Source organism: Rhinoderma darwinii, chromosome 11 (genome assembly GCF_050947455.1).
Source record: "Rhinoderma darwinii isolate aRhiDar2 chromosome 11, aRhiDar2.hap1, whole genome shotgun sequence".
In the NCBI taxonomy this organism is placed as follows: Eukaryota; Metazoa; Chordata; class Amphibia; order Anura; family Rhinodermatidae; genus Rhinoderma; species Rhinoderma darwinii.
The window spans coordinates 97,297,113-97,425,546 of NC_134697.1; the positions used below are offsets into that span (position 1 = coordinate 97,297,113).

The 128,434-nt window shown below is 40.4% G+C and overlaps 2 protein-coding genes across 2 annotated transcripts; both read left to right on the plus strand.

Annotated features, from left to right (window-relative positions):
- Positions 1–28,800: 28,800 nt before the first annotated feature.
- Positions 28,801–43,201, plus strand: TMEM176A (transmembrane protein 176A). The gene is made up of 8 exons (XM_075842148.1): positions 28,801–28,908; positions 30,549–30,773; positions 35,753–35,965; positions 37,430–37,543; positions 38,114–38,170; positions 39,123–39,350; positions 40,255–40,371; positions 41,719–43,201. Exons 3-8 carry the CDS (start codon positions 35,762–35,764, stop codon positions 41,785–41,787), a joined length of 789 nt encoding a protein of 262 aa, XP_075698263.1. The 5' UTR covers positions 28,801–28,908; positions 30,549–30,773; positions 35,753–35,761; the 3' UTR covers positions 41,788–43,201.
- An 18,675-nt stretch (positions 43,202–61,876) lies between these two features.
- Positions 61,877–102,549, plus strand: LOC142664024 (proteoglycan 3-like). Its single transcript, XM_075842907.1, has 6 exons — positions 61,877–61,990; positions 98,514–98,680; positions 99,595–99,845; positions 100,358–100,492; positions 101,631–101,736; positions 102,294–102,549. Exons 2-6 carry the CDS (start codon positions 98,626–98,628, stop codon positions 102,350–102,352), a joined length of 606 nt encoding a protein of 201 aa, XP_075699022.1. The 5' UTR covers positions 61,877–61,990; positions 98,514–98,625; the 3' UTR covers positions 102,353–102,549.
- The last annotated feature ends 25,885 nt before the right edge of the window (positions 102,550–128,434 follow it).

The following is a 128,434-nucleotide window of genomic DNA, read 5'->3' on the forward strand; positions in this document are numbered from 1 at the left end:
TATACTTCGTGACATCCTGATTCTGACTGGCTCGTTGACCACTCTGGTTTCCTCACGGTGTTCCGTGGGCTACTGCCCCTTCCCTTGCTTGTTCCCTGTTTGTATTCCCTTGCACTTAGTCAGCGTAGGGACCGCCGCCCAGTTGTACCCCGTCGCCTAGGGCGGGTCGTTGCAAGTAGGCAGGGACAGGGCGGTGGGTAGATTAGGGCTCACTTATCCCCTTCCCCTCCTTCCTGCCATAACACTGCATTTAACGATTAATTGCCGAAATCAGCGGCGATGGTCCGCTGACCGGCAAGACTAGAGTGTCAGCCGTTGGGACAGTGTGCGCCGGGAACCGCTCCTCAACTGTACATCCTGGTGCGTGAAGCAACCCCTCCAAGACGTACACTTGCGGCACAGCGTGGGAATAGGTTAACGAAGATGGATTCATGACAGCACTTACTAGCATAATACTACGATAATAGTCAAGTGCAACTGTTTTTTTGGGGGGAGGGGACAGGGAATACGGACTGTATGCACTTTGACTCTATATCCATTTTATGGAGCCTGTTACAGCATTCCACCACTACTAATCATGCTCAAAGGTCATAAAACGGATGGAAAAAAAATCTTATTTTAGAACAAGGTTTAGATTTCATAACCGGTTTTAGAGGCCATAGTGCATATTATACGATTTATTTTTCATTTTTCTGGGTGTCGATGACTTTATTTCGTTCCCTCGGCACATTGAATATATGGCTTCTCAGGCAAATTCTGTAAGAGTCCATTTCCATGACACCGTAAACATCAACATACTGCCTCCTTTACGGCAAAACTTCGATCCCAGGACTGATGAACCTCTATCTGAACCCTACGTCAACTTTTCACTTGGTTGCCCAAACCAAAATGCATCTCCTGCGCCTGAGAACATTCACACAACGGCTTTTCACCAAATCTTTTTGAGGTCAAAACCAAGATTTCGTGGGGTAAGTGCAAATCTAATGATAAAGTATCGATATCTAAAAATTCCAACATTATATACAACACAATCTATAAAATTCTGTGCGTTAACGATTTTGTGGTTGAAAACAAACAACCGCCAAGGCAAATAAGATAAGGGGCCATTTGAAAGGGGCACCGGATGAGACCACATATGGAATATTGCGTACGGTTTTCATCACCAGTCTACAAACAATACATAGTAGAGATTTAGCGGGTTCGAAGGCGGGCAACCAAAGTAATAAATGGAATGGGTGGACTACAGTAGCCAGACAGATTTTCAAAATTAGGGTCAAAAAGACGGCTGAGGGGGTGACCTAATAACTCGGTATAAATATATCGAAGGTCAATACAGAGATTTCCTAAGGGTCCAATAGTTTAGTACAATAGTTGCTGCTTTCTAATGATTTCGTGTCCCACTTCCGGTTGACCAGTGGGTTTTTTACTACGTATTTGAGTGTCCAGTAGTTTTGGAATCATGTGCCGTTGGTTTACTGGTTTTTGGCCCAATGGTCACCTAACTTTTTGTTTGCTCCTCAGCTGCCAGGTGCTTCATGAGATCAGAATATTACAAGCCTATCTCCCTCTCATTCTATACCTCACTCTTCAAACCAGGGATTATATATTGACATTTACATTCCAATATAGAATATCAAAAATAAATTCTAAAATTATTTCCTTCATTAATTATGCAAACAACAAACAGTCACAGGCTCAAAAATGAAACTCCCTTTATCCATTTCATTGACTTTTTTTATTGTAGATTTAGAATTGATGTCCAAAGTAAATATAGTTGGTGCACAATTCAGGTGTCATGGGGACATAAGTAATTTTAGCTTTAACCCCTTCCCGCCACAGCAATTTTTCATTTTCCTTTTTTCCTCCCCACCTTTCAAAAGCCATGATTTTTTCATTTGAGGGCTGAGTTTTTTCCAAGACGAGTTGTAGTTTTTCCCGGCACCATATAATATGCTGGGTAACTTGAAATAAATTCTTTGTGGGGTGGAATGGGCAAAAAACAGCGATCCTTCCATTGTTTTTTGGGTATCGTTTTTACAACATTTTTCGTGCAATAAAAACGACATGTTAACTTTATTCTAAGGGTCAATACGATTACGGTGATACCAAATTTATATAGTTTTTTTTAAGTTTTACTACTTTTACAAGGAAAAAATATATATATTTTTTTTCAAATGAGCTTTAGCTTATATTGATACCTTTTTGGGGTACATAAGATCTTTTGATCACTTTATATTCCTTTTTTGTGGGAGACGAGGTGACCAAAACAACATCAATTCTGGCGTTTATGTAAAAAATGTACGGATTCAATTTTTTTAAAATTGTAATAGTCCAGACTTTTATGGATGTGGCGATCGAAATTATTTACATTGCTTTAGGGGGAAAATTTGTTATTAATTAGTCCTCATAGAGGACTTGAGAGGATGAGAGGATCATGTATTGCAGTATATCGTCATTCGCTCCTATTAAGCCCTGCCTCATTTTTTCTGTAAAACCACTTAGGTCCTGCGGATTGAGGGGTTAAATGACCAGGTCGTGGGGTAAAAAAGAGAGCGTCCCCCATATGTATTCTCTCTGATTGATAAGGTGGGTGATAACCTGACTAAAAGTCCATATTACCCCTCTCTTGCTGTGATCTGAAGCCATACAGGGACAGGAGAAGGATCACGGCTTCTCCTCCTCTCCCTGCACTCTGCCAGCACGTCCCCCTGGCTCCCCCTCTCCTAGCCGACATTACAGAATGATCAACAATAATTAACAAAAAAGTAGAGTGGGGGCTTGCTCTCAATAGCTTACAATCTACGAGGAAAAAGGGGTGACACAAAAGGTAAAAGTATTTGTGTTCCCCATGAAATAACAGTTCTGGAACATATTTTCTTAGAACTATACCTATACTGTCTTGCACTGATTGGACAGTCTGTCTAGGGACACACCCCCCCCCAACTGGTAACACCCAGTTGTCAATTTGTTTATAAATTTCTAGGAGTAATAACAGAGGAACGGCACAACACAGAGTTCTAAAAAAAAGAAAGGATTGGTATTTCATGTGGAATAGAATTGTCTATTGAAACAGACATGTCAGGAGAAGTGGCCAATGGAGTGACGAATATTTGGTAAGAAGTCATGATACTGTTACGGATAGGGGCGGTGCCAAGAGATAACTGTACAGCGGGTGAATAACAATGAATGAAATATAAGATGACTTGTTTTACAGATGACACAGATTGGTTTGGCCCACTTTCACCTTGCACTTGGAATTGTCCTAAACTTTGTTGGTGGAAAGATTTATACATGGTACAGTTACATCATCTTTTGGGGACCACCATTTGTACGTATCAATTTGCATATCTATCTATCTATCTATCTATCTATCTATCTATCTATCTATCTATCTATCTATCTATCTATCTATCTATCTATCTATCTATCTATCTATCGTACAGTTTCAAAGGTGATGTCTTTTCTGATAGAAGTCGTTCACTTTCTCATTTCCCTCCATCCGGCACAGACGCCATTATGACTTTTCCCGGCCACTACTCGTCTCTGAAGAGTTTGCTGCCGGTTACCCTTGACTCTTCGCTTTTCCAGCACATCCACGACCTCTACACAAAGTACCCATACTTTTGCCCCCTTTAATGTTGCCGTCCTGCTGCAAAAATAGTGCCAGACAGATAGTGCCCCCAAAAATAATAGTGGCAAACAGATAGTACCCCAGATGGCAATAGTGCCCCCTTTAGCACTCCCCTAAGTACCCTTATGGCTCTACACAATAATAGTGCCTTCCACATCGTAATAGTGCCTCCCTTTGTGCCGCACACAGTAATTGTGCCCTCTTAGTCCCCCCCACTCAGTAATAGTATCTATTCTCTTAGTCCTCTCATACTGTAAAAATGCCCCCACACTATAGTAGGGCTTCCCTCACTGTAATATTGCCCCTCTTTAGCCCCACATAGTAAAGTGCCTCCCTTTGTGCCGCACACAGTAATTGTGCCCTTCAGTCCCCCCACTATAATAGTGCTCCCCATACTGTAATAGTGCCCCTCTTTAGCCCCACACAGTAAAAGTGCCCTATCACAGTAGCAGTGTCCCCCTTTGTGTCCTACATTGCAATACTGCTCCCATTTGAGTGCACACACAGTAATACTGCTTCCTTAGTGCCCCTCACACAGTAATGGCACTACCTTAGCACTCCCTCACAGTATTGGTGCCTTCTTAGTTCCCACACAGTATTGGTGCTCCCTTAGCACTCCCTCACAGTATTGATGCCCACTCATAGTAGTGGTGCCCCCTTAGTGCCCCCACAGTATTGGTGTGCCATTAGTGCCCCTTACAGAGTAATGGTGTTTACTTAGTAACCCTCTCACAGTATTGGTGCCCCCTCACAGTATTGGTGCTACCTTGGTGCTCCCCATACAGATATGATGTCCCCCACAGAGTAATGGTATCCCCTTAGTACCCCCATAGTAATATTGCCCCCATAAGTCCTCCACAGTATCAGTGCCCCTTAAAATAAGAAAACTTACACTCAACTTGCCCCGCTCTTAAGATGAGCAGAGAGAGCAGTCTATAGGCCTCTTCCAGTCTGTGCAGTTGGCGGCTCGATGCATCAGTCGTAATGACATCACTTCATTGCACCATCCTGTGTTGGTGTCCTGTCCCGGCATCTTGTTGGGCACGGGATAATTTAGTCCTGCTCATGGTTGGATTAATTTACAATGCTCGTTAGGGAGACCTCCACCTAGAACAGTATCTGTGTTCACTTTATACCTTCTAGTGAGCTCTTCAAGGATGATGCCGGCAGTAATCTCCTCCAGTATCTCCCCCAGTATCTCCTCCAGTAGCCTAGATCTTCCCTCGCTATATAGTTTAATATTCGACTGGAGACTGCCATGATGGGATTTGAACCTATCTTGCTTGAGATTGCTAGGGGCCTTAAATTGTGAATATAATTGTATCATTCCTACCTTATGTTCATTGTTGAAACCAATTTAAGGGACCAGTGTCCATTTTGGCTTAACTGGGCATTGAGAATGACTGGTATCACGCATGGTTATTCTATGTACTACCCAAAATATAGTTTGAGAATGATCTGTGATGTAGTCCCCACTGTAGGTTGTATTTAATGTGGATTTATTATGTGATTTGTATAGATGATCTGCTCAGGATTTCTGGCTGTTGCTACTCACAGCATCGTATCTTCTAAATTGGTATGTAAAAACTGGAAAATGTCTATTGCCTTGATACCGAACATACGAAACGATAATGTCACACTGTATATTGATATATACAAAAATATATCGATTCTAAAAAAGTAAAAGTCACATGGTGCTTTGTGTCTACAAGTTATTTCTCATCTTAAAGTATGTGAAATAGATTAAAAAAAAATACTCTCCCGGAATCGGGAGGCTAACGAGTTTTCTTTTTGCCCCTTTTTCAGCCCCAACATTCCTAAGAGTAAGTCAGTAACGTTCCCTTATTATGGAGCCCTTGGCTCTATACATCAGAACAGATTTATTTAGGGGATTTCAATATTGTAGAAAGGAGGAAAAAATTTGTCTCTATGTAGACGATGTTCCTGGACGATTGTAGGGTTTCTCGAAACAGGATCTTCAAGCTCTTTTCAAAGTTCGGGGACCTATCAAGAGTAAGGATAAACTGGGATAAATCCAAAAACTTACCTTTGGGATACCCCAATTCTAAATATCCCTCTTAAAGTCTTGGAAGTGGGTTAAAGCTTTTTAAATATTTAGGAATTCAAATTTCTCTGAATCCTTTTGACTAGTACATGGGATGTGGGGTAAAGTTAAAGTATGGGAACGTCTTCCCATCCCTATTTGCCTTAATTAAAATGGTTGTTTTTTTAACCACAATTTTTGAACCTTTTGTCCAACGGACTTCCATGGATCGGTAAAAGGTTCTTTCGAACGATAAAATTTTTAATGATTTGATCTGTCTCGGGATAAAACAGAAGTTTGTTACATGTCCTTAGAACGAAGAAGCCCGCCACGGGTGTACTGTGCCGGCTAGAATGGGTGTCGTACTGTCTAAAGACAGCCGGGCTCCTGCTCTAATGGACGGGATTAAAGTTTTCTTCAAAGCTGCCCATTTAACCCTTTAGATGCTGTGGCAAGTGGTTTTTGAGAGAGGGCTGCAGACCCTTCAAAACAGCTGATCGGCGAGTGTGCCGGTAGTCGGTCCCTGACCAATCAGATATTGATGGCCTATCCTGAGGATGATGGAGGTACCAGGGCGCGCGCCCTGGATTCCCTCTCTTTAATTCAGCACTGCAATCCACAATATACCCATTCCAACCAAGCCACATTTGCCCCCATTTAAGTCACTAGTGTCTCCTACAGCCCAGTCCAACTTACCTCCAGGACATTGCTGGGTCTCTTGTCTGCTTCTGGCGGAATTGTGGTGCCGGGACTGTTTTATCGGCCAAACCAGTGACAATTGCCTGTAAAAAGCACTGTTTCGGTGTTGTTGGTCCTTGTCAGCAGAGAATAGGGTTCTATTTGGCTGGGTGTAAAGCTCTTTAAGGGCATGACCACACGTGGCGGATTTCCTCCGCAACTGTCCGCATCAATGCCGCACAGAATCTGCGTTGCAGATTCTGCTGCGGATCTGCACAAAATGTGCAGTACATTGATGCGGACTAGCTGCTGCGGACTGCGGGAAAAGTGCTTCCCTTCTCCCTATCAGTGCAGGATAGAGAGAAGGGACAGCACTTTCCCTAGTGAAAGTAAACGATTTTCATACTTACCGGCCGTTGTCTTGGTGACGCGTCCCTCTTTCGGCATCCAGCCCGACCTCCCTGGATGACGCGCCAGTCCATGTGACCGCTGCAGCCTGTGCTTGGCCTGTGATTGGCTGCAGCCGTCACTTAGACTGAAACGTCATCCTGGGAGGCCGGACTGGAGACAGACGCAGGGAGTTCTCGGTAAGTATGAACTTATATATTTTTTTACAGATACATGTATATTGAGATCGGTAGTCACTGTCCCGGGTGCAGAAACAGTTACTGCCGATCGCTTAACTCTTTCAGCACCCTGGACAGTGACTATTTACAGACGTCTCCTAGCAACGCTCCCGTCATTACGGGAGCCCCATTGACTTCCTCAGTCTGGCTGTAGACCTAGAAATACATAGGTCCAGCCAGAATGAAGAAATGTCAAGTTACGCTCCGCAGCACACATAAGATCTGCGGACTTCATTGCGGAATTTTGACTCCATTGAAGTCAATGGAGAAATTCCGCCATGAGTCCGCCACTGCTCCGCAACAGACAGAGCATGCTGCGGACACCAAATTCCGCTCCGCAGCCTATGCTCCGCAGCGGAATTTTACGCCTCGTCTAAACGAACACTGCTAAATTAAAGTGTAAGTCAATGGACAAACGGCTCCGCTGCGGATTAACGCTGCGGAGTGTCCGCAGCGGAATTTAAGTGAAATTCCGCCACGTGTGAACCCAGCCTAAATGGTCTGACATTGAGTTGCATGGTACTTACCTCTAGGTGGCACTAAAAAGACAGTTTTCATACCATTAGAGGAGAGATTTTTCTCATGAAGACTCCCTACTAGCTAGATCTTCACAAGGAATATAATGATCTTTGCACATAAAGGCTTGAAAGGCCGCCAATAAGAACATGCAGTATTTTTATATAACATATAGACTATTCATACCTAGTTTTGTTTGTTTTCCTCAACACAGGTCAGAGCGTGCAACGTCTTTCATACCATTAGTATTCTCATCTCTCTTACGGGGCTAGTCTTATCCTGCATTGATGCCTTTAGGATCTATCCATGTGGCTTAAAATGTGGAAGTGTGAGTATTTCATAGCAGAAGTATTGTTAGTTGATTGTGTAAGGGGGGTGCTAATAGACAGTACCACACAGGGCACAATCTAGTGTAAGGCCACCCCTGAACCAGTGCCATACCTCCCATCCATCCCGGATTCAGCGGGACAGTCCCAGATTCCGGGCAGTGTCTCGCTGTCCTGGGCAACCTGTGGTACGTCCCAGTTTTAACTATCTCAGGACGCAGCTACTATTGAATCCAATGCTGAAGCAGGGAACTGTCACCTCCCTGCTTCAGCATTCACTCTGTGAAGTGGCTGTGAGCCCTGAGCGGCTCGGCACAGAAAGGTGCAATGCAGTGAAGGGTGTATTATACTCTATGGGGCACCTGCTAAGGGGGCATTATACTATATGGGAGCACCTGCTAAGGGGGCATTATACTGTATGGGGGCACCTGCTAATGGAGCATTATACTGTACGGGGGGACCTGCTAAGGGTACATTATACTGTATGGGCCACCTGCTAATACTGTGTGGGCTGAACTTAATGTTTTATAGGTGGGGATTGGGTGGAGTTAGAGGCGTGGCTTAACAGGGGAAAAAATTTCTAAAAAGTTTCGATACTGGAAAGTGGGGAGGTTGCCAGTGCATAGATTATTACAGTGACCATGTAACATTAATCTCGATAACGCTGTCACGTGTAAATACATAATGTTTCATTTCATTTACAGTTGGGAACAATGGCCGTTGCCTCTTTTGTCGTAATGACAAACATGTTGCAGTTAAATATGTCCAGCTATATCGTTTACTACGGGTTCCAGTCTGTGAATTATATTTCGGAATATCCTCCACAGGTACTGTATGGATTTTGGAGCAAATAAAAAAAAAAAATGCAAATCACAATCCATATAATACATTTTTTAACAATATATTGTATGAGAATCAGTGCTACTCCTGTCTATCAATTGTGTTTTATTGTTGTAATACAGAAAAGCTGGGGCGTTGTTATAGGGGGTGCCGAGGTAGCAGTCGCACTTGGGCCCGGTGCCATAAGGGCCGAAATGGCTTCTCTGCCACATAATAAACCAGTATTATAAATGGCACATGGTAGTTGGGGACCCCGATACAGATGTTGCATTGGGACCCAGGAGCTTCAAACTACCACCACCTTCAGGCCAGGATCTCAAATATATGAAGTGCAATGCATTTGACATAAAGGAATTGTCCATGTTTAGAAAAACAGTTCCAAACTGTTCCAAAAACAGTGGCCTACATAGAAGAAAGGGGGTCCAAATCAAAAAGTTTCCCCCATTACTTTTTCCCCCCAGAATGGTAGGACATTGGTTTTATTTCCCCCTCCACGCCCTTTCCCTTAATCCAATTCTTCAACCCCATGTTTTCATACAATGAAATTCAGGATCTTACCACCCAAAGGAGTATGGAAGCAACCAGGCCTGACGCCCCCCCCCTCTTTCCAATGCCACATGGGCGGCCTCTATAGTCCTTATACCCTTAGTCCCTGTATGATAACAGAAGAGAGCTGCAGCCATTGTTGGCCTAACTAGAGTCCTATGGTCCCCAGAGTATTTTTGGTCCGGGTATTCCCTCACACACATTCAGACCCCTGACTAAGATATTCCCTAAATTAAGTCAGACTCGAAATTCAGGGACACCAAATTTAATTCAGACCCAATACTCAGATACGCCAAAGTGAATTCAAATTTATGTAGACTCCGACTGAGATGGACTCCCTGTAATACCTAGTTCTTCATCATCCAGCTCTTCCTTGATGGCCATAAGGCAAGGTTTAGGGAGAGGCAGACAGACAAGGTCACTGTGGAGATGCAGGTGGCCTCAAATGTGGGTGGCCATGTGGGTAGAGTGGGCGGAAGCCTACAGGAGAGCGGGAGGTCTTTATGGCCCATAGGCCAAACTACCATGATTGTTATGCCCATAATGGCTGGATGAGAAGAGCCTATTTTATTTTTTAGAGAGTGACAATATTAAAATGAATAATCCTCCAGGTTATAATGACCATTATATAGAATGTGTTCTTCTAATTGTGGCCTCTCCTGAGCCATTGTCAGCTGAGGGGATATTTAACAGACAATATTGCTGGCAATGGTGAACTATGGCGCAAACAATTGGTTGGAAGATCAATTTGTGACTTTTAGAAATATAACTGTGCTCGATGGTGCTGGTTCTCAAAGCTGGTGTGGAGTCTTACAGGCAATGCTCCATGGGAAAAAGTATACAAATGAGCTCCAGAAGAAGGAAACCATCTCTCTAGTTCCTCCGATTGGCGGTTGCTCCCCTATAAGTCTATGTCCAACCCTTAGAAGAAGCATAAGGCATGACTAGGGATTTTAGCCAAGCCAGTCTTCTCCAAAAGGAAGAGAAAACCATCACACACAATCACATGTCAATGGTGGCAAGAACAGTCAAGCAGTGGGTGCCACGCACATGCTGATTGGCTGCTAAAATGCCACCTTCAGAAGAAAGACCTGCTCCAATGAACACCAGGTGAGGGCATCTGCATTGTATATAGTATGTACACCACCTGTATATGGTACAGTAGCCCCAGACAGAAGAAAGGCTTTTGCATATCGTAACCCAAAACAGCCATTTTTTCCAAGTCAATATTCATTATTTTAATGGATTTATTTTTGAATTTTCTTGTTGTAGATCCGTGCAAATGAAAATTTTGGTTTTGTTCTTCCGGACCCTCCTGCATATTCCGAAGCTACGTTACAAGAACCACCACCATTTCCTCAGCCTCCTCCGTTTCCTCCACCTCCCCCGTATACTCATTCATCACCATCGTCCTCACCTCCTGCATTTAGTGAAGTGGCAGATTTTTCACAACCGCCACCATATTCTGAATAAGAAACTGATGTGAAGCTGTTGCATTTCTGGTGCTGTGAAGGTAGCAGCCGGACCTCCACAACCAAAAAGTGCAAGAAGTCTCTGCTAAGCGGTAAAAGAAATTTGATCCAAAAATGTGCTACAAGGGAGAAACAGCAAAGGACTTTTTATAGTTGTACTGTGAATTTAAAGGGGTTTTCCCATAATCAATATTTATCACCTATCCACAGGAACGGGGATAAATATCTGATGGTTGGGGGTCCGATCGCTGGGACGCGCAGGGACCGCCAGGTAAGCCAATCCTCGGGATCGGTGGGGATCCCAGCAATCAGACCCTCATTGATCAGATATTTATTGATTATGGGAAAACTCCTTTAAGTATCAAGGGCTTTTTCCATCCATACTATGAATAAAGAGAAAAATTGACATATGCTCAGAATGTATGTTACTCGTGTCTTGCATTTCACTTGTTAGAGCAGCAGCTTGTGCTCCAGAGCAGCACTATTTGGGCAAAAGTATTGGGCACCCCTCCTAATTAATGAGTTCAGGTGTTTCCACTAAACCAATTGCAAAAATGGACATAAAATCAAGCACACAGCCATGTATCTCCAACATAGGTAGTAGTATGGGTCATACTGAAGAGCTCAGTGACTTTAAATATGGTACTGTCATAGGGTGCCAAGTTTGCCACTAGTCAGTTTGTGACATTGCTGATCTGCCCGGGTCAACTGTGCAATTATTGTGAAGTGGAAACATCTCAGCCACGAAGCAACGGAAACTCACAATAATAGGAATATTACATTTACAGAATACAAGCTGCTGTAAACTGCACTTTATCATCGGCAGGCATAACCCGGAGAAACACCATGTGGAATTTGTATTTCCCCCTAGGAAAGTTGTGATTGCTTTTGATCGGAAGCAGGGCCATATTTTTAATAGAGAAACCCTCATGGCCTTTATTGCTCGCAGTCAAAGAACAATCAAGCATATGCTGCTTCCCCACACCCGTTTTATTTCCTTGATAGGGTCTCTAATACAAATATGGCCCTGCTTGTCGTGCCATGAGAAATCATAATTTACTTTAATTTAAATGTATTTCTCAGATACATGTTAGACCGCTTTTCTCCTGATTAATAGGTCATGCCAGGGTGCACTGTTACAAAGACAAAAGGATGCATGGCATAACCACCCGACAATAATAATGCACTGTGCCCACTAAGAAAAAATAATTCTCTACACTTTGCCTGTGAACTAAATAATTATATACACTGTGCCCTCTGAAATAAATAATATTATACACTGTGCCCCCTGAAATAACTAATACCATACACTGTGCCCCTGAAATAACTAATACCATACACTGTGCCCCTGAAATAAATAATACTATACACTGTGCCCCCTGAAAATAAATACCATACACTGTGCCCCCTGAAATAACTAATACCATACACTGTGCCCCCTGAAATAAAAAATACCATACACTGTGCCCCTGAAATAAATAATACCATACACTGTGCCCCCTGAAATAAATAATACCATACACTGTGCTCCCTGAAGTAAATACTATACACTGTGCTCCCTGAAATAAATAAAACTATACACTGTGCTCCCTGAAATAAATAATACTATAGACTGTGCTCCCTGAAATAACTAATACCATACACTGTGCTCCCTGAAATAACTAATACCATACACTGTGCTCCCTGAAATAACTAATACTATACACTGTGCCCCCTGAATAAATAATACTATACACTGTGCCCCCTGAAATAAATAATACCATACACTGTGCCCCCTGAAATAAATACCATACACTGTGCCCCTTGAAATAAAAAAAGTACTATACATTGTGCCCCTGAAATAAATAATACTATACACTGTGCTCCCTGAAATAAATAATACTATACACTGTGCCCCCTGAAATAAATAATACCATACACTGTGCCCCCTGAAATAAATACCATACACTGTGCCCCTTGAAATAACTAATACCATACACTGTGCCCCCTGAAATAAAAAATACCATACACTGTGCCCCTGAAATAAATAATACCATACACTGTGCCCCCTGAAAAAAATAATACCATACACTGTGCTCCCTGAAATAAATACCATACACTGTGCCCCCTGAAATAAATAATACCATACACTGTGCCCCCTGAAATAAATAATACCATACACTGTGCTCCCTGAAATAAATAATACTATAGACTGTGCTCCCTGAAATAAATAATACAATACACTGTGCCCCTGAAATATATAATACTATACACTGTGCCCCCTGAAATAACTAATACCATACACTGTGCCCCCTGAAATAAATAATACTATACACTGTGCCCCCTGAAATAACTAATACCATACACTGTGCCCCCTGAAATAAATAATACTATACACTGTGCCCCTGAAATAAATAATACTATACACTGTGCCCACTGAAATAAATACTATACACTGTGCCCCCTGAAATAAATAATACCATACACTGTGCCCCTGAAATAAATACTACTATACACTGTGCCCCCTGAAATAAATACTACTATACACTGTGCCCCTGAAATAAATACCATACACTGTGCCCCCTGAAATAAATACTACTATACACTCTGCCCCCTGAAATAAATAATACTATACACTGTGCCCCCCTAAATAAATAATACTATACACTGTGCCCCCTGAAATAAATACTACTATACACTGTGCCCCCTGAAATAAATACTACTATACACTGTGCCCCCTGAAATAAATACTACTATACACTGTGCCCCCTGAAATAAATAATACTATACACTGTGACCCATGAAATAAATAATACCATACACTGTGCCCCCTGAAATAAATACTACTATACACTGTGCCCCCTGAAATAAATACTACTATACACTGTGCCCCTGAAATAAATAATACCATACACTGTGCCCCCTGAAATAAATAATACCATACACTGTGCCCCCTGAAATAAATAATAGAAAAACCAAATGAGGGACAACACGACCTTTAAGCATAAAACTCAGATACAACTTTCTTAATCAACAAGATAAAAATACAAAAATATAATAAAATGGAGCGCACCACCTTCCCAGAAAAGAGGGAGAAAGAAAAATGCACGGTAGGTGAGATGAGTACAAAGACTGTGTCAGGGTCCTTCATGGAAGACATACAGTGATATAGTTAGTTAATGCATCCCAGAACAGGTAAATCATAATAGACATAGATGATCCAGACAGTAACCAAATGTCATAGTACACAGGTACAGAGGCATAATATGCTAAACAAATACATATAATTAACCCTAAGTGGGAAATGCATACATTGTACAATGGAAAAATTACCAGCGCCAGAGAAGGACCAGACCCGCATCCACCGCCGCGCACCCGACGTGCGTTTCCCCGAAGCTTCGTCCCTCATGAATGAACTACTGGTGTGTGCGGTGGATTCAAGGTACAGAGCCATCTGCTTCTGGCACCGACCACTGCATAACTCCCATTGCCGGAGGCAGCTGACCGGTACGGGATCTAGAAGTCGGACCCCCACCGATCATATTCTAATGACCTATCCTGTCGAATGGTCATCAGTATAAATAACCGGACAACACCTTTAAGGAAGACTCCTGCCCTAAAAATATTGTGGTATTTCAAATATTAAGGGGGGTCTACAGTAAGCAACATTTTTGCCACTGCAATCTTTTGGGGCAGGGATGAGCTTAATTTTTGAAACTCTTCTGATTCTTGTTGTTTTGTAAAGTGGATGAACTTAACAGGTAGTTAATTCACTTCTCAGTAGATAACTGTAACACCCACTGCATATAAAATATCTCAGTGAAGGAAACTAGGCCTCACCCAACCCATCAAAAAAAAAAAAAAAAAAAGAATACAAAAATCTAGATACAATTTTAAAAGAAAAAAATTAAACCTAATACTGATCCTTCCAGGTTGTATTAATAGAGAAAATATCAGGAGGCAGGAATTCTTCTCAGTGCCAGTGAGAGCTGAATCAGATGTCGATGTTGCTATTCATGGTAATTAAAGGTGGCATGGGTAAGGGCATCGGCTAGTTTTGGTGGTGGCTACAATAGTAGTATGGAAATTGTCATCACATAACCGAGACTCATCCATCTCAATGTGTTTCTACACTAAAGTCTTTCCACACTGACATTACACAATTGTGTCCCCTTCGGGGGGGGGGGGGGGGGGGTGACCAGAGACCTGTCTGAAGTCCCACTTAGAGAAATCACTGGCAGTAGGACTGGCCAGCGTTTGCTTGGCAAACTGGTCAAGTTTATGCTACTTTTCTATCCTATGGACACAGAAGTCCAACAAGTGTTATATCCGTCATCTTCTGTGTCTCTCATGGATTTGACACACTTATCACCACATAACCAGGCAAGCGGACAAGTGCCATTTTGTCAACAGATTTCTGGACAACTTCATCCCCACTGTGTGTTATCCACCACTCTAAATCGAATCTTCTAATCTAAATCCTAATCTTCCGACTCACTGTCCGCATGTTTGCTAGTAATCCCAACCATGGGATCGGGTCCTGCCATCTTGTCCTCCTCCTCATGGATGACAAGTAAGTAATTATCACCTTCGTGCAGAGAGCCCGGTGACCTTGTTCCCTACCGACAAGGTGACATGAAGGTCACCTGGCAATGCTTCTTTCCTTCCCATTCTGCTGCTCCAAGATGTAAACGAGCAACATGATATCGGTGACAAATTGGGTGGCCACCTCAAAAGAGCTGGGCAGAGATGGATAAATCCAGTGGCTGGCCCACATTGCCTTCAACTTGTTTGTACAGAGCGGAAGTATCCTTATTAAATGAAATGTGACCAATAAACGTGGGTGCCACCAGATAACTGGAGATATACCAACGAACAAGGAGGAAAAAAGCAAGATCCACCGGGCACCACCTAAATGAGAAGGGCTAGTCTTCTGATGACATAGTTACATAGTTACATAGTTTGTACGGTTGAAAAAAGACACATGTCCATCAAGTTCAACCAAGGGATGGGAAAGGGGAAGTGGGATGGGAAAGGGGAAGTAAAAAATTTCTACACATAGCAGTTAATATTTTTTTGTTCTAGGAAATTATCTAACCCTTTTTTGCAGCATCTCCTGTCCCTGCTGCGACCAGCTCCTGCGGTAGGCTATTCCATAGATTCACAGTTCTCACAGTAAAGAAGGCTTGTCGCCTCTGCAGGTTGAACCTTTTTTTCTCCAGACGGAGGGAGTGCCCCCTTGTTTTTTGAGGGGGTTTTACATGGAACAGGATTTCACCATATTTTTTGTATGTGCCATTCATATATTTATATAAGTTAATCATGTCCCCCCTTATTCGTCTTTTCTCAAGGCTAAATAGGTTTAGTTCTTTTAATCTTTCCTCATAACTTAGATACTCCATGCCCCTTATTAGCTTCGTTGCTCTTCTTTGTATTTTTTCCAACTCCAGGGCATCCTTTCTATGAACTGGAGCCCAGAACTGGACTGCATATTCTAGATGAGGCCTCACTAATGCTTTGTAAAGTGGTAATATTACATCCCTGTCCCGCGAGTCCATGCCTCTTTTGATACACGACAATATCCTGCTGGCCTTTGAAGCAGCTGATTGACACTGCATGCTGAAATTTAGTTTATGATTTACAAGTACACCCAGATCCTTCTCAACAATTGACTCCCCCAGTGTAGCTCCCCCTAGGACATATGATGCATGCAGGTTGTTCGTACCCAGATGCATAACTTTACATTTATCTACATTAAACTTCATTTGCCAAGTGGACGCCCAAACACTTAGTTTATTTAAATCTGCCTGCAATTCACAAACATCTTCCATAGTCTGAACTATATTACATAGCTTGGTGTCATCTGCAAAAATAGAAATAGTGCTATTAATCCCATCCTCTATATCATTAATAAATAAGTTGAATAATAGTGGTCCCAGCACTGAACCCTGGGGTACACCACTTATAACTGGGGACCATTCAGAGTAGGAATCATTGACCACAACTCTCTGGATACGGTCCTTGAGCCAATTCTCAATCCAATTACAAACTATACTTTCTAAACCTATAGTCCTTAATTTACCCATTAGATGTCTATGAGGGACAGTGTCAAATGCCTTTGCAAAGTCCAAAAACACTAAATCCACAGCGGCCCCTCTGTCTAGGCTTCTGCTCACCTCTTCATATAAACACTATATCCACAGTGGCCCCTCTGTCTAGGCTTCTGCTTACCTCTTCATAAAAACAAATCAGGTTGGTTTGACAGCTTCTGTCCTTTGTAAAACCATGCTGGCTGTCACTTATAATGCTATTTATTGTCACATAATTCTGTATATAGTCCCTCAATAGCCCCTCAAACATTTTCCCCACAATTGATGTTAAGCTTACTGGTCTATAATTACCCGGCGAAGACCTAGAGCCCTTTTTGAAAATAGGCACCACATTTGCCCTGCGCCAGTCCCTTGGCACTATACCATAACTATTTAACTCAGCAGATCCTTAGTCCTTCTCATTTTGTTGGCACCCGGTGTATCCTGAATTTTTCTTCCTTGTTCGTTGGTATATCTTCACTGGTCTCGTTATCGTGGACTGCAGTTATAGCAGCAACCACGCTGATCGGAGGGCCGAGAGTGCACCCACACACGCAGAGTTGTGCCTGTTAGTTTGCACAACTCTTATTTGGTGAGTGCGGCTTGGTCCGCGTAGGGGATTTATTATATCCCATTTCTCTCATACTACACTGTGGAGCTCTTTTTGTTTTATTTGTACCAGATGACTGGAGACATACTTCTGAGGAGGAAGGCTACTGTACTCACAGAAGCCGACAACACTTTTCTCTTGGCACCCTAAGACCCTATGGACCTTTTAAAAAGAGCCGACATTCCTCATGCCATTTGAGATTTTCCTCCACCTGCTTCCTCTTCCTCACCAACTCCCGGTTCCTAGGTCCACTCCTCTCGTACACATCATCTTCCCCTTCCACCACAAAATAAGGTATAATGGAGACGACTGCCATGATCCTTGTCCAACACTTGAACACGTAAAATCATGATGTGACTTACAAAACCCTGACGTGGATAGTGCTTGGAAAGGGTGAAATGCTTGGCTGAGAATGTAGGCGACAACTAGTAGAGTTGGTATTGGAGGAATCCTCTTCCTGGGATCACCTCAAACTGACCATCCACTCCACTATTTTTGGGCCTCTTGTCAGTCATCAAAGACCTGCCGTGACTCATGTATTGTTGTAATCCCCCGTGGTTTTTCCAAGCCCAACTTTTCCCCCTACCGGTCCCTCAGGCGTAGTGGGCTGAAGCTGATGTCTCACATAAGAAGATAAGGTATTTTGTCCACCTGAACTTCCCCTCTGTTTCGACAACATATTATCACATACTATATCCAGTGCCTTGACAGATGTTTTTCCCCACACAGTAATTAATTTAAAAAAAGTAGAGACTCCCCATACACTACTCCACGAATGCACACAGCTGGGACAAACACTGAACGCAAACAGCAGGAGTTTTAGTACACACCACCATAAAAAGGAGTACTACTAATTTTTGGTTACGTCCCGAATGGCCGATATCTCACTTTTCTTGACTTCTCAACTGCAAACTTACTTTGACCAAATTGATCCCCCTGAGGTAATGTCTTAAGTGGTATGGGAGAGACATGTCAGGAACATTTAGGAGGTGCATTTATTTTCATGACTGTCAAGCTCCAAAAGAAAGGGACGAAAAATGTACACAATTAGCCCCTATGGAAGCTCAAAAGCTTTTTGATATCTAATTTCTAAAAGCAACATCAAATTCACCACATTAGGAACTTAACTGGTTGCCGACACAGGACGAGTATGCTCGTCCTGAGCGGCGAGCACTTCGCGCATTAGGACGAGCATACTCGTCCTGTGTGACAGCCGTCCCTGCCGTCTCTGTGTGTGCGATCGAGAGCGGGGCAACGGCTGTAATACACAGCCACAGCCCCGCTCTGACAGCGGAGAGAAGAGAAACATCTTCTCTCCGCTGTTAACCCTTTGAACGCCGCGATGACAGCTGATCGCGGCGTTCAAGGAGAGGGGACTGCACATTGATCGCGTCACAGAAAATAACTGTGACGCGATCAAAGCCCACAACTCATATGGCCAGACAGCCCAGGGTCCAGTGAAGGACCCCAGGGCTGTCTGAACATATTTCCTGTTGTTAGGGCATACTGAGGTATGCCCTAACAACTGCCTGTGTACGATCAGTAACAGGCTAATGTACTGGCATATAGATCTATGCCAGTACATTGCAGTTACAAAATAAAAATCAAAATGATAAATCCCTTAATGGGATTAAAAAAAAAATTTAAATGAATGTAAAAAAAAAATAATGGTAAATAAATAAATAAAAAGTAAATAAAATACACAGAAACACACATTTTTTATAATAAATCAACTTTTTAAAATATAAGTCCCAAAACATGAAATAATATAGACATATTTGGTATCGCCACGACCGTAACAACCTGTACAACAAATGTATAACATTATTTATGATGATCGGTGTATGGTGTAAAAAAAAAAATATTAAAACTGCAGCGCAACTGCTTTTTTTCTGCATTTTAATCTAATTAAAAATGTATAGAAATTAAACGATAATGTATTTGTACCAAAAAATGGTACGTACATAAAGTACAACTCGTTCCGCAAAACACAAAGTCTCATACAACTACGTCGTACAAAAAATAAAAGCGTTATGAGCGTCGGGATGCAAAGAGGGAAATGTAAGAAAAATTGCTCTGTCCTCAAGGCTAAAATTGGCCGTGTCCTTAAGGGGTTAAAGGACTCAATCAGGGGAAAAATTTAGATTTCCCATCACCTTCACCACTACAACCGGCCTCGTTCAACCTTTATGTGGTGCTTGGTACTTCCTCAGCCTTGGCACTTCATCCCAAAGACCATTTCCCAGACAAACAACATTTGTTATCCACAGTAAGTACCTATTACACCAATATTCTTCAACTAGTTTTTGTAAACTCTCCCTATAGAGAGTTGACATGACTTAAAGGGGTTAAACAGGGACCAGTGTTTCCACTGGAGGTCTTCTTTAAGAAGTTATTTATGTCTTCCTCCATAACTAAACATACGTTTTCTTATATAAACTCTTTTATATCCAGCAGGCTTTTAATAAACCAAGATTTCAGCTCTCATGGGAGAAAGGATAGGACTAGGAATGTTTGTTTCAGAAGAGGAATCTACATGGGTTCTTTAGATGCATAACATTTCAGGAAAATTTTGGTACATTTTTTTAAACTTTTATTATGGGTAGAAAAAAAGCAGTCGCGCCATTTTTATTCCAATTTCCAGTTCATAAATAATGACATGTTCACTGTATTGTGTGGGTTTTTACAGTTACAGGGATACCAAATACTTATATGTTTTTCTCTGTTTTGTGATGAGAGTATTAAAAAATTTTTTTATTGTAGTTATTTTTTAGTAACTTTACGAAAATATTTTTTTTATTTTCATCCTTTTTTTCTACCAATAATGTACTGGTGTATATAGATATATCAGTATATTATTGGTAGAAAAAAATAAAAAATATATATTTCTTGTAAAATTACGTACATACTAGTCCTTCTCAATGAATTAGAATATCAACAAAAAGTAAATTTACTTGAGTAATTCAATTCAAAAAGTGAAACTCTATTCTATAGATTCTTTACACACAGAGGGATCTATTTCCGGCATTTTTTTCTTTTAATGTTGATGATTATGGGAACAGTTAATGAAAACCCGAACTTTAGTGTCTCAGAAAATTAGAATATTAAATAAGCCCGATTTCACAAATTATTTTTAATACCGAAATGTTGGCCTCTTATTGGGATGGACCCCGCGATATAAAATAAACTTTTTAAATGTTTTTAACATGTGGTCTTTTATACTGAATTAAGATTGTCCTGTCCTTACTATGAAAAGAACGCCCGCTTTTTTAAGGCGCTCGTCTCTTAATAACTTTTCTGTATTTTGGACTGTCCTAAAGTCAGAAAATGAAATCATAGCATGCGTAGATTTCAATTTTTTGGCTTTAGTATTTATAAAGCTGTCGAAAAGGTGAAGACCTCGCCCACTCTCAGTAAGCCCCACCCACTTTTCTCAACTGGCGAATCCAGGGAACAGCCACACATTTTTGTAACTGGCGCAAAGCTATTGATAAGTTTTCGCATTGAGTCCCACAGACTACCTCTTGTAGCGCCATCGGCCACGGGTTTCCCCCCCCAGCGACCGCCGGCTTGCTTGTCCTCATCGCTGGCGTCTTCCTGGCCTGGGACGCCGGCGCGCTCTGCTCTCCCCTCCTCCCCCGGCTTGTGCCCGTAGGGTGCACACGCTTGTCCCAGCTCTTAAACGGCCAGCGTGTGCACCAGGAATATTGCTCCCAGCCTATCCCAGCACACCATGGACTACTTGAAGAACTCTGCCCACTTTCTCAGTGCCAGAGCAAAGTTGTTACTAACCCAGTGTTAGTCTGCAAAGGTTCCTGAAACCTGTGTCCATAACTAGTCCTGTAGAACGTGTCCTGTGTCCGTATCTAGTCCAATGTCCGTGTCGAGTCCAGTGTCCATGAAAAGTCCAGTATCCCAGTCCAGTGTCCATGAAAAGTCCAGTATTCGTGTCTAGTGTCCGTGACAAGTCCAGTATTTGTGTCCAGCTTCCCTGCACCAGCCTGCTTCCAGTAATCCGGCACCAGCCTGCTTCCAATAATCCGGCACCAGCCTGCTTCCAGTAATCCGGCACCAGCCTGCTTCCAATAATCCGGCACCAGCCTGCTTCCAATAATCCGCCACCAGCCTGCTTCCACTACTGGCAATCTGACCGTGTCCAGCATGCCATCAAGGTACTATCTACCAGTGACTGTCCAATTCCTATCTGGCCAGCAGCTACTCCATTGTGGTGGACTGGCCCAGTGGGTTGACATCCCCAGTGGACGTTACACCTCTGCTGTGAAGTATACACATCAACGAGACTGCAGATAAAAGTGATGACGTCATTAAACCAACCGATGTTAAATTAATTTGTAGGCTGACATGGTGATGTCATATACCACATTGCCAATTTATTTAGATGCGTCATTTTTAGGGTCCTTTATGATCTTATTGCTCATTGTTTGGGTTATTTTGAAGGACAAATACCCTGTTTATTCCCTTTTTCTACTATTTTTATAGACTATCATAAGAATTTAGCTGCATAAAGTCAACAGATTTACTGCCTACAGACTATTTCACTATGCAGTCTTTAAAAAGTAACTAGCAACTGGGCTCGTCAGGTAAACATTGTGAAATAGGACATCTGCCTAATCTTCTCATACACTCCTACATGCAATATAACATGACACAAATATCCAGTGTTTGCATATCTCTTAGGACCTGCACAGTGCTGCTTTATCTTTCTCTTTTTGCTATTGCATTGTAGTGACGTGCCCGTTTATTACTCTGCCCATCTGTCCAAGGCTTTTTTTAAATCATTATAGAACAAAGCTGGTTCCTATCTACCCTGAGTACAAATTGTAGACCTAGACCCGAGGGAGATAAGTCAGTCTCCTATTCTACAGGTATAATGTTTATGTCATGCCAGATGGGCTCAATTTAATATCCATATATTCAATGTTTGCATATACACTATATGGAAAAAAGTATTGGGAATCCTACAGGAACTTTTATGACGTCCCATTCTAATAGACATTAATATGGAGTTGACCCCCCCCCCTCCCTTGCAACTAAAACTGCTTCCATTCTTCTGGGGGAATTCCTACAAGATTTCGAGGTGTCTGTGGGAATTTTTGCCCATTCATCCAGAAGATCATTTATGAGGTTAGACACTGATGTTGGGAGAGGGGGCCGGGCTCGTAATCTCCTTTCTAGTTCATCCCAAAAGGTGTTGGAGGGGGTTGAGGTCAGGGATCTGCCGACCAGTCCAGTTCTTCCACCCCAGACTCCCCCAACCACTGGGGCACAGTCATGCTGGAACAGAAAAGAGCCGAACCCCAAACTGTTCCCTCAAATTTGGAAGTTACAATAGTCCAACATTTCTTGGTATGCTGAAGCATAAAGCTCTTATGCTTCCCTCTCTGTGTGTCAGTGACATGATAAAGAGGCCGGCTGCCTGGCTCAGTTCATTAGATAAGCCGCCCCTTCTCTGTCACAGATAATACACAGTAGCTTTATGTCCTGTTTGCAATTGTTCCTTTTCCTCCTGCTCTCCTTATCTGTTAGTTCCCTACCTCCCCTTGACTGTCCGCACGGAGCGATCTGCTTTCAGTGTGAGCCATACACAACAATAATACTAAAGACGACTAAGTGGGACAACCGTAATGTAAGATGAAATCTCACCAGAGATCTTTGGTCATTGTCTCAGCGATCTGATCCAAAATATGCACGGCCGCTACAAATTTCATGAAGTGCCCCATGATGGTTAGTATGTATTTGAATCCAGAATGTGTGACCTCCTCAGTGACGGAGTCTTTGACAACCAGTTGAAAGGGGACATTTGTCTGGATAGTTTGAACAGGGGCCCATTGTTCTGCCATCTTGGCCAGTGTACAATTAAGACAAGAAGTGTAGACTTTATTCACTACCTTGCATAGTCCCGGGCACAAGCAATAGTGCTATACCCACTGGTAAGTTTTATCGTTCCCTTTGGACCACTTCACGTGCCTGGCCCTCTGGTTGGCATTTGGTCAAACAGGCCACCCACACTTTTCCAAGGTTCCCAAGCGGGCTGTGTATAAAAAGGCTAATGGATTATTTTCTGTATCAATGTCTAATGCCAAAAGGGTTGTCCAATTTGGAGGAGATTTTTCATATTGATGACCTATCCACAGGATAGGTCAGCAGTATATGATCGGTGGGGGTCTGACACCCAAATCTCGCAACGATCAGCTGTTACGGCTGCGTCCGGGCACCGGAAGTTATGCAGTGGTTAGCGCCAGAACCAGATGGCTCCGTACACTGCATAGCGACCATACTACAACACTGCAGCTCTGCTCCTTTTCAAGTGAATAGGAGCAGAGCTGCAGCATGGCCGCTATAGGATACGGAGCCATCTGCTTCCAGCAACAACCACTGCATAACATCCGGTGTCCGGAGGCAGTCGGAAACAACTGATCGGTGTAGGGTCCGGTTGTCGGACCCCCACAAATCATATACTGATGACCTAACCTGTAGATAGGTCATCAGTATGAAAAACAGCCCCCTGCCCGGACAACACCTTTAACTTTCTCCTAATATTTCCAGTTTTAACCTCTTAGGCCTTATTCAGACGGTCTTGTTTGGTCTGTGATATATGGACCGTGTGTCAGGCGTATTTCCTGGACCGACCACAGTTCAGGGAGCCGGGCTCCTAGCATCATAGTTGTCCATGACACTGTGTGTCCCTTCCTCCCCGCGGGAATACTGTGCCATAATGAAAACATGATTACAGTATGGGACAGTAGTCCTGCGGAGAGGCAGGGACTCACAGCGTCATGGATGACTGGTGCTAGGAGTCCGGCTCCCTGAATTGTGGTCCGTCCAGGAAATACGGCCGGTACACGGTCCATATATCACAGACCGAACACGGCCGTCTGAATAAGGCCTTACGGGAACACCACTGTCAGAAAAGGGGCATTTTTAACTCAATATTCATGGAGACCAATTTTTTTATTTTTTATTTCGGCAGTGCTATACAACTAAAACTTAATTACAAAGTATTATCTCTCTCTCGAGCAGTGAGCACAAAGGGTTAACACACCTGAACGGCAGGGCAAACCATTGTCAGTTTACAACCTGCGGAAAGGTAAACATTTAGAAAAGTTAACCGGTTCATTGCCTGGCACCATTTAGCCATATTTACAGCTGTAACGTTTTTTATTTGTCGGGCTGGTAACGTGATTTTTCCATGTTTTTTGGTGATCAATGAGGGTTTTTTTTTTAAATCACTTTTTAAACACAGAATAGCTTCAGCTTTTTATGCCTTTTTAGGCTTATAATTTTTAAAAATTGAAATGAAAAAATAAGGTTTTTAACTTTTTAACAATTTTCTTCTGGTAGTAATATAGTGTTACCAAAAAATAGAATTTTCATTTGTGATTGTCATTGTCTACCGCAAACTTTAAAATATTATATGTCTATTTTAGGGTAATTGTGTCAGGACTAGCATGCCGACCATTGACAGGGGAGCGTTTTTTAGGTATTTTATGTGTCATTTTTATTTCATTTATTTTTGTCTGTTTTTTTTTTCTATTATTCCTTTTTTTTTCCTTGCCTGTCCCTCAAAGGTCAGAAAATACTCTTACGCTGTGTTTATCATCCAAAGTGGCCGGGCTGCGCTCAAAAAGGGGATCGCGTCGCCATGACTACTGCCGTGGTAAGTATAAACTTTTTTGTATTTCTGCAGGATTTCAGCAACGGATATGTCGCCCGAAAAACTGCACGCGAATTTGGTACGTTTTTTCGGACGGAATTCCCTGCAAGTTCCAGGGCGGATACGCTGAGTAGCATTAGGCAGTGACTCCGCCCCGTGTGGGTCCCAGCAGCAGCCGCTTCATACTATGAGCATCTTTGTGATCATGTGATCAGTCACATGACCACTCTGACCAATAGAGTCAGTAGTCTTTATCCTATACACAGCTCCATTGTTTTAACGTCCGTCACATTGACGTAAAAAACGCTCGTGTGAATCAGGCCTTAGGCGGGGGTGGTTCCCATGTAGCGTAGACGTTGCTCTTTTGTTACAGTTTTTCCCTATAAAATTCAGTGGGGAGGTAAGTAATAATAAAAGTTAATCATAAGTCCCATGTACCCCAAAATAGTGCCAATGAAAACGACATCTTCTCCCGTAAAAAACATCGTCGAAAAAATACTAAAGTTACGGCTCTTGTATGCGACGATGCAAAAACATATTATTTTTGTAGAAAAGAAGTAAAACATAAAAAACCTCGACTCGTGGGGTATCGTTGTAATCGTAACAACCCATAAAATAAATGTAACATGTTATTTATATCGTACGGTGAACAGCGTAAATATAAAACGCATCGGACAATGGCAGAGTTGCTGTTTTTTTCTATTTCCCCCCCAAAAATGTTAATAAAATGTAATAAAAAATTATTTGTACCCCAAAATTGTGCAGCGATGTCAACGAAAAAAGAAAAAAGTTATTGCTCTTTGAAAGGAAAAACTAAAAAATTGCTTGGTTATTATGACCTAAAATAGGTGGAACACTAAGGGGTTAATAACACACGATAACAAACAAGTGTTGACACACCCAGAAATTCACAGTGACATCCATATAGAAGCACGCAACGGTCAGCTGGGAACGGAAAAAAAATCTCTGCCATTAACCCTTTCAATGCTGCAAACAAAGCTGATCACAGGATTCCAAGAAAAAGAGTGAGGGGAGGGACCCCCCTTTAATCGTTTCAGAGGGGTTTTAAAAAAAAAAAATGAAATATAAAAAAGTTAAATAAAAACAAAATCAGTAAAAAAAATGACACACATGATGATAAAAAAAAGACAATAAAAAAATTAAATAGGTCCCCAAAAATATATATATACACATATTTGGTAACGTCACGACCGTAATGACCTGCACAATAAATTTGCGTCATTTCTGTGGCTGTATGTATGCTGTAAAAAAAAAAATGTTTAATTTTTTGCCCAAATTAATATAAATGAAACCCTAATGTATATCTACCAAAAATGGCACCTACATAAAGTACAACTTGTCCCACAAAGTCGAACAAAAAATAAAAAAGTTAAGATCCCCGGGATGCAAAAAGAAAAAATCCAAAATATTATTCTAGCTCTGAAGGCCGAAATTGGCTCGGTCCATAAGGGGTTAACTCCTTTGTTTTTGCCATACAAGGAAATAAAAACATTCCCAGGCAACTAACAGGAAACGAGTGGGGGTCACCGAGGCTGCGGCGTATCTCATGTCTGTCCTTCTCTTTTCTTCACTCTCCGTGCCGATGTATGAAGCAATCTAAGAAATGTCTGAAAGAAATCTCGCTTGTTAATAAACTCAAACATAACCAGGGAACGCTGCAGACCTCATGAAAATGTTTGTACTTAGGGTTTTCCAGAAAAAAAGAATCAGATTTTTTCCCGAAACTGCGCCACTCCTGTCCATGGGTCGTGTCTAGTACTGCAGCTCAGCCACATTCACTTTAATGGGGATAAGCTTCGATATCGGACATAAACCATGGACTGGAGTGGCGCTATTTCTGGAAGAAAGCAGCCATTATTTTCTAATCATGGACAGCCCCTTTAAGATACGGCGGTGTACCGGCCATTACTTCCCCACCACGGATACTTTCAAGCAGTTGCCTAACTAAAGATCACAATGAGGTCCAGTAGCCATGTGTCATCGACCCAACTGAACAAAAGTTATCAAAATACTATTAATTATTATCCCTATTGTACAAGCAAAACATGAAATGCAGAGGTGGACGGACCATTGGGCACACTTGCCAACTTCCCAAAATACCCGGGAGACTCCCGGAAAAAGGGAAGATCTCCTGGACTCCAGGAAGTGCCGGTAAATCTCCCGAGTGCTCCACTTAATCATCTCCTCCTGTTTTTGCTCTTTCCTCCACTAATGGGCGCCACTGCAGACAATAGACGCTGCTCGGCGTCAGGATATTTTCAGCGGTGGCGTAAAGGAACAGGGAGAGGTGAGTATCGCAACGTCTGATTTGAAGTCTATAAGGGGGGTAAGTTTGGGATCTGGTCTGGGGTCTGTATACAGGAGGGTTCCTGTCTGGGGTCTGTTAACAAGGGTGTCCGGGTTAAGGTCTGTATACACAGGGTTCTGAGCTGCGGTTTGTATACAGAGGGTCTAGCCCGGGGTCTGTATACAGGGGGGATCTGGCCTGAGTTCTGTATACAGGAGGGTTTGTATATAGGGGGTCTGGTGAGGTCTGTATACAGAGCAGGGGTCTGTATAAAGGGCTGGAGTTTGTATAAAGGGGGGTCTGGCCTTGGGTCTATATCTTTATTTAGGGGGTCTGTATTCATTTTGGGGTCTGCTGAAGAGGGTCATATGTACTATTTGTGGTTCAACTTCCGTGGGTTGAGGGCACACCTATATAAATAGGTGGGGCATAAATAAAAAAAATGGCCACGCACCACAACCAGGAAAAAAGAGAATTATTTACCATCTGTGCATATGGAAATTGGTTCTTCAATGTGACATATTGCGGAAATTGGATGCAGGTTGGAGTGTGACAAATCATGAAGGTTATGTAGAGGTCAGACGACATAAATGTGGAGTACTTTTGGAAGGACCAACCTAAATGGATATGATCACCTAAATCAGCTCAAATATATAGGCACGGTATAGTAGCAGTATACGTCAATACATAAAATAACTATCAATATATAAGTATACGAACACTACAGGTGACACAATATAGTAACAATCCCAGTATAAAACCTTATTGTATTAGGTACACGATAAAGCCCCATGCACACGACCGTATTATTTATCTGTAATTACGGATAATCTGCGGACCCATCCATTTCTATAGGCCACGGACACCTTTCCGTATATTTATGGATGCGTGTAGAAATGATCCGCAAAATATAGAACACGTCCTATTCTTCATGTCCTATTCATGGGCACTTGCAAAATTGCATTCGTAGCTGTCCGTAATTGCCGAAACATTGCTGAGCGACAGCAGGAGATTGCCCAAGGAAATGGCGCCTGAACAATCATGTGACCTTTTAAGGGGTTGGGACATGTTGGTGACATCATATGTAGCCTCCCTTTTTTTGTGGTTCCGTCAATACGATGCACTACGGACCGTATTTGCAGACAGCGTGCCGGATATGTGAATGACATGAGGATGGATACGGATCCATATTTGCGGTCAGTAAAAATCACTACGTCGTGTGGATGGGGCCTAAGGGGCTTATGAAAGGGGAGTTGCAATAGGATATGGGTAAGGGCTGTGCGTTATGGATATGGGCTGAGGGCATTGTGATACGAGTCAAATCCGCAACAAAATCTGCGATAAATCCGCAATGTGTGAACTTAGGCCGCTCGTCTTGTCCAGTTGAGATCCCTTAAAGTGTCAGTCCAGTTATATTCTCCCGCCCAAAGTACAATGCGGTGCAGAGAGACGCTCCTGCTAGCTGGGCGGTACTGGTGCGCGGCAACTGTACGACTCCCAGTGACTATCGTGCATAGGTCCAACCCTAATTAATTGTACCCGTAGGACGGTGAGCAGAGAGAAAGCAGGTGAGCTCGAGTTACTGTAGAGGGGTACCGGCGCTGGGTTCTTTATTGGTGTCGGGGCGCAGACTCTGAAGGCGGCTGGCACTCAGCTGAAGGGGACCGGAACGTTAGTGGAGTGGTCAGTTGCTTCGTTGGTGGTGGGGACCTTGATTGAGGAGCCCACCGGCACTGGGCTATTTAAAGGGAACCTGTCAGCAGTTTAGAGGTCTCAAAACTGCTGACCGGGTGACATAGGCGAGGGCATTTTAAAATTACCTTTTGTCTCAGTCATGCAAGCTGCAATATTGAATTCTCTGGTGCGTCGATCACAAATGCCACCAAACCCTAAGGCTGGGTTCACACGAGCACATTAACGTCCGTAATGGACGGACGTATTTCGGCCGGAAGTCCCGGACCGAACACAGTGCAGGGAGCCGGGCTCCTAGCATCATACTTATGTACGATGCTAGGAGTCCCTGCCTCTCCGTGGAACTACTGTCCCGTACTGAAAACATGATTACAGTACGGGACAGTGGTCCTGCAGCGAGGCAGGGACTCCTAGCATCGTACATAACTATGATGCTAGGAGCCCGGCTCCCTGCACTGTGTTCGGTCCGGGACTTGCGGCCGAAATACGTTCCGTACATTACGGACGTTAATGTGCTCGTGTGAACCCAGCCTAATAAGGGTATGTTCACACGAGGGCGTCCGTTACGGCTGAAATTACGGGGATGTATCCCCCTGAAAACATCCCCGTAATTTCAGCCGTACCGGCATGTGCAGGCGCTTGAACGCCGCGTCCATTACGCCCGTAATTAGCGCTGCTATTCATTGGAGTCAATGAATAACGGCTCCAATTACGGCCAAAGAAGTGACAGGTCACTTCTTTGACGCAGGCGTCTATTTACGCGCCGTCATTTGACAGCGGCGCGTAAATTACGCCTCGTGTGAACAGACAAACGTCTGCCCATTGCTTTCAATGGGCAGATGTTTGTCAGCGCTATTGAGGCGCTATTTGCGGACGTAATTCGGGGCAAAAACGCCCGAATTACGTCCGTAATTAGTGCGTGTGAACATACCCTAACACTGCTGATTTACCCTGTAAATAAAATGAAATAATAAAGTTCCCCAATGGTCTTTTCTGATAATAATAAAAATAAAAGTAAAGAAATAAATATAAAATGACAAATAAAATACTGGACCAAAAAAAGCTCCCCCCGCCAACCCTAAAATAAACATGTAATATATCAAAATTTACGGTAGACGATCACAAATACAAAATAACTATTTTAGAGTAACGCTATTATTACCAGAAAAAAAACAAAACATTTTTTACTATTTTTTTCAAACTATTCACCTAAAACAGCTAAAAAAAGCTACATTTTGTGTGTAAAATATAAGAAATGAAACCTGCATTGATCACGAACAAAACATCGCAAAAATAATGGCACTAGCCCAAGAGATAAAAAAAAGTCACCGCAGTATAACTAAAAATGCCTAAACGGTGCCTGGTCCTGAACTGGTTAAACAGTGTCCTTTAATTTCTATAATTAGATATCATTTATTATATCTGTGACCACTTTTGTGGATTATAATAGGGTTTAGGATTTAGTAGATGATATCTAGTTTATGTAATAAGAGACTGTGTTTTATTATATTATCAGTGTCGGTCATGAATAAGATGGATATTTGATACCCTTGAAGAACATCGAACGGTATAGAACTACATTGTACTTGAGACTTCACTCCCTTTCTTGGCCTTCTACCTTGAAAGCGCCTCCCTCTTATCCGAGTCTGTGGTGTGTACAGTATTTACCAGCAGAACAGATCTGTCTTCCTGGATTCCGAGTCACAGAATTACTGACTGCGTGTGAGCTGAGAGAGGGAGGGTAAGTCCATTGTTTACTGCTGGTAACTACTGCAGAATCATTTTCTGCAGGTTAATAATTATGTGATGATATATAAACTATAACACAACAAAAATCCCCCCAAAAATGTCACTAGGTATATAGACGATGTTCACACATTTTAATACACGTAAATGTTTATCTATATGGCTGATAAGAATGAACTACATAGAAAGACATCAGTATACACAACCAAACAGTTCTCTCGCTGTCCCGGAGATCCAGACCAGATTTTGTTTTTGGGAAAACGGGGAAGGATGTTATCAGGGGTGTAGCTGTATGATGGGTGTCGAGAGAGCAGATGCACCCAGATATAAATGGCAGATGGTCGGTGGAGTGCCATGTTACATTTTATGCATTTGGGCCAAGGAGCTTCAATATGCGCCCAAGTTATGCGGAAAATAAAAACTTCAAAAACAAAGAACCACCATTCATTTTTATGTTTTATGTTTAGATGCAGATTTTATTTTTAGGGGTTTGTATCGTATTTGGCAGGGGCATCATCGAAGGGTACATGGATTTTCCAAGTGTCACGGAAACAAACACGAGGCCCTTCTGTTCTGGGTGGTAAAACAGGACAACATAATGAGGATTCCGTTTTGATCTTTGCTATGTGTGTGTTAGGTCAAGGGATACGCCCTAAATAACGTGTTTCCACCATGAAACACATTCAATTTTTTTCTCCCTAAGGGTAGGAACACACTAGGCAGATACGCTGCGCAAAACCACACAGCATATCTGCTGCAGAAGTGGCAGGAAATTCCACCCGAGAAACCGCGCCAAATTGTGGTGCAGTTTTTCAGGCGGCATGTCCACTGCGGAAATCCTGCAGGAATAAAAAAAAAAAAAAAAGTTTAGACTTACCCCAACCGTAGTAATTATGATGCGTAACCCGGTCTCCAGGGATGATGCTGTAGACCGTGTAACCGCATGGGTTGAAATGTCACTCCAGGAGGCCGGGCTGCGCTTAGAAGAGAGGATTGTGCCGCTAGGACTACGGCTCAGGGTTAAGTATGACATTTTTTATTACCTACCCTAAAAATATTTAATGGGAAGGTTTAAAAATTGTCTCAATTTGGGAAATTAAACTTGTGCGGCCGAAGGTGAACCATCATCCACATTGGATAAAAATCGTCAGTAACCGTCGATTATATTAGGATTGGCCGACGATTTATTGTGTATGGCTGCCTCCCGACTCTCCCTCTGACGGCAGGTGTCATGTTTAAAGTTGCCGCTTCCCGACCCCTCCTATTCCCAGCATAGTCCCTTCTCCCCACTGAAATAAACTTCAGACTTGAGCGAACCAAGTCGAGCGTTTATGTTTGTGGTGGAGTTGGGAGAATTAGCCATCAACAGCTTTCTCATACGTATGGCCAGATTAAGGCCGGGATTCCACGGGTCGGATACGCTGCGTAAAAGAACTTGCAGCAATTTCGTCCGAAAAATGTCCTCTGTGGAAAGCAGCGCTGGAAAAAAAGAAAGAATGTTCATACTTACCTCGGCCATAGTCATGGCAACGTGTCCCTCCGTTGACGTATAGTCCGGTCTCCCGGGATTACACGGCCCATGTAACGTCATCCCAAGAGGCCGACGTGGAAACTCGGCCTTAGACTCCTTCAGATTGGGCTAATTTGATCTTAGAAAAATGGTTCGGATAAGGCTCCTTTTCAGGGGATCGGGACGGGAGAAAGAGCTCCACTAAGAAGTAGTATTTTTGACCCTTGTGCCTGACTCTGGCCCTGAATCCTGATATTCTTGTTTTTTATTGGTTTTGACCCTTCCCTTATTTCCTGACTTTCGCTTCTGCGTTTCTACTTTGTTGTGACACGTCGGCTGTAGACTTATGATCTTGAGTTTTGGCTACGTCCGTGACTTCATCTCTCATCTACATTTCGGTACTGATGACATCGCACTTTTGGCTTCGCATTGACTTTGTCTTTGATGTTCTCATGTCGTGAAGTTTCCACCAATTTAATACTTCTGGATTTAAAGGCTATGTGAATATTTGAAAGTGTTTTTTTGTATAAAAATGTGTAATAGTGTGTTAATAAACTTCGTAAATACATTTTATTAAAAAATATTTTTTACTTTTTAAGATACAGCGGTTCTGTATTCTCTGTATCTAGCGCTATTCACTGAATCCGTCAGTCCCGCGGACCTGACGGGTTCAGTGACAGCGGGTCCTAGCGTGACACGCGGGATCCACCTGTTAACGATGATATCTAAGTTAAACTTAAAAAATAGCTTGGTTATTAGGGCCTAAAATTGGCTGTTCACTAAGGGGTTAAAATGTGCGTAAAAATACTAATAAAGTGTAATGTCGCAAAACAAATTCAGAGCAAAATTATTCCAAATACTGTTTTTGGGATTATAAATGACACTTCCCCAAACTGTTCCAGCCTGTATATTTATTGTAAACCAGTATGTCCTTAACCCCTTAATACCGAAGGTAGTTTAACCTCTTCCCGCGCCACAACGTAATATTGCGTCGTGCTGTGGGAGGTAATGTTTGGAGAGGGCTCACTCTCTGCCCGATCCGTACGCGTTAGCTGTGTTTTACTGCTGACACCCGAGAATAACAGCCAGGAACAGCATTCGCGCTGTTCCTGGCTGTTTAACCCCTTAGATGTTGCGATCAAGCATGATCGCAGCATCTAAGATGTTACAAACTCATCACCGCCCCCCTCAAAGCGATTGGGTCCGCCAATAGTTGTCATGGCAGCCCAAGGGCCTAATGAAGGCCACCAGGGCTGCCTTTCTTCATCTCCTGTTAAGCCGTGGCTTAACAGGACCCTGTAAAAATGACAATACACTGCAATACATTAGTGTAGCGGTTCAAGTCCCCTAGAGGGACTAATGGAATGTGTAAAAAAAAAAAGTTAAATAAAGTTTTTAGTATTGAAAAAAAAAAAACTTTTCCCATTTTTTTATTTGAAGTAATTAAAAAAATAGTATCGCTGCGTCCGTAAAAGTCTGAACGATTACAATATAACGTTATTTAATGGTCACTTTATATCTCACAAAATTTTTTATAAAAAGTGATCAAAAAGTCTCATGTAGTCTCAAATGGTACCAGTAGAAACTACAGCTCGTCCCGCAAAAAAATCAGCCCTCACACCGCTCCATCAACGGAAAATTAAAAAAGTTCTGGCTCTCAGAATATTTGGACAAAACTCAAATTTTATTTTTAACATTTCGTTTCTTCTTTGTAAAAGTAAAACATAAAAAAAATATAGAAGTTTGGTATCGCCGTAATCGTATTGACCGCTAGAATAAAGTTAATGCACCGTTTTTATTGCACGGTGAACACCGTGAAAATGGAACCCCTCAAAAAATAGAGGAATCGCAGTTTTTTTGCCATTCCAACCCACATAGAATTTTTTTCTTTCAACATTATATCTTTTTGTGTCGCCATATTTTAAAAGCCATAACTTTTTTATTTTTCTGCTGACATAGTTGTATGAGGGCTTATTTTTGCAGGACGAGTTTTATAGTCGGGTTCGTTACGGATACGGCGATACCAAATATGTGTAACTTTTTTTTTTTTCCATGATAAAGCATTTTGTAAGTGGATTTTACTTTTTTTTTTTTACTCAGGATTTTTATTTATTATAAACTTTATTAAACTATTTTTTTTAGTCCCACTAGGGATCTTTACTATGCTATCATTTGATCGCTTTTATAATACACTGCAATACATTCTGTATTAGTTCTACATTGACAGGCATTCATTAAACGCAGACCTGTGGGCCTTTGTTAGGCCCCCGACTGCCATAAAAACCATCGCCACGCCCGTGACTGTGCTGATGGGGTGAGAGAGGGAGCCCTCTCCCTCTAAAACCACTGAGATGTGGCAGTCGCTATTGACCGCCGCATCTGAGGGGTTAAACAGGCGGGATGACATGACTGGAGAACACTTCTATTGGTCTCCGATCATTAGCCAGAAGCCCGAGGCTGTTCAGGAGCCGAGAGCCCGATTCGGGGGAAACAACTTCTGAAGTGCTGCCGTTAAAAGGCGGCGCTTCAGAAGAACTACCATGAGCGGCCGCCGCCGTAAATAGACTGTACGGCGGTCGTTAAGGAATTATAATATCTTTTATTGTCACTCATTGGCTTACTAACATGTCCCGATCATGCCTCTGGATTAGACCCGTGCGTCACTTGTAAATTTGGCTTGGGTTGAATCCGGGGGCGGAATCTAAGGGAATTTACAATCTTCACTTCATAATGCCCCTGAAGTGCAGGAAATTCCCATGTTGCGTCCCTGAAAATAACCTCCCACAGCGACTACTGAAGGATTGCAGATGGTGTTTCCAAAGCGAAGTACCGGAATCGAAAAACAAAATCCAAGGTCAAGGCTGGGAGACTTCATACAACATGATCAGACAGATATGAAATAAATGCAAATAAAAAATAGAATAAAAAAAAAAAAGCCATAAATATACCACAACCGGAAAAAGAAAATAGAATAAAAACAGAGAAAGAGCATGCCGCTTTTTTGAATTTTTTTTTCACTGCGCCTGCCATTGAAATCACTGGGAGGCGGTTTTGGCCGTCTACTGGCGCTGATTCCTAGGCGGTCTCAAAATCAGCGTAAAAAAAAAACCTCAGTGTGAACTGGGCCTTATGTGTAGGTAAAAGCCATTGATCCCACTGGATCAATGTTCACCAGATTTTATAGGAAACACAGACGATATGTAGGGTCCCTCGACTCCAGCCCGTTATCGCGTCCTAGACGTACAGACGATTTAGCCAATCTGGATTCCTAAGATATTAGGTTGCAAAAACGTATACATTTTTATCTTATTATTTTATTTCATGCGTCATTATAAGATTACAATGATCTCTAATAATAAAAGACTATGCTAGAATTACTAGAATAAACATATATAAAAAAAAATATTTAATTAAAAAAAAAATTCCGGCACATTGATTTTTTCTTCATTTTGTTTCTCCACCAGCTCGAAAAAATGAATATCAACGCTGCAAAGGCCGAAAAAGGCAACGTCTCCTATGAGACGCCTGAAGGAACCGTGGTACACATTAATATTAACCAGCGCTCTGCCTTGGATTGCTTGCTGGATACCTTCCGGTACTTCAGGGACATGAAGAAAAGCGGGCAAAAGACAAAGCCATCTTCTGCGCCTGGCTCTGCTGCGCACCTCGGCTTTGGGGTAAAGTTTCTTCCACTTACTTAACATTATTATAATATTTATTGTGTCATAAGGATTGGAAATTGAGACATGAAGTGTAATAAATGCCTCGGGCTAACCAATCAACCCCCTACATGTAGGAATGGTCTATGCAAGGTCTATCAGAGAAATAGTGTTTGGAGTTAACAATAAGTAAGAGAATCATAGGGAATACACTATAGGGAAACCATAAAATCCTAGTAGTCCAAAATTTTTTAAAGAAAACAAGTCGCTATGCCAACACTTAAAGCGATCCTCCGAGTTCCGATACATTGATGGTGTACATGGAGCAATATTACCTGGTGCCCTCCAGTTGTGCCCCTCTGATGTGGATCCGCTTTTTTAAGGTCCCCACTGTGCTGTCCTAAAAAGGCTGCAGTGATTCCTAGACTACAAGTCTGAGACACTCCCACTGTTCTCGGATTGGCCAGAGCTGCTCACGTGAGCAGTTCTGTCCAATCCATGAACAGAGGGAGTATCTTACACTCAGTCTGAGAAATGTTGTGGCCATTTTGAGACAACACAGAGGGGACCCTAAAACGGTTGATCCACGGCAGAGGGGCACAACTGGAGGGCACCAGGTAATATTACGCCATATAACTCATGACATTTATAATTTTGTCCCAGGACCGGAGGGTCGCTTTAATTAAGCTTTCAAATAACTACTCCTAGAACAGACTGGTGAGTTGGTATTTCGAGATACCTATTCATTAACCAGGGCAATGTTCCTAGAAGGAAAGTCTGTCTACAGTAATGGTGACCATACACAGTAGATGGATGTCAGCCGAATCTTCCGACTTTAGCAGGAGTGGCAAATCATCTAAAGTGTATGGGGTGCCCCGATTTCCGATGTCGGGGGAAAGACTAATCTGACTGTTGGATTTCAAAATTCCCGATCCTTTTGTTCTCAGGGAGAGAAGCTGCCGCCAGAGGTGTCTGGGAGCCGGCTTATTCCTCTCTCCCTATAGAGAACATACGCTCGCTCGGCTGATCGTGCATGTGTATGGTGGTTCGGAGGAATAGTTGTCGGCTAGACGAGCATTAGGCCGATGGCTGTCTAAAGTATATGGCCACCTTAAGACAGAAAAACTCAATGTAAGCAATGTTATCTGGTATGACGTCATAGTAAATGCCTACATATGACTCGGGAAGTAGTAGGTTGCTGGTTGTATTAATTGTATTTGTTTGCCTTAAAGCTCACTATATATGGCCTATTTAGATTGCCCAATGAGTGAAAGACCCCCCCCCCCCCCCATGCATCTTACATCACCATAGGTGGCGGCCTATGGGGCTGAAATTTCGGTTTAGTAGACAAGTAACACATAAATTCCAATTTGGCACTAGGCCGTATATTGTTTATGCCCACCCAAGTCACCCAAGTTACTATATAGGATGAAGCTGATGAACATAGTACATATATAATCATATCTGATCCCTTTAATCTAGGTTGCCTATATTTCCTTGGGCTTGGTCTCTGTCATGTTGGCTATTCTCATATGCGTTGTAAGGCCAGGCATAGCCATCTACTATGCAGGAATCCACTTCTGGGTAGGATTTCCGGTAAGTAATTCTAATAATGTTACAATATGCTTTAAAAACCTTCCTTCTGATCTGGTATCCAATATCTAGACCTCCAACCACTCCCCTCCCCTCTGCATGACTAATTACAGTTGCTAACAGTGATGTTGAAGATCACATTCCCTACACTGCCCCCGCAGGTGACTCAGAGCATTGCAGTTCATTTATCCTAACCCGGTAGACTCCTTTGTTGCTCTCTTGTCAACTTTGGATGGACAGGACAGACTTAACAATTAGTAGTACCATAAACTGTCTTCACCTACACTATGCCACCACTAACTACTAGAATATGCCCACAGCGGACTATACATAACATGGGCACCAGTATTATAACAATATACTCTGGACACAAGGAAGTAGTCACTGTATACATTGCTGGATTACGACACTATCATCCCTGCCCCATGTAAATGAGACATAATTCACCCAACTATATCTATTTTCAAGCTTTGTGTTTTCCTTTCAAAAAAATGTTTAGATGTTTTTGAAAAATATATTTCTTGTCTGTTTGGAAAACTCATTACAACCCCCCATTTACCTATTTTTTCATAGTTTCTTGTATCTGGAATACTAAACGTTGTGGCTTACAAGTTACCAAATAAATACTGGGTAAGTATTTGCTTTTCTTTACAAACTAGGTTGCTTGGGCTGTAGCTATAGGGGGTACAGAGAGAGCCATGGCACCTAGACCTTGGTGCCCAAGGGTGCCCAAAGACCCCTCTACCACATAAGACTACACCAGTATTAGAAATGGCACATGGAGGGTGGGTGCTGTTACAGATATTGGATTGATGCCAGAGAGCTTCAAGTTACCCCTCTGTAGATTGCAATTTTAATTCTTCGAGGGTGAAACTTTGTACTACAAGTCTGTGACATAGACTACACGTTCCAGCATTCCCCGTTTTGCTCACCGTGCCCTCCTTCCAGCATTCAGTAGCGTAACATCTTAAGGAGGACTTTACAACCAGTATTTGTTGACTTCTAGTTTGGAGATTTAGACCTGACAAGTTTACATGGGGCCACATTCCTACTAGAATCCTATAATATAGGGTTCAGTTGAGGCCTCCATAATGCATTAGTTAAAGGGGTTGTCCAGGCACGGACAACTGATGACCTATCCACAGGATAGGTCATCCGTATATGATTAGTGGGGGTCCGACACCCGGATCCCGCACCAATCAGCTGCTGTGGCTGCCTCTGGGCACCAGATGTCCAATGCGGAAGCAGATGGCTTCGGTCACAGAATAGCAGCTGACCTGCAGTTCAAGTGAATAGGAGCAGAGTTGTTGTTCTGCAGAACGGCCGCGATGCAGTGGTCGGAGCCATCTGCTTCCGGCTCCAAATACTGCAAACCCTGCATAATATCCGGCGCCCGGTGGCAGCCGGAGCAACTCATTGGTACGGGATCCGGCTGTCGGACCCCCACCGATCACATACTAATGACCTATCCTGTGGATAGGTCATCAGTTGTCCATGCCTGGACAACCCCTTTAAGCTTTCAACAACTTATTGTACATTCTATAATGTTCACTAATTCGACTTTTCTCATTTACCCCCGTAGATTGCACTTGCCTTCATTTCTGTTTTAGTCAACTTTAGTGTGTCTATTGCCGGCATGGTCTTGACAGTTAATGATATTCAGCGTTTCTACTGGTTTGACGACACACAAGTCTGTTATAATCTTCGTAATGGACGTGGATATTACAATGGAGGAACAAATGCTCCAAGATACGGCTATGAAAGTGAATATGACCTGAGGAGGTGCTTGGATGGCATGCAAAATTACAAGGTTACCACTTATTTCAGCTTAATGTTTTGGACATTTTTTTTTTGGGGGGGGGGGTTATTCTTTTTTTATTGAGGTAACATCCAAAAGGCACAAAATACATGTAAGCTCGTACCCCATTTTACGCAGTAAGACTGTAAAGAAAACCAGAAAATGCTGTCATCTGCAGAGGAACATGTTTCTGTTGGGAACGAATCTGATTGTCTGGGGTAGCGCATTCGAGAGGACTGGTGCAGCACTAGAGAAGTCTTGCAGATGGGAGTGGGAGGTTTGGATTATGGAGGATATTAGTCTTAGAACATTGCCAGAATGTAGACATAGGGTGGTAGACAGAGATGAGGGAGTAGATGTAAGGCGGTGCAGCACTGGGGAGAGCTTTGTGGGTAAGAAGTCAATGGGCAACCAGTGCAAAAATTAAATAGTTTATTTATTTCCTATTGCTTACATAGGGCCAACATGTTCTGCAGTGCTGTACAAAGGTTGACATTATTCACATCAGTCCCTGTCTCCAGTCTAATTTCCCTGTTTTAGGCACACACACACAATAGGGCTAAATTTATAGGAAGCCAATTAACCTATCAGTCCGGTTTTAGAGGGTTAAACCGGAGAACTCAGTGGAAACCCAGTCAAACATGGGGGAAAACATTTAAACAGTGCTAACCAGTGAGCCGCCGTGAAAAAAACACGAAACAAAAATGAATAAAAATAAAAAACCTCTAAAATAGCAAAAAAAAAATAAAAATTGCTCTTCCGAATCTAAAGGTCAGTTCTCAGATGCTTATGAGAAGCGGCCAAACATTTTGATGGTATGGGGCAAAACTCAGCAAATGTTCACACTCTACTGCTTACCATGTGCTTCCCATGTTTGTAAAGAAAAATTCTATATGTTTTTTTACTTTATTTCCAGAATGTAGTACAGGGCTTGGTAATTATGACCTTGCTGATGATGATCTGGGGTCTCTGCCTCTCAATCCTTAATGTGGGCTCTCGAGTGAAGTCATTCTGCTGCTCCTGCAAACTGGACGTAAGTGATACAGTATTACATGACTATTTAAAGAAAACCTAGGTCATATAAGTTGAACTGGTTACTGACCTGAATGACGCTGTCTCCCTAATTCCAGCACTGTTTTTCTTTTTCTCCTGGACCCTCTCGCTCCAGAGATATGACCCACTGTTGTTTTGGCTTCCTATTTGCTGTAGTTAGCCAACAGGGTGGAGCTAGCTTCCCAGCCTCTGATGCTGACCAATCAGTGTGAGGCAGCTTGAGAGTAGTAAACGCCCTGTTGGCTAACTACAGCAAATTAGAATAGAGGAAGCCAACACAACAGTGGGCAATATCTCTGGTTGTTTTGTGTCGCCGTATTCTGAGAGACAGAACTTTTGGATTTTTCTGTCGATTGAGCGGTGTGAGGGCTTATTTTTTTGTTGCCTGGCGAGCTGTAGTTTTTATTGGTACCATTTTGGGGTACATGCAAGTTGTTGATCGCTATTTGTTCCATTTTTTGTGGGAGATGAGGTGACCAAAAATAGTGACTCTTGCGGTTTCCATTTTTTAAATTACGCCAGTCACCGTGCGGGTTAGATAATGTCATATTCTAATAGTTCAGACTGTTACAGACATGGCGATACCGGTAATATTGCAGTATATCGGGATTTTTACAGGCTCCTATTAAGCCCTGCCTATGGGTTTAATAGGCGCACAAAGATAGCAGACATGGGGACCTTCCTTAGGCCCCAAAAATGGCATGACAACCGTCAGTACCCTGCGATCAAATCGTGGGGGGGGGGGGGGCAGTGGACGGTCAGAGGGGGCCGATCCCCTGTCTCTAACAGCTTAGATGCCGTGGTCACTCTTGACCGTGGCATCTAAGGGGTAAACGGGATCCCACTCGTTGCACTGAAGTGTCGGCGGTTTCATACATCCAACATGCTCATTTTATGGAGCGGGCTCAGCTCATGAGCCTGCTTCATTCTTCCCCCCTCGACCTGTCAGGAAAGGGTTAAATGCCCATCTGACGACTATCATGTTGATAGGGGGCACATGCTGAGAAAACTGCTTTGGGCACAAACAGAGCTTGTCTCGCTTCTGCGGCCGGCACGCGTTTTTTTCGGGAATGAGTATGGACTACATTTGCCCAACGATAATTTGCCTGTTATATTTGTCCATTAGTCACTATACTAAAATTGTAAAAATCCATTGCATTGTATAATGTTGCGGTGATAGGGGGGTCATGCACTGTTCTTGCACTGGAACCCTCTGTTCGCTTTGTCCGCCCCTTCACCCTTCTCATGGGTACAGGCCTAAGTATGAAACTGTCTGTTCTTTGATGTATAAGATATCATTGTTACATCCGTGTGTTCTCTTTTACAGAGCTCCTCCGAGGATAAAGATGATAGTCTGCTAACACCAAATCTTTCTGATCACATCATCATTGCCTAAAGAGAAGTCTATCCTCTGCGCATAACCCACAAATCGTGGTCTCTTTATACTCCTAAAATTCATCATATTTGTTCACTATTTCCAATGAAGCGTAACTAATACCGTCTTGCTATTTCAGCACCACTGCACCATCGTACAACTTGGCAAATTCACAATTTTCAAATTTACTCAACATAGTTTCTAGGTCAAAAATATAAAAAAAAACGTGGTCCAGGAATTATGATAATACGTAATGGGACAAAAAATATTCCCATGCCAGATTATACTAAAGGAGACTTTGAAGGGGTTGTCCGGGAACGGATAGATCATTGGGATAGGTCATCGGGATATGATCGGTGGGTGTCCGACACCTGGACCCCACACCGATCAGCTGCCACGACTGCCTCCGGGCGCCGAATAGGAGCAGAGCTGCAGTACTGCAGCTCGACCGCTATTCTGGACCGGAGCCATCTGCTTCCGGCATGGACATCTGGTGCTCGGAGGCAGTGGGAGCAGCTGATCGGTGCGGGGTCCGGGTGTCAGATCCCCACTGATCTATCATGTGGATCAGTCATCATTTGTCCATGCCCGGACAACCCCTTTAATAATAAAGCACATGTTCTCTTTGGCAAGTGTGCATTTGGATTTGTCGGTAGGCAATTGTGAAGTCAAACTCTGCAGCAGCATTCTGTACTCATCCCATGGATCTCTGGGTCGAATGTGGTTTATGCGTGCTTGATCTGTGCAGTGGCATAGAGCGTATCACACTGAAGTGGCAACACTGGCCCTGATGACCTTAGCACCCAAAGCTTACAAACCTAGTCCCACACTTGGCGCCTGAACTGATAAAACGGCAGCTGCAATTACATTTTCCGGTTTATCGGTAGAACAGTTTTACTGAGGGGCCTTATGTCAATGTCATTTGGCACTGTTTGATTGCATTATTTGGGTACCATATGGTAGACCTTAAGAGCGGGCACTGTACAGGACATCATCCAACCTAAGACCAGTTCTGGGTATAAATAAAACAAACTAATACTAGGCTAGAATTACATGTAAGTGCCGGCATCCCACCAGGCCAAGGTGAAATTGGGAATGTTGGTATAAAGGTAGGTTAACGTCGGCAAATGTGCGTGCCAGTGGCCTAATGAGCATTCATTATATTGAGAATTATACCACAATCATAGGGTTGTACCAGAATGCAGCCCGCAGAATCCGCCCACCGTGCCACCCACGAATCCCACCGCCTGCTCACCAACTGCAAAGGTCAAATACCACCGCCGTAAAGGTGTATGTGTTTAAAATTCCAATAGTTCTCCGTTTCTGATTATGCTAAATTGATGAAACTATAATGTATATCCTTTCAGCTGTCAATACAGATGTAAAGTGCCTACAGATCACGCTTTCAAATTAAAAATCTTCTTGAATGTATAAAGTCTCTAGTTTTATTTATGGTAGAAGTATGATTGTGAATTAAACATTTCAACAAGAAAAAAAGCATTCCTGGACTGCATTGAAGCCTTTCACCCACACACAGTCCCCGCTCTTGTAGATAGTGCCCCCTGTAGATTGTGCCATACACCCCCCTGTAGATTGTGCGATACAGCCCCCCTGTAGATTGTGCGATACAGCCCCCTGTAGATTGTGCGATACACCCCCTGTAGATTGTGCGATACAGCTCCCCTGTAGATTGTGCGATACAGCCCCCTGTAGATTGTGCGATACAGCCCCCTGTAGATTGTGCCATACAACCCCTGTAGATTGTGCGATACAGCTCCCCTGTAGATTGTGTGATACAGCCCCCTGTAGATAGTGCCCCATGTAGATAGTGCCATACAGCCCCCCTGTAGATAGTGCCCCATGTAGATAGTGCCATACAGCCCCCTGTAGATAGTGCCCCATGTAGATAGTGCCATACAGCCCCCCTGTAGATAATGCCATACAGCCCACCATAGATAATGCCATACAGCCCCCCTGTAGATCGTGCCATACAGCCCCCTGTGGATCATTCCATACAGCCCCCTGTGGATCGTGCCATACAGCCCCCCTGTAGATCGTGCCATACAGCCCCCCTGTAGATCGTGCCATACAGCCGCACTGTAGATCATGCTATACAGCCCCCCTGTAGGTAGCGCCATACAGCCCCCCTGTAGATCGTGCCATACAGCCGCCCTGTAGATCATGCTATACAGCCCCCCTGTACGTAGCGCCATACAGCCCCCCTGTAGATAGTGCCATACTGTCCCCCTGTAGATAGTGCCATACAGTCCCCCTGTAGATAGTGCCATACAGCCCCCCTGTAGATCGTGCCATACAGCCGCCCTGTAGATCATGCCATACAGCCGCCCTGTAGATCATGCCATACAGCCCCCCTGTAGATAGCGCCATACAGCCCCCCTGTAGATAGTGCCATACTGTCCCCCTGTAGATAGAGCCATACAGTCCCCCTGTAGATAGTGCCATACAGCCCCCCTGTAGATAGTGCCATACTGTCCCCCTGTAGATAGTGCCATACAGTCCCCCTGTAGATAGTGCCATACAGCCCCCCTGTAGATAGTGCCATATAGTTCCCCTGTAGATAGCACCATACAGCCCCCTCTGTAGATAGCGCCATACAGCCCCCTCTGTAGATAACGCCATACAGCCCCCTGTAGATAACGCCATACAGCCCCCTGAAGATTACACCATACAGCCCCCTGTAGATAGTGCCATACAGTCCCCCTGTAGATAACGCCATACAGCCCCCCTGTAGATAGCGCCATACAGTCACCCTGTAGATAGCGCCATACAGCCCCCTCTGTAGATAACGCCATACAGCCCCCTGTAGATAGCGCCATACAGCCCCCTGTAGATAGTGCCATACAGCCTCCTCTGTAGATAGTGCTATACAGTCCCCCTGTAGATAGTGCCATACAGTCCCCCTGTAGATAGTGCTATACAGCCCCCCTGTAGATAGTGCCATGTAGTTCCACTGTAGATAGTGCCATATAGTCCCCCTGTAGATAGTGTCAAGCCGCCCCTTATAGATAGTGCCATACAGTCCCCCTGTAGAAAGTGCCATACAGCCCCCTGTAGATAGTGCCATAAGCCCCCCTGTAGATAGTGCTATACAGCCCCCTGTAGATAGTGCCATACAGCTCCCTGTAGATTATGCCATACAGCCCCCTGTAGATTATGCCATACAGCCCCCCTAGTGTCACACCCCCCTTGTTGACAGTGCCATACAGCCCCACTGTAGATACTGCCCCCACCTCCCCCTTGTAGATAGTGCCCCTCACTTCCCCCTTGTAGATACGGCTCCCCACCTCCCCCTGGTAGACAGTGCTCCACATTCCTATAAACAGAAACAACACCTATATACATGTGTACATAATGGCCTATTTTGGGCCTTCAGGACCGAGCAATTTTGTTTCGTATTTTCATTGCTGCGTTCCATGAGCCGTAACTTTTTTGTCCATTGTCTTTTTGTAGTTTTGATTGCCACCATTTTGGGCTACAAATTTATTATTGAGCATTTATTCGTTGTTTTTTTGCGAGTTTTTTTTTTTACGGTGTTTACCAAGGGGTATAAATAACGTGCTAACTTTATTCTATGGGTCAATGGAAAAACAGCGATACAAAATTGATATAGCTTTCTTTTTATTTTTGCACAATCAAAGCAAGTTTTTGGGTACCATTTTGGAATATATATCATTTATGAAATAAGTTTTCTAAAAAAAATTGTGGTAAATGGCATAAAAAAGGCAAATTTGATCGGTGGGGGTTCCGATCGCGAGAACGGGGGCCCTGAGTTTCCCATTCCTCTTTACAGCACTATTGCGGTGAGGTGGACATTGAACTGAGTGGCAGCCAACATGCGCGCTGCTGCTTCATTTAAGGTCCATTAGAATGACGGAAACAGCCGAGTACTGCGCTCGGCTGTTTTCGTCAGTCTCATAGACATTTAATACAGGGGTGGGCGCATACTCGACCACCGCTCCATTCCAGCTCCTCCACCATTCAACATTTCCAAACAGAGCTGCCATATTTAGTCTCCTACCCTTCCTCATCTTCCTATTGGTCATTCAGTAGATCACAGTTGCAATAAAAAGTAAGGGATCGCCTGAATATCTGCATTGGTAACACATAAAATGTGGTCCAAATGTTATCGCCAGATATAACATTCGTTAACGTGACCCGTGGCGCGCTAGGGTGCTAACTCATCGCAACCTGTGTGTTTTTAGTATGTCGTATCACAGTACACTAACGTTTGTGTATCTGCAATGTATCTTTTGGCCAACAGATGGCAGTAGAAGAAAACAAAATGAAAGTCTGCTTCGCAGCATCGTCAATATTGGCATAAAGCCAGGAAGAGTCGCAGAGGTTATTCTTGGAGCTGAGAGATTATTGTACCCAGGGGCGTAACTAGGAAAGACTGGGCCCCATGGCAAACTTTAGCTGCCCCCCCCCTTCCATAACCATCGCCCTCTCCCCCATAATTCCCTCCATCCCAACAATGAAAATTTTTCAGTTATGAGTGCAACGTAAAAATACAGCTAGGCCGCCAAGTGTCAAGATTGCGCCAGCCTGCGCAGAGATCCTGTCCCAGTGTCTTATAGGCTGCATGCCTAGCCTGTGGCCTAGTGAATGGCAGGGCAGGGAGTTGATAGCTTCCTGTTCCGCCATAGTATTCAATTATATCTGCGTCCTGAGGACGCAGATACAATTTTAAATGTGGCAGTTGCCAGGGGCACTGGGCCTTAAAAAAAACATTGACGGTGCCCATACCGCCTAGCCCGGCACATAAATGTTCTTTAAAAGAACATTTATGTACCGGGCTGGGTGGCACAGGCACGGGCCTCGTAGCAAGTGCATACATGTGGAGGTACACATGTAGAATCAGGGCCAGCCTTTGGGGTGTGTGACCTGTGCCATCGCACAGGGCGCATCACTCCAACAGGTGGAAGGAGGCGCTGATCTGGCTCCCTTCCCCTGCTTGTGAAGCACCCTGGCCCGGCAGCTGCCTTTCTGCCCAGGCGCTCCTTCTCTACTCAGTGGCTACCACTGTAGCAGACATAGTGGCTGCTAGGGGCACCACCAGGCATGAGTGCACCTGTGCCGCCCGCCGGGACAGGCTCCTCCATGCCCGGTGGTGCTGCTAGCAGCCGCTATGTCTGCTACAGTGGTAGCGACGCTACATTCAACAGGGTACATTCAATCCTATGACAGAGCAGGGAGATGCTACTGGATGACGCCACTGGATCACGCCGGCCTACGCAAGGATCCTGTCGGTGTGGTGTAACAGCTCAGTTTGTCGTGGGAACCGGGCCTAGTTGAGTACAATTTTTTTGTTTTATTTGTTTGGAGGGCACTGTCTGCAAATGGGAGGTGGGGGATGTATGGTGGTGTTTACAAGGGGGAGGTGTGGGCTCTATGACACTATCTACAAAGAGAGATGGGAGCACTATCTACAAGGGGGAGATAGGGGACTGTATGGCATAATCTACAGGGGGGCTGTGTGGCACAATCTACAGGGGGTACTATTTACAAGGGGGCTTTGTGTGACACCTAGGGGAGGGAGGGGGACATTATACTGTGGGGGGGGGCACTAAGGGGACATTATACTGTGTAGGGGTACTACAAGGTGCATTATACTGTGCGGTGGCACTAAAAAGGCCATTATACTGGGGGGGGCATTATACTTTTTTATGGGGCATATTTTTTATGATGGGGGTGGGGCGCCGAAAGAACATTTTGGACGAGACGGCATCTATCCTAAGGCCGGCCCTCTGTAGAATCATTCAAAAAACATAGTAAACTGTGGCCGTTGTTAATAGGCAAAGCCGGCAGAATCCTAAAAATGTATTTTTTATTTCAGTCTGCCATGTTTGGGTACTATCCGATGACTATATATCCGGCAGTGATTTACTGATTGGCTGAAGGAATCACATGGTTTTCAGTGGCGATGAAACATTACTCTGACTTGACTAAAGGAGAGTGGATAGAATGTGTTGAAACATTGTATCAATTCCTGGAATCCCCATTAAATGAGAGTCAAGTTTGATTGGCCACTGAAGACCATGTGATTTCTTCAGCCAATCAGAAAATCTGATGCAGGATATGTATAGTCATTGGACAGTATCCAAACATGGCATACAAAATTAATAGGCAAGCTGGCACCCACCCGGCCTTTTTATGAATGTCCATCAGACATTGCCTCAGTGCAATACCGGGGGCCTCATTATACAATATACCCCTACCCCCACTGCCCTTGGCTTCATGACGTACAGTATAACCAAAAAACCTGCACTATTGCTCTTATAATCCTAAGACCTCTCTGCTGTCCTCTTAGAGAGTGTACCCCCAACCATCCATCGCCCTCGGGTTCAAACTGTAGAACGCAAAGCCCCCACTGCCACCCTTAGAAGTCTGACACCTTACTGCTGGACGCTTACACAGCCTACCCTGTATAAACAGTACCTTATACCCCATCTCCACACTGCCACCACCTAATTGTACAGTATATAGCCCAGACCACCAGCTTATACCCCCACTTACGCAACCCACCCACCTACGACAGTACCCGATCCCGCCATTGACGATTGCCTCTTACTGTACTCCCTAGCCTGAACTGCCACCTGCTTCAGTAGCCCATAAACCCCACTTGCAGGTCGCTAACACAATATACCCATTATAGACTCTTCTCCACACTGCCGTGCGCTCACTGTATATTGCCCACAGTGCCACTGTTTTCAGACCGTGAGTTATAGCCCAAACTGCCAGCTTAACCCCCCCCCCCCCATTGCCGTACCGCCTAGACTGTACTGTGCTGCCCATGCTTGCAGGACCCCCTCCAGCAGTAAAAGTGTTCTGTACTGTATGATATGTGCCAGTAGCTGCCAATGTCCTGAACTGGAGCAGTGTGATGGATTAGGGGCACCTCTGTGCTGTGGAGAGCAGTGGAAGGGAACGGAGTACATTTGGTTGAGCTCGGCGCACCTTTTTCCTTCTTTTCATGGTCTCTGGCAATGTCATCATATTGGAAAAGATACAGTACCCTTTTTCTTTGCCATACTGTACTGTATAATGTCAACACTACTTACACCGACCAATTATCGTGCAAACCCTCGATCCCGATCACTGCCCCATGTAAACAGGGAGACGATCAGCCGATCATCGAGCAAACGCTTCTTCATCGTCGGATCGTATAGTTTATGTAGCCGATAGAAATGTACGGGGACGAGCGATCATAGTAACGATCACTCGTCCCCATACATAGCTCCTTGTGAAAGGAGAAAACGAGCGCCGATCAACAAGTTTGTACAACTGTATGAAACGGCGTCATGTGTCATCTGGTGGTGGAATAAGGATAATACATGTTACAAACCGTAAAAAGCAGACAGCCAGCAGCGCGTTATGATATGTTTCTCAAACTAATTACAGAAAGTTACCGTGTCGTCTGCTACACCTGTAAGTCACAATTATAGAGAAACACAATCTAACTAAAATAATAAAACACAAAAAGTCGTAAGGTTCATGTCTTTCTTTAGCAGAAATCACCTCCACCAAACGTTTCCTGTAGCGGCAAATAAGATTTACACAACATTGAGGAGGAAGTTTAGACCGTTCCCTCCTGAAAACGTGTTTCAGTTCAGCAATATTTCTGGGATGTCTTGTGTGTGGAGTCGTCTTCAGATCCCGCCTCGGCATCTCCATAGGGTTAAGGTCCAGACTCGGACTTGGCCATTCCAAAACACAACACAACTTCTTCAGCCATTCTTTAGTTGATTTTCTTGTTCGCTTTGGGTTATTGTCTTGTTGTATCACCCGACGTCTCTTCAGCTTGAGGTCATGGACTGCCACCCTTACATTCTCCCGTAAAATGTTTTGATACACTGTAAAGTGTAGAGTCTTCAATAAGTCATTTGCTGTGCCCCTTAAATGATCTTAACCCCTTCCCGATATCCCCCGTATATATACGACGGAGGTCGGGTGGGGGAGTATGGAGTGGGCTCACGGCTCGAGCCCGCTCCACAGAACGAGCGTGTCGACTATATGTAACAGCTGATACTTCACTGTAACGAGTGGGATTCCGCTTGTTTAACACCTTACCTTTTAACCGCCCGCAGCATCGAAACCATTAGAAACAGGGGTGCGGCCCCCTGTGATGTTGCATCGCCCCACCCACTGCAATGCGATTATGGGATGCGGATGGTTGGCATAGCAGCCTGGAGGCCTAAGGAAGGCCCCGGGGTATGCCACCTTTTTACTCCTATGAAGCTCTGCCTCAGATGATATACAATATATTAGTATTGCAGTATATCATGCAAGTGATCCAATGATTGCTGGTTCAAGTCCCCGAGGGGGAGTAATAAAAAAAGTTAAATACAGTTAAATAAAAATAAAAAATTCTATATAGAAAAAAATATATTAAAAGTTTAAAAAAAACACTACTATTCCCATTTTCTCCCAAGCCCAATGTAAAAATAATGAACATAACTGGTATCGCCGCGTCCATAAAAGTCTGAACTATTACAATATAACAATATTTAGCCCACGCGTAGAACGCCGTAAAACGAAAAGATTAAAGCGTCGGAATCACAGTTTTTTGGTCACATCATCTTCCAGAAAAAAAATTGTATAAAATCTGATCAAAAAGTCTCATGTCCCTCAAAATGGTACCAATAGAAACTACAGCTCGACCTGCAAAAAATAAGTCCTCATACCGCTCAATCAACGGGAAAAAAAAAGTTATGGCTCTCAGAATATGGCAATTTAATGAGCAAAGCACCTGTGAAACTCACACTTCCGATCCCGTCTCCTAAATTAAAACACCTTTTGCCAATTAGCTTTTGGAGAAGTCATCAACACAGAGGTTCACATACTTTTTCTTCCTGCACTGTGGAAGAATAAAAGATATGTTATTAGCTTAGAGTGTCTATAATTGTGACTTAAATAACAATTGGACCAAATTTTATTAGTAATCAATCTGAAATCTCTGTCTGCCCTCGCTCCACTCTCATCATGTCCACGCTGGTCCCCAGAAGCTCTTTATTAAAAAGCTAAACCGTAAAGGTCTTCTGGTCATCCCAAAGCAGTGGACAAGGAAAACAACCACATGGAAAACAGGGAAATCCGAGCAATAGCGCACATGACCACTGGACGCATGCTAATTTGTACAGAGCCATGAAACTCTACCTATACCAATCCCTCTTCCCAGAGACTAACATTGTAAGCGACACCTCCCATCCCATTTAACAATCTAGTCGCCCGCCTTTGAACCCTCTCCTATAATGTGGAGCCCAAAACTGAATTCCATACTCAAGATGTGGCATTACAAGGGATTTACAGAGGGGTAATATTACATTATAGAGGGGGTGATATTACATTATAGAGGAGGTGATATTACATTATAGAGGAGGTGATATTATATTATAGAGGGGGTGATATTACATTATAGAGGAGGTGATATTACATTATAGAGGAGGAGATATTACATTATAGAGGAGGTGATATTATATTATAGAGGGGGTGATATTACATTATAGAGGAGGTGATATTACATTATAGAGGAGGTGATATTACATTATAGAGGAGGTGATATTACATTATAGAGGGGGTGATATTACATTATAGAGGAGGTGATATTACATTATAGAGGAGGTGATATTACATTATAGAGGGGGTGATATTACATTATAGAGGAGGTGATATTACATTATAGAGGAGGTGATATTACATTATAGAGGGGGTGATATTACAATATAGAGGAGGTGATATTACATTATAGAGGAGGTGATATTACATTATAGAGGAGGTGATATTACATTATAGAGGAGGTGATATTACATTATAGAGGAGGTGATATTACATTATAGAGGAGATGATATTACATTATAGAGGAGGTGATATTACATTATAGAGGAGGAGATATTACATTATAGAGGGGGTGATATTACATTATAGAGGAGGTGATATTACATTATAGAGGGGGTGATATTACATTATAGAGGAGGTGATATTACATTATAGAGGAGGTGATATTACATTATAGAGGAGGTGATATTACATTATAGAGGGGGTGATATTACATTATAGAGGAGGTGATATTACATTATAGAGGAGGTGATATTACATTATAGAGGGGGTGATATTACATTATAGAGGAGGTGATATTACATTATAGAGGAGGTGATATTACATTATAGAGGAGGTGATATTACATTATAGAGGAGGTGATATTACATTATAGAGGAGGTGATATTACATTATAGAGGGGGTGATATTACATTATAGAGGGGGTGATATTACATTATAGAGGAGGTGATATTACATTATAGAGGAGGTGATATTACATTATAGAGGGGGTGATATTACATTATAGAGGTGGTGATATTACATTATAGAGGGGGTGATATTACATTATAGAGGAGGTGATATTACATTATAGAGGAGGTGATATTACATTATAGAGGAGGTGATATTACATTATAGAGGAGGTGATATTACATTATACAGGAGGTGATATTACATTATAGAGGAGGTGATATTACATTATAGAGGAGGTGATATTACATTATAGAGGGGGTGATATTACATTATAGAGGTGGTGATATTACATTATAGAGGAGGTGATATTACATTATAGAGGAGGTGGTATTACATTATAGAGGAGGTGATATTACATTAGAGAGGAGGTGATATTACATTATAGAGGGGGTGATATTACATTATAGAGGAGGTGATATTACATTATAGAGGAGGTGATATTACATTATAGAGGGGGTGATATTACATTATAGAGGAGGTGATATTACATTATAGAGGAGGTGATATTACATTATAGAGAGGGTGATATTACATTATAGAGGGGGTGATATTACATTATAGATGAGGTGATATTACATTATAGTGGGGGTGATATTACATTATAGAGGAGGTAATATTACATTTATAGAGGAGGTGATATTACATTTATAGAGGAGGTGATATTACATTATAGAGGAGGTGATATTACATTATAGTGGGGGTGATATTACATTATAGAGGAGGTAATATTACATTTATAGAGGAGGTGATATTACATTTATAGAGGAGGTGATATTACATTATAGAGGAGGTGATATTACATTATAGAGGAGGTGATATTACATTATAGAGGAGGTGATATTACATTATAGAGGAGGTGATATTACATTATAGAGGAGGTGATATTACATTATAGAGGAGGTGATATTACATTATAGAGGAGGTGATGTTACATTATAGAGGAGGTGATGTTACATTATAGAGGGGGTGACGTTACATTATAGAGGAGGTGACGTTACATTATAGAGGAGGTGACATTACATTATAGAGGGGGTGATATTACATTATAGAGGAGGTGATATTACATTATAGAGGGGGTGATATTACATTATAGAGGAGGTGATATTACATTATAGAGGAGGTGATATTACATTATAGAGGAGGTGATATTACATTATAGAGGAGGTGATATTACATTATAGAAGAGGTGATATTACATTATAGAGGAGGTGATATTACATTATAGAGGGGGTGATATTACATTATAGAGGAGGTGATATTACATTATAGAGGGGGTGATATTACATTATAGAGGGGGTGATATTACATTATAGAGGAGGTGATATTACATTATGGAGGAGGTGATATTACATTATAGAGGAGGTGATATGACATTATAGAGGAGGTGATATTACATTATAGAGGAGGTGATATCACATTATAGAGGAGGTGATATTACATTATAGAGGAGGTGATATTACATTATAGAGGGGGTGATATTACATTATAGAGGAGGTGATATTACATTATAGAGGAGGTGATATTACATTATAGATGAGGTGATATTACATTATAGAGGAGGTGATATTACATTATAGAGGGGGTGATATTACATTATAGAGGAGGTGATATTACATTATAGAGGGGGTGATATTACATTATAGAGGGGGTGATATTACATTATAGAGGAGGTGATATTACATTATAGAGGGGGTGATATTACATTATAGAGGAGGTGATATTACATTATAGAGGGGGTGATATTACATTATAGAGGAGGTGATATTACATTATAGAGGAGGTGATATTACATTATAGAGGGGGTGATATTACATTATAGAGGAGGTGATATGACATTATAGAGGAGGTGATATCACATTATAGAGGAGGTGATATCACATTATAGAGGAGGAGATATTACATTATAGAGGAGGTGATATTACATTATAGAGGGGGTGATATTACATTATAGAGGAGGTGATATTACATTATAGAGGAGGTGATATTACATTATAGAGGAGGTGATATTACATTATAGAGGGGTGATATTACATTATAGAGGAGGTGATATTACATTATAGAGGGGTAATATTACATTTATAGAGGAGGAGGTATTACATTATAGAGGGGGTGATATTACATTATAGAGGAGGTGATATTACATTATAGAGGAGGTGATATTACATTATAGAGGAGGTGATATTACATTATAGAGGAGGTGATATTACATTATAGAGGAGGTGATATTACATTATAGAGGGGGTGATATTACATTATAGAGGAGGTGATATTACATTTGAGAGGGGGTGATATTACATTATAGAGGAGGTGATATTACATTATAGAGGAGGTGATATTACATTATAGAGGAGGTGATATTACATTATAGAGGGGGTGATATTACATTATAGAGGGGGTGATATTACATTATAGAGGAGGTGATATTACATTATAGAGGAGTGGATATTACATTATAGAGGGGGTGATATTACATTATAGAGGAGGTGATATTACATTATAGAGGAGGTGATATTACATTATAGAGGAGGTGATATTACATTATAGAGGAGGTGATATTACATTATAGAGGGGGTGATATTACATTATAGAGGGGGTGATATTACATTATAGAGGGGGTGATATTACATTATAGAGGAGGTGATATTACATTATAGAGGAGGTGATATTACATTATAGAGGAGGTGATATTACATTATAGAGGAGGTGATATTACATTATAGAGGAGGTGATATTACATTATAGAGGAGTGGATATTACATTATAGAGGAGGTGATATTACATTATAGAGGAGGTGATATTACATTATAGAGGAGGTGATATTACATTATAGAGGGGGTGATATTACATTATAGAGGGGGTGATATTACATTATAGAGGGGGTGATATTACATTATAGAGGAGGTGATATTACATTATAGAGGAGGTGATATTACATTATAGAGGGGGTGATATTACATTATAGAGGGGGTGATATTACATTATAGAGGGGGTGATATTACACTATAGAGGAGGTGATATTACATTATAGAGGGGGTGATATTACATTATAGAGGAGGTGATATTACATTATAGAGGCGGTGATATTACATTATAGAGGAGGTGATATTACATTATAGAGGAGGTGATATTACATTATAGAGGGGGTGATATTACATTATGGAGGAGGTGATAATACATTATAGAGGAGGTGATATTACATTATAGAGGGGGTGATATTACATTATAGAGGGGGTGATATTACATTATAGAGGAGGTGATAATACATTATAGAGGAGGTGATATTACATTATAGAGGAGGTGATAATACATTATAGAGGAGGTGATATTACATTATAGAGGGGGTGATATTACATTATAGAGGGGGTGATATTACATTATAGAGGGGGTGATATTACACTATAGAGGAGGTGATATTACATTATAGAGGGGGTGATATTACATTATAGAGGAGGTGATATTACATTATAGAGGCGGTGATATTACATTATAGAGGAGGTGATATTACATTATAGAGGAGGTGATATTACATTATAGAGGAGGTGATATTACATTATAGAGGAGGTGATATTACATTATAGAGGGGGTGATATTACATTATAGAGGAGGTGATATTACATTATAGAGGAGGTGATATTACATTATAGAGGAGGTGATATTACATGTATAGAGGAGGTGATATTACATTATAGAGGAGGTGATATTACATTATAGAGGAGGTGATATTACATTATAGAGGAGGTGATATTACATTATAGAGGAGGTGATATTACATTATAGAGGAGGTGATATTACATTATAGAGGAGGTGATATTACATTATAGAGGGGGTGATATTACATTATAGAGGAGGTGATATTACATTATAGAGGGGGTGATATTACATTATAGAGGGGGTGATATTACATTATAGAGGAGGTGATATTACATTATAGAGGAGGTGATATTACATTATAGAGGGGGTGATATTACATTATAGAGGGGGTGATATTACATTATAGAGGGGGTGATATTACATTATAGAGGAGGTGATATTACATTATAGAGGAGATGATATTACATTATAGAGGGGGTGATATTACATTATAGAGGAGGTGATATTACATTATAGAGGAGGTGATATTACATTATAGAAGAGGTGATATTACATTATAGAGGAGGTGATATTACATTATAGAGGAGGTGATATTACATTATAGAGGGGGTGATATTACATTATAGAGGAGGTGATATTACATTATAGAGGGGGCGATATTACATTATAGAGGAGGCGATATTACATTATAGAGGAGGCGATATTACATTATAGAGGAGGTGATATTACATTATAGAGGAGGTGATATTACATTATAGAGGAGGTGATATTACATTATAGAGGGGTGATATTACATTATAGAGGAGGTGATATTACATTATAGAGGAGGTGATATTACATTATAGAGGGGTGATATTACATTATAGAGGAGGAGATATTACATTATAGAGGAGGTGATATTACATTATAGAGGGGGTGATATTACATTATAGAGGGGGTGATATTACATTATAGAGGTGGTGATATTACATTATAGAGGAGGTGATATTACATTATAGAGGGGGTGATGTTATATTATAGAGGAGGTGATATTACATTATAGAGGGGGTGATATTACATTATAGAGGAGGTGATATTACATTATAGAGGGGGTGATATTACATTATAGAGGAGGTGATATTACATTATAGAGGGGGTGATATTACATTATAGAGGAGGTGATATTACATTATAGAGGAGGTGATATTACATTATAGAGGAGGAGGTATTACATTATAGAGGAGGTGATATTACATTATAGAGGGGGTGATATTACACTATAGAGGAGGTGATATTACATTATAGAGGGGGTGATATTACATTATAGAGGAGGTGATATTACATTATAGAGGAGGTGATATTACATTATAGAGGAGGTGATATTACATTATAGAGGAGGTGATATTACATTATAGAGGCGGTGATATTACATTATAGAGGAGGTGATATTACATTATAGAGGAGGTGATATTACATTATAGAGGGGGTGATATTACACTATAGAGGAGGTGATATTACATTATAGAGGGGGTGATATTACACTATAGAGGGGGTGATATTACATTATAGAGGAGGTGATATTACATTATAGAGATGGTGATATTACATTATAGAGGAGGTAATATTACATTATAGAGGAGGTGATATTACATTATAGAGGGGGTGATATTACATTATAGAGGGGGTGATATTACATTATAGAGGAGGTGATATTACATTATAGAGGGGGTGATATTACATTATAGAGGAGGTGATATTACATTATAGAGGGGGTGATATTACATTATAGAGGAGGTGATATTACATTATAGAGGAGGTGATATTACATTATAGAGGCGGTGATATTACATTATAGAGGAGGTGATATTACATTATAGAGGAGGTGATATTACATTATAGAGGAGGTGACATTACATTATAGAGGAGGTGATATTACATTATAGAGGAGGTGATATTACATTATAGAGGAGGTGATATTACATTATAGAGGGGGTGATATTACATTATAGAGGGGGTGATATTACATTATAGAGGAGGTTATATTACATTATAGAGGAGGTGATATTACATTATAGAGGGGGTGATATTACATTATAGAGGAGGTTATATTACATTATAGAGGAGGTGATATTACATTATAGAGGAGGTGATATTACATTATAGAGGGGGTGATATTACACTATAGAGGAGGTGATATTACATTATAGAGGGGGTGATATTACATTATAGAGGAGGTGATATTACATTATAGAGGCGGTGATATTACATTATAGATGAGGTGATATTACATTATAGAGGAGGTGATATTACATTATAGAGGGGGTGATATTACATTATAGAGGAGGTGATATTACATTATAGAGGGGGTGATATTACATTATAGAGGGGGTGATATTACATTATAGAGGAGGTGATATTACATTATAGAGGGGGTGATATTACATTATAGAGGAGGTGATATTACATTATAGAGGGGGTGATATTACATTATAGAGGAGGTGATATTACATTATAGAGGAGGTGATATTACATTATAGAGGAGGTGATATTACATTATAGAGGGGGTGATATTACATTATAGAGGAGGTGATATGACATTATAGAGGAGGTGATATCACATTATAGAGGAGGTGATATCACATTATAGAGGAGGAGATATTACATTATAGAGGAGGTGATATTACATTATAGAGGGGGTGATATTACATTATAGAGGAGGTGATATTACATTATAGAGGAGGTGATATTACATTATAGAGGAGGTGATATTACATTATAGAGGGGTGATATTACATTATAGAGGAGGTGATATTACATTATAGAGGGGTAATATTACATTTATAGAGGAGGAGGTATTACATTATAGAGGGGGTGATATTACATTATAGAGGAGGTGATATTACATTATAGAGGAGGTGATATTACATTATAGAGGAGGTGATATTACATTATAGAGGAGGTGATATTACATTATAGAGGAGGTGATATTACATTATAGAGGGGGTGATATTACATTATAGAGGAGGTGATATTACATTTGAGAGGGGGTGATATTACATTATAGAGGAGGTGATATTACATTATAGAGGAGGTGATATTACATTATAGAGGAGGTGATATTACATTATAGAGGAGGTGATATTACATTATAGAGGGGGTGATATTACATTATAGAGGGGGTGATATTACATTATAGAGGAGGTGATATTACATTATAGAGGAGTGGATATTACATTATAGAGGGGGTGATATTACATTATAGAGGAGGTGATATTACATTATAGAGGAGGTGATATTACATTATAGAGGAGGTGATATTACATTATAGAGGAGGTGATATTACATTATAGAGGGGGTGATATTACATTATAGAGGGGGTGATATTACATTATAGAGGGGGTGATATTACATTATAGAGGAGGTGATATTACATTATAGAGGAGGTGATATTACATTATAGAGAAGGTGATATTACATTATAGAGGAGGTGATATTACATTATAGAGGAGGTGATATTACATTATAGAGGAGTGGATATTACATTATAGAGGAGGTGATATTACATTATAGAGGAGGTGATATTACATTATAGAGGAGGTGATATTACATTATAGAGGAGGTGATATTACATTATAGAGGGGGTGATATTACATTATAGAGGGGGTGATATTACATTATAGAGGGGGTGATATTACATTATAGAGGAGGTGATATTACATTATAGAGGAGGTGATATTACATTATAGAGGGGGTGATATTACATTATAGAGGGGGTGATATTACATTATAGAGGGGGTGATATTACACTATAGAGGAGGTGATATTACATTATAGAGGGGGTGATATTACATTATAGAGGAGGTGATATTACATTATAGAGGCGGTGATATTACATTATAGAGGAGGTGATATTACATTATAGAGGAGGTGATATTACATTATAGAGGGGGTGATATTACATTATGGAGGAGGTGATAATACATTATAGAGGAGGTGATATTACATTATAGAGGGGGTGATATTACATTATAGAGGGGGTGATATTACATTATAGAGGAGGTGATAATACATTATAGAGGAGGTGATATTACATTATAGAGGAGGTGATAATACATTATAGAGGAGGTGATATTACATTATAGAGGGGGTGATATTACATTATAGAGGGGGTGATATTACATTATAGAGGGGGTGATATTACACTATAGAGGAGGTGATATTACATTATAGAGGGGGTGATATTACATTATAGAGGAGGTGATATTACATTATAGAGGGGGTGATATTACATTATAGAGGGGGTGATATTACATTATAGAGGAGGTGATATTACATTATAGAGGAGTGGATATTACATTATAGAGGGGGTGATATTACATTATAGAGGAGGTGATATTACATTATAGAGGAGGTGATATTACATTATAGAGGAGGTGATATTACATTATAGAGGAGGTGATATTACATTATAGAGGGGGTGATATTACATTATAGAGGGGGTGATATTACATTATAGAGGGGGTGATATTACATTATAGAGGAGGTGATATTACATTATAGAGGAGGTGATATTACATTATAGAGGAGGTGATATTACATTATAGAGGAGGTGATATTACATTATAGAGGAGGTGATATTACATTATAGAGGAGTGGATATTACATTATAGAGGAGGTGATATTACATTATAGAGGAGGTGATATTACATTATAGAGGAGGTGATATTACATTATAGAGGGGGTGATATTACATTATAGAGGAGGTGATATTACATTATAGAGGGGGTGATATTACATTATAGAGGAGGTGATATTACATTATAGAGGGGGTGATATTACATTATAGAGGAGGTGATATTACATTATAGAGGAGGTGATATTACATTATAGAGGCGGTGATATTACATTATAGAGGAGGTGATATTACATTATAGAGGAGGTGATATTACATTATAGAGGAGGTGACATTACATTATAGAGGAGGTGATATTACATTATAGAGGAGGTGATATTACATTATAGAGGAGGTGATATTACATTATAGAGGGGGTGATATTACATTATAGAGGGGGTGATATTACATTATAGAGGAGGTTATATTACATTATAGAGGAGGTGATATTACATTATAGAGGGGGTGATATTACATTATAGAGGAGGTGATATTACATTATAGAGGAGGTGACATTACATTATAGAGGAGGTGATATTACATTATAGAGGAGGTGATATTACATTATAGAGGAGGTGATATTACATTATAGAGGGGGTGATATTACATTATGGAGGAGGTGATGTTACATTATAGAGGAGGTGATATTACATTATAGAGGGGGTGATATTACATTATAGAGGGGGTGATATTACATTATAGAGGGGGTGATATTACATTATAGAGGAGGTTATATTACATTATAGAGGAGGTGATATTACATTATAGAGGGGGTGATATTACATTATAGAGGAGGTTATATTACATTATAGAGGAGGTGATATTACATTATAGAGGAGGTGATATTACATTATAGAGGGGGTGATATTACACTATAGAGGAGGTGATATTACATTATAGAGGGGGTGATATTACATTATAGAGGAGGTGATATTACATTATAGAGGCGGTGATATTACATTATAGAGGAGGTGATATTACATTATAGAGGGGGTGATATTACACTATAGAGGAGGTGATATTACATTATAGAGGGGGTGATATTACACTATAGAGGAGGTGATATTACATTATAGAGGGGGTGATATTACATTATAGAGGAGGTGATATTACATTATAGAGGCGGTGATATTACATTATAGAGGAGGTGATATTACATTATAGAGGAGGTGATATTACATTATAGAGGAGGTGATATTACATTATAGAGGAGGTGATATTACATTATAGAGGGGGTGATATTACATTATGGAGGAGGTGATATTACATTTATTCTTTTGAATAACAGGTTTTTATCTCCCTTTTTATACACCCTAAAATCCCATTTGCTTTTGCAGCTGGTGCCTGACTTTGAGTGCTGCTTAGCTTATTTGTAACCAGAATACTCAGGTCCTTCTCGTGTTCTGTTATCTCCAGTTTTATTCCATTTAATGTATATGTATTAAAACTATTATTGCATCCTAGGTGCATTACTTTACATTTATCAACATTAAAATTCATCTGCCGTGTTTTTGTCCAATATTTTATAGTCAAGCTGAGTTTTAAATATCCTACAAGGTGTGACAGAGCTGCTGAAGGAGGCGCCTAAGTGAACATCAAATGGTAATCTGAACACAACCCAACACCAACCCCCCAATTAGGACTTGGAAGAGGCCTACGAACCTCTTACTTTTCGTATGTATGCCAATAGTTTTCCTTTTCTGTTACACAAATGTGTTTTTTTTTACCCATATTCTGCCTATTATACTCGTTGGTTATTCTTATTCTGTTCCCAATATTAAGCCATCTTGCTATCTATATGATCTTAGTTTCCCCATAACATTGCCATCCCTCTTAAAGAAGTTAAAGAAATGAAATAGGCTTCAGGAAATGGTATAAAATTAAAATTAAAAACATTTCTGACCTATTTAATTATCGGCTGCTCCAGTGCCGATGATCTGGTGCCCCCATGTCTTAGTTTATTTTCCCAGAGTAATGACGTGCTATACATGAATACTACGTGACCGCTGAGGCTGCAGCGATCACGTGGATATACAGCATGCCACGTACATCCATGTGCCATGACACGCTGTAACCAAAGTCCCCGCAGGGACCACAAGAGCACCGGTGCAGTAGTGGCAAGGGATTTAACAGGTGAGTAAGGTTTTTTTAATTTTATAACATTTCACTTTTTATTTTATAACAAGCTTTACAGTATTTCCTCAGTCTCACAAGGGTTAGTGCTGTATAAAACTGTAATAAGTTCTGGACTGTACAGTTTGTTATTGAAAAATTTAGTGGGTGCCCCTTCTGCTACCTTTGTAGAAGAAGCAAAAACATAATAAAAAAATAGAAACAGATAAATTAAATCTTATAGAACTATAGCACTGGTTAAAGATGTCTTCCTACATCAAATAGAAGCATCAAAAGTTATAAAAAGTGAGGGACAACCTCTGGGACCTCTACCAAAAATGAGGGGGTCCAAGTCACTGGCCGGAAAGTTGGCTGCAGGAGCATTTGGAGGATCAGAAACAGCAGAAGACTTTCTCCTACAGTCTTTTTGGTAAAAGTTGAGGTTCCCAGAAGTTGAACCACCACCTCCCATAGTCTTCTGACCTGTCTAATTGACAGGTCATGAAAGCAAAATTTATTTTTTAACCTAGAGCTTTTATACTTTTTATATTTTTTATCTGGTTACCTTCTTGTTTTTTCTTTTTCTATAATAAATTACTCACTTATCCTATTACCGACTTGGCTTCGAGGCATAAATTTGCACATTAGGATCATTAAAGGTGTTTTCCCATCAGGGACATTTATGGCATATCCACAGGATATGTCGTAAATGTCATATAGATGCGGGTCCCATCTCTGGGACCCGCACCTATCTCCAGAACGGGGCCCCTAAACCACGTTCTACTGCTCTGTGTTGTGGCTGAAGCGTGTGATTTCCGACCATGAATTCCGGAAACAGTGTAGCTCTCTGAACGACGTGATTTCCGTAAGTCCCAAAGTAGTGAATGGCAGTTATGGAAACAGCGTAGCATGCGAGCTTCGCTGTTTTCATCTTCATGGTCGGGAATCAGAAGAGTAAGCCGGAGCACAGAGAGGTAGAACAGGGTTTAGGGGGCCCGTTTTAGAGGTGGCACCCGCATCTCTCTGACATTTATGACATATCCTGTGGATATGCCATAAATGTCCCTGATGGGAAAACCAGTTGGATCAAAAGCATTTGACATGGAGCTACGAACAGGTTTGTCATCGGTGCCGTTGGTACTAATTGAACTGTTATATAAATATCTAAATGTACTCGTTGCAGTCAATGGAGAATAGTTGGGGTTTCCCGGCTGAGGGTAAGGCCACACGAAGCAAAACTGACCCGGCTGTGATGCGGCCAACAACCATGAAGGTGTTAATAGCGGCACGTTATAGCGGATAAAACAGCCCTTTACCTGCAAAATCGTGCGGCATTAAAGGGTGTATTCTTCAATGGCCACACGATTTTGCAGGTAAAGGGCCAGTTTACCTGTAACAACCCTCGGCCATTGACAAGCTATTTGGCAGCCACGTCAAACATGGTGCCGGAGTGGTTGTTGGCCTCATCGCGGCCGGGTCGGTGCCACTCCGTTTATCCTTAGCCCTAATAAATCGCTCATTTTACAGCCTTATTCACTGCAAATGTCAAATTTTATAAATCTATTGTACTGTACCCTATCTAGGGTGCAGTACAAAAAGGACAAGCTGAGGAACACAAGTAGGAACTGAGATAAGTCCATCCAACTTCTCTTTGTTTCATGTGTTGCGTGTAGTAAGCTACTACCTTATTGTACAAGAGTCTTATTTGGTAACAGTACGGTCATATGGGCCAAGACACAGAAGGGCACTTGGCAGGTTTTTTTTTTTTACTAATCTCTTATCTGTGGTTTGATAATTTAATGAGATTAGTAAATTATTCTTTTCAGTGGAAGGAGAAGCTTTCATTGTGTAAAAAGTAATGGCATAGACAATATTTTCGAGTAGTGATGTAGAAAATGTGAATACTTCATCCTTTTTTATATTTATTTGCTTTTTTTTTATAGTTTTTGTGGGCATGCTATAGGTAAAATGATTTAGATATGTGATCTATTCAAAAAATGGGTTCAATTTTCTAGACTAAAAAATCCTCTAGCTATCTATAACATAAGATAAGTACAAAAAGAAAATGGAGCGCTCAAAATAATGGATTGACGAGGTGGATAAGTAAGGGCAAAAATGGAGATACTGAGTCGGAGCGGGAGAGTCCAGCTCTGTGGGACTATCCCCCATTTGGAATTTTTCTTTATTGAAAGTTCCACACTAAAACTGTAAAAAAAAAAATTGCTGATCCGCAGGAGCAAATCCGGATTTGCCGAAATTGCAATCCAGGATGGAAGGGCCTGGAGTTTCTTTCTTCCTTCAATCTCTTTCCCTAGAGTACAGGCTACCATCATCCAGTTTCCAAAGCCTCGATAGTAGCCACATGGTCTGCCACTATGGAACCAATAAAAATACAGAATGGCTTCACAGTAGTTTAGTTTGGTTTATTTAGTGGCTTATTTTTATGTCATAGCCTAGGCCCACTTGTACTCTGGTGGGCCAGTCCAACTCTATAGACGATAGGTCAACGCTCACTTACTATAGTTATAGTTTCTTGACTGTCTTATCTCCATCTCACCCCTTCTTTGCTTTACTTAGGCTTCGTTCACATCTGTATCATTTCCCCACTCATGGGTTTCCGTCAGAGCTTTCCGCCAGGGGAACCCATGAACGGAATCCAAACTGAAACAAACGGAAACCATAGGTCTCCTTTTGCATCACCATTGATTTCAGTGAAGACTATTCTGGTGCAAATGGTTTCCGTTTGCCACCGTTGTTTAAGGGTTCCGTCATTTTGACGGAATTAATACTGCAGTCGACTACGACATTGATTCCGTCAAAATGATGGAACCCTTAAACATTTGCACCGGATCCGTCACCATTGAAATCAATGGTGATGCAAATGGAAACTTATGGTTTCCTTTTTTTTCAGTTTGGATTCCATTCAGACGGAACCCATGAACGAAGTCCCGATGCTGATGTGAACGAAGCCTTAATGGTTCCACTTTCTTTACATATTCTTCAAATACTATATGATATTTGATTTCCTATTCTCACTAAATAGTAAAGCTTCGCCCTTCACATTTCTCTCACTGCCCCATAATTGTAACTGTCTCCTGGTTTTGTAAAGTTCATGCAAATTGGACTCTCATCGGTAGACAATCTTAGTTCGGGTGGTATTTCCCCCTTTATCTTTCCCAATGTTTTCTTTCCTTTCCTCAGGACGAGGTTCAAATGCATTTTTTTGCCGTGATTTTATGAAAATAACACTAAAATGGCGCATCGGAACTGTTACATCCCAGCCTAACATTTTGCTGTTGGTCTGAAAAGATGGTATCCAATAGGGGTGTAACTAGGAAAGACTGGGCCCCATAGCAAACTCTTGACCGGGGCCCCCCGGGTGCCAAAAGCAGCCCCCCTTACAAATAGTGCCCCCTGTAGAATGTGCCATACAGCACCACTGTAGAGAGTGCTATACAGCCCCGCCTATAGACAGTGTCACACCCCATTTGTAGATAGAGCCCCCACCTCCCCCTTGTAGATAGTGCCATAAAGCCCCCACTGTATATAGCGCTATACAGCTCCCACTAGTGTCACACAGCCCCCTCCCTTGTATATAGGGCCACACAGCCCCCCCTTAGTAGATAGTGCTACACACAGCCCCCCTTAGTAGATAGTGCCACACACAGCTCCCTTTAGTAGATAGTGCCACACACAGCCCCCTGTAGATCGCACCACACTCAGCCCACTGTAGATAGAGCCACAGCCCTCCCCTTGTGTATAGTGCCACACAGCCCCCCCTTGTGTATAGTGCCACAGAGCCCCCCTTGTGTATAGTGCCACACAGCTCCCCTTTGTGTATAGTGCCACACAGCTCCCCTTTGTGTATAGTGCCACACAGACCCCCCTTGTGTATAGTGCCACAAGACAATGGCGCATCCGAGAAAGTTGTATCAGCCAAGGAGATGTTACTCAAACATGGAAAGGTGGGTTTGGAGGCAGGACTATGTGACTCTCCAGGATAGCGGCACAGCCACATGACCCTCTAATGAGTAATTAGCATATAGTGTGCACCGTTTTAAAAGATTTTTACAGGGAATGTTTGAAAATATTGTCAGGTCATGTATTACCACATGGTGGTGGTTCAAGGGGTTAAAAGTACTTGACAGATTCCCATTAAATATACAATGAATTGAGAACAATTCCATCTGCCCGGCAATTTTGTTATTATAAATATATCCTATATAATTACAGATCCAGAACCAAGCTCTGACATATATACAGCACCAGAACCAAGCTCAGTACATAAATACAGCACTAGAACCAAGCTCAGTACATACATATATATACAGTGGAGGAAATAAGTATTTGATCCCTTGCTGATTTTGTAAGTTTGCCCACTGTCAAAGACATGAACAGTCTAGAATTTTTAGGCTAGGTTAGTTTTACCAGTGAGAGATAGATTATATAAAAAAAATAAAAAAAAATAACATTGTCACAATTATATATATTTATTTGCATTGTGCACAGAGAAATAAGTATTTTATCCCTTTGGCAAACAAGACTTAATACTTGGTGGCAAAACCCTTGTTGGCAAGCACAGCAGTCAGACATTTTTAGTAGTTGATGATGAGGTTTGCACACATGTTAGATGGAATTTTGGCCCACTCCTCTTTGCAGATCATCTGTAAATCATTAAGATTTCGAGGCTGTCGCTTGGCAACTCGGATCTTCAGCTCCCTCCATAAGTTTTCGATGGGATTAAGGTCTGGAGACTGGCTAGGCCACTCCATGACCTTAATGTGCTTCTTTTTGAGCCACTCCTTTGTTGCCTTGGCTGTATGTTTCGGGTAATTGTCGTGCTGGAAGACCCAGCCACGAGCCATTTTTAATGTCCTGGTGGAGGGAAGGAGGTTGTCACTCAGGATTTGACGGTACATGGCTCCATCCATTCTCCCATTGATGCGGTGAAGTAGTCCTGTGCCCTTAGCAGAGAAACACCCCCAAAACATAATGTTTCCACCTCCATGCTTGACAGTGGGGACGGTGTTCTTTGGGTCATAGGCAGCATTTCTCTTCCTCCAAAAACGGCGAGTTGAGTTAATGCCAAAGAGCTCAATTTTAGTATCATCTGACCACAGCACCTTCTCCCAATCACTCTCAGAATCATCCAGATGTTCATTTGCAAACTTCAGACGGGCCTGTACATGTGCCTTCTTGAGCAGGGGGAACTTGCGGGCACTGCAGGATTTTAATCCATTATGGCGTAATATGTTACCAATGGTTTTCTTGGTGACTGTGGTCCCAGCTGCCTTGAGATCATTAACAAGTTCCCCCCGTGTAGTTTTCGGATGAGCTCTCACCTTCCTCAGGATCAAGGATACCCCACGAGGTGAGATTTTGCATGGAGCCCCAGATCGATGTCGATTGACAGTCATTTTGTATGTCTTCCATTTTCTTACTATTGCACCAACAGTTGTCTCCTTCTCACCCAGCGTCTTACTTATGGTTTTGTAGCCCATTCCAGCCTTGTGCAGGTCTATGATCTTGTCCCTGACATCCTTAGAAAGCTCTTTGGTCTTGCCCATGTTGTAGAGGTTAGAGTCAGACTGATTAATTGAGTCTGTGGACAGGAGTCTTTTATACAGGTGACCATGTAAGAGCTGTCTTTAATGCAGGCACCAAGTTGATTTGGAGCGTGTAACTGGTCTGGAGGAGGCTGAACTCTTAATGGTTGGTAGGGGATCAAATACTTATTTCTCAGTGCACAATGCAAATAAATATATATCATTTTGACAATGTGATTTTCTTTTTTTTTTTTTTATATAATCTATCTCTCACTGGTAAAATTAACCTAGCCTCAAAATTCTAGACTGTTCATGACTTTGACAGTGGGCAAACTTACAAAATCAGCAAGGGATCAAATACTTATTTCCTCCACTGTATATATATATATATATATATATCCCCAGAACCAAGCTCAGTACATATAGACAGCACCAGAACCAAGCTCTGAAATATATACAACACTAGAACCAAGCTCAGTACATATATACAGCACCAGGACCAACCTCCATACATATATACAGCACCAGAACAAAGCTCAGTACATCTATACAGCACCAAAACCAGTCTCATACGTATATACAGCACCAGAACAAAGCTCAGTACTTACATACAGCATTAGAACCAAGAGTAGTACATATATACAACACCAGAACAAATACAGCTCAATTTAGTGCAACCCCTGCCGTATAGGTTTGTACGGCGTAAAACTACAGCTCCCAGCATGACCCGAACAATGGTGAGGATATGCTGGGAGATGCTGTTTCACAAAAATCATACCACCTATCCTCTCGCTGCAGATCATACAGTGACTACAGTACTGATTAGAGGCAGAATAAACATTTACATTAAGTGACACCAGTGACGTCTCAGATTCTAGTTCTTTTCTTCTCCCTCCGGTCCAGACATCTATGATGGATTTCTACTGGCCATGACCCATTTCTGCAGTTTTCCGCTCAGATGTTTTCAGCTTCTCACTTTTAAAACATTTCTGCATCTATAAACGAAATTAAAATTCTCAACACCTCTAAATAGAATAAAGCGCCATACACTGTGTCCCTGATTATAATACTACCATACACTGTCACACACACACACACACACACACACACACACACACACACACACACACACACACACACACACACACACACACACACAGTGCCCCATGTAGATTGTGACCCCATAGCCCCCTGTAGATAGTGACCCCCATAGAGTCTCTGTAGATAGTGCCCTACATAGAAGCCCCTGTAGATAGTGTCCCACATACAGCCCTCTGTAAATAGTGCCCACATATGGACTCTAGAGCTGCAAGGCAATAGTGCTAACCACTGAGCCACCGTGCTGCACTATATATAGCTCCCCCTGTATATAGTGTACCACATATAGTACACCTCTGTAGACAGTGCCCTACATATAACCACCCTGTAGTGAGTGCTCCACAGGTAACCCACCCCTGTATATAGTGTCCCACATATAGCCCACTCCTATAGAAAGTAACCTAAAAAATAGCTCCCCAATAGATAGTGCTCTACATATAGCCCACCCCTGTAAAGTGTCTCACATATAGCTCCCCCTGTATATAGTGCCCCACATATAGACCCCCCTGTATATAGTGCCCCACATATAGACCCCCCTGTAGATAGTGGCCCACATATAGACCCCCCTGTAGATAGTGCCCCACATCCCCACATATCGCTGATATGACTTGCCCCGTCAATCAGCACCTTTCAAGCACGGAAGCGGCGCGATTAACTCATCGCGCCGCTAGCGTAGTTGAAAGGTGCTGAATGGCGGGGCAAGTCATTTTGCCCTGCCAATCAGCATCATTGTAAGGCGCTGAATGGTCGTGCACGCATGTATTTGGCTGTCTCTAGCATCTGGGCCCCCTCCGGTGCTAGCAACGCCTACGGCCATGAGAGGGCCTGTGTCGCCCGGCCCATACTTGTTGGAGGCATGTTTGAGGCTCGGCAGCGCGGGCCCTTTAGTAGTGGCGCTACCGCTGTAGCAGCCATAACGGCTGCTAACAGCTCCACTGGGAATATGGGAGGGGTGTCGGCTGGCGGCACGGGCCCTCTCAGACCACAGGCCCGCAGCGGCTGCTACCGCGGTAGTTATGCCACTGGTATCCAGTAAATATTTATTAAAGCGTAACTAAATCTTCAAAAAACATATAGCACTAAGACCTCCATCGATCGCTAAAAGGAAGTGGCAGAAGCGCTCGGGTGAGCGCTGTGCTGCTTCACATCTGAACAGCTTTCCTTGGAGCAGTGTAAGGACTCGTAGACTTTCTATTGGGCTATTCCATACACCGCTTCAAGGAAAGACGATCAGAAATGAAGCAGCACAGCGCTCACCCGAGCGCTTCTACCACTTCGTTTTAGCAATCGGTAGGGCTCAGACCAGTGGCGTAACCCTTGCTGTAGCCCGCCATCATGGCCCCCCCATGCCCGGTGGCTCCGCTAGCAGCCGCTATGGCTGCTACAGCGGTAGTGACGCCACATTAAATAGTATCTGCGTCCTCAGGACGCAGATACTATTGAACGCTATGGCAGAAAAGGGAAATCTCCCTATTCTGCCATTTCCCAGGCTACAGGCCGGGCCGGCGTTATGGGGTGGAGCAATTGCCCAGGGCCCCCATCCTCTTAGGGCCCTCTGCCCGCGGCTGCTATGGGGCCTGAGGCGGCCCGCACCACCCAGCCCATAACATTTATGGGCCGGCGGCACGGGCCTCCTTAGCCCAGTGGCTCCACTAGCACCAGAGGGGGCCTGCGTCCTCAGGATGCAGATACAAATTAATACTATAGGCTGCAGGCCACGTGAGGCTGGGGAGACTCCCTGTGCAGGCTGGCGTGATGACGTCACTTCATCACGCTGGTCTGCGCAAGCGTCCCTCCCGGAGGGTGTGCAGCGCTCCGTCTGTGGCAGGAACGGGGCAAGGTAAGTGCAATTTGTTTTTTGCAGGGGCTGATGTGTATCACTATATACAAGGGGGCATTGCTGAGTATCACTATACACAAGGGGGGCTGTGTTGCACTATATACAAGGGAAGGCATGCTGTGTGGCACTGTACACAAGGGGATGTGTGGCACTATATACAAGAGGGGGCTATGTGGCACTGTGCACAAGGGGGGCTGTGTGTCACTATCCACTAAGGGGGGCTCTGTGGCACTATCTACTAGGATGTTGTGTGGCACTACATACAAGAGGGAGTACTGTAGCGCTATCTACGGTGGCTGTGTGTGGCTCTATAGGGGGACTATGTGTGGCTCTACAGGGGCTGTCTGGAGCTATCTACAGGGGGTCTGTGTGTGGGGGCACAAAGGGGGTACAGTTACTGATGAGGGACTTTTAGTGTGTCGAGCACTAAGGGATCATTATTACCATCTCGAGCACTGTTGATTATGAGTTTGTTTAGAGGACGGGGTATAGGTGGGGAGGGTGTTGAAAAATCAAAAAAACAACATGACTGTGTGTCAAATTCTGCAGAGAGGAGTCGTGGCTGGAATTAACCGTCACAGTGGTCTGGGCCGGATGGAGAAAAAAAAGGGAAAGTGAATGACCCTAATCAATTTGTGGGTATTATTAAGTCACTATGTGGTTATGGTGTGGAGATATTATTCAGTAACAGTATGAGGGTATTATTCAGTCACTATGTGGTTTCGGGTGTGGCAGCATTATTCAGTATCAGTATGAGGGTATTATTCAGTCACTATGTGCTTGTGGTGTGGTGGTATTATTCAGTAACAGTATGAGGGTATTAATCAGTCACTATGTGGTTATGGTGTGGTGGTATTATTCAGTATCAGTATGGGGGTATTATTTAGTCACTATGTGGTTATGGTGTGGCGGTATCATTCAGTAACAGTATGGGGGTATTATTCAGTCACTATGTGGTTATGGTGTGGTGGTATTATTCAGTAACAGTATGAGGGTATTAATCAGTCACTATGTAGTTATGGCGTGGGGGTATTATTCAGTATCAGTATGGGGATATTATTCAGTAACAATATGGGGGTATTATTCTGTCACTGTGGTTATGGTGTGGTGGTATTATTCAGTAACAGTATGGGGATATTATTCAGTAACAGTATGGGGGTATTATTCAGTCACTATATGGTTATGGTGTGGTGGTATTATTCAGTAACAGTATGGGGGTATTATTCAGTCACTATGTGGTTATGGTGTGGAGGTAGTATTCAGTAACAGTATGGGGGTATTATTCAGTCACTATGTGGTTATGGTGTGGTGGTATTATTCAGTAACAGTATGGGGGTATTATTTAGTCACTATGTGGTTATGGTGTGGTGGTATTATTCAGTAACAGTATGGGGGTATTATTCAGTCACTATGTGGTTATGGTGTGGGGGTGTTATTCAGTAACAGTATGAGGGTATTATTCAGTCACTATGTGGTTATGGTGTGGAGGTATTATTCAGTAACAGTATGAGGGTATTATTCAGTCACTATGTGGTTATGGTGTGGAGGTATTATTCAGTAACAGTATGGGGGTATTATTCAGTCACTATGTGGTTATGGTGTGGAGGTATTATTCAGTAACAGCATGAGGGTATTATTCAATCACTATGTGGTTATGGTGTGGAGGTATTATTCAGTAACAGTATGGAGGTATTATTCAGTCACTATGTGGTTATGGTGTGGAGGTATTATTCAGTAACAGTATGGAGGTATTATTCAGTCACTATGTGGTTATGGTGTGGCGGTATTATTCAGTAACAGTATGGGGGTATTATTCAGTCACTACGTGGTTATGGTGTGGAGGTATTATTCAGTATCCGTATGGGAGTATTATTCAGTCACTATGTGGTTATGGTGTGGGGGTGTTATTCAGTAACAGTATGAGGGTATTATTCAGTCACTATGTGGTTATGGTGTGGCGGTATTATTCAGTAACAGTATGAGGGTATTATTCAGTCACTATGTGGTTATGGTGTGGCGGTATTATTCAGTAACAGTATGGAGTATTATTCAGTCACTATGTGGTTATGGTGTGGCGGTATTATTCAGTAACAGTATGAGGGTATTATTCAGTCACTATGTGGTTATGGTGTGGTGGTATTATTCAGTAACAGTATGAGGGTATTATTCAGTCACTATGTGGTTATGGTGTGGAGGTATTATTCAGTATCAGTATGAGGGTATTATTCAGTCACTATGTGGTTATGGTGTGGGGGTGTTATTCAGTAACAGTATGAGGGTATTATTCAGTCACTATGTGGTTATGGTGTGGAGGTATTATTCAGTAACAGTATGAGGGTATTATTCACTCACTATGTGGTTATGGTGTGGCAGCATTATTCAGTCACTATGTAGTTATGGTGTGGGGGTATTATTCAGTAACAGTATTAGGGTATTAGTCAGTCACTATGTGGTTATGGTGTGGAGGGATTATTCAGTAACAGTACAGGGGTATTATTCAGTCACTATGTGGTTATTGTGTGGCAGCATTATTCAGTAACAGTATGGGGGTATTATTCAGTCACTATGTAGTTATGGCGTGGGGGTATTATTCAGTATCAGTTTGGGGATATTATTCAGTAACAGTATGGGGATATTATTCAGTAACAGTATGGGGGTATTATTCAGTCACTATGTAGTTATGGCGTGGGGGTATTATTCTGTATCAGTATGGGGATATTATTCAGTAACAGTATGGGGGTATTATTCAGTCACTGTAGTTATGGTGTGGTGGTATTATTCAGTAACAGTATGAGGGTATTAATCAGTCACTATGTGGTTATGGTGTGGAGGTATTATTCAGTAACAGTATGAGGGTATTATTCAGTCACTATGTGGTTATGGTGTGGAGGTATTATTCAGTATCAGTATGAGGGTATTATTCAGTCACTATGAGGTTATGGTGTGGCGGTATTATTCAGTAACAGTATGGGGTATTATTCAGTCACTATGTGGTTATGGTGTGTTGGCATTATTCAGTAACAGTATGAGGGTATTATTCAGTCACTATGTGGTTATGGTGTGGTGGTATTATTCAGTATCAGTATGGGGGTATTATTCAGTCACTATGAGGTTATGGTGTGGCGGTATTATTCAGTAACAGTATGGGGGTATTATTCAGTCACTATGTGGTTATAGTGTGGTGGTATTATTCAGTAACAGTATGGGGGTATTATTCAGTCCCTATGTAGTTATGGTGTGGTGGTATTATTCAGTAACAGCATGAGGGTATTATTCAGTCACTATGTGGTTATGGTGTGGTGGTATTATTCAGTAACAGTATGAGGGTATTATTCAGTCACTATGTGGTTATGGTGTGGTGGTATTATTCAGTAACAGTATGAGGGTATTATTCAGTCACTATGTGGTTATGGTGTGGTGGTATTATTCAGTAACAGTATGAGGGTATTATTCAGTCACTATGTGGTTATGGTGTGGTGGTATTATTCAGAATCAGTATGGGGGTATTATTCAGTCACTATGTGGTAATGGTGTGGTGGTATTATTCAGTAACAGTATGGGGGTATTATTCAGTGACTATGTGGTTATGGTGTGGAGGTATTATTCAGTAACAGTATGAGGGTATTATTCAGTCACTATGTGGTTATAGTGTGGTCAGTGGCGTAACTACCGCGGTAGCAGCAGTAGCGGCTGCTGCGGGGCCCGGGGCTTGAGGGGGCCCGGTGGCGCCGCTAGCAGCCGTTATGGCTACTACAGCGGTAGCGTCGCTACTGTGGGGCCCGCGACGCCGAGCCTTACACAGGCCCTCTCATGCCTGTAGGTGTCGCTAGCACCGGAGGGGGCCCCAGTGCTAGCGGCAGCCAAATACATTAGCACTGAATGGCCGGGCATGTTCCGTGCCTGACCATCCAGTGCCTTACAATGACACTGATTGGCTAGCGGCGCGATGACATCATCGCGCCGCTTCCATGCTTGGAAGGTGCTCATTGGCGGGGCAAGTCATTCTGCCCCGCCAATCAGCTTCATTGGAGGACGCTCGTTCAGCTCCTGCAGACATGCTCAGAAGAGAGCATGTCTGCATCGCCAGTGAACAGCGTGGGAACCGGAGAATGTGAGTATGTCAAGTTTTTGTTTTTTTTCCCTCATAAAAATGTGAATGGCATTATCTACAGGGGGGGGGGGCATCTTTATGTGGGCTATTATATATAGGGGGTCTATGTGTGGGGCAGTAGCTACAGGGGGGGTCTAGATGTGGGGGTGTGGGCCATTATATACAGGGGGCTCTATATGTGGGCCATTATATACAGGGGGGTCTATATGTGGGGGTGTGGGCCACTATATACAGGGGGCTCTATATGTGGGCCATTATATACAGGGGGCTCTATATGTGGGCCATTATATACAGGGGGGTCTATATGTGGGGGTGTGGGCCACTATATACAGGGGGCTCTATATGTGGGCCATTATATACAGGGGGCTCTATATGTTGGCCACTATATACAGGGGGGTCTATATGTGTTACACTATATACAGGGGTGGGTTACCTGTGGGGCACTAGCAACAGGGTGGCTATATGTAGTGCACAGTCTACAGGGGTGGGCTATATGTGGGACACTATATACAGGGGGAGCTATATGTGAGACACTATATACAGAGGTGGGCTATACGTGGAGCACTAACTATAGGGGAAGCTATATGTAGGGCAGCACGGTGGCTCAGTGGTTAGCACTATTGCCTTGCAGCTCTGGAGTCCATATGTGGGCACTATCTACAGGGGCTTCTATGTAGGTCACTATCTACAGGGGGCATGTTGTGTGTTTGTGACAGTTATATTTAGATGTGTTGAGAATTTTAACTTTGTTTATAGGTGCAGAAATGTTTTAATAGTGAGAAGCTGAAGACATCTAAACGGAAAACTGCAGAAATGGGTCATGGCCGGGAGAAATCCATCATAGATGTCTGAACCGGAGGGAGAAGAAAAGAACTAGAATCTGAGACGTCACCGGTGAGTCACTTAATGTAAATGTTTATTCTGCCTCTAATCAGTAATGTAGTCACTGTATGATCTGCAGCGAGATGATGGTGATAGGATTTTTTTTGTGAAACCGCATCTCCCAGCATATCCTTACCATTGTTCCGGCCATGCTGGGAGCTGTAGTTTTACGCCGTACAAACCTATACGAAGTGGCGTAACTACCGCTATAGCAGCCGTAGCGACTTCTACAGGGCCTGCAGCATGAGGGGGCCCGTGCCACCCGCCGGCACGGCCCCCTCCCATGGCCGCAGGCTCCGCTAGCAGCCGCTATGGCTGCTACAGCGCGACGCCACTGAAGGGGTTGTTCCTACATAAGACATGTATCCCCTATCCACAGGATAGGGGATACATGTGTGATCGCTGGCAGCGATGAGGAGAACGGGGGACCGAAAGTCCCCCCTAAGTTCTCCATGACAAACCTTGGACTTCCGGGGTCTGTGTCGGCAGCTCCGTAGAAATGAATGGAGCGCCGGTTGCGCTTGTGCGCATGCGTGACTAGCGCTCCTTTCATTTTTATTGAACTGCGCAGACGCCGGAAGTCCGAGGTTAGTCATGGAGAACTTCGGGGGACTTTCGGTCCCCCGTTCTCCTTATCACTGCCAGCGATCATACATGTATCCCCTATCCTGTGGATAGGGGATGCATGTCTTTTGTAGGACAAACTATAGGACGTTTTTTTTTGGGGGGGGGGGCTATATGGCGTTATCTACAGAGGGGTTCTGTATGGCGTTATCTACAGGGGGGGCTGTATGGCGTTCTCTACAGGGGGGACTGTATGGCGTTATCTACAGGGGGGCTGTATGGCGTTATCTACAGAGGGGGTCTGTATGGCGTTATCTACAGGGGGGCTGTATGGCGTTATCTGCAGGGGGCTGTGTATGGTGCTATCTATAGGGGGCGCTATGTGGTGGAATCTATAGGGAGGCACTATCTACAAGGGGGGGGGTTGTGTGATACCCAGCAGAAGGGGGGCCCCAGTCAAAAGTTTGCTATGGGGCCCAGTCTTTCCTAGTTACGCCCCTGAGTGTGGTGGTATTATTCAGTATCAGTATGAGGGTATTATTCAGTCACTATGTGGTTATGGTGTGCAGGGATTATTCAGTAACAATATGGTGGTATTATTCAGTCACTATGTGGTTAAGGTGTGGTGGTATTATTCAGTATCAATTTGGGGGTATTATTAAGTCACTATGTGGTTATGGTGTGGAGGGATTATTCAGTAACAGTATGAGGGTATTATTCAGTCACTATGTGGTTATGGTGTGGAAGTATTATTCAGTATCATTATGGGGGTATTATTTAGTCACTATGTGGTTATGGTGTGATGGTATTAGTCAGTAACAGTATGGGGGTATTATTCAGTCACTATGTGGTTATGGTGTGGAGGTATTATTCAGTAACAGTATGAGGGTATTATTCAGTCACTATGTGGTTATGGTGTGGAGGTATTATTCAGCATCAGTATGGGGGTATTATTCAGTCACTATGTGGTTATGGTGTGGAGGTATTATTCAGTATCAGTACGAGGGTATTATTCAGTCACAATGTAGTTATGGTGTGGGGGTATTATTCAGTAACAGTATGAGGGTATTAGTCAGTCACTGTGTGGTTATGGTGTGGAGGTATTATTCAGTAACAGTATGAGGGTATTATTCAGTCACTATGTGGTTATGGTGTGGCAGCATTATTCAGTAACAGTATGGGGGTATTATTCAGTCACTATGTGGTTATGGTTAGGTGGTATTATTCAGTATCAGTATGAGGGTATTATTCAGTCACCATGTGGTTATGGTGTGGAGGTATTATTCAGTAACAGTATGGTGGTATTATTCAGTCACTATGTGGATATGGTGTGGAGGTATTATTAAGTAACAGTATGGGGGTATTATTCAGTCACTATGTGGTTATGGTGTGGTGGTATTATTCAGTAACAGTATGAGGGTATTATTCAGTCACTATGTGGTTATGGTGTGGAGGTATTATTCAGTAAAAATATGGTGGTATTATTCAGTCACTATGGGGTTATGGTGTGGTGGTATTATTCAGTATCAATTTGGGGGTATTATTCAGTCACTATGTGGTTATGGTGTGGAGGTATTATTCAGTAACAGTATGGTGGTATTATTCAGTCACTATGTGGTTATGGTGTGGAGGTATTATTAAGCAACAGTATGAGGGTATTAGTCAGTCACTGTGTGGTTATGGTGTGGAGGTATTATTCAGTAACAGTATGAGGGTATTATTCAGTCACTATGTGGTTATGGTGTGCAGGGATTATTCAGTAACAATATGGTGGTATTATTCAGTCACTATGTGGTTAAGGTGTGGTGGTATTATTCAGTATCAATTTGGGGGTATTATTAAGTCACTATGTGGTTATGGTGTGGAGGGATTATTCAGTAACAGTATGAGGGTATTATTCAGTCACTATGTGGTTATGGTGTGGAAGTATTATTCAGTATCATTATGGGGGTATTATTTAGTCACTATGTGGTTATGGTGTGATGGTATTAGTCAGTAACAGTATGGGGGTATTATTCAGTCACTATGTGGTTATGGTGTGGAGGTATTATTCAGTAACAGTATGAGGGTATTATTCAGTCACTATGTGGTTATGGTGTGGAGGTATTATTCAGCATCAGTATGGGGGTATTATTCAGTCACTATGTGGTTATGGTGTGGAGGTATTATTCAGTATCAGTACGAGGGTATTATTCAGTCACAATGTAGTTATGGTGTGGGGGTATTATTCAGTAACAGTATGAGGGTATTAGTCAGTCACTGTGTGGTTATGGTGTGGAGGTATTATTCAGTAACAGTATGAGGGTATTATTCAGTCACTATGTGGTTATGGTGTGGCAGCATTATTCAGTAACAGTATGGGGGTATTATTCAGTCACTATGTGGTTATGGTTAGGTGGTATTATTCAGTATCAGTATGAGGGTATTATTCAGTCACCATGTGGTTATGGTGTGGAGGTATTATTCAGTAACAGTATGGTGGTATTATTCAGTCACTATGTGGATATGGTGTGGAGGTATTATTAAGTAACAGTATGGGGGTATTATTCAGTCACTATGTGGTTATGGTGTGGTGGTATTATTCAGTAACAGTATGAGGGTATTATTCAGTCACTATGTGGTTATGGTGTGGAGGTATTATTCAGTAAAAATATGGTGGTATTATTCAGTCACTATGGGGTTATGGTGTGGTGGTATTATTCAGTATCAATTTGGGGGTATTATTCAGTCACTATGTGGTTATGGTGTGGAGGTATTATTCAGTAACAGTATGGTGGTATTATTCAGTCACTATGTGGTTATGGTGTGGAGGTATTATTAAGCAACAGTATGAGGGTATTAGTCAGTCACTGTGTGGTTATGGTGTGGAGGTATTATTCAGTAACAGTATGAGGGTATTATTCAGTCACTATGTGGTTATGGTGTGGCAGCATTATTCAGTAACAGTATGGGGGTATTATTCAGTCACTATGTGGTTATGGTTAGGTGGTATTATTCAGTATCAGTATGAGGGCATTATTCAGTCACCATGTGGTTATGGTGTGGAGGTATTATTCAGTAACAGTATGGTGGTATTATTCAGTCACTATGTGGTTATGGTGTGGAGGTATTATTCAGTAACAGTATGGGGGTATTATTCAGTCCCTATGTAGTTATGGTGTGGAGGGATTATTCAGTAACAGTACAGGGGTATTATTCAGTCACTTTGTGGTTATGGTGTGGCAGCATTATTCAGTAACAGTATGGGGGTATTATTCAGTCACTATGTAGTTATGGTGTGGGGGTATTATTGAGTATCAGTATGGGGATATTATTCAGTAACAGTATGGGGATATTATTCAGTAACTGTATGGGGGTATTATTCAGTATCAGTATGGGGGTATTATTCAGTCACTATGTAGTTATGGTGTGGGGGTATTATTCAGTATCAGTATGGGGATATTATTCAGTATCAGTATGGGGATATTATTCAGTAACTGTATGGGGGTATTATTCAGTATTAGTATGGGGGTATTATTCAGTCACTATGTAGTTATGGTGTGGGGGTATTATTCAGTATCAGTATGGGGATATTATTCAGTATCAGTATGGGGGTATTATTCAGTCACTGTGGTTATGGTGTGGTGGTATTATTCAGTAACAGTATGAGGGTATTAATCAGTCACTATGTGGTTATGGTGTGGAGGTATTATTCAGTAACAGTATGAGGGTATTATTCAGTCACTATGTGGTTATGGTGTGGAGGTATTATTCAGTATCAGTATGAGGGTATTATTCAGTCACTATGAGGTTATGGTGTGGCGGTATTATTCAGTAACAGTATGGGGGTATTATTCAGTCACTATGTGGTTATGGGGTGGCGGTATTATTCAGTATCAGTATGGTGGTATTATTCAGTCACTATGTGGTTATGGTGTGGAGGTATTATTCAGTAACAGTATGAGGGTATTATTCAGTCACTATGTGGTTATGGTGTGATGGTATTAGTCAGTAACAGTATGAGGGTATTATTCAGTCACTATGTGGTTATGGTGTGGAAGTATTATTCAGTATCAGTATGGGGGTATTATTTAGTCACTATGTGGTTATGGTGTGATGGTATTAGTTAGTAACAGTATGGGGGTATTATTCAGTCACTATGTGGTTATGGTGTGGGGGTATTATTCAGTAACAATATGGGGGTATTATTCAGTCACTATGTGGTTATGGTGTGGAGGTATTATTCAGTAACAGTATGGGGGTATTATTCAGTCACTATGTGGTTATGGTGTGGAGGTATTATTCAGTAACAGTATGGGAGTATTATTCAGTCACTATGTGGTTATGGTGTGGATGTATTATTCAGTAACAGCATGGGGATATTATTCAGTCACTATGTGGTTATGGTGTGGTGGTATTATTCAGTATCAGTATGGGGGTATTATTTAGTCACTATGTGGTTATGGTGTGATGGTATTATTCAGTAACAGTATGGAGTATTATTCAGTCACTATGTGGTTATGGTGTGGAGGTATTATTCAGTAACAGTATGGGGGTATTATTCAGTCACTATGTGATTATGGTGTGGTGGTATTATTCAGTAACAGTATGGGGGTATTATTCAGTCACTATGTGGTTATGGTGTGGAGGTATTATTCAGTAACAGTATGAGGGTATTATTCAGTCACCATGTGGTTATGGTGTGGAGGTATTATTCAGTAACGGTATGAGGGTATTATTCAGTCACTATGTCGTTATGGTGTGGAGGTATTATTCAGTAAAAATATGGTGGTATTATTCAGTCACTATGGGGTTATGGTGTGGTGGTATTATTCAGTATCAATTTGGGGGTATTATTAAGTCACTATGTGGTTATGGTGTGGAGGGATTATTCAGTAACAGTATGAGGGTATTATTCAGTCACTATGTGGTTATGGTGTGATGGTATTAGTCAGTAACAGTATGAGGGTATTATTCAGTCACTATGTGGTTATGGTGTGGAAGTATTATTCAGTATCAGTATGGGGGTATTATTTAGTCACTATGTGGTTATGGTGTGATGGTATTAGTCAGTAATAGTATGGGGGTATTATTCAGTCACTATGTGGTTATGGTGTGGCAGTATTATTCATTAACAGTATGGTGGTATTATTCAGTCACTATGTGGTTATGGTGTGGTGGTATTATTCAGTAACAGTATGGGGGTATTATTCAGTCACTGTGTGGTTATGGTGTGGCGGTATTATTCAGTAACAGTATGGGGGTATTATTCAGTCACTATGTGGTTATGGTGTGGTGGTATTATTCAGTAACAGTATGGTGGTATTATTCAGTCACTATGTGGTTATGGTGTGGCGGTATTATTCAGTAACAGTATGGGGGTATTATTCAGTCACTATGTGGTTATGGTGTGGAGGTATTATTCAATAACAGTATGGAGGTATTATTCAGTCACTATGTGGTTATGGTGTGGCAGTATTATTCAGTAACAGTATGGGGGTATTATTCAGTCACTATGTGGTTAAGGTGTGGTGGTATTATTCAGTATCAGTATGAGGGTATTATTCAGTCACCATGTGGTTATGGTGTGGAGGTATTATTCAGTATAATTCACTGTATTTCAAAGATATATTCAATTGTGCTCCCACAACATAACAATTTTAAAGGATTCACTGGTGTGATATATGAGTAAAATATAACATTTATTTATAACTCTCTAAAAACAGGGGTACAATCACCACTGTGAAAAAGCCCCACCGTGTGTATAAAAACGTATTAAATAGTAAACACTGAGTTCTAATTCAATTGTGAACCTCCTATAGCTCAGTGTTCAACAAGAATATCAATACGGAATCAGCATTTGAAAAGTGGGCATAACAATAGTCTTGACCCTAATTCACACTAGAGTTCGTGATAACCGCACCGGAAGCTCCTAGTGTTGAGGTATACAAACAATGCTAGTGTTCCCAATGCTAAAAAATTCCTTTTCACAACCGACCCTACGCGTTTCAATACTCATCATCAGGGGTCTGTAGCTTGGTCACTCTGGCCGGGATGCCAGCGATATTTAGTTCAGCAGCAGGTATTCTGCTGTACACCACGGAAGCATGCTCGCATAGATGTCAGCGGCAATTATTATTCAGTAACAGTATGGGGGTATTATTCAGTCACTATGTGGTTATGGGGTGGTGATATTATTCAGTAACAGTATGGGGGTATTATTCAGTCACTATGTGGTTATGGTGTGGTGGTATTATTCAGTAACAGTATGAGGGTATTATTCAGTCACTATGTGGTTATGGGGTGGTGATATTATTCAGTAACAGTATGGGGGTATTATTCAGTCACTATGTGGTTATGGTGTGGCGGTATTATTCAGTAACAGTATGAGGGTATTATTCAGTCACTATGTGGTTATGGGGTGGTGATATTATTCAGTAACAGTATGGGGGTATTATTCAGTCACTATGTGGTTATGGTGTGGAGGTATTATTCAATAACAGTATGGGGGTATTATTCAGTCACTATGTGGTTATGGTGTGGTGATATTATTCAATAACAGTATGGGGGTATTATTCAGTCACTATGTGGTTATGGTGTGGTGATATTATTCAGTAACAGTATGGGGGTATTATTCCGTCACTATGTGGTTATGGTGTGGAGGTATTATTCAGTAACAGTATGAGGGTATTATTCAGTCACTATGTGGTTATGGTATGGCAGTATTATTCAGTAACAGTATGGTGGTATTATTCAGTCACTTTGTGGTTATGGTGTGGAGGTATTATTCAGTAACAGTATGAGGGTATTATTCAGTCACTATGTGGTTATGGTGTGGCGGTATTAGTCAGTATCAGTATGAGGGTATTATTCAGTCACTATGTGGTTATGGTGTGGCGGTATTATTCAGTAAGAGTATGGGGGTATTATTCAGTCACTATGTGGTTATGGTGTGGCAGCATTATTCAGTAACAGTATGGGGGTATTATTCAGTCACTATGTGGTTATAGTGTGGCGGTATTATTCAGTAACAGTATGGTGGTATTATTCAGTCACTATGTGGTTATGGTTAGGTGGTATTATTCAGTAACAGTATGAGGGTATTATTCAGTCACTATGTGGTTATGGTTAGGTGGTATTATTCAGTAACAGTATGAGGGTATTATTCAGTCACTATGTGGTTATGGTGTGGCAGTATTATTCAGTAACAGTATGGGGGTATTATTCAGTCACTATGTGGTTATGGTGTGGCGGTATTATTCAGTAACAGTATGGGGGTATTATTCAGTCACTATGTGGTTATGGTGTGGCGGTATTATTCAGTAACAGTATGAGGGTATTATTCAGTCACTATGTGGTTATGGTGTGGTGGTATTATTCAGTAACAGTATGAGGGTATTATTCAGTCACTGTGTGGTTATGGTGTGGCGGTATTATTCAGTATCAGTATGGGGGTATTATTCAGTCACTGTGTGGTTATAGTGTGGCGGTATTATTCAGTAACAGTATGGTGGTATTATTCAGTCACTATGTGGTTATGGTTAGGTGGTATTATTCAGTAACAGTATGAGGGTATTATTCAGTCACTATGTGGTTATAGTGTGGCGGTATTATTCAGTAACAGTATGGTGGTATTATTCAGTCACTATGTGGTTATGGTTAGGTGGTATTATTCAGTAACAGTATGAGGATATTATTCAGTCACTATGTGGTTATGGTTAGGTGGTATTATTGAGTAACAGTATGAGGGTATTATTCAGTCACTATGTGGTTATGGTGTGGCAGTATTATTCAGTAACAGTATGGGGGTATTATTCAGTCACTATGTGGTTATGGTGTGGCGGTATTATTCAGTAACACTATGTGGGTATTATTCAGTCACTATGTGGTTATGGTGTGGTGGTATTATTCAGTAACAGTATGGGGGTATTATTCAGTCACTATGTGGTTATGGTGTGGCGGTATTATTCAGTAACAGTATGTCGGTATTATTCAGTCACTATGTGGTTATGGTGTGGCGGTATTATTCAGTAACAGTATGGGGGTATTATTCAGTCACTATGTGGTTATGGTTTGGCGGTATTATTCAGTAACAGTGGGGAGCTGTATGGTGCTATCTACAGGGGGTGTTTTATGGTGATATCTACAGGGGGATGTATTGCACTATCTACTAGGGGAGTTGGAAGTGCGCTATCTACAAGTAGGGTATGACACGATCTACAGGGGGGATGTATAGCACTGTCTACAGGGGGCATTATTACTGTGGGGGCACAAAGTGTTCACGGTTACTGATGGGGCACTTTTACACTTTTATTGTGTCAAGCACTAAGGGATCATTATTACCATCTGGGACACTGTGGATTACGAGTTTGCTTAGAGGATGGACAACAAAACATGGAGGTGACCCCAGGTAGCTGGCGGGCGCAATATACAATTTACAAAGAAGGGGATTTCCTGCAGACAACCAAGCCCAATTTCCCAACTACCGATTAAAAGTAGAACAAACTTTATTAAGCTACGTATAGCAAGACAGACCACATAGAGTTGTATTAAAATTGTCACTACCTAGGACCGGTCATAAGGGTAGATTACCTGTATAATACAGGCATGTATAGTAATAGAGATAGGAGCACGGATTCCCATCATTAGCAAGTTAAATTGTTAAATTGACTAATAGGTGGACAGTAGGTCCGGTCAGCGGTAGGTATTAAAATCTTGAGTAGCGTCCTCAGGGGTACACGGGGTAATGGCGGCGCGGCAGAAGAAAATCTTAATATGGACATGTCACATGACGTATCAAGGGGTGTGTCAGAAAAACGACCAATGACATTGAAGAAAACAGGCCGGCCGTTCAGACGGAACGACCAACGAATAGGAAATCAGATAAGGTACACCAATAGGGAATAGGATTGGGGCATGCGCATCCGCAGTGAAGAGGGACTTAGTGCACATATTGCATCCTAGACCGTAGGTGTTCAAGAATATACCGGCGCATGCTCTGATAAACTATTTCCGACTTAGTGCCTGCATCAGGGCTTGTCACAGTCAATGTCTGAACGGTTAGTAAATTAAAAAGCGAAACTTATTGTCGACGGTCTCGCAGAGACAGCGCTGGCGCATTAATGAGGTATACGGACTTAGAACAGGAAAGGAGCCGGTCCCTATATATTAGTATGGTAGGTATTTAGAATAGTAGAGTTCACATACAGACAATGGCACTAGTCAAGAACCCTGACACTATTAAAGATACCCCAGGAGGGAGTATACAGTCCACTTAAAGATTTAACAAAGCTAGGATAAAAATACATAGTGTCGATGATAAAAAACCGCCATAACCATGTGGTCAATGTCATAAATCAATTATGGATAACGTATTAAGACCATCACATTTTAGTGTGTATGGTCGGTTTTTATTTTTATTTGAAAGTTCGTAACAGACGTATGAGTGATTTGGTATATGACATGTCATTTGGTATATGACAGGTAAGCAACTAAATAGTGGCTTTTTTTTTATCTCCAAGAGAATAAACATGAGAATGAAAATAAAATATTGACGTAGGATCAGAGAAACGCACTGAAGGTAAATCCCTCGTTCAGACCTGAGGGGGACATGGTGTTCAAGCAGTGAATCCACCGTGCCTCTTCTTGCAGGAGTCTACGGTCGAGATTGCCCGCTCTAGGGCCCATTTTTATCTGAGTAATACCCCAAAACTTAAGCAGCTTAGTGTTACCCTCATGGAATTCATGGGTATGTCTTGAGAGAGTCGTGTCTTCATTACAATTAATGGTGCTGAGATGTTTAGATACACGTCTTCTCAGCTCCTGGATAGTTTTTCCCACATACAACTTAGGGCAGGGACATTTGACAATATAAATAACCCCACTACTCTGGCAATTAAGAAATTGTTCAATTAGATATGATTTGCCATCAGTAGGATTTATAAAGTTCTTAACAGTCGGCATTAAAGGGCAGAAAGAACATCTGCCACAGGGATGAAATCCCTTCACTGGTGATCTAAGCCAGGTAGATGGAGTATTGGATTGTCTAGAATAATGACTGTGTACTAAAAAGTCCCGTAAATTCCTTCCCCTACGGTAGGTGATGCTAGGATTAACTGTAACAGCATCCTTCAAATCAGGGTCGGCGGTAAGAATAGCCCAATGTTTTTGTAAAATTTGGACAACCTGTGGAGAACATGCATCATAAGTGCCTATACACCGGATGGCACTGGATGATCCTGTTTTGATAGATTTGTTTCCCCTATTCGACAGTAGGTCGTTTCTCTCAGATGCCTTTGCCCTGGCATAGGCCCTATGCAGCCACTTTTTTGGGTATCCTCGTGCTCTGAACTTATTAAAAAGTCCATCACATTCGGCTTGAAAAGATAAATCGTTGGAGCAATTACGTTTGGCTCTTAAGTACTGGCCTATGGGTATCCCTTTCTTAAGGGCAGGGGGATGGTGACTTTCCCAATGTAAAAGATTGTTGGTAGCGGTTGCCTTACGAAAAATATCCGTTTGGACACCGCCACCAGGATCCAAGGAGATCTTTAGATCAAGAAAATTGATAGCGTGGTCGTGTATCTCGTACGTGAATCTCATACCAATGGAGTTGGTATTGAGCATAGACATGAAGTTATTGAAAGTGTTGACATCCCCATCCCACAGGATGAGAATGTCATCAATGTATCTTCCCCAGAAAGAAATGTGAGAAGTGAAAAAAAGAAAATCGTCAGAAAAAACAATGGTGTCTTCCCACCACCCCAAAAAAAGATTTGCGTAAGTGGTTGCACAAACAGTGCCCATGGCCGTGCCCTTAATTTGGTGATAATATTTATTATCAAAAATAAAATAATTATGAGTAAGTAAAAAACGTAAGAGTGACAGGACAAAATCCACATGAATTCCATGAGGGTAACCCTAAGCTGCTTAAGTTTTGGGGTATTACTCAGATAAAAATGGGCCCTAGAGCGGGCAATCTCGACCGTAGACTCCTGCAAGAAGAGGCACGGTGGATTCACTGCTTGAACACCATGTCCCCCTCAGGTCTGAACGAGGTATTTACCTTCAGTGCGTTTCTCTGATCCTACGTCAATATTTTATTTTCATTCTCATGTTTATTCTCTTGGAGATAAAAAAAAAGCCACTATTTAGTTGCTTACCTGTCATATACCAAATGACATGTCATATACCAAATCACTCATACGTCTGTTACGAACTTTCAAATAAAAATAAAAACCGACCATACACACTAAAATGTGATGGTCTTAATACGTTATCCATAATTGATTTATGACATTGACCACATGGTTATGGCGGTTTTTTATCATCGACACTATGTATTTTTATCCTAGCTTTGTTAAATCTTTAAGTGGACTGTATACTCCCTCCTGGGGTATCTTTAATAGTGTCAGGGTTCTTGACTAGTGCCATTGTCTGTATGTGAACTCTACTATTCTAAATACCTACCATACTAATATATAGGTACCGGCTCCTTTCCTGTTCTAAGTCCGTATACCTCATTAATGCGCCAGCGCTGTCTCTGCGAGACCGTCGACAATAAGTTTCGCTTTTTAATTTACTAACCGTGCAGACATTGACTGTGACAAGCCCTGATGCAGGCACTAAGTCGGAAATTGTTTATCAGAGCATGCGCCGGTATATTCTTGAACACCTACGGTCTAGGATGCAATATGTGCACTAAGTCCCTCTTCACTGCGGATGCGCATGCCCCATATCCTATTCCCTATTGGTGTACCTTATCTGATTTCCTATTCGTTGGTCGTTCCGTCTGAACGGCCGGCCTGTTTTCTTCAATGTCATTGGTCGTTTTTCTGACACACCCCTTGATACGTCATGTGACATGTCCATATTAAGATTTTCTTCTGCCGCGCCGCCATTACCCCGTGTACCCCTGAGGACGCTACTCTGTAGCGAAACATGTCGGGGGGGCTGTCAAGATTTTAATACCTACCGCTGACCGGACCTACTGTGCACCTATTAGTCAATTTAACAATTTAAATTGCTTAGAGGATGGGGTATAGGTGTGGTGGGTGCTAGAAAAGCAAGGACTTGGTTCTAGTGCTGTATATATGTCAGAGCTTCGTTCTGGTGGTGTATTTATGTACTGAGGTTGGTTCTAGTGCTGTATATATGTACTGAGCTTTGTTCTGGAGCTGTATATATGTCAGAGCTTGGTTCTAGTGCTGTATTTATGTACTGAGCTTGGTTCTGGGGATGTATTTATGTACTGAGGTTGGTTCTGGTGCTGTATATATGTATGGGTTTGGTTGTGGTGCTGTCTATATGTACTGAGCTTTGTTCTGGGGATATATATATATATATATATATATATGTACTGAGCTTGGTTCTAGTGCTGTATTTATGTACTGAGCTTGGTTCTGGGGATGTATTTATGTACGGAGGTTGGTTCTGGTGCTGTATATATGTATGGGTTTTGTTCTGGTGCTGTCTATATGTACTGAGCTTGGTTCTGGGGATATATATATATATATATATATATATATATATATATATATATATATATACTGAGCTTGGTTCTAGTGCCGTATTTATGTACTGAGCTTGGTTGTGGTACTGTATATATGTCAGAGCTTGGTTCTGGTGCTGTATATATGTCAGAGCTTGGTTCTGGAGCTGTAACTATATAGGATATATTTATAATAACAAAATTGCAGGGCAGATGGCATTTTTCTCAATTCATTGTATATTTAATGGGAATCTGTCAGGTAGTTTTAACCCCTTGGACCGCCACCATGCAGTGATACATGATCTGACAATATTTCCAAACATTCCCCTGTATGTTTTTTTCAGATGCAGCAAAATTCTTAAAATCCAATTTTAAAACGGTGCACACTATATGCTAATTACTCATTAGAGGGTCATGGGGCGGTGCAGATATCCTGAAGAGTCACATAGTCCTGACTCCAAACCCACCTTTCCATGTTTGAATGACATCTCCCTGGCTGATACAACTTTCTCGGATGCGCCATTGCCTTGTGGCACTATACACAAGGGGGGGGGGGCTGTGTGGCACTATACACAAGGGGAAGCTGTGTGGCACTATACACAAGGGGGAGCTGTGTGGCACTATACACAAAGGGGGAGCTGTGTGGCACTATACACAAGGGGTAGCTGTGTGGCACTATACACAAAGGGGGCTGTGTGGCACTATACACAAGGGGGAGAGCTGTGTGGCACTATACACAAGGGGGAGCTGTGTGGCACTATACAGAAAGGGGAACTGTATGGCATTATTTACAAGGGGGAGGGCTGTGGCTCTATCTACAGGGGGCTGAGTGTGGCGCAATCTACAGGGGTCTGTGCGTGGCACTATCTACTAAGGGGGGACTGTACTGCACTTTCTACTAAGGGGGGGGCTGTGCTGCACTTTCTACTAAGGGGGGGGGCTGTGCTGCACTTTCTACTAAGGGGGGGCTGTGACGCACTATATACAAGGGAGGCGAACTGTGTGGCACTATATATAGTGGAAGCTGTATAGCGCTATATACAGTGGGGGCTTTATGGCAATATCTACAGCGTGGCTGTATGGCACTATCTACAAGGGGAGGTGGGGGCGCTATCTATAAATGGGGTGTGCCACTGTCTATAGGCAGGGCTATATAGCACTGTCTACAGGGAGGCTGTATTGCACATTCTACAGGGGGCACTCACTATTTATAAGGGGTGCTGCTTGTGGCACCCGGGGGGGGGGGCCCGGTCAAGGGTTTGCTATGGGGCCCAGTCTTTCCTAGTTATGCCTCTATAGATAATACAGGATTCACCATTCATAATAGACTGACCCTTCCTGTTCTGTAGAGATCACGTCTCAGCATCCTCTCATTATCATCACAGGCAGGATTACACTGACAGGTAACACCTATATATAGAGAACACAGGATCCACCATTCATAATAGACTGACTCTTCCTGTTCTGTAGAGATCACTTCTCAGCAGTCATCTCATTATCATCACAGGCAGGATTACACTGGCAGGTAACACCTATATATAGATAACACAGGGTCCACCATTCATAATACACTTATGGTCGTAAAGGGGCTAAAAGAAAACAAATATGACAAAATTAACAGTAGAAGTTATGCAGAAAATCGTGCACACATAATTTCACAATAGTGCACATGTGCAGTCTTTTGTGGGAGAGATTAAAAACCAGTGGTACCCGGATTTCCTCAACCCCCTCCTCATTAACTCCCATTAACTCCCATCATCCTTAGACCGTCACACAATATCTGCCAATGAAGGCTGCAGCGCTAATAAATTGACAAATTACGGTCCAGCACCACCTGATAATTCAAGTCTGTAGGGGAAACGCTACAACCTCCACAGTCAAGTCTATGCCTAACTCAATCTAATATATGGCAGCACGGTGGCTCAGTGGTTAGCACTGTTGCTTGCAGTGGTCAAATCCAACCAAGGACAACATCTGCATGGAGTTTGTATGTTCTCCGTGGGTTTCCTCAGGGTACTCCAGTTTCCTCCCACACCCCGAAAACATACCAATATGGAATTTAGATTGTGAGCCCCAATGGGGACAGTAAAATATGTTGGTGCTATATAAGTACCTGAAATAAATAAATATATGAATATTTCAATACCACCCTGCTAGTAATATTCTAAACATGTCTCTAATGATGTAGCGGAGCAGCAGCTGGCCAAAACTACAGTCAGCACCAGTCTCTAGGGTAGAGTACCTGGGAAGATGACCTGGTAGATACTTGGAGAAGCAGGCACATGGTGTAGATACTCTGCACAGATGATGGCATGGGGATACAACAACAACAACAACATTATAGTCCAGGATGAAAGGGGATAGGTTAGGGAACATTTGTTGGTGTGCCCTAGAGGCATTGTCCTGCCGGTAAGTAAGTACAACAACACGCAGGCAAACTGACACCAAAACTCATACTGTTGGATAACACCTGAAGAACTAGGACTCTACACATCCTTTGCTCTAATATGGTTCCGATTAACTAGGCAATGCTACTTTTAAATTGCCGTATTTTAATATTTGATTTCTTTTTATGGCTCTATCCATTTTTGGACTTTTTCTATAACATTATGATGTTGGGAGGTTAGCCGGGGATGTCAATAGACATATACCCACTTATCTGCTTAATTATACTTAAAATGAGGCAAAATTAGAGGCAAATCTTCCAAAAAATTAAAACCGACTATCAACCTGCTTCAGGAGACCCGTTTTACAATAACCATATCCATACAAGTAAAAGTACAGATATTATTTATGAACTATGCTAACAATAGGGTCCTTTTTCTGTAGAATTATATTTTCATATCTCCTGACATCAGTTTTAGCAACGTGCTCTGCGGTTCTTACACAAGGTTTTAGTCCGTTGTCTTAGTCTTCTTATCTCTGTTGGTCCTGTGGTCATTTTCATCAATCTGATAAAAACTGAAATACAGAAAGGATTACATAAGTTCCTTCACCACTGAGCACCACCAGTGGGGAACCAAAATAGTAGAACTAAGAAAAAATAATTTGATATCAGGTAAAGAAACTTTTTCAAGTTCTGTACTTTTCTTCTAGGCACATTTTGGAGAGGTCACCAACAGTGTTACTGGGCGCATTATCCTGCTGAAAGAGGGCACTGCCATTAGGGAATACCCTTGCCATGAAGGGGTACTTGGTTGGTAGTAATGTTCAGGTAGGTGGTGGTACGTGTCAAAGGAACTTCCACATGAATGCCGGGACCCAAGGTTTCCAGCAGAAAATTGCCCAGATCGTCACGGTGCCTCCGCCGGCTTGTCTTCTTCCCATAGTGCATCCTGGTTCCAATCTCTCCCCCCAGCTACAACGTTCACCCACCCGACCATTTACATGATGTAAAAGAAAACGTGATTCATCAGTCCAGGCCACCTTCTTCCATTGCTCATTATTCCAATTCTGATGCTCATGTACCCATCGTAGTCACTTTTGACGGTGGGCAAGCATCAGCATGGGCACTCTGATCGGTCTGCGGCAAGAGCAGCAAGCTAAAAATGTTCTGCGTGTTCTGACAACTTTTGTATCACAGCCATCAGTAACTTTTTCAGCAATTTGTGCTTCATTAGCCTTTCTGTGGTATCAGACAAGACGGGCTAGCCTCCGCTCCCCACGTGCATCAATGAGCCTTGCGCGCCCATGGCACTATTGCCAGTTAACCGGTTGTCCTTCCTTGGACCACCTTTGTTAGGTACTAACCACTGCATAGCCAGAACACCCCACAAGACCGGACGCTTTGGAGATGCCCTGACCCAGCCGCCTGGCCACCACAATAGATATTGTATACATCAGCAAGAGAAATAGTGAATATATAGCATACATATTGTACAGATAAGTACTGGACACTGCAGTCCAATAAATAGTACAGATCGGGCAATACATGGTTTGCTTTGTAACATGCACCTTCATGTTGGCGTCACTTCATAGCTTGACCATGGATATGATTTAGTTGAATGTGCTGTCTGCCCCTGTAAGGGCTGATGACGAAAAAAATTATAACCAGGGCCCGCACCTTGTGTCGGAATTAAGTTTCTTTGGCCCACTAGAGGAAATAATTCTAAAGTCCACCTCCATCTATGAAGAACATTCGCACCGACACTTCTAATTGTAACATAAAGTTTGTTGTTTTCATTGTACAAACTGGAGACTTTATCAATAACAGTTAGTGAATCAACCTATAAGCTATGGACTCGAGTGACATGTAATTTCCCCCAAAGTCAGCTCAAAGTAGGGTTGTTTTTTGCTAGACCTTGTAATTGTATCAGAGCCTGGGACCACCGGAAGATACTCTGGTACACTGGCTGCCAAGTACAACACTGTCCACACTAACAGTACCGTCAAGAGTGCCCCATTAATTACACGGCTCAAGTCTGAGATCTCCACTGATCAGGAGAACATGGGTCCCCTTATTCCTGTTCCACAAGGCTGACGCTTTTTCTATAACTTGATAGACTTGAATATGCAGTCACCTTCAGTCACGGTTGTAGGGGGTGTGATCACGACTGGACCCACATGGGAAGAGGGTCTAAACAGGGTTGGATTTAGGGGGTGCTGTTTGGGGCTCTTGCTCTCCCCAAACGGGTGCGGTCCCAGACTCCTCATCAGGTTCAGGAGCTACTGCACTGGGTGTTGATGGCGTCCAGCGTCTAGACGTATTGTGCAGCGGTTCATACAGCATCCTGAAACTGTCGTCATTAGGACACTATATGCAGTGGCACCCAGAGCTGAACAGGAGCCCGGGAGTAAGTGTAGCGTCCATGGCCGCGGGCCGTCGGGTTTACTCACCTCCCGATGCCCGCAGCCATGGATCTGTGAGCGCAGGTCCCCATCTCCTTCCTAGGAGACGCCAGCGCTCACTTCCGCTCCGTTCGGCTGTGTCCCGTAGGGTTCGCGTGCATGATCGTACCCGGCCTTAAAGGGCCAGCGCACGCAAATAGGAGGAAGTCATCATCATCAACTGCCACGATTTCCTGGTCTATAAGGAGGCCCCTGGCCTTCTAATCCTTGCCTGAGCGTTGTTAGTTTTCCCAGTCTGTCTTGCAAATGGTCCCTTAGTGTTTCCCGTTCCTGTTGTTACCCGTGCCTTGTTCCCCGTTCCTCTTTCCCGTGCTTTGCCTTAGTATCAAGTTTGCCACGTCCTGTGTCATCTGCCATGTCCAGAGGAATCTGCCACGTCCTGTGTCATCTGCCACGTTCAGAGAAATCTGCCACGTCCTGTGTCATCTGCCACGTCCGGAGGAATCCGCCACGTCCTGTGTCATCTGCCACGTCCGGAGGAATCCGCCACGTCTGGCGCAACTTGCGGCTCCTGTGTCATCCGCCACGTTTGGCGCTGTCTGCTGCAACCATCTCCATCTGCGCCAGAGCTTCGGTCACCGTCTGGACTATCCAGGTACCCTTGTGCGGGACATTGTATTTCTGGGATTTCCTGTGGTTTGGCCAGCTGCCTCCCCGCTACGGCGGTACAGCCTAGTGGGTCCACTAACCCGCTCCGTGACAGTACGCTCAGGCCATGGACCCCGCTGGTCAACCTGAGACTTTGACGACAAAAGCCATGCTGGCCGAGATGGAGGATCTCCAGTCACGACAATACCAGCTCCTCCTGTCGGTGAACGCCATAGTCCATCGGTTGCTCGCTCCAACCACAGTCGTCACCGCACCCGTCCCTGCGGTTCCTCCTGCTACACTTCCTGTCTGTACCGGTACCAACCCCCTGTGTTTCTTGCCACTACCTCCACGCTATGACGGAAATCCGAGGTCCTGCAGGGGATTTTTGAATCACTGTCCTAACCTCAAACTCCATAGATGACCTGGGCACTGTATTCCCACTGCTCCGCTCCCAGTGCCAAATTGCAGAATCTGGGCAACTAGAAACGAGACAACGAATCAGCAATTTTATTAGTAAAACCGGGTACGAGTATGGCAATAAAATAACTATTCACAGACAACACAACATCAGGTACCTCAGTAAACACAACTTCGGGGGGGGGGGGGGGCTGTCTGTTTATTGATTGCCTGCACAACTGTTAGATTGTCGCAATGGAAACAGACTCTCCGATTGCATAAACTATTGCAATACCTCCCACGCCACCACAATAAGAGAGAGCTCAGAAAAGTCCAGGTTTTTTAAAAAACCTTCTTCTTCCCACCCCCTTGGCTTCACCTCCGGCCACCGCTGACCATCAAAATAACCTCAAAATCCAAAGGGAACCTGTTGCATCGGTACAAAAATCCATTCACTTGAGACCACCCATTCTAACCAAACTGACCTCCCATTGTACTGTGCTAAAACCTTCTCCCATGTGGTCAAATTTGCATCAGCCAGATGACAACCATATAAGATGATGAGGGGAAAGCACTTCAGCCATAGTGGTGGCTAGACGCCTACAAAATGTTTGACCCATGGGAATGATGCAACACGCGAAGTTCAGCTTATCCATCAACGGTTGTACCTGACGAAGCCTGATCTTCCGCACTTGCCACGCTTGATTTACCAACTGCTGCAAAACCTGAAGTCTGGCATCCGGCAGGCGCCACTCCACCAAATCCACCACTGTCTATGGGAACTTTATACCGGTAGCAGGGCCCTCTGTGCCCTGAAGCTCTTAAAAACAAGGCGAACCGTTTCCAGCTGGTTAACACTCGCAACCCCCACACAAAAAGTTGTCTAAGTAGAGCAACACAGACATCAAACCAGACTCCGCTCTGACCACGCATTCCAAAAAAAGTGCTAAAAGTCACAAAAGAAAAAGATGTGGCGCAGCCCATGAGCAAACAACAATCAACATAAAAAAATCTGTTGCCATTAAAGGGGTTTTCCCATGACGAACGTTTATGTCATATCCACAGCATACATCATAAATATATAGATACAGATCCCACCTCTGGGACCCGCACCAATCTCTAGAACAGGGTCGCCTAAACCCCGTTCTAGCTTTTTGTACTCATGCTGCCTTCCGGCCACTTCCTGATTACATGGTCGGGGCTCTTCCCATAACTCCCATAGAACTAAATAGTAGTTACAGAAACAGAGTAGCTCAGCGAGTCCCGCTCTTTCCGTAACTCCCAACCATGTAATCAGTAATTGGCGGGAGGCAGCGTGAGCACAAAAACTAGAACGGGGCTTAGGGAGCCCCATTCTAGAGATAGGTGCCGGTCCCAGAGGTGGGACCCGCATCTATCTGACATTTATGACATATCCTGGGGATATGTCATAAATGTTCCTCATGGGAAAACATCTTTAATATTCTAACAACGGAAAATTGTCAGGAAACAAAAGAGGCATTTCTCTGAGATTCAGGTTGAGTCCAATACACGGTCCTGGTTTGATGGAGTAGTGGGCTTTCCCTCCAGCCAGACAGTCCATGCTTTGGGCTGCTTGATTAGCCTAATTAGGTGTCAGCTGGGAGAGCTCAGTAAATAAGCTCTTCCCATAGTGCTCCCAGTCTGGGGAAGTCAGGCTCCGCAAGGCCTGTGAGAGAAACTGGTTCTTGTTTTGGGGCATTGGGCAGTAGGCCCGGGGTCTCACAGTAAGGGACACTGTATGTGTGTAGTTAGAGGCTGCACGGTCTAGGGTCTACTTTTGCATTGTGTTGTAAACTGCTTTGCTGTGTTTGAGGATAATAAAGTCGGTTGTGGCCAGTTTAAAACCTAATCCACTGTGTTGACGTGAGAACTTTCTTAGTGTGCCAACCTTCATACCATGGAGAAGGTAACCCTAACTTGTCCCCGAGTTGTCACAATACGTTCCAGGAGTATGATGTGGATGAAGATGTACCAGGGCTGGGTATGCAGTAGAGGGACTCCGGTCCCGGAGCACAGCGTGGTAAATACGTTACAGTGCCCCCTTCTGCCTGGGAACTGGAATGTGTCTATAGCGATAAGTGTACATATGAGTGTGAGGACATAAATTGCTCACTCGCAAGCTTCTGGTCTTCTCACAGGATACCCCCTCTTCATTAAGATCTAGAGGTTCTGCAGTGCATCTCGGGGTGAACAATGAGTCCCAGATTGTACAATAGTCTCTTGCCTTTGCTTAATGTATGTAATGTATGTGAGACTTAGACTCACCACCTGCCTTGAGCAGGAGGAGGAGGACACTGAAAGGCAGTATGGGCAAGAGAGGGAAAGGGAGGCCGTGCGAGCATCAAGCTCCGCTCCGCATAGAAGAACATTCTGTCACTGACTGGCAACCCCTTTGTGAGCTGTGGAGGGTGGCCCAGGAACCCCTACAATGCATTAAAAAACTTAGGGGTTATCCAACTTGTAATAAACTTTTAAAAACAGCTGCAAATGACGTGGTCTCAGTGACCACTGAGGCCGCTTGTAAACTGACACCAGGAGGACCGCTGGAGCGCCAGTGCTGGATCATTGTGAAAAGGAATAGAGTATTGTTTTTCTTTTTGTTTTATTACATTCGTAGCTGTTTTCAAAAATGTTTTACATGCTGGATAACCTCTTTAATTATAGAGTTAAACAGCGGCAGGCCAGGGGACCTGCTAGAGCGTCCCACCGGGAACCTGCTGCTAAGGAAGATTGTCGGTTCAGGTCTGGTTATAGGTGAAATGTGCTGCCTGGTAGGTTATCTCTAAATATTGTACGAAGCAGACCATAACAGATGGGCTGCAGAATCAAGGGGCCAAAGAGGTCTGGGCAGCAAAATCTGCAGTCTTTGGGAGAAATCATGTTGGTGGTCTGAATGGAGAAAAAAAAAGGAAAGAGGGACTCCAATTAGAGGAAACGTCACCTGTGAGTCACTGGATGTAATTGTGTATTCTATATTGTGTGTGTGTGTGTGTATACATATCTATATATATATATATATATATATATATATATACATATATATATGTGTATACACACACATATATATATATACTATTGTTGTGGGGGTGCTCTAATTGGATTGCCACCTGCACAGCCTGTCTGTGAACCTGCTGATCTGGGCAGCCAATAAGGTTGCTTTGTCTGGATCGCTTGTTCAGGTGGGGTAGAAGCAGGTTCTTGGCAAAGTGAGTGACATTGGACCACAGGAGTAAAAGGGCTAGAAAGATTTTACATAAATGAATTAATGCATGAACTTATAAATTGCACATATATTTAATAAGGGGAGAGCATGTATGAATGAATCCCTAAATAGTACATAGAAGTGGTGACACAATGTGTTTGGGTATACTGGGGGGGGGGTCCAAAATTTGCCCTGGCCCCACAGGACTCTAGTTACGCCACTGGTCACCTCTCTATTCTTCACCTGAAGTAATTCCCCCGATACATGTGTGTCCCGGAGGTGGTGCACCCACCTATTTCAGATATTAATGGCATGTCCTGTGGATGGGGCTACCCCTTTTAAATACATTATATGGATCGATTTATGGTGTTATTTTAAATGAATTTAACACGTTTGTCTTATAGCAACCTAAATTAGGCAAATACTAACAAACATGAGTTCACGTTAAAGTTTGGACCGTTAAACTTAGGTAATCCTTTAGGCTGGTATTATCTGATTTTGCACCATTTCTTATCAGCTTCCCGGGCTAATGATCAGGTTCCTAAAATACAGCTATAAAAGAGAAGACCTTAAACATAAGAACACAGCTGAACAAGACCTTCAGAAGTGTGAGAAGACACCTAGAAGACATGTTGAGCCTTCTACTGCTGCTTTTGGTGGGCACCACCTTTGCCCAAGAATCTGGTGAGTTCATAATAGATAAATTATTCTTGATGTTGATGCTCATTCAGATCAGTTGTCTTGGCTAGTAGGATAATGGTCACTGCTGGGGTGGAAAATGTATTTGATTAAGTCAAGACAACTTAGATCTCTCAGATTGACTATTTTTTGGCCACTGTTTATACATAGATACTTCTCCACATATCCATGTTCAATAATGTTACACATATATTAGGATTATCTTCAAGATGTCATTTTTCCAAGCTAAATAAAGTCAAGACCTCCCATACCATTTATTTACTGTAGTTATTCACTCACCTTTGACTCCTCTCCAGCTTTATATACTTTTTAAGGTGTGGAGCCCAAAACTGCGCCTCATATTCAAACCAAGAGCTTACAGGGAATTTATAGAGGGGCAATATTATATTTGAATCACTTTTTTTTCTCTCCTCTTAAACTCCATAAAATCCAATTTGCTTTTGCAGCTGCTGATTGACATTGAGTGCCGCTGCTTAACAGACTTGTAACCAAAATAACCAGGTCCTACTCTTGTTCTGTTATGGCAAGTTGTATTCCAATACACAGCCATGCCATTACCACTACTTGTACATTACTTTACATTCATAGCCATTACATTTTATCTGCCACCTTCTTGCCAATGCTGCCAGCTCATCAAAGTCTTTTTTGTAATTTTTTACAATTAAGATGAGTTTTAAGTATCCATCAAAGTTTGTGTCATCAGCATAAACTAACACTTTTGTATTCTGTCTCCAGGGTCATTAGTCAAAAGATTATTTAATTTCAATTGTCTGGAATTGCTCTTTTATGATAAAGAAGTTCCTTAGTCCAACATCCAAAAATTAACTAGCTCCTTTAAGGAGTCGATAACCCTACAGTAGAAGTTGTGTTCTTCAATTATAATATTTTTTTGTTCACAGGAGATTATGCTGAGGAAAACTTTGATCAGTTAATTAAAGTGACCAATGATGAAGGTGATAACTTTGAGACATTTGATGAAGCCAACGATGAGAAAGAGGACGAGTGTGATGAAAATGGCTTGTCTCTGAGTCAGGAAAGTGACAATATTGAGCCGGATGTTACTGAGAAAGCAGAAGATGCTGTCTGTCCTGATAAAGGAACATGCAGCTACCATGTCTTTTTCGCCTCTAGGACCTTCCAAAGAGCCCGGGTATGTTTATATGTCTAATTACAAAGCCCTGAAAATTGTGTAAAATTGTGTAAGGATACAATATATTCACCTATGAAACCAACTTTTCATTGTGTTCATTTTCTCTAACCTGGCAATTTGTTAATTTGGCCATAATAGTCACAAGTGCTAAGATTAGGTGTAGCCAGGTGACTATAGCATGTGGGGCTATAACAGGAAAAGCAATGGGTGGGATCGAAGCTAACTTTGATCCCACCCGTTACAGCAGGAGCCTGGCTGTCTATAGACAGCCTGACACTTGCTCTAGCCGGCACGGGACACTTGTGTCAGGCTTATGTCACAGCGCTGCCTGTTCACGGCATAAGTACCCTTAATGACTTCACAAAAAGGCATATCGGTGGTCAATAAAGGGTTAAGGGTTTGTAACTAATATCTCTTATATACTATACACACATGCGCTATTACTATTATATAACTATACCGATATTGTGATTTAATATTTTTTTTTAAAATGCTGTGTTTTTCTTTTTTAGCGTATCTGCCGTTGTCGGAGAGGAAATTTGAGCTCCATTCATAGCTATGGAACAAATAATTTCTTAAGAAGATTCCTGAGGAAAACCTGTAGGAACATCAGCTATGTTTGGATTGGTGTTTGGAAGAGAAATACAGTATGTACAGCCACGTTTTCTATGTGTTCTTGTGTCCTCTTCCAATGAATGTTTTTTCATTTCTATGGGGCCCCATGGAAAGATATGATACGGGACACCCTACCAGGGCTTGATAATCACACTCCACCATTCTGAGACTTGGGCGCCCAACACTTGTTACCCTTTCCCATTACAATTGGAGAACAGAAGGTCTGTGTATATTTTCACAGCCCATATAAAAGAGGAATAGGGCAGACGGTGTCGGACTTCATTCTCATGGGACCCATACCATCTCTACCGGATATATGCCCCTGTATGATAGATATATGAACTATCTTTAGGGCAGAGTTCCCTGCTTTCAATCTGTATAAAATTCTAGATACATGCAATCGCCAGCCAATATTTTATCACTTAACTCTATAGAATTGTGAAGGTATCTAATTATTCCGAGCGCTGTAACACAAAAACTGAGCCCCAGCCCCCTATAAAGATGTGTAGTTCGCTTTCTGGGAACACAAAATCTCTGCCAACCGGCATAAATTCCAAAAAATCTCTGCCAACCGGCATAAGTTCCAAAAAATCTCTGCCAACCGGCATAAATTCCCAAAAATCTCTCAGGACCCTCATGCTCTGTTACGACTAGGCAACAATGACGTCATGTCCATAGTGATGTGATGTCACGTGGCTGCACCATCCAATGCATTTAGGCCCCACCGACATTTACCACAGTGGTGTGTCGCCCGTGGGATGTAGAGCTCCGGAGCAGCCATTAAACAATGAAGTATTGTGATCTGACATCAATATGGAGGCATCATCGCTTCGGCCTGGTCACCAGTGTACGGAGGAATTTTGACAGTAAGTATATTGTAGCCCTATTTACCAGGCTGGTAGTATTTTTGGAAACTGAAAAACCCTATAAGAAGTCCATGGCCCTTACTGCCCCCGACAATTCAGCCTCCCTTTGACACTGATATATGGAGGTAATGAAAAGACTTTTTAAGAAATTAAAGTCACTAAGTTTTAATTTTTTCGAAATAGTATTGAATGACTGAAGGAGAAGCCAACACTGTGTGCCACATGACAAAATCAACATTTTATCTTTTTATTTTTTTTATTCTTTTAACTCTGTACTTTTGTTTTAAACATAATTTATTTTTAGTGTTTTCCATACCGGAATATTGATCGAAGCCGACTGGATTATGCCAACTGGGCATCGGGACAACGCAAATCCTATGGACGATGGTGTGTTGCCATGAATATACACAGTAAGTACAGATGAAATGGTGACAATTTGCTTTTTCGCACAGTAATGAGCCTTCAACGGATGAGAAAATCTGCAGTTTCTCATTTTTCGATACGGATTTGAAAACCCCGTCCACATTTATTGTACTGTAAATTGCTGTGGATTTGCGGTGTGAAGTCTGCACGACAAATACTCAGCGATCACGCCACGTGGGATCATGGCCTTACTGTGAGAGCTACTTGCAGTGTTTTATATCAGCATCACTATGGAACTTCTCTACCTTTATATTTATATGACTTTTTATTTTTTTGGGGAAACGCAGATTTCATTCTGTAAATAAGGGGACTCTGACATTTATCATCTTATAGGGTCTATATAGTCCAATGGAAATTTCTTCCAGCAGTCAATGCAAGCATAGAAACTACCATTGCTATCGTTTTGTGTACACAGCTCTGATGCAGACTTATGTATTCACATAGTTAGAGACTAGAAACAAACCCTAAGCACAGTGAAATCCTGCAGTCATGTTTTACTTTCTCTGGTCCTCTTCTAATCTTAACCCTTTTATCTTCCTCTCAGCCGGCAAGTGGTTCTCTTTGAGATGCCGCACTCGATTGCCATTCCTCTGCACTTTCTGAGCATCAACCCAGCTCTTCACCCATTACGCACAAGCTTTGAATGAATGTAACCCTGAAGATATATAAAGAAATTGTTTACCACGCGCAGGTGTTGGATTAGTAGCGGAGTCTTGTCATTTCAAAGTCTCTGGCCTCCCCCAATTGTTTCATAAGCATGCGCTGTTCATGTTCCAACTACCTACTCTTCTGCTATGTAGCCAATAATAAAAATATAATATCTTTTCATGCAATTGAATGGACTATGATTTATTTTCATATTGACAGCTATCTGTGGTAAACCCCTGCTTATAACTGGTAACAAATAAGCAAAGCAGCAGCGCTCAATGTCAAGCAGCCGCTGCTAAAGCAAATAGGATTTTAGGGTGTATAAAAAGAGAGATAAAAACAGGTGATTTAAATGTAATATCACCTCCTCTATAATGTAATATCACCCCCTCTATAATGTAATATCACCTCCTCTATAATGTAATATCACCTCCTCTATAATGTAATATCACCTCCTCTATAATGTAATATCACCTCCTCTATAATGTAATATCACCCCCTCTATAATGTAATATCACCCCCTCTATAATGTAATATCACCTCCTCTATAATGTAATATCACCTCCTCTATAATGTAATATCACCCCCTCTATAATGTAATATCACCTCCTCTATAATGTAATATTACCTCCTCTATAATGTAATATCACCTCCTCTATAATGTAATATCACCCCCTCTATAATGTAATATCACCCCCTCTATAATGTAATATCACCTCCTCTATAATGTAATATCACCTCCTCTATACATGTAATATCACCTCCTCTATAATGTAATATCACCTCCTCTATAATGTAATGTCACCTCCTCTATAATGTAATATCACCCCCTCTATAATGTAATATCTCCTCTATAATGTAATATCACCTCCTCTATAATGTAATATCACCTCCTCTATAATGTAATATCACCCCCTCTATAATGTAATATCACCTCCTCTATAATGTAATATCACCCCCTCTATAATGTAATATCACCTCCTCTATAATGTAATATCACCTCCTCTATAATGTAATATCACCTCCTCTATAATATAATATCACCTCCTCTATAATGTAATATCACCTCCTCTATAATGTAATATCACCCCCTCTATAATGTAATATCACCTCCTCTATAATGTAATATCACCTCCTCTATAATGTAATATCACCCCCTCTATAATGTAATGTCACCTCCTCTGTAATGTAATATCACCTCCTCTATAATGTAATATCACCTCCTCTATAATGTAATATCACCTCCTCTATAATGTAATATCACCCCCTCTATAATGTAATATCACCTCCTCTATAATGTAATATCACCTCCTCTATAATGTAATATCACCTCCTCTATAATGTAATATCACCTCCTCTATAATGTAATATCACCCCCTCTATAATGTAATATCACCTCCTCTATAATGTAATATCACCTCCTCTATAATGTAATATCACCCCCTCTATAATGTAATATCACCTCCTCTATAATGTAATATCACCTCCTCTATAATGTAATATATCCTCCTCTATAATGTAATATCACCTCCTCTATAATGTAATATCACCTCCTCTATAATGTAATGTCACCTCCTCTATAATGTAATATCACCTCCTCTATAATGTAATATCACCTCCTCTATAATGTAATATCACCTCCTCTATAATGTAATATCACCTCCTCTATAATGTAATATCACCTCCTCTATAATGTAATATCACCTCCTCTATAATGTAATATCTCCTCCTCTATAATGTAATATCACCTCCTCTATAATGTAATATCACCTCCTCTATAATGTAATATCACCTCCTCTATAATGTAATATCACCTCCTCTATAATGTAATATCACCCCCTCTATAATGTAATATCACCTCCTCTATAATGTAATATCACCTCCTCTATAATGTAATATCACCTCCTCTATAATGTAATATCACCTCCTCTATAATGTAATATCACCTCCTCTATAATGTAATATCACCTCCTCTATAATTTAATATCACCTCCTCTATAATGTAATATCACCCCCTCTATAATGTAATATCATCCCCTCTATAATGTAATATCACCTCCTCTATAATGTAATATCACCTCCTCTATAATGTAATATCACCTCCTCTATAATGTAATATCACCCCCTCTATAATGTAATATCACCTCCTCTATAATGTAATATCACCCCCTCTATAATGTAATATCACCTCCTCTATAATATAATATCACCTCCTCTATAATGTAATATCACCTCCTCTATAATGTAATATCACCCCCTCTATAATGTAATATCACCTCCTCTATACATGTAATATCACCTCCTCTATAATGTAATATCATCTCCTCTATAATGTAATATCACCTCCTCTATACATGTAATATCACCTCCTCTATAATGTAATATCACCCCCTCTATAATGTAATATCACCTCCTCTATAATGTAATATCACCTCCTCTATAATGTAATATCACCCCCTCTATAATGTAATATCACCTCCTCTATAATGTAATATCACCCCCCCTATAATGTAATATCACCTCCTCTATAATGTAATATCACCTCCTCTATAATGTAATATCACCTCCTCTATAATGTAATATCACCTCCTCTATAATGTAATATCACCTCCTCTATAATGTAATATCACCTCCTCTATAATGTAATATCACCCCCTCTATAATGTAATATCACCTCCTCTATAATGTAATATCTCCTCCTCTATAATGTAATATCACCTCCTCTATAATGTAATATCTCCTCCTCTATAATGTAATATCACCTCCTCTATAATGTAATGTCTCCTCCTCTATAATGTAATGTCTCCTCCTCTATAATGTAATATCACCTCCTCTATAATGTAATATCACCCCCTCTATAATGTAATATCACCTCCTCTATAATGTAATATCACCTCCTCTATAATGTAATATCACCCCCTCTATAATGTAATATCACCTCCTCTGTAATGTAACATCACCTCCTCTATAATATAATATCCCTTCCTCTATAATGTAACATCACCTCCTCTATAATGTAATATCACCTCCTCTATAATGTAATATCACCTCCTCTATAATGTAATATCACCCCCTCTATAATGTAATATCACCCCCTCTATAATGTAATATCACCTCCTCTATAATGTAATATCTCCTCTATAAATGTAATATCACCTCCTCTATAATGTAATATCACCTCCTCTATAATGTAATATCACCTCCTCTATAATGTAATATCACCTCCTCTATAATGTAATATCGCCTCCTCTAAAATGTAATATCGCCTCCTCTATAATGTAATATCGCCTCCTCTATAATGTAATATCGCCTCCTCTATAATGTAATATCACCCCCTCTATAATGTAATATCACCCCCTCTATAATGTAATATCACCTCCTCTATAATGTAATATTACCTCCTCTATAATGTAATATCATCTCCTCTATAATGTAATATCACCCCCTCTATAATGTAATATCACCTCCTCTATAATGTAATATCACCTCCTCTATAATGTAATATCACCTCCTCTATAATGTAATATCACCCCCTCTATAATGTAATATCACCTCCTCTATAATGTAATATCACCCCCCCTATAATGTAATATCACCTCCTCTATAATGTAATATCACCTCCTCTATAATGTAATATCACCTCCTCTATAATGTAATATCACCTCCTCTATAATGTAATATCACCTCCTCTATAATGTAATATCACCTCCTCTATAATGTAATATCACCCCCTCTATAATGTAATATCACCTCCTCTATAATGTAATATCTCCTCCTCTATAATGTAATATCACCTCCTCTATAATGTAATATCTCCTCCTCTATAATGTAATATCACCTCCTCTATAATGTAATGTCTCCTCCTCTATAATGTAATGTCTCCTCCTCTATAATGTAATATCACCTCCTCTATAATGTAATATCACCCCCTCTATAATGTAATATCACCTCCTCTATAATGTAATATCACCTCCTCTATAATGTAATATCACCCCCTCTATAATGTAATATCACCTCCTCTGTAATGTAACATCACCTCCTCTATAATATAATATCCCTTCCTCTATAATGTAACATCACCTCCTCTATAATGTAATATCACCTCCTCTATAATGTAATATCACCTCCTCTATAATGTAATATCACCCCCTCTATAATGTAATATCACCCCCTCTATAATGTAATATCACCTCCTCTATAATGTAATATCTCCTCTATAAATGTAATATCACCTCATCTATAATGTAATATCACCTCCTCTATAATGTAATATCACCTCCTCTATAATGTAATATCACCTCCTCTATAATGTAATATCGCCTCCTCTAAAATGTAATATCGCCTCCTCTATAATGTAATATCGCCTCCTCTATAATGTAATATCGCCTCCTCTATAATGTAATATCGCCCCCTCTATAATGTAATATCACCCCCTCTATAATGTAATATCACCTCCTCTATAATGTAATATTACCTCCTCTATAATGTAATATCATCTCCTCTATAATGTAATATCACCTCCTCTACAATGTAATATCCCCTCCTCTATAATGTAATATCACCCCCTCTATAATGTAATATCACCTCCTCTATAATGTAATATCACCTCCTCTATAATGTAATATCACCTCCTCTATAATGTAATATCACCTCCTCTATAATGTAATATCACCTCCTCTATAATGTAATATCACCTCCTCTATAATGTAATATCACCCCCTCTATAATGTAATATCACCTCCTCTATAATGTAATATCACCTCCTCTATAATGTAATATCACCTCCTCTATAATGTAATATCACCTCCTCTATAATGTAATATCACCCCCTCTATAATGTAATATCACCTCCTCTATAATGTAATATCACCTCCTCTATAATGTAATATCACCTCCCCTATAATGTAATATCACCCCCTCTATAATGTAATATTACCCCTCTGTAATGTAATATCACCCCCTCTGTAATGTAATATCACCCCCTCTATAATGTAATATCACCTCCTCTATAATGTAATATCACCCCCTCTATAATGTAATATCACATCCTCTATAATGTAATATCACCTCCTCTATAATGTAATATCACCCCCTCTATAATGTAATATCACCTCCACTATAATGTAATATCACCTCCTCTATAATGTAATATCATCTCCTCTATAATGTAATATCACCTCCTCTATAATGTAATATCACCTCCTCTATAATGTAATATCACCTCCTCTATAATGTAATATCACCTCCTCTATAATGTAATATCACCCCCTCTATAATGTAATATCACCTCCTCTATAATGTAATATCACCTCCTCTATAATGTAATATCACCTCCTCTATAATGTAACATCACCTCCTCTATAATGTAATATCCCCTCCTCTATAATGTAATATCCCCTCCTCTATAATGTAATATCGCCTCCTCTATAATGTAATATCGCCTCCTCTATAATGTAATATCGCCTCCTCTATAATGTAATATCACCTCCTCTATAATGTAATATCACCTCCTCTATAATGTAATATCACCCCCTCTATAATGTAATATCACCCCCTCTATAATGTAATATCACCTCCTCTATAATGTAATATCACCTCCTCTATAATGTAATATCACCTCCTCTATAATGTAATATCACCCCCTCTATAATGTAATATCACCTCCTCTATAATGTAATATCACCTCCTCTATAATGTAATATCACCTCCTCTATAATGTAATATCGCCTCCTCTATAATGTAATATCGCCCCCTCTATAATGTAATGTCACCTCCTCTATAATGTAATATCACCTCCTCTATAATGTAATATTACCTCCTCTATAATGTAATATCACCCCCTCTATAATGTAATATCACCTCCTCTATAATGTAATATCACCTCCTCTATAATGTAATATCACCCCTCTATAATGTAATATCTCCTCCTCTATAATGTAATATCACCCCCTCTATAATGTAATATCACCTCCTCTATAATGTAATATCACCTCCTCTATAATGTAATATCACCTCCTCTATAATGTAATATCACCCCCTCTATAATGTAACATCACCTCCTCTATAATGTAATATCACCTCCTCTATAATGTAATATCACCTCCTCTATAATGTAATATCACCTCCTCTATAATATCACCTCCTCTATAATGTAATATCACCTCCTCTATAATGTAATATCACCTCCTCTATAATGTAATATCACCTCCTCTATAATGTAATATCACCTCCTCTATAATGTAATATCACCCTCTATAATGTAATATCATCTCCTCTATAATGTAATATCACCTCCTCTATAATGTAACATCACCTCCTCTATAATGTAATATCACCTCCTCTATAATATCACCTCCTCTATAATGTAATATCACCTCCTCTATAATGTAATATCACCTCCTCTATAATGTAATATCGCCTCCTCTATAATGTAATATCACCCCCTCTATAATGTAATATCACCTCCTCTATAATTTAATATCACCTCCTCTATAATGTAATATCACCTCCTCTATAATGTAATATCACCCCCTCTATAATGTAATATCACCTCCTCTATAATGTAATATCACCTCCTCTATAATGTAATATCACCTCCTCTATAATGTAATATCACCCCCTCTATAATGTAATATCACCTCCTCTATAATGTAATATCACCCCCTCTAATGTAATAATGTAATATCACCCCCTCTATAATGTAATATCACCTCCTCTATAATGTAATATCACCCCCTCTATAATGTAATATCACCTCCTCTATAATGTAATATCACCCCCTCTATAATGTAATATCACCTCCTCTATAATGTAATATCACCCCCCCCCTATAACGTAATATCAACTCCTCTATAATGTAATATCACCTCCTCTATAATGTAATATCACCTCCTCTATAATGTAATATCACCTCCTCTATAATGTAATATCACCTCCTCTATAATGTAATATCGCCTCCTCTATAATGTAATATCGCCCCCTCTATAATGTAATGTCACCTCCTCTATAATGTAATATCACCTCCTCTATAATGTAATATTACCTCCTCTATAATGTAATATCACCCCCTCTATAATGTAATATCACCTCCTCTATAATGTAATATCACCTCCTCTATAATGTAATATCACCCCTCTATAATGTAATATCTCCTCCTCTATAATGTAATATCACCCCCTCTATAATGTAATATCACCTCCTCTATAATGTAATATCACCTCCTCTATAATGTAATATCACCTCCTCTATAATGTAATATCACCCCCTCTATAATGTAACATCACCTCCTCTATAATGTAATATCACCTCCTCTATAATGTAATATCACCTCCTCTATAATGTAATATCACCTCCTCTATAATATCACCTCCTCTATAATGTAATATCACCTCCTCTATAATGTAATATCACCTCCTCTATAATGTAATATCACCTCCTCTATAATGTAATATCACCTCCTCTATAATGTAATATCACCCTCTATAATGTAATATCATCTCCTCTATAATGTAATATCACCTCCTCTATAATGTAACATCACCTCCTCTATAATGTAATATCACCTCCTCTATAATATCACCTCCTCTATAATGTAATATCACCTCCTCTATAATGTAATATCACCTCCTCTATAATGTAATATCGCCTCCTCTATAATGTAATATCACCCCCTCTATAATGTAATATCACCTCCTCTATAATTTAATATCACCTCCTCTATAATGTAATATCACCTCCTCTATAATGTAATATCACCCCCTCTATAATGTAATATCACCTCCTCTATAATGTAATATCACCTCCTCTATAATGTAATATCACCTCCTCTATAATGTAATATCACCCCCTCTATAATGTAATATCACCTCCTCTATAATGTAATATCACCCCCTCTAATGTAATAATGTAATATCACCCCCTCTATAATGTAATATCACCTCCTCTATAATGTAATATCACCCCCTCTATAATGTAATATCACCTCCTCTATAATGTAATATCACCCCCTCTATAATGTAATATCACCTCCTCTATAATGTAATATCACCCCCCCCCTATAACGTAATATCAACTCCTCTATAATGTAATATCACCTCCTCTATAATGTAATATCACCTCCTCTATAATGTAATATCACCTCCTCTATAATGTAATATCACCTCCTCTATAATGTAATATCACCCCCTCTATAATGTAATATCACCTCCTCTATAATGTAATATCGCCTCCTCTATAATGTAATATCACCCCCTCTATAATGTAATATCTCCTCCTCTATAATTTAATATCACCTCCTCTATAATGTAATATCACCTCCTCTATAATGTAATATCACCTCCTCTATAATGTAATATCGCCTCCTCTATAATGTAATATCACCTCCCCTATAATGTAATATCACCCCCTCTATAATGTAATATTACCCCTCTGTAATGTAATATCACCCCCTCTGTAATGTAATATCACCCCCTCTATAATGTAATATCACCTCCTCTATAATGTAATATCACCCCCTCTATAATGTAATATCACATCCTCTATAATGTAATATCACCTCCTCTATAATGTAATATCACCCCCTCTATAATGTAATATCACCTCCACTATAATGTAATATCACCCCCTCTATAATGTAATATCACCTCCTCTATAATGTAATATCACCTCCTCTATAATGTAATATCACCTCCTCTATAATGTAATATCACCCCCTCTATAATGTAATATCACCTCCTCTATAATGTAATATCACCTCCTCTATAATGTAATATCACCTCCTCTATAATGTAACATCACCTCCTCTATAATGTAATATCCCCTCCTCTATAATGTAATATCGCCTCCTCTATAATGTAATATCGCCTCCTCTATAATTTAATATCGCCTCCTCTATAATGTAATATCACCTCCTCTATAATGTAATATCCCCTCCTCTATAATGTAATATCGCCTCCTCTATAATGTAATATCGCCTCCTCTATAATTTAATATCGCCTCCTCTATAATGTAATATCACCTCCTCTATAATGTAATATCACCTCCTCTATAATGTAATATCACCCCCTCTATAATGTAATATCGCCTCCTCTATAATTTAATATCACCTCCTCTATAATGTAATATCACCCCTCTATAATGTAATATCTCCTCCTCTATAATGTAATATCACCCCCTCTATAATGTAATATCACCTCCTCTATAATGTAATATCACCTCCTCTATAATGTAATATCACCTCCTCTATAATGTAATATCACCCCCTCTATAATGTAACATCACCTCCTCTATAATGTAATATCACCTCCTCTATAATGTAATATCACCTCCTCTATAATGTAATATCACCTCCTCTATAATATCACCTCCTCTATAATGTAATATCACCTCCTCTATAATGTAATATCACCTCCTCTATAATGTAATATCACCTCCTCTATAATGTAATATCACCTCCTCTATAATGTAATATCACCTCCTCTATAATGTAATATCACCCCCTCTATAATGTAATATCGCCTCCTCTATAATGTAATATAACCTCCTCTATAATGTAATATCACCTCCTCTATAATGTAATATCTCCTCCTCTATATTGTAATATCACCCCCTCTATAATGTAATATCACCTCCTCTATAATGTAATAATACCTCCTCTATAATGTAATATCAACTCCTCTATAATGTAATATCACCCCCTCTATAATGTAACATCACCTCCTCTATAATGTAACATCACCTCCTCTATAATGTAATATCACCTCCTCTATAATATCACCTCCTCTATAATGTAATATCACCTCCTCTATAATGTAATATCACCTCCTCTATAATGTAATATCGCCTCCTCTATAATGTAATATCACCCCCTCTATAATGTAATATCACCTCCTCTATAATTTAATATCACCTCCTCTATAATGTAATATCACCTCCTCTATAATGTAATATCACCTCCTCTATAATGTAATATCACACCCTCTATAATGTAATATCACCTCCTCTATAATGTAATATCACCCCCTCTAATGTAATAATGTAATATCACCCCCTCTATAATGTAATATCACCTCCTCTATAATGTAATATCACCCCCTCTATAATGTAATATCACCTCCTCTATAATGTAATATCACCCCCTCTATAATGTAATATCACCTCCTCTATAATGTAATATCACCCCCCCCCTATAACGTAATATCAACTCCTCTATAATGTAATATCACCTCCTCTATAATGTAATATCACCTCCTCTATAATGTAATATCACCTCCTCTATAATGTAATATCACCTCCTCTATAATGTAATATCACCCCCTCTATAATGTAATATCACCTCCTCTATAATGTAATATCGCCTCCTCTATAATGTAATATCACCCCCTCTATAATGTAATATCTCCTCCTCTATAATGTAATATCACCTCCTCTATAATGTAATATCACCTCCTCTATAATGTAATATCACCTCCTCTATAATGTAATATCGCCTCCTCTATAATGTAATATCACCTCCTCTATAATGTAATATCACCTCCTCTATAATGTAATATCGCCTCCTCTATAATGTAATATCACCTCCTCTATAATGTAATATCACCTCCTCTATAATGTAATATCACCTCCTCTATAATGTAATATCACCTCCTCTATAATGTAATATCACCCCCTCTATAATGTAACATCACCTCCTCTATAATGTAATATCACCTCCTCTATAATGTAATATCACCTCCTCTATAATGTAATATCACCTCCTCTATAATATCACCTCCTCTATAATGTAATATCACCTCCTCTATAATGTAATATCACCTCCTCTATAATGTAATATCACCTCCTCTATAATGTAATATCACCTCCTCTATAATGTAATATCACCCTCTATAATGTAATATCATCTCCTCTATAATGTAATATCACCTCCTCTATAATGTAATATCACCTCCTGTATAATGTAATATCACCTCTTCTATAATGTAATATCACCTCCTCTATAATGTAATATCACCCCCTCTATAATGTAATATCGCCTCCTCTATAATGTAATATAACCTCCTCTATAATGTAATATCACCTCCTCTATAATGTAATATCTCCTCCTCTATATTGTAATATCACCCCCTCTATAATGTAATATCACCTCCTCTATAATGTAATAATACCTCCTCTATAATGTAATATCAACTCCTCTATAATGTAATATCACCCCCTCTATAATGTAACATCACCTCCTCTATAATGTAACATCACCTCCTCTATAATGTAATATCACCTCCTCTATAATATCACCTCCTCTATAATGTAATATCACCTCCTCTATAATGTAATATCACCTCCTCTATAATGTAATATCGCCTCCTCTATAATGTAATATCACCCCCTCTATAATGTAATATCACCTCCTCTATAATTTAATATCACCTCCTCTATAATGTAATATCACCTCCTCTATAATGTAATATCACCCCCTCTATAATGTAATATCACCTCCTCTATAATGTAATATCACCTCCTCTATAATGTAATATCACCTCCTCTATAATGTAATATCACCCCCTCTATAATGTAATATCACCTCCTCTATAATGTAATATCACCCCCTCTAATGTAATAATGTAATATCACCCCCTCTATAATGTAATATCACCTCCTCTATAATGTAATATCACCCCCTCTATAATGTAATATCACCTCCTCTATAATGTAATATCACCCCCTCTATAATGTAATATCACCTCCTCTATAATGTAATATCACCCCCCCCCTATAACGTAATATCAACTCCTCTATAATGTAATATCACCTCCTCTATAATGTAATATCACCTCCTCTATAATGTAATATCACCTACTCCATAATGTAATATCACCTACTCCATAATGTAATATCACCTCCTCTATAATGTAATATCACCCCCTCTATAATGTAATATCACCTCCTCTATAATGTAATATCACCTCCTCTATAATGTAATATCACCTCCTCTATAATGTAATATCACCTCCTCTATAATGTAATATCACCTCCTCTATAATGTAATATCGCCTCCTCTATAATGTAATATCGCCTCCTCTATAATGTAATATCGCCTCCTCTATAATGTAATATCACCTCCTCTATAATGTAATATCACCTCCTCTATAATGTAATATCATCTCCTCTATAATGTAATATCACCCCCTCTATAATGTAATATCACCTCCTCTATAATGTAATATCGCCTCCTCTATAATGTAATATCACCCCCTCTATAATGTAATATCACCTCCTCTATAATGTAATATCGCCTCCTCTATAATGTAATATCACCCCCTCTATAATGTAATATCTCCTCCTCTATAATGTAATATCACCTCCTCTATAATGTAATATCACCTCCTCTATAATGTAATATCACCTCCTCTATAATGTAATATCGCCTCCTCTATAATGTAATATCACCTCCTCTATAATGTAATATCACCTCCTCTATAATGTAATATCACCTCCTCTATAATGTAATATCATCTCCTCTATAATGTAATATCACCTCCTCTATAATGTAATATCACCTCCTCTATAATGTAATATCACCTCCTCTATAATGTAATATCACCCCCTCTATAATGTAATATCACCTCCTCTATAATGTAATATCACCTCCTCTATAATATAATATCACCTCCTCTATAATGTAATATCACCTCCTCTATACATATAATATCACCTCCTCTATAATGTAATATCACCTCCTCTATAATGTAATATCACCCCCTCTATAAATGTAATATCACCTCCTCTATAATGTAATATCACCCCCCCTATAATGTAATATCACCTCCTCTATAATGTAATATCACCTCCTCTATAATGTAATATCACCTCCTCTATAATGTAATATCACCTCCTCTATAATGTAATATCACCTCCTCTATAATGTAATATCACCCCCTCTATAATGTAACATCACCTCCTCTATAATGTAACATCACCTCCTCTATAATGTAATATCACCTCCTCTATAATATCACCTCCTCTATAATGTAATATCACCTCCTCTATAATGTAATATCACCTCCTCTATAATGTAATATCGCCTCCTCTATAATGTAATATCACCCCCTCTATAATGTAATATCACCTCCTCTATAATTTAATATCACCTCCTCTATAATGTAATATCACCTCCTCTATAATGTAATATCACCCCCTCTATAATGTAATATCACCTCCTCTATAATGTAATATCACCTCCTCTATAATGTAATATCACCTCCTCTATAATGTAATATCACCCCCTCTATAATGTAATATCACCTCCTCTATAATGTAATATCACCCCCTCTAATGTAATAATGTAATATCACCCCCTCTATAATGTAATATCACCTCCTCTATAATGTAATATCACCCCCTCTATAATGTAATATCACCTCCTCTATAATGTAATATCACCCCCTCTATAATGTAATATCACCTCCTCTATAATGTAATATCACCCCCCCCCTATAACGTAATATCAACTCCTCTATAATGTAATATCACCTCCTCTATAATGTAATATCACCTCCTCTATAATGTAATATCACCTACTCCATAATGTAATATCACCTACTCCATAATGTAATATCACCTCCTCTATAATGTAATATCACCCCCTCTATAATGTAATATCACCTCCTCTATAATGTAATATCACCTCCTCTATAATGTAATATCACCTCCTCTATAATGTAATATCACCTCCTCTATAATGTAATATCACCTCCTCTATAATGTAATATCGCCTCCTCTATAATGTAATATCGCCTCCTCTATAATGTAATATCGCCTCCTCTATAATGTAATATCACCTCCTCTATAATGTAATATCACCTCCTCTATAATGTAATATCATCTCCTCTATAATGTAATATCACCCCCTCTATAATGTAATATCACCTCCTCTATAATGTAATATCGCCTCCTCTATAATGTAATATCACCCCCTCTATAATGTAATATCACCTCCTCTATAATGTAATATCGCCTCCTCTATAATGTAATATCACCCCCTCTATAATGTAATATCTCCTCCTCTATAATGTAATATCACCTCCTCTATAATGTAATATCACCTCCTCTATAATGTAATATCACCTCCTCTATAATGTAATATCGCCTCCTCTATAATGTAATATCACCTCCTCTATAATGTAATATCACCTCCTCTATAATGTAATATCACCTCCTCTATAATGTAATATCATCTCCTCTATAATGTAATATCACCTCCTCTATAATGTAATATCACCTCCTCTATAATGTAATATCACCTCCTCTATAATGTAATATCACCCCCTCTATAATGTAATATCACCTCCTCTATAATGTAATATCACCTCCTCTATAATATAATATCACCTCCTCTATAATGTAATATCACCTCCTCTATACATATAATATCACCTCCTCTATAATGTAATATCACCTCCTCTATAATGTAATATCACCCCCTCTATAAATGTAATATCACCTCCTCTATAATGTAATATCACCCCCCCTATAATGTAATATCACCTCCTCTATAATGTAATATCACCTCCTCTATAATGTAATATCACCTCCTCTATAATGTAATATCACCTCCTCTATAATGTAATATCACCTCCTCTATAATGTAATATCACCTCCTCTATAATGTAATATCACCTCCTCTATAATGTAATATCACCTCCTCTATAATGTAATATCACCCCCTCTATAAATGTAATATCACCTCCTCTATAATGTAATATCACCCCCCCTATAATGTAATATCACCTCCTCTATAATGTAATATCACCTCCTCTATAATGTAATATCACCTCCTCTATAATGTAATATCACCTCCTCTATAATGTAATATCACCTCCTCTATAATGTAATATCACCCCCTCTATAATGTAATATCACCTCCTCTATAATGTAATATCACCTCCTCTATACATATAATATCACCTCCTCTATAATGTAATATCACTCCTCTATAATGTAATATCACCTCCTCTATAATGTAATATCACCCCCTCTATAATGTAATATCACCTCCTCTATAATGTAATATCACCCCCTCTATAATGTAATATCACCTCCTCTATAATGTAATATCACCTCCTCTATAATGTAATATCACCCCCTCTATAATGTAATATCACCTCCTCTATAATGTAATATCACCTCCTCTATAATGTAATATCACCCCCTCTATAATGTAATATCACATCCTCTATAATGTAATATCACCTCCTCTATAATATAATATCACCTCCTCTATAATGTAATATCACCTCCTCTATAATGTAATATCACCTACTCCATAATGTAATATCACCTACTCCATAATGTAATATCACCTCCTCTATACATATAATATCACCTCCTCTATAATGTAATATCACCTCCTCTATAATGTAATATCACCTCCTCTATAATGTAATATCACCTCCTCTATAATGTAATATCACCCCCTCTATAATGTAATATCACCTCCTCTATAATATAACATCACCTCCTCTATAATGTAATATCACCTCCTCTATAATGTAATATCACCTCCTCTATAATGTAATATCACCTCCTCTATAATGTAATATCACCTCCTCTATAATGTAATATCACCTCCTCTATAATGTAATATCACCTCCTCTATAATGTAATATCACCTCCTCTATAATGTAATATCACCTCCTCTATAATGTAATATCACCTCCTCTATAATGTAATATCACCTCCTCTATAATGTAATATCACCTCCTCTATAATGTAATATCATCTCCTCTATAATGTAATATCACCTCCTCCATAATGTAATATCACCTCCTCTATACATATAATATCACCTCCTCTATAATGTAATATCACCCCCTCTATAATGTAATATCACCTCCTCTATAATGTAATATCTCCTCTATAAATGTAATATCACCTCCTCTATAATGTAATATCACCTCCTCTATAATGTAATATCACCTCCTCTATAATGTAATATCACCTCCTCTATAATGTATTATCACCTCCTCTATAATGTAATATCACCCCTCTATAATGTAATATCACCCCCTCTATAATGTAATATCCCCCCTCTATAATGTAATATCACCTCCTCTATAAATGCAATATCACCTCCTCTATAATGTAATATCACCTCCTCTATAATGTAATATCACCTCCTCTATAAGGTAATATCACCTCCTCTATAATGTAATATCACCCCCTCTATAATGTAATATCACCGCCTCTATAATGTAATATCACCTCCTCTATAATTTAATATCACCTCCTCTATAATGTAATATCACCTCCTCTATAATGTAATATCACCTACTCCATAATGTAATATCACCTACTCCATAATGTAATATCACCTCCTCTATACATATAATATCACCTCCTCTATAATGTAATATCACCTCCTCTATAATGTAATATCACCCCCTCTATAATGTAATATCACCTCCTCTATAATGTAATATCACCCCCTCTATAATGTAATATCACCTCCTCTATAATGTAACATCACCTCCTCTATAATGTAATATCACCTCCTCTATAATGTAATATCACCCCCTCTATAATGTAATATCACCCCCTCTATAATGTAATATCACCTCCTCTATAATGTAATATCACCCCCTCTATAATGTAATATCACCTCCTCTATAATGTAACATCACCTCCTCTATAATGTAATATCACCTCCTCTATAATGTAATATCACCCCCTCTATAATGTAATATCACCTCCTCTATAATATAACATCACCTCCTCTATAATGTAATATCACCCCCTCTATAATGTAATATCACCTCCTCTATAATATAACATCACCTCCTCTATAATGTAATATCACCCCCTCTATAATGTAATATCACCTCCTCTATAATGTAATATCACCCCCTCTATAATGTAATATCACCTCCTCTATAATGTAATATCACCTCCTCTATAATGTAATATCACCCCCTCTATAATGTAATATCACCTCCTCTATAATGTAATATCACCTCCTCTATAATGTAATATCACCTCCTCTATAATGTAATATCACCTCCTCTATAATGTAATATCACCTCCTCTATAATGTAATATCACCTCCTCTATAATGTAATATCACCCCCACTATAATGTAATATCACCTCCTCTATAATGTAATATCACCTCCTCTATAATGTAATATCACCCCCTCTATAATGTAATATCACTCCTCTATAATGTATTATCACCTCCTCTATAATGTAATATCACCTCCTCTATAATGTAATATCACCTCCTCTATACATATAATATCACCTCCTCTATAATGTAATATCACCGCCTCTATAATGTAATATCACCTCCTCTATAATGTAATATCACCTCCTCTATAATATAACATCACCTCCTCTATAATGTAATATCACCTCCTCTATAATGTAATATCACCTCCTCTATAATGTAATATCACCCCCTCCTCTATAATGTAATATCACCTCCTCTATAATGTAATATCACCTCCTCTATAATGTAATATCACCTCCTCTATAATGTAATATCATCTCCTCTATAATGTAATATCACCTCCTCTATAATGTAATATCACCCCCTCTATAATGTAATATCACCTCCTCTATAATGTAATATCGCCTCCTCTATAATGTAATATCGCCCCCTCTATAATGTAATATCACCTCCTCTATAATGTAATATCACCTCCTCTATAATGTAATATCACCCCCTCTATAATGTAATATCACCTCCTCTATAATGTAATATCACCTCCTCTATAATGTAATATCACCCCCTCTATAATGTAATATCACCGCCTCTATAATGTAATATCACCTCCTCTATAATGTAATATCACCTCCTCTATAATGTAATATCACCTCCTCTATAATGTAATATCACCTACTCCATAATGTAATATCACCTACTCCATAATGTAATATCACCCCTCTATAATGTAATATCACCCCCTCTATAAATGTAATATCACCTCCTCTATAATGTAATATCACCCCCCCTATAATGTAATATCACCTCCTCTATAATGTAATATCACCTCCTCTATAATGTAATATCACCTCCTCTATAATGTAATATCACCTCCTCTATAATGTAATATCACCTCCTCTATAATGTAATATCACCCCCTCTATAATGTAATATCACCTCCTCTATAATGTAATATCACCTCCTCTATACATATAATATCACCTCCTCTATAATGTAATATCACTCCTCTATAATGTAATATCACCTCCTCTATAATGTAATATCACCCCCTCTATAATGTAATATCACCTCCTCTATAATGTAATATCACCCCCTCTATAATGTAATATCACCTCCTCTATAATGTAATATCACCTCCTCTATAATGTAATATCACCCCCTCTATAATGTAATATCACCTCCTCTATAATGTAATATCACCTCCTCTATAATGTAATATCACCTCCTCTATAATGTAATATCACCCCCTCTATAATGTAATATCACATCCTCTATAATGTAATATCACCTCCTCTATAATATAATATCACCTCCTCTATAATGTAATATCACCTCCTCTATAATGTAATATCACCTACTCCATAATGTAATATCACCTACTCCATAATGTAATATCACCTCCTCTATACATATAATATCACCTCCTCTATAATGTAATATCACCTCCTCTATAATGTAATATCACCTCCTCTATAATGTAATATCACCTCCTCTATAATGTAATATCACCCCCTCTATAATGTAATATCACCTCCTCTATAATATAACATCACCTCCTCTATAATGTAATATCACCTCCTCTATAATGTAATATCACCTCCTCTATAATGTAATATCACCTCCTCTATAATGTAATATCACCTCCTCTATAATGTAATATCACCTCCTCTATAATGTAATATCACCTCCTCTACAATGTAATATCACCTCCTCTATAATGTAATATCACCTCCTCTATAATGTAATATCACCTCCTCTATAATGTAATATCACCTCCTCTATAATGTAATATCACCTCCTCTATAATGTAATATCATCTCCTCTATAATGTAATATCACCTCCTCCATAATGTAATATCACCTCCTCTATACATATAATATCACCTCCTCTATAATGTAATATCACCCCCTCTATAATGTAATATCACCTCCTCTATAATGTAATATCTCCTCTATAAATGTAATATCACCTCCTCTATAATGTAATATCACCTCCTCTATAATGTAATATCACCTCCTCTATAATGTAATATCACCTCCTCTATAATGTATTATCACCTCCTCTATAATGTAATATCACCCCTCTATAATGTAATATCACCCCCTCTATAATGTAATATCCCCCCTCTATAATGTAATATCACCTCCTCTATAAATGCAATATCACCTCCTCTATAATGTAATATCACCTCCTCTATAATGTAATATCACCTCCTCTATAATGTAATATCACCTCCTCTATAATGTAATATCACCCCCTCTATAATGTAATATCACCGCCTCTATAATGTAATATCACCTCCTCTATAATTTAATATCACCTCCTCTATAATGTAATATCACCTCCTCTATAATGTAATATCACCTACTCCATAATGTAATATCACCTACTCCATAATGTAATATCACCTCCTCTATACATATAATATCACCTCCTCTATAATGTAATATCACCTCCTCTATAATGTAATATCACCCCCTCTATAATGTAATATCACCTCCTCTATAATGTAATATCACCCCCTCTATAATGTAATATCACCTCCTCTATAATGTAACATCACCTCCTCTATAATGTAATATCACCTCCTCTATAATGTAATATCACCCCCTCTATAATGTAATATCACCCCCTCTATAATGTACTATCACCTCCTCTATAATGTAATATCACCCCCTCTATAATGTAATATCACCTCCTCTATAATGTAACATCACCTCCTCTATAATGTAATATCACCTCCTCTATAATGTAATATCACCCCCTCTATAATGTAATATCACCTCCTCTATAATATAACATCACCTCCTCTATAATGTAATATCACCCCCTCTATAATGTAATATCACCTCCTCTATAATATAACATCACCTCCTCTATAATGTAATATCACCCCCTCTATAATGTAATATCACCTCCTCTATAATGTAATATCACCCCCTCTATAATGTAATATCACCTCCTCTATAATGTAATATCACCTCCTCTATAATGTAATATCACCCCCTCTATAATGTAATATCACCTCCTCTATAATGTAATATCACCTCCTCTATAATGTAATATCACCTCCTCTATAATGTAATATCACCTCCTCTATAATGTAATATCACCTCCTCTATAATGTAATATCACCCTCTATAATGTAATATCACCTCCTCTATAATGTAATATCACCTCCTCTATAATGTAATATCACCCCCTCTATAATGTAATATCACCTCCTCTATAATGTAATATCACCTCCTCTATAATGTAATATCACCTCCTCTATAATATAACATCACCTCCTCTATAATGTAATATCACCTCCTCTATAATGTAATATCACCTCCTCTATAATGTAATATCACCCCCTCCTCTATAATGTAATATCACCTCCTCTATAATGTAATATCACCTCCTCTATAATGTAATATCACCTCCTCTATAATGTAATATCATCTCCTCTATAATGTAATATCACCTCCTCTATAATGTAATATCACCCCCTCTATAATGTAATATCACCTCCTCTATAATGTAATATCGCCTCCTCTATAATGTAATATCGCCCCCTCTATAATGTAATATCACCTCCTCTATAATGTAATATCACCTCCTCTATAATGTAATATCACCCCCTCTATAATGTAATATCACCTCCTCTATAATGTAATATCACCTCCTCTATAATGTAATATCACCCCCTCTATAATGTAATATCACCGCCTCTATAATGTAATATCACCTCCTCTATAATGTAATATCACCTCCTCTATAATGTAATATCACCTCCTCTATAATGTAATATCACCTACTCCATAATGTAATATCACCTACTCCATAATGTAATATCACCCCTCTATAATGTAATATCACCCCCTCTATAATGTAATATCACCTCCTCTATAATGTAATATCACCTCCTCTATACATATAATATCACCTCCTCTATAATGTAATATCACCTCCTCTATAATGTAATATCACCTCCTCTATAATGTAATATCACCCCCTCTATAATGTAATATCACCACCTCTATAATGTAATATCACCCCCTCTAATGTAATAATGTAATATCACCCCCTCTATAATGTAATATCACCCCCTCTATAATGTAATATCACCTCCTCTATAATGTAATATCACCTCCTCTATAATGTAATATCACCCCCTCTATAATGTAATATCACCTCCTCTATAATGTAATATCACCTCCTCTATAATGTAATATCACCCCCTCTATAATGTAATATCACCGCCTCTATAATGTAATATCACCTCCTCTATAATGTAATATCACCTCCTCTATAATGTAATATCACCTACTCCATAATGTAATATCACCTACTCCATAATGTAATATCACCCCTCTATAATGTAATATCACCCCCTCTATAATGTAATATCACCTCCTCTATACATATAATATCACCTCCTCTATAATGTAATATCACCTCCTCTATAATGTAATATCACCTCCTCTATAATGTAATATCACCCCCTCTATAATGTAATATCACCCCCTCTATAATGTAATATCACCTCCTCTATAATGTAATATCACCTCCTCTATAATGTAATATCACCCCCTCTATAATGTAATATCACCTCCTCTATAATGTAATATCACCTCCTCTATACATGTAATATCACCTCCTCTATAATGTAATATCACCTCCTCTATAATGTAATATCACCTCCTCTATAATATAACATCACCTCCTCTATAATGTAATATCACCTCCTCTATAATGTAATATCACCTCCTCTATAATGTAACATCACCCCCTCTATAATGTAATATCACCTCCTCTATAATATAACATCACCTCCTCTATAATGTAATATCACCCCCTCTATAATGTAATATCACCTCCTCTATAATGTAATATCACCCCCTCTATAATGTAATATCACCTCCTCTATAATGTAATATCACCTCCTCTATAATGTAATATCACCCCCTCTATAATGTAATATCACCCCCTCTATAATGTAATATCACCTCCTCTATAATGTAATATCACCCCCTCTATAATGTAATATCACCTCCTCTATAATGTAATATCACCTCCTCTATAATGTAATATCACCTCCTCTATAATGTAATATCACCTCCTCTATAATGTAATATCACCCCCTCTATAATGTAATATCACCTCCTCTATAATGTAATATCACCTCCTCTATAATGTAATATCACCTCCTCTATAATGTAATATCACCTCCTCTATAATGTGATATCACCTCCTCTATAATGTGATATCACCTCCTCTATACATATAATATCACCTCCTCTATAATGTAATATCACCCCCTCTATAATGTAATATCACCTCCTCTATAATGTAATATCTCCTCTATAAATGTAATATCACCTCCTCTATAATGTAATATCACCCCCTCTATAATGTAATATCACCTCCTGTATAATGTAATATCACCCCCTCTATAATGTAATATCACCCCCTCTATAATGTAATATCACCTCCTCTATAATGTAATATCGCCTCCTCTATAATGTAATATCACCCCTCTATACATGTAATATCACCTCCTCTATAATGTAATATCACCTCCTCTATAATGTAATATCACCTCCTCTATAATGTAATATCACCTCCTCTATAATGTAATATCACCTCCTCTATAATGTAATATCACCTCCTCTATAATGTAATATCGCCTCCTCTATAATGTAATATCACCCCTCTATACATGTAATATCACCTCCTCTATAATGTAATATCACCTCCTCTATAATGTAATATCACCTCCTCTATAATGTAATATCACCCCCTCTATAATGTAATATCACCTCCTCTATAATGTAATATCACCTCCTCTATAATGTAATATCACCTCCTCTATAATGTAATATCACCCCCTCTATAATGTAATATCACCTCCTCTATAATGTAATATCTCCTCTATAAATGTAATATCACCTCCTCTATAATGTAATATCACCCCCTCTATAATGTAATATCACCTCCTGTATAATGTAATATCAACTCCTCTATAATGTAATATCACCCCCTCTATAATGTAATATCACCTCCTCTATAATGTAATATCTCCTCTATAAATGTAATATCACCTCCTCTATAATGTAATATCACCCCCTCTATAATGTAATATCACCTCCTGTATAATGTAATATCACCTCCTCTATAATGTAATATCACCTCCTCTATAATGTAATATCACCTCCTCTATAATGTAATATCACCCCCTCTATAATGTAATATCACCTCCTCTATAATGTAATATCGCCTCCTCTATAATGTAATATCACCTCCTCTATAATGTAATATCACCTCCTCTATAATGTAATATCACCTCCTCTATAATGTAATATCACCCCCTCTATAATGTAATATCACCTCCTCTATAAATGTAATATCACCTCCTCTATAATGTAATATCACCCCCTCTATAATGTAATATCACCTCCTCTATAATGTAATATCACCTCCTCTATAATGTAATATCACCCCCTCTATAATGTAATATCACCTCCTCTATAATGTAATATCACCCCCTCTATAATGTAATATCACCCCCTCTATAATGTAATATCACCTCCTCTATAATGTAATATCACCTACTCCATAATGTAATATCACCCCTCTATAATGTAATATCACCCCCTCTATAATGTAATATCACCTCCTCTATAATGTAATATCACCTCCTCTATACATATAATATCACCTCCTCTATAATGTAATATCACCTCCTCTATAATGTAATATCACCTCCTCTATAATGTAATATCACCCCCTCTATAATGTAATATCACCACCTCTATAATGTAATATCACCCCCTCTAATGTAATAATGTAATATCACCCCCTCTATAATGTAATATCACCCCCTCTATAATGTAATATCACCTCCTCTATAATGTAATATCACCTCCTCTATAATGTAATATCACCCCCTCTATAATGTAATATCACCTCCTCTATAATGTAATATCACCTCCTCTATAATGTAATATCACCCCCTCTATAATGTAATATCACCGCCTCTATAATGTAATATCACCTCCTCTATAATGTAATATCACCTCCTCTATAATGTAATATCACCTACTCCATAATGTAATATCACCTACTCCATAATGTAATATCACCCCTCTATAATGTAATATCACCCCCTCTATAATGTAATATCACCTCCTCTATACATATAATATCACCTCCTCTATAATGTAATATCACCTCCTCTATAATGTAATATCACCTCCTCTATAATGTAATATCACCCCCTCTATAATGTAATATCACCCCCTCTATAATGTAATATCACCTCCTCTATAATGTAATATCACCTCCTCTATAATGTAATATCACCCCCTCTATAATGTAATATCACCTCCTCTATAATGTAATATCACCTCCTCTATACATGTAATATCACCTCCTCTATAATGTAATATCACCTCCTCTATAATGTAATATCACCTCCTCTATAATATAACATCACCTCCTCTATAATGTAATATCACCTCCTCTATAATGTAATATCACCTCCTCTATAATGTAACATCACCCCCTCTATAATGTAATATCACCTCCTCTATAATATAACATCACCTCCTCTATAATGTAATATCACCCCCTCTATAATGTAATATCACCTCCTCTATAATGTAATATCACCCCCTCTATAATGTAATATCACCTCCTCTATAATGTAATATCACCTCCTCTATAATGTAATATCACCCCCTCTATAATGTAATATCACCCCCTCTATAATGTAATATCACCTCCTCTATAATGTAATATCACCCCCTCTATAATGTAATATCACCTCCTCTATAATGTAATATCACCTCCTCTATAATGTAATATCACCTCCTCTATAATGTAATATCACCTCCTCTATAATGTAATATCACCCCCTCTATAATGTAATATCACCTCCTCTATAATGTAATATCACCTCCTCTATAATGTAATATCACCTCCTCTATAATGTAATATCACCTCCTCTATAATGTAATATCACCTCCTCTATAATGTAATATCACCTCCTCTATAATGTGATATCACCTCCTCTATAATGTGATATCACCTCCTCTATACATATAATATCACCTCCTCTATAATGTAATATCACCCCCTCTATAATGTAATATCACCTCCTCTATAATGTAATATCTCCTCTATAAATGTAATATCACCTCCTCTATAATGTAATATCACCCCCTCTATAATGTAATATCACCTCCTGTATAATGTAATATCACCCCCTCTATAATGTAATATCACCCCCTCTATAATGTAATATCACCTCCTCTATAATGTAATATCGCCTCCTCTATAATGTAATATCACCCCTCTATACATGTAATATCACCTCCTCTATAATGTAATATCACCTCCTCTATAATGTAATATCACCTCCTCTATAATGTAATATCACCTCCTCTATAATGTAATATCACCTCCTCTATAATGTAATATCACCTCCTCTATAATGTAATATCGCCTCCTCTATAATGTAATATCACCCCTCTATACATGTAATATCACCTCCTCTATAATGTAATATCACCTCCTCTATAATGTAATATCACCTCCTCTATAATGTAATATCACCCCCTCTATAATGTAATATCACCTCCTCTATAATGTAATATCACCTCCTCTATAATGTAATATCACCTCCTCTATAATGTAATATCACCCCCTCTATAATGTAATATCACCTCCTCTATAATGTAATATCTCCTCTATAAATGTAATATCACCTCCTCTATAATGTAATATCACCCCCTCTATAATGTAATATCACCTCCTGTATAATGTAATATCAACTC

What these genes read in the sequence shown, in the direction of transcription:
- TMEM176A (XM_075842148.1), top strand. Translation starts at nt 35,762, where the DNA reads ATGAATATCAACGCTGCAAAGGCCGAAAAAGGCAACGTCTCCTATGAG. An exon ending in AGTTACCAAATAAATACTGG is followed by an intron (nt 38,171 to 39,122) that starts GTAAGTATTTGC and finishes TTACCCCCGTAG; the next exon opens with ATTGCACTTGCCTTCATTTC. An exon ending in ATGGCATGCAAAATTACAAG is followed by an intron (nt 39,351 to 40,254) that starts GTTACCACTTAT and finishes CTTTATTTCCAG; the next exon opens with AATGTAGTACAGGGCTTGGT.
- LOC142664024 (XM_075842907.1), top strand. Translation starts at nt 98,626, where the DNA reads ATGTTGAGCCTTCTACTGCTGCTTTTGGTGGGCACCACCTTTGCCCAA. An exon ending in GGACCTTCCAAAGAGCCCGG is followed by an intron (nt 99,846 to 100,357) that starts GTATGTTTATAT and finishes TTTCTTTTTTAG; the next exon opens with CGTATCTGCCGTTGTCGGAG. An exon ending in TGTTGCCATGAATATACACA is followed by an intron (nt 101,737 to 102,293) that starts GTAAGTACAGAT and finishes TCTTCCTCTCAG; the next exon opens with CCGGCAAGTGGTTCTCTTTG.